The sequence below is a fragment of the Callospermophilus lateralis genome, chromosome 2, assembly GCF_048772815.1.
Source record: "Callospermophilus lateralis isolate mCalLat2 chromosome 2, mCalLat2.hap1, whole genome shotgun sequence".
Taxonomy (NCBI): domain Eukaryota; kingdom Metazoa; phylum Chordata; class Mammalia; order Rodentia; family Sciuridae; genus Callospermophilus; species Callospermophilus lateralis.
Window position 1 is genome coordinate 155,130,099 of NC_135306.1, and position 121,472 is coordinate 155,251,570.

General features: G+C 39.2%; 1 protein-coding gene and 1 pseudogene across 1 annotated transcript; both read left to right on the forward strand.

Moving 5' to 3' along the window:
- Positions 1 to 2,266: 2,266 nt before the first annotated feature.
- Dnhd1 (dynein heavy chain domain 1) lies at positions 2,267 to 98,526 on the forward strand. Its single transcript, XM_076842412.2, has 44 exons — positions 2,267 to 2,313; positions 5,094 to 5,221; positions 5,585 to 6,419; positions 13,567 to 13,740; positions 15,592 to 15,795; positions 15,875 to 15,985; positions 17,661 to 17,817; positions 24,114 to 24,362; positions 24,464 to 24,604; positions 24,735 to 24,786; positions 28,531 to 28,799; positions 28,886 to 29,129; positions 42,516 to 42,673; positions 43,167 to 43,292; positions 43,372 to 43,648; positions 50,043 to 50,170; positions 50,271 to 50,469; positions 50,892 to 50,983; positions 51,466 to 51,673; positions 52,194 to 52,319; positions 52,646 to 52,743; positions 52,851 to 55,737; positions 55,946 to 56,123; positions 56,276 to 56,468; positions 57,031 to 57,319; positions 81,402 to 83,001; positions 83,192 to 83,400; positions 83,782 to 83,986; positions 84,066 to 84,168; positions 88,542 to 88,691; positions 88,928 to 89,110; positions 89,231 to 89,662; positions 89,812 to 90,283; positions 92,583 to 92,891; positions 93,119 to 93,271; positions 93,457 to 93,635; positions 93,765 to 94,730; positions 94,928 to 95,114; positions 95,325 to 95,447; positions 95,532 to 95,733; positions 96,577 to 96,668; positions 96,825 to 96,974; positions 97,193 to 97,995; positions 98,176 to 98,526. The coding sequence occupies exons 1-44, from the start codon at positions 2,267 to 2,269 to the stop codon at positions 98,524 to 98,526; spliced, it is 14,439 nt and encodes a 4,812-aa protein (XP_076698527.2).
- A 14,796-nt stretch (positions 98,527 to 113,322) lies between these two features.
- LOC143389187 (Krueppel-like factor 9) lies at positions 113,323 to 116,185 on the forward strand (annotated as a pseudogene).
- Positions 116,186 to 121,472: the final 5,287 nt, after the last annotated feature.

The following is a 121,472-nucleotide window of genomic DNA, read 5'->3' on the forward strand; positions in this document are numbered from 1 at the left end:
TCCACACTTCCCTCAGACATTCCTGACCTCCTTAAACTGGTCTGTATTTTTTTTCTATTGCATTTATCACTTCTCACAGACTATATAGTTACTCATTTTGTTTGTTGTTTATTACCTGCCTTCCATACTAGAACATAAACTCTATAAGTCAGGAATATTTGTCATTATTATTTTTTACACTGATATCACCAAACACCTCATAGTGCCTGACCTAATTGATGCTTAGTAAATATATGTTGAGTGAATAGAGGCATAGGCATATAATTTGGTTTTACATAGAAGTACCTCTAGTTCGTGACAGGAAGGAGGAAGGAATAATTAAGAGCAAATTTAAGTCGTTTTTTGATTTGGTATTGAAAGATTGAGAGAGTTCCTTTTAAATAGCTTGTTTGATGGCTAGTTTTATGTGTAAACTTGGCTAGGCTATAGTTATTTTGGCATTAATCTAGGTGTTGCTTTGCAATTATTTATAGATGTGGCTAACATCTACAGTTTCTACAATTAGTTGATTTAAATAAAGATTACCCTTGATGTGGTTTGGCCTTATCCATTTCCATTGAGGCCTTAAGAGCAAAACTCAAGTTTTCTAGAAAAGAAGTTTTGCCTAAAAACTGCAGAATTATCTTCTGAGTATCCAGGATGCTGACCTTCCCAACCAAATTTGAGTTCACTAGCCCCCATAGTCATGTGAGCCAGTTCCTTAAATAAATCTCTCTATATATACAAATACCTTATTTCTCTGTAGAACCCTGACTGATACAGCATCATTTTTATTATAAGAGGTAAAGTTATCATCTGAGAATAAAGCAGAAGAAAATGGAAAATGAGAGAATGGAGATTTGAAATAGTCTGCACAGAATAGAAAAATGAATTGACAAAAGAAAAAAAGAAACAATTATAAATTTAGGTAGTCTTGAGTTCAGCAAAGGTTACCAAGAGTTCCCTTCTGTCCTTGTCTGTCTGGAAAGCATCTATTGTTTAAGGCCTTAAGTTTTATGGCTTATTGTGATTTGGTTTTTCCTTGCCCTTCCTAAGAAGGCTTATCTGTGCCCTCATTCATCCCCTAATTGAACCCTCCTATTTTGTCTTGTTTAGCATTTTGTCAAAATGAACAACAACCAAACATATCAGTAATATCAATGTCTATCAACCAAGGCCTATTCTAAGCATTTTATATACATTAAAACATATAATTCTTACAGTGAAACTTTAAGATAGACACTACTATTATCTTCATTTCCAAGACATAAAACTGCATGAGAATTTTTCAGTTTTCTATAATAATTTTTAAAAATCATTAGCACATATTAAATAATGTGTTTCCTTGTGACATTTCACACATACATTTGCTTTAATTATAACCATCCTCCCTACTACCATCCTTCTCCTCCTACTTTAGTCCTCTTTCCCTTCCCTAAAAATACCTCTTTTACTTTCATGTGTTTTTGTTTGTAAGAGTCCATGTATGAGAAAAACTGTGATACTTGTCTGAGATTGACTTATTTTGCTTAATATGATCATCTCTAGTTCTGTTATAGTTTAGATCTAGAAATGTCCCCTGAAAAGCTCATGTTTTGAAAGCATGATCCTTAATACAGGAATGTTCAGAGGTGAAATGATTATGAGAGCTCTAACCTCATCGGTGAATTAATCCATTAATAATCTTAATGAACTACTCGGTGATTACTGTAGGCAGGTATAGCATAACTAGAGGAAATAGGTCACTGGGGGTGTGTCCTGGGTTATATCTTGTCCTCTGGCTTCTCATTTGCTTTGCTTTCTGGCTGCCATGAGCTGAGAAACTTCTCCATCACACCTACTTTCATGCTGTTCTGCCTTATCTTGGGCCCAGAGCAATGGACTTGGCCAGCTGAATCTCTGAAACCATTAAGACCAAAATAAACTTTTCCTCCTCTAAGTTGTTTTTTTAAAGTAATTTTTTAGTTGTAGATGGACCCAATAGCATTATTTATTCTTATGTGGTGCTGAGGATCGAACCCAGTGCCTCACATGTGCTAGGGAAGTGCTCTACCACTGAGCTATAGCCCTAGCCCTCTATGTTGTTTTTGTCGGGTATTTTGGTCAATGTGATGAAAAGCTTACTAACACAAGTTCCATCTTTTTCCCTGCATATGACATGATTTTGTTCCTCTTTATGACTGAATAATTCCATTGTGTATATATACATTTTCATATCCATTTACCCACTGACAGTTATCTAGGCAGATTCTATAAGTTGGCTATTGTGAATAGTGCAGTGATAAACATGGGTGTACAGGCATCTCTTTTGTATGCTGAGTCCAATTCCTTCAGGTATATACCAACAAAGAGTATAGCTGGATTTATGGTAGCTCTATTTTTAGTCTTTTAGGAACCTTCATATGATTTTCCATTAGTAGATCTGCTAATTTACATTCTCATCAACAGAGTTGCTTTTCCTCCCACATTCCTGCCAGCATACATGTGTTTATGTATTTGTTTTTTGTTTCTTAATGATAGTTATTCTAACTGGGGTGAAATAGAACTGCAATGTAGTTTTGATTTGCATTTTTCCTGATGGCTAAAGATGTGGGATATTTTTTCATATATTTATTGGTTATCTGTATGAATTTAGGATTTTAATTCAGGCAATCTGACCCCATAGTCTATCTTAATCACTAATGAAGATTGTTATGCATTTATGCATTTTTCCATAGATATTTTTATTGCCTACTTATGGTGCCTAGCACTAGATATTGGGGAGAGAACAAGGAGAAATCAATCTCTGCCACTATAGAGCTTATGCTTCTAGTCAGAGCAAATAGACAGCAGGCAAATAAGTATTTATATGTGATGATAATAGGTGCTCTGGGGAAAAACAATTCAGGATAAGGAGATAAGGATATAGAGAAAAGTGTTTCCACTGGGTTGTAAGTGAAGAACTCATTAATATGGCAGTATTTAAGCAGAGACTTGAGGAAGTAAGCCCTGAGAACATGTAGAAGGAAGACTATTCATGCTTTTACTGTTCTACTAGTGGCATAAAAGCCAATGGTTATTTTCCAGTATCCACTTCCCCCTTCTTTCTTTACTAATAGAAGCACCAGATTTTACTTGGGCATATACCACTGAAAACAAAGATTAGATTTGGTAGCTTTACTTGCAGCTAAGTATGGCCATGTGACTGAGTGATGGGTGCAATTGCCTGGCTAAGCCCTTTTAGAAAAGAATATGCCTTTTTTCTCTTTCCCTTCATCTCACTGGTTGGGATGGGCCCCAGCAGACATAGTGGTATATTCTCTTGGACCTTGAAGACAAGGACTATTTTCTTGGAGAAGGCAGAACAAATAAAAGACTACCATGTTAGCCCTGGAGTACTTACCCTTGAACAGTTACATGATAGAAAAAAAGTAAGCATCATATTTAAGCTGATGTATTTTGGATCTTTTTATTATAGCATATGTATAGAATTTTAAGATGATCCCTCAAATTTCTTGCCTCCAGTGTACACACCCTGCATGTTCCCTGGAACTGTGAATATGACAGATTTTACTCCTGTGATAAGGTTACATTTTATGGTATAGTTGACTATAAGAAGGGAGATTTTCTGAGTGTGCTGACCTAAGCATACCAGCCCTTTAATAGCAGGTAGTGTTCCTTGACTGACTGTAGAAAAGGATATCAGAAAAATGTGAAACATCAAAAGGTTTTGAGGCTCCGTTGCTGTATTGAAGATGGAGGGACTGTGTAGTAAGGAAGGAAGGTGGCCTCTGAGACCTGAGAGCTTCCCCTGGCTAATAGCCAATAAAGACACAGGGACTTTAGTCTTAGAACTGTAAGAAAATGAGTCCAAATTAAGAAGAATGAGCTTGGAAGTGGATTCTTTCCTCAGATCATCCATGTGAAAACTCAGCCCAGTCAGTATCTTGATTTCAGATTTATGATAAATCAGAGAACCCAGTCAAGTCATGCTAGAGATCTGTGAGATACTACATGGGTCTTGTTTTTGTTTTTATTTTTTGTCTTGTTTGTGGTACTGGAGATTGAGCCTAGGAACATGGAGATTGAGCCTAGGAACACTCTACCACTGAGCTACATCCCTAGTCCTTCTTATTATTTTTAAAAACTTTGAGACAGGGTCTCCCTAAATTCCTGAGGCTGGCTTTGAATTTGAATTTTTGAGCCCAGGCTCTATAAATTGCTGAGATTACAGGCCTGCACCATCACACCCAGTGATATTTTATTAAGCTGCTTGTTTTGTGATAATTTGATACATAGCCACAGAAAACTTGTATATTGGTGAAGGTTCTCCAGAGAAAAAGAACCACAGGCTGAGAAGTCCTACAATGTATTGTCCACTAGCCAGAGAACCTTTATCATTCAGTTAATTTTTAAAATCAGCCACTGCTATATTCCCAGCCCCCAACTAAATTTGGAGGACTTTAAGATCAAAGGTTTTGCTTAGTAGTGTTTCTCTTTAGGAGGTGGGATGGAGCAGATGTTATGTAGTTGAGGGGATGAAGGGAGGAAGTCCCAAGGCATACCTTACTGGGACCTGACACTAATTTAAATATTCAATAAAACGGCCACATGGATTACACCTGCGCCCCACACACTCAGGAATTTTAGTCCCCCAATCAATCGAGTCATTCTATTTCAAAGCCAAGCAGGTCCTCAGGCAAGCAGCCACGGGCAGGTTTGGCCCAGGTGCGGCCCTGGTTCAGCCCCTGGGCTCAGTCCGCCTTCTCCCAGGTTCTTCCTTCTGGCTCTGGCCTCTCGTGGTTCTCTAACGGTTCTAACAGCTGCGAATGGAAGGAGTTGCGGGTGGGACCCTGCTGTGGGATCCGTTTATCTTGGTTCTCCAAGAACAGAGCAGTTGCCCCTGTACCCAGTAGGACCCTCTCCCACACATTCCCAGGAGTCCGACTTCCTCCGCCTTGGTCTTTTAGCCCACTTCTTGCTCCTTCTTCCTATGGGTTTCCCTACCGCATCCCGACGGAGCAGTTCACTGCTCCTTGGCTTTCCGTCCTCAGCATATTCTCAGCCTGTGGGCAAAGATATCTGGTGAATTAGGGCTTTGATGCCTCAAAGTGACGACTATTTCCTCCTTTCAGGAGATTACCAGCCTTCACTCTGCAAGAAGGCTCCTTGCTGCGATTGAAGTTCTCTGAAAGCTCTATCATCAGTTTGCCTCTTCAAGGAATCGCACGTGTGTGCGCCAATCTGTGTGGGAGTGGCTGTGGTTAGGATGATCCCATGCCAGGCACCCAAGTAAGATCATCCATTTCTGCAGCAGGTGCTCCCCAATGAAACCTCATCAGCAGATTTGGCACTCTTCCTTTCCTTCACCTCCTATACCAGGTGAGGGGGACAAGGCACTTGGAGGTGGGGAGAAACTTGTACAGGGAGGGCTCCCACCTCTGACCTGGGTTTGCTTCTTACCAGTCTTTGGGGAAGCTGTATGGAGGGACTGAGGCTTAGAAATGACCTTCTGCAGCTCCATCTTAGGGTCCTAGGTCCCTTCCTCCCTTTGCCCCCAGCTCCATTGATTCTGCCAAGAGCCTCAGGTCCCTTTTTCTGCCCCTCTCCTGGCTGGGCTATTCAGGTAAGGGTCAGCAGCAGAGAGCCTGGAACTGGCAGTTGCCACCTGAGCTGTGGGCACGATCACTTCGACAGCAGTTGAATGCACAACTCCTCTTGGTCCTGGAAGAGAAGAAGGTAGGTGTCTCTCCTAATGAGGTAATATCAGATGCCCAAGAGTCTTGGCACTCTGTATGTGGCCTTACCAGCAAAGGACAACACTGGGCTGGTCAGAAGAAACAGAGGCAATTCTCGAAGGCAGTGACGGATTCAGAGCAGCCTACAGTGCTGAAGCTTCTGCTAGCTGAGCTCCAAAGTCTCTTCTCAGCTGTGTTGCAGGACTGCAGCCCCGCAGCTTGGTGCTACCTGCATGGGGTACTGGAACTGCTACCTCCATATCGTGAGTTGCTAGTTGGTCACCTTGATTTGTTACCCTTCCTGGAGCAGCTCTACTGCTGGGCACCCTGGGTGAAAGCCCAACTCCACCTGGATCTGTTAGATGCCATAACAAAGGCTTTTCCCCCAGACAGTTCTCTGTTAGATAGTGCCTCCCATGTTGACTGCCATCCCCAGAAGAAGATCCATCAAAGGCTCCCATGCTCAGCCTGTCCTTTTGTGCTGGCCCAATGGGGTGGGCAGCAAGTAAAGGAGCAATTGGCCACATGGCTGCGACCAGTGACACTGCCTGAGTTACAGCGCTGTCTAGGTATTGTTGGTACTGAGGTGGCCCTAGAAGAGGCCAACTGGCTGGATGGTCTTAGTCTTCTGCCTTTGGCACTGGCAACAGACATTCCTGTACAGTATGAAACCTGTGATGCTGACATCTCAGAGGAAGAGCCTGATGGAAGAAGAGAGACTGAGTAAGTTAATCACCAAGCAGGGCTTTGGGCAGAGGAGGAAAAGAACTTAATTTATGGGTACCACTGTCCAGTCAATGTTATACTTTTTGTTTTCTTGGTAATAAGGATTGAAGATTGAACCCTGGGGGGGGGGGGCTTAACCACTGAGCCATATCCTCAGCACTTAAACATGTTTTTTTTTTAAATTTTTGAGACCAGGTCTCAGTAAGTTGCTCAGGGGCTTGCTAAATTGCTGAGGCTGGCCTTCAACTTGCAGTGCTCCCGCCTCAGCCTTTCATATCACTGGGATTACAGACATTTGCCACCGTACCCAGCTGGTCCACTTAATGTCTATAGTCAGCTTGTTATCAATTTTAGGGATTAGCCTGACCCCATGCGAGTGTGAGGGTTCTTCCTTTTTCCTTTTTGATAGCAAAATAAATTCACTGTCTCAATGTTAATCCTCACAGGGAAATGTAGAAATTAAAATCAGAAGTCTGCCATTTGGAAGCCAAAGGTTAAGAAAACAGTTTGACTTTCCAGTTTCTAGATTTATTTCTCAGATGGTGCCAGAAACAACCTTAGTTCTTGTTCTCATTCATTAATAATCACTGAGCCTTGCTTCTGGGCATACCTTATGTTGGATTCTAGACCATAGGTTTAGGGTCCTTAGGATACTCCTAGGGAGTGCTTGTGGGAGTGGCCTTCCCCACAGATCTGTGTGAGCTAAATGCACTACAAGGCAGAGGGTGGAAGGAGGCCACTGGAGGGGATTTCATGCCAAGTCTTCCAGAGTCTTCCTCCTGCCCTTCCAGTCTGGATTTTCTAGCCCCTAGAATGATTTTTCCCACCAAAATCTGACTATGAGAGCTCTCTTTAGGATTTCAGAATATCTACAAAGACCTCTTCTGAGAGTTATTTACCTTTAGTCTTGGAATTTCTCTCGGTCCTCTGGCTTAATTTTCTAGGTGTTTTGTAGCTTGTCTATGACACCTTCACTATCTAGGAAAAGGCTAGTTTTTACCTGTTTTTTTTTCTTCAAATGAGTTAATTTCTTTTTTAAAATAATTTATTTATTCTAATTAGGTATATATGACAGCAGGATGCATTTTGAATCATTGTACACAATTGCAGTACAACTTTTCATTTCTCTGGTTTCACACAATGTAGCATTGCATCATATGTGCAGTCACACATGTACCTAGGGAATGATGTCCATCTCATCTCACCATCTTTCCTGCTCCCATGCCTCTTCCCCCGCTTTGGCTTGTCAATTTTTCTCCATTCCCCCGACCCATTATGGATTAGCATCCACTTATCAGAGAGAACATTCAGCTTTTGGTTTGTTTGTTTTTAATTTTATTTATTTTAATTAGGTATATATGACAGAAGAATGCATTTTGATTCATTGTACATAATTGCAGCACAACTTTTCATTTCTCTGATTGCACATGATGTAGCATTGCACCACATGTGCAGTCATACATGTACCTAGGGTAATAATATCCATCACATTCCACCATCTTTCCTGCCACCATACCCCCTCCTTTCCCCTCCCTCCCCTTTGCCCAATCAAAGTTTCTCTATTTTTCCCATGCCTTCCCCCATTATGGATCAGCATCCACTTATCAGAACATTCAGCCTTTGTTTTTTTGGGATTGGCTTACTTTGCTTAGATGATATTCTCCAACTCCATCCATTTTCCTGCAAATGTCATAATTTTATTCTCTTTTAATGCTGAGCAATATTCCACTGTGTATATGTACCAAAGTTCATTATGTACCAAAGTTCATTGTTATGTTCATATGTGCCATTCATCTATTGAAGAACATCTAGGTTGGTTCCACAGTTTAGCTACTATGAATTGAGCTGCTATAGATATTGATGTGGCTGTGTTACTAAAATATGCTGTTTTAAGTCCTTTGGGAGGAATGGGACAGCTGAGTCAAATGGTGGTTACATTCCAAGTTTTCTAAGGAATCTCCATACAACTTTCCAGATTAGTTGCACCTATTTTCAGTTTTACCAGCAATGTATGAGTGTGCCTTTTCCTCTCACATCCTCACTAACACTTATTGTTGTCTGTATTCTTGATAACTGCCATTTTTGATAACTGGCATGAGATGAAACCTTAGAGTAGTTTTGATTTGCATTTCTCTAATTACTAGGAATGCTGAACATTTTTCATATATTTGTTGATTGATTGTATATCTTCTTCTGAGAAGTGTCTGTTCAGCTCCTTAACCCATTTATTGATTGGGATGTTTGCTTTTTGGTGTTAAGTTTTTTGAGTTCTTTATATATCATGGAGATTAGTGCTCTATCTGATGTGCATGTGGCAAAAATTTGCTCCCAAAATGCAGGGTCTTTCTTCACCTCATTGATTGTTTCTTTTGCTGAGAAGAAGCTTTTTAGTTTGAATCTATCCTATTTATTGATTATTGATTTTATTTCTTGAGCTTTAGGAGTCTTGTTAAGAAAGTTGGGGCCTAATCTGACATGAAGGAGATTTGGGCCTACTTTTTCCTCTATTAGGTGCAGGTCTCTGGTCTAATTCCTAGGTCCTTGATCCACTTTGAGTTGAGTTTTGTGCATGGTGAGAGATAGGGGCTTAGTATCATTTTGCTGCATATGGCTTTCCATATTTCCCAACAACATTTGTTGAAGAGGCTATCTTTTCTCCAATGTATGTTTTTGATGCCTTTGTCTAGTATGAGATAACTGTATTTATGTGGGTTTTTCTCTGTGTCTTCTAATCTGTACCATTGGTCTACGTGTCTCTTTTGGTGCCAATACTATGCCATTTTTGTTACTATAGCTTTGTAGTATAGTTTAAGGTCTGGTTTTGTAATACCTCCTGCTTCACTCTTCTTGTTAAGGATTGTTTTAGCTATTCTGGGTCTCTTATTTTTCCAAATGATTTTCATGATTGATTTTTCTATTTATATAAAGAATGACATTGGGATTTTAATTGGAATCACATTGAATCTGTATATTGCTTTGAGTAGTGTGGCCATTTTCAATATTAATTTTGCCTATCCAAGAGCTTGGGAGATCTCACCATCTTCTAAGATGTTCTCCAATTTCTTTCTTTAGTGTTCTGTAGTTTTCTTTATAGAGGTCTTTCACCTCTTTTGTTAAATTGATTCCCAAGTATTTTATTTATTTATTTATTTATTTATTTATTTGTGGCTAATGTCAATGAGGTAGTTTTCCTAGTTTCTCTTTCAGAGGATTCACCACCAATGTATAAAATGCATTTGATTTATCGGTATTGATTTTATATCCTGTTAATTTGCTGAATTCATTTATTAATTCTAGAAGTCTTCTGATGGAGTTTTTTGGATCCTCTAAGTACAGAATCATGTCATCAGCAAATAATGTTAGTTTGAGTTCTTCTTTCCCTATTTTTATCCCTTTTATTACTTTCATCTGTCTAATTACTCTGGCTGGAGTTTTAAGGACTATGTGAATAGAAGTGTTGAAAGAGGGCATCCCTGTCTTGTTCCAGTTTTTAGAGGGAATGCTTCCAGTTTTTCTCCATTTAGAATAATGTTTGCCTTGGATTTAACAAGATAGCTTTTAGAATGTTGAGGTATGTTCCTACTATACCTAGTTTTTCTAGTGTTTTGAACATGAAAGAGTGCTGTACTTTTGTCAAATGCTTTCTCTGCATCAATTGATATAATCATATGATTCTTACTTCTAAGTTTATTGATGTGATGAATTGCATTTATTGATTTTCATATGTTGAACCATTCTTACATCCCTGGAATGAACCCCACTCGATCATGGTGCACTGTTTTTTAAAATATGTTTTTGTCAGAAATAACATATGTATAAAAATTTTTTTTAAATATGTTTTTGCCAGAATTTTATTCAGAATTTTTGCATCTATATTCATCAGGGATATTAGTCTGAAATTTTCTTTCCTTGATGTGTCTCTGTCTGGTTTTAGTATTGGGATGATACTAGCTTTTTAGAATGAATTTGGAAGGGTTCTCTCCTTTTCTATTTCATAGAGTAATTTGAGAAGTATTGGTATTAATTCTTCTTTATAGGTCTTATAGAACTCATCTGTGAATTCGTCTGGTAAATGAGTTAATTTTAAGTGATACAGAATTTAGAGTAGAACAAAGACCAAAGAGCAGACTCTGGCAGAGTTCTAGGCTGGGTTTACTTTAAATTTAGAGTTGCTGAGGAATGGCTAAATGAAGACTGACTTTTGTTTTTTTACATAAGTTTATCTTAAAATTTAACAACAGATTCCCAGACAACACTCATCTAGCAATAAGTGACAGAGATGTTATGGCAAGGGAGTCATAGTCATTAGAAAGGAATGGAATTGAGTATCACCATCATCTCAGGCATAAGGAACAGCTTCCTTTTTGCCAGATTTCATAATTCAACCTATGGCTAGGGGACTCCTCCCTGCAGCCTTCAACTTTAGCTCCTCAAATTTCTTTTGCTTCTCATTTATGTTTCTGCTTGAAAGCTTTTTATATCCATCTCTTTGGCCTGCTTCTTGGCTGTTTCAGAGATATCCTTTTGCCACCTTCATGGCTAGACCTGGCACTTGTTGCCTTTTCCATATTCCCCTTCCCTAGTTTAATCTTTAATTAAGCTTGGATTCTTCAATTTTTGTCTTTTAAGTTTATGGCTAGGTCAAGTTTTTCCTGAAGTCTCAGAGCCCTAATGGTGGACAGACAGGCTGGCTCCTGGAACCCTGATGCAAGATAGCCAGTGACAATAATTTATGCCTTCAATAGCCCCAGTAGGCTCTTTTGCTTTTTCAAAGAGCTTTCCTGTGCCCTAAATATGAGTTTTCTTTCCTTGGGGACCTTAACTGAAATGGCAGTAGTCTAAGATGTTGAGACGTGATCAGGTTCTTCTCCCTGATCACGTCTAGACACAGGTAAACCTCTGTCTAGCTAATATAGCTTAATTTACATCAAGTTTTGCAGGGCTGGCTTCCCATTAATTCGTTCATTTTATAAGTATTATTGGACACACACACACACACACACACACACACACACACACACATATATATATGTCAGAAATTGCTAGGTTGCTGGGCACATAAGAAGTGAACAAGACTTTCCCTTGGAGTCTTACAGTTTATTTAAATTTTTATATTTGATACTGGGATTGAACCCAGGAGCTGGGTGCCACTGAGCTACATCCCCAGACCTTTTAATTTTAAGACAGGGTTTCACTAAGTTGCTGAGGGTTTCGCTATATTGCTGAGATTGGCGTCGAACTTTAGATCCTTCAGCTGTAGCCTCAAGTACCTGGGATTACAGCTGAGTGCCACTATGCCCAGTGTTATACATATAGACACTTTAATACAAATAAACTATAACTAAAAATTATAAATATAAAACAAAAACCCCACTACGTTCATGTGGCTTCTCTGGGATGTGTGTTTGTATACACAGTTTGAGGAAAGCACCTCAGAGGAATTTGGTTAATAAAATAGATTAGGTTAACAAAATATCTTGCAGGTTAGGAAGTGAAACAAAATTTCAAGGAGGCAGCAGTCAGTAGTAGTAAATGCTATGGAGGCAAGAGTAAGAATCTGAAAAAAATTGTGTTAATAGTAGGAATATGTTAGTGAGAAAAGTCTCAATGGAGTTTTGTGGAGAGGAAGGCAGATTGTAGTACATTTGGGAATGAATGAAAGATGAAGAAGTGGAAATCTTGATTTAGTATTTTTTCATGAAAAATTCTTGAAGAATGAGATAGTAGAACAGCAACTTGAAAGAATTTTGGTGTCTACATAGGATTCCTTTTGAAAAAGTAGAGTTTATAACCTTTAAGTGCTTCTTTAATAAGAAGAGGAACTTTAAAATATATCATAGAGGGGGTATAAGGGATCCAGAGCATTGATCAAGAAATTAACCTTATAGAGAAGAAAGAGAAACTTTTTTTATACTTGTAGATGGACAGAGTTGCCTTTATTTTATTTTTATGTGGTGCTAAGGATGGAACCCAGTGCCACACTCATGCTAAGCAAGCACTTTGCCACTGAGCTACAGCCCCAGCCTAGAAAGAGAAACTTTTGTAGAGAAGAAAGAGTAACTCTTTCTTTCAAACTGGGGGACAGATAAGTGTGTGGAAAGGCAACTGGAATTCAAGGTATTAGTTAATGGCTCAGAATCTGTTTCTTCAAACGGGGAAGGAAGTAAAGAATGGTGTGGGACTGGGGGTTGGCAGGGCTGGAAATGGGGTTAGGTGTAAGATTGAGCAACTCAAAAGAGGAGGTGGCTGCTTATGGCTTGTACTAAGACAGCAAAGTAGAATGAACCCACAGTCAAAACTGAATACTAGAGATTTATATAGGAGTCAATATTCATGGTTCTTTGATCCTATCAATCTACTATATCATGTAAGACTTCAGCTGCTGAGGAAATAAAACTTGTGGAAGAGAATGAAACTTTAGTAGCAGTTATTCCATTTAAAATGTCCTGTTCTAACACAAAAGTCATAAACCCTATTTATTAACATAAACTTTGGATAGAATTGTACTTTTAACCATGGGATGACTTATCTCAGCAATTTGTTGACCAGTATGGTAGGAGGGTAAGAAGATGAGAGTATTGGTGATGGCTTGAGGGGATTGAAGAATACACCATAGATATTGGCTGGAAAGGAAAAGGTCTGAAGCTAGGGTTTGAGTGATGATGGGAGGAACAAGAGTGAGCAAAAGTATGGAGACCAGGCAGGGTTGGAAAGCAGGTACAATGGGAGCAGAGGGAGGAGATAAGATCCAGAAGGTTAGCAAGGTTGACCGAAAGGAAGATATCCAGGACTGTAGGCTTATAGGGTGATGAGTTGGGAGAATAGTCTTCCCATTATTTGTACACAGTATTATGTAATACTGAGTTGACAGAAATCACACTTAAAGCAAAATAATTATTCATTTATCAGAAAGGAAGGGGTTGTCATGCACAAGTCTAGGTGAATATAGCTCCATGACTGAGGTATAGAACAAACTGTTTTTTCTCAGTATTTGACATCTGTATAGGTGATAGATAGGCTGTAACAGTGTCATATCGCGTCCCCTCTAGCTCCTCCTTTCACTGACCAAAGGTGGCAAGGCCCACCTCTAGGTATCTGACCTCTTTGCTCTGCATTTTCCCTCCTTATTTTTTTTTTAACTCAGGTCTCAACTTGACTATGAAGTTCCTGTGGAGAAGGCCTTACCAAAGAGAAGTACTGGCTTCTTACCTGAGACTTCCTTCTTGGGTAGCCAGGTGATGACCATTCTGAATTCAGAGAAATACTTGAAGAGCATCCACTTCTTCTATCTCAATGTGGCTCCCAGTCGGTACTTTATGTAAGAGCCTTTATCCAGACCTCTTCTGCATCCCCAACTCCCTGATTTTCTCCCATGCTATCTAGTCCCCCTTTTTTCTCCCCATGTACATTCCTCTCCCTGTTCTTTATCCACATACTCTTCCTCTGTCTCCCAGTTTCCCTCCTCCTTCTGTTCAGCCTTCTCCTCTCCATTCTCTACCTCCTTTCTGCCCTTTTTCTTTTTCTTTTTTTTTTTTTTTACTGTTATGTGCACTTTAATAAGTATTTCAAGAGACAAAACATGCGCAGATCTTTGCCCCCTTTTGCTCCTGTAGCATTTTTCTTACTTTTTTCCTCTTCTTTATTCTATTCTATACTGGAGAAACATTTGGTCATAGCCTCAGAAGCAAATTTAATGATGATCTCTTTCAACTCCAGTGCAAGAATCAGATGTTTAAATCTTAATAGTGTCTGGGAAACTGTGTTTTTTCTAGGGGCATCCTACTCCTTAGACTGAATAAAAATCTACTTTCTTAAAACTTTTATCTTTGGTCCTAGTTTTATCACTGGGACGAAACAACTCTCCCCTTCCACATGACTTGAGGCATTCATTCTTTCATTTTCTCTCATTAGATCTTAATCTTAGTTATTTAAAAATATTTTTAAAATTTTAAGTTTTTATCTTTTTATTTTGCAGTGCTAGAGAGCAAACCTAGACCTTTGCATATAGTAGGCAAGCACTCTACCATGGAGCTATATTCCCAACTGAATATTTTTTTTTATTTTTATTTTTAAAAAAATATTTATTTTTTAGTTTTAGGTGAACACAATGTCTTTATTTTTTATTTTTATGTGGTGTTGAGGATCGAACTCAGCGTCCCGCACATGTCAGACAAGTGTACTACTGCTTGAGCCACATCCCCAGTCCCAATATTTTTTATTTTTTATTGCAATATAATAACTAGCTATTTATGGGGTAGAATGTGGTATTTCAATTTATGTATACAATGTGTGTAATGATCAGAGTAATTGGCATTTTTATCATTTATCAAATAATATTATCATTTCTTTTCTTCTTTCTGTAACCCAGTGGTGTTCAACCACTGAGCCTTGCCCCCAGCCCATTTTTAATTTATTTTGAGACAGGGACTCAGTAAGTTGTTTAGGGCCTTGCTAAATTGCTGAGGCTAGCTCTGAACTTGTGATCCTCCTGCCTTAGCCTCCCTCACCACAAGCATGAGCTACCATGCCTGGCATCATTTATCATTTTTTTTTGTGTGTGTGTGTTGAGAACATTCAAAATCCTCTCTTCTAGCTGTTTAGAAATAGTAAATTAATAGTTGTCATCCATAGTTTTCCTACTGTTCTATAGAACATTAGAAGTTATTCCTCCTATCTAGATGTATCCCTGTACCCATTAATCATCCTCTCTCTATCCTTTCCTCCCCCACACCCTTCTCAGGCTCTGGTAACCACTGTTACGATGGACATTTTTTTCACATTTTAGCATCTCTGAAATTGAAGTGCATCTTACAAATTGATAGGGTATCACATTGGAAGCATTTATTTTATCTTAGTATCTCAAAATAATGCTACAGATTACAACTGGTGGTGTCTTAAATTAGATATAAGATATCTGAGTTGGGATATACAAATGTCTTGCAACAAGCTACATGGTATTTTTCTTCCTTTTCATCTATCTTTGGCTTCAATTCCTTGATAATATTGTTCCATCTTTTTAGTTTAAAAACAATGTAACTCTCTTTTCCCCTCTTCCTGTCTTCTGCCTTCCTTCCTGCCTCCTTTCCCATCTTCCCCATCCTTCTCTTGTCTCTTCTTAAAATCTACACAAGTCCCTTTGGTTCCCACTAATCAGAGCTATTTTTTAAAGGCCCTACAATCTGATAGTGGTGCCACCAAACAAAGTGAATCCTGAGCACTACATCTTTTCTCCCTTTGGGATTCTGCATGTACATCCTGTGGAGGGCAGTGAAACGATGACATTGGGTACCTGGCACCGCCACTCTGTTCTGTGGCAAAAACTTCAGTTCATTCCATTTTTTAAGAATTTCCTCTTGCGCAAAGCTTTAACCTGGTAGGTGGTGATGGGGCTGGGATTTGGAGGGGAAATGAATGAGAGCAATAGTAAATTATTACTGACCTGTAATTTGCAGTTGGAAGAAGAATGTGAAGTTGCAGGGACTGTGTCAGCTCCGGACTCTCCTGGGGAATCAATTGCTTTTGGCTGTACCCCACTTTGGAGCTGGGCTGCTCCACATTAACAGGTAAAGTCTTAAAAACCCAACTTTAATGGATTTTTTAAAATTATTATTATTTTTTGTGGTGCTGAGGATTGAACCCAGGATCTTACCCATGTGAGGCAAGCATTCTACCAAATGAGCTATATCCCCAGCCCCTTAAAAAATATTTTGGCAAAAAATAACAACACGTTCATTGTTGAAAAAATAAAAACAAAAAAGCATGAAGGAAAAAAATAAAGTTCTAATTCTACCACCCTTAAATAATCACTATGATGATTTTATTACATATCCTCCTAGTCTTTTTTCTATCACATATATAAAATGTGATCATATGTTACATAATGTATATGTAACATGATCTGAACATATCTCCATGTAATTACATGTTTTATATTATCTTGTCCCAGATATTACACAACTATTAAATATCAAGTCTAGTGGTCTAATTCAGATGTTTGAATCCAAATTTTTTGTTCTTTCAATGCTATTATTTCTATTCCTTTCATTTTGGGAAAATATTGGTTATCCTTATGCCTTCCCTTCATGACACTTCAGCTTTTCACAAGCATATTCTGTGATAGGAGTTGGAGAATCAAAAAAGCTATGGGGCCTAAGCAGGAGGTATTGAAGGAATGCCAAATGTAAAGAGGTTAGGTGAAGAAACTGGGAGTCTTGGGGGAACTGGAATCTGGAGATTGCATCTGAAGAGGACAATCACTACTCAGTTTCAACTAATTGTCATTTGGGAATATAGGTTCAGCATGATCAGCCACCTTATTTTTCAGGACTTCCTGAAGTCTACATTTTGTATTGAAATTTCTTAATTTTAGCTCTCTGGCTCAAATTTTAATTAAAACACCATACTGGAGCACATTGAAAAACTTTCAATATGAATCTGACCCATTGGTTATGAGTTTGCAATATCTGTTCTAGGCAGTTTCCATCCTCTAGTCTTACCCAGTCCTCCTGATGTAATTGAAAGCATAAGGACTTTGGAGGGTAGAATTTAGATCCTGAATACTAGCAAGGGACTTTACTCTTTACGCCTCAGTTTCCTGATCTGCAAACTGGGATAAAGATTTATGTTTGCACAGCTATTATGAAAATTAAATGAAATTGTGGTTATAAAGTACCAAGTTCCATGCCTCTTAGTAGGCATTGAATAAATGACACCTGTTATGATTATCCTGTCTACTTATTGAGGGCCTTTCATATTTTTCAAGGATGTTTAGAGATATGGAGTTCTCTGGGGAGAAGTGGGAAAAAGAAATGGGCTTCCTCAGGGGTAGTCAGCCTATAGAGGACTTGCAATATCATTACTTTTGATCCTAAAACTGATATGTTGATGTAGACTTTTGGAGCCTTCAGCTTCCCTATTCCAAGGAAGAAGCCCCTTTGTCTCTTTCTGAGTTAAACCTTAGAACTTATCTGACCCTCTCTCCTGCTAGAGATGTCACTAGGTATAAACATTTTTACATACCCTGAGCCTCTTCCAAGTAATTTCCTAGGCAGAAACTCTCTAGGCTTGAACTCTTCCAGAGAACTCTGAAGAGGAAGCTGTCTCTGTTGGTTATTGGAAATATTACAATCTTTGTAAACATTTGCTCAGTCTGGGGTGAGCTGGGCTGGGAAGAAATCAAAGGTGTGTAAAGAGAGAGAGCTGGGATTCTATCCTAATTAGCTTATTCCTTGATTCTAGGCTTCTGCAGGAGTTCCACTCTGTGTCCTGGCTACCCCAGGAGCCAGATCGATGTTATGAACTCCAAGATCTGCAGAAGGCTCTAGCCAAGGAGAACTACAAGGCTCTACGGTTACTCAATCAGTTTCTGAAGCTCTGTACATCTATTCTTAAACTGGTAAGGAGCCCTAGTTTATTATAAACCTTTTCTCCCAGCTGCTCTCTGCAGAGTTCCAGTCTTCTTTTACGGGATCCTCTGTGTGACACGACTCTGTAATTAGATCAGAGCCATTGTCCTGCCCAGCAATAGCAGTCTCTGCAAATAGATGGATCAATAATAGGTGAGCAGACACTGGGACTCAACTTTTCCTGAGGGTTGGTCCTAGCCTAGGATCATGTCTGTTTTTGTGCTGACAATAGGGAATTAGAGTACTGAGGAGTTTAAAAACTGGAATCCTGATCTCTCATGCTGCTGGGATTATCTCTGAACCTATCTTGAATCTTTGATAGTCCACTTCAGATGCATGCAAGGATGGAATCCTTCCTAGCTAAGAGTTTGTTTGGTGCTGCAGTCTGGCTGGGCACAAGATCACGAGCCACTCAAATAGGAACAAACTTTATTTTTGAAATAACCGCCAATACCACGAACGTGCCTGGGAAGATTCCCGATCCACCCACGTGGCGTTCCGCCAGTCTCCTCCCGGAACCCCAGCGCAAGGTCCTCCCCCGGAATTCCCTCCTACTGCACTTTCCCAACCAATGGGAACTCTCCAGGAGTCCCGCAGCTGGCCGAGGTAAACAGCAGGAGTCCGGTATCCATATGAATGTAATTTTTAACATAATCATATCATCTCAATGGCTAGCTGCCATCACCTTTCAATCAAAAATGCCATGCATCATATTAATTGGCTGTGGCTCTTAGCATCTCCCCCCTTCTGTTTAATTAAGCAACAAGTAATGTGGCTAGGGACCGTGCCTGTTAGGTTTGTCCAATTCAACATATGGTTCTTACCCGTCATCGGAAAACTGACCTTTAGGCGTCAGCCTCCTGTCTTAGGTTGATACCACTGCAATTGGATCATACCCGTCACTGACTACTGGTCCAGCATATAGCCATACTTGTGGATAGGCCTATGCACCAGTGGGGGGGTGAGGTTCTTTGCCTCACCTCTGTTGGCCCCCAAAATTAGACCATCACTAGTAGAAGGGAGGAGGATACAGAAATGCCACGACACCAAATTAATTGACGACTCCTAGGGAAAATTGCATCACTGGTGATACATCAGCAAAGATACATCAGCATTACCATAATTCGCTGCATCAACAGATAGATCACAGTGCATACAAGTGATACATATTCCAGGCAAGTTCTGTAAGCAGTTCAAAGTGGAGGAATCTATCAATATGTCCATTTCCTCCCAAGATAAATTGACTCATTGATTGAGCATTACTTGTTGAGTTATTATTCATTGATGTATCAGTTTATACAGTTTGTTGTGATAATTATCGAAGAAGTTGTAGTTTGGTTTCATCTTTATCTGCCGCAGTCCGGCTGCAGCAGAATAACCGGGGGGTGACGAATGACTTGTGTAGATTGATGCAGCAGGAGTGGAAGCCATTTATTGTAGGATCTGAGGGATATTTATACATTTTACACAGCCTATCTAATTAGCATAAAATAGATACAGCAGTCAACCAATAAGGAATCTCCACACTTAATGGCTCGCTTTTGTTACTTCACAAACCACTCCCTCTGGCATTTTGTCAGGCACCATGCAGACTTGTTTACAGACCTTAACAGTTTGGCTTTTCTGACTCAAGATAGGACTACTCTATAGTATGATGTGCATTTCAGGGTTGCTTCCTCCTTGCCCCTCCACGTCAGACCAAAAGTAACCTTTAGCTGAGATCTTGCCAAGCACTTTCCTCTTCTCTGTTCTGCTTCCCTTACTCCCTTAGGGTTTTTTTTTCCTCCTTCAATAAATCATATTTTCCAAAATCTCATACTCAGGGTCTACTTCTAGGAAAATCAACTTTAGAAAACATGTATTATTAGACCAAGCTCATTTATTACTTTATTCAAATATCCTTACAGGCACAATAATTTTTTGACCTATTTTATCTTTCAGCTTCTGAATAGTACATGTTAAATATCTCCCCTGTGACTATAGATTTGTTAATTTATTCCTTGCTGTTCTTTCAGTTTTTGTAACATGTATTTAAAAATCATGTTGTTATGTGCATAAAGATTCATAACATTATTTCTTGTTTGACTTATAAATAAAAAAGTCTTCTTTTTTCTTTCTTTTTCTTTTTTTCTTCCTTCCTTCCTCCCTCCCTCCCTCCCTCCCTCCCTCCCTTCCTTCCTTCCTTCCTTCCTTGTGTGTGTGGTCCCGGTTTAAACTCAGGGATGCTCTTCCACTGAGCTACATTCTCAACCATTTTTATTTTGACATGGAGTACTGGTAAGTTGCCCAGGTTGGCCTTAATCTTGCCATCTTCCTGCCTCAGTCTCCTGAGGGTATTTTATATTTGTTTTTATTTTTTCCATATTTTTATTGGCACATTATAGTTAGTACTTAATGGTGGGATTATTTGTTACACATTTGTACATGCACACAATTTAACAATACATTTAGCAATATCATTCCCCAGTTTTTTTTCTTTCCCTGTCCTCCTCCCTCTCCCTAGCTCCTTATATCCCTTTTATTTTGAAGCACACTTTATTACTTTACTTTTTGTGTGTATCTCATAAATAGATGGGAAACATTTAGTCTGAGAGTCTAAATCTTGTAACAGGTTTATCTCATTTACTATGATTACTGATAGATTTAGACTCCCTCTTGGTGTTTTCTGTTTCCTATTATTTCTAGTTGAGTCTTCCTATGTTTCTGTTTTTGGATTATTTACAGTTTTGTTGCTACCCACTGTCTTGCAGTGATTTGGATATTATATACTTTATTCTTGTGATTGCTCAGGCACTATTCAGTGTCTTCTCATCTTTCTTAGTTTTTGACTGGTGATTTTGTTTCTTTTCATAGACTCTGCTTGTTGAGGAATGGTGGATATGTGACTCAGTTACAGGCAATGAAATCTAAGTGAAAGTAACTGGAAAAATTTTTAGAGGTAGATCCACCTGAAATGTATTTTTGGACCTTTCCTATCTTATTAGCTAACCCTTGGATGAAATTTCTGGTGATGGAAAAGCCATATCACTGTAATTAGGGTGAAAGTCATACTAAGGATGGAGAAATGGAGAAAACAAAATGATTTGACTGATGTTGGGCCAAATCTATGATTTCTTTTATTTTCTTTGGGCCATTCTGGGGACCAAACCCTGGGCCTTTGCACATGCTAGGTAAATGCTCTACCACTGAGATATACTCTCATCTCTGGATTTCTTATTGCATTAAATAAATAAACTTTCTACTTGCTTAAGCCACATTTTTTTCTAGTTTTCTGTTTCCTGCACTTGAATGCATATGTATAGCTGTTCCACTCAAATTTTTATAACAATCTCTTTCAAGTATTTTTCTAATAGTACCTTCTCAGGGAGATCCTTTCTGATCACCCTATTTAAAATTAGCACCAGGACTCCCAACCCTTCTTTCCCTTCCTTTTTTTTGTGGCACTTACCACCTTTCCACATACAGTATAAACTATTCATTATGTTTTGGTCATTATTTATTATGCCCACAGAGGACAGGGATTTAATTCACTAAAATATCCCCAGTGCTTATTGCAGGATATGCCAAAGACAGGTGCTCAGTGAGTATTAGCTGAATGAATGACAAGTATGAATTTGTATTCAAAACTTTCCCCAAGCATAATAAAAACCTTAGTACTCTCCTAATTTTCTTTTTCTTCTCTCATTCTCTCCTCATTCTTCTTATTCCTCTTTTTGTCTGGCTTCCTATTATTCTTACATTGCCATCTAGAATTTCAGTTTTGTATTGTTAAGAAGAGTATTGTTTTGTAACATATTCATATAAAATTAACAGTGTGTTTCACCAATTTCTTTGCCCATTAAAGCTTCTTGAAGACAATGTTACTCCTTGGATTCATTTTCTTTTGTCTGAAGTATCTTATTCCTTTTTTCAAAAAAATTTTTTCCCTAGTTGTAGATGGACACAATACCTTTACCTTATTTATTTATATGTGGTGCTGAGGATTGAACCCAGGACCCCACACATGCTAGGCAAGTGCTCTACCACTGTGCCACAACTCCAGCCCAATTATTACTCATTTTTTTCAGGAAAAATCTTTGAATGGTAAATTTTCTGAGTCTTTGTATATCTAAGTATGTCTTTATTCATTCTTCAACTTCAATGATACTATGGCAAGGTATAGGATTTCAGGGTTAAAATTTTTTTCTCATAATTTAGAAGTTAGTATGCCTAGTGCTGGTGTCTATCAACTATGTTCCGTTATAGTAATAATTATTATTGTTGTTGTTTATGTGATTTTATCCTAATTGATGCTCAGTAGACCCTTTCCATGTGAGATGTTATATCCTTTATACAAAGATTTACGGTGGACCTATTTGATACCGGGCACCATATTAAGCAATTAAAAAGTGAAATGAGGCTTAATAGAGGGTCCTTCCTTAAGGAGCTCATAGTGTAGTGGATTAGCCATACAAGTTTCTAGATAACGATGGTGTTCTGGACTAGGGGCTATGTGGTGGGAGGGGCACACTTTACCAAGCCTGAGGACATGTTTGTGTATCATGTGCCTTACTTAGGACTTAACTACAGTTCTGAAGACTGAGACTTGAGCACATGAATAGTGTAAACACAATACACAGATTGAACCAATCAGTTCTAATCATGAGCTCTGTGCAGCATCGCAAGGAACAGGACAACATCAAGGGCAAAGGGTCTATCTGGACCAGTATAGCTTTATTATTTCTCCCTTATGTTCCTCAATAGAACTTGACAATCATCAATTCTCTGCATAGGCTGAGAATCCTCCTAGATCTGTGAAGAATTCCAAAGAGACTCCCAAGCTTTGTCCCACATTTCCCCTCCTTCAATAGAAAGTCTGTTAGTGTCCAGAAATAGCTTTTACTAGAACATAAAACAATATTATGCTACTTAGCAGACCACATTACCCAGACCTAATGGTTAAGTCCATGTTCTGGAATTATTGCTGAGCTTTACTCATCTATTTTTTTTTTTGTCTGTTCTATGTATTGTGAAGTTCTTGGTGTTTTTTGTTTGTTTGCTTCTTTTTTTAAAAAAATGATATAATTAGTTATACATACCAGTAGAAAGCATTTTGACACATCATATATAAATGGAGTATAATTTCTCATTCATCTGGTTGTACATGGTGCAGAGTTACACAGGCCATGTAATCATGTATGCACATAGGGTAATAATGTCTGATTCATTCTATTATCATTCCTACTCCCTTGCCCCCTCCCCTCTCTTCACTCTCCTCTATTCCAACATACCTGTATTCTACCTGCTCCCCTTATTATGAATTATCATACCCATATTGGAGAAAACATTTAGCCTTTGATTTTTTTTATTGGCTTGCTTTGCTTAGCATAATATTCTCCAGTTCCATCCATTTACTGGCAAATGCCATAATTTCATTCTTCTTTCAAGTTGAATAATACTCCATTGTGTGTATATACCACAGTTTCTTTATCCATTCACCAGTCGAAGGGCACCTAGGTTGGTTCCATAATTTAGCAATGTGAATTTAGCTGCAATAAATATTAATGTGGCTATGTCACTGTAGTATGCTAATTTTAAGTCCTTTAGTATAAACCTAGGAGTGAATGACTGGGTCAAATGGTGGTTCCATTCCAAGTTTTCTGAGGAATCTCCATACTACTTTGCAGAGTGGTTGCACCAATTTGCAGTCCCACCAACAATGTATGAGTATACCTTTTCCCCCACATCCTCACCAACATTTATTGGTGCTTGTATTCTTGATGATTAGTGAAGTTCTATAGACACAAATTTTCTAAAGTTCCATCCTGAGGGCTTTGAATATATTCAAAATATATGTGAATATATATGGCCTATTGCATTAGCACTTTAGGCCTCCTCTTAAAAGATGTCCTGCATTTTGTATCTTCTCAGGTCACATAAAAATTTCTGGGCTAGGGCTGGGGATATAGCTCAGTTGATAGAGTGTTTCCCTCGCATGCACAAGGCCCTGGATTTAATCCGTAACACCATAAAATAATAATAATAATTCTGGGGCTGGGACTCAAAATGTAGCTCAGTGGTACATTTGTTCTGATTTTCAAGGCCTTAAATTTAGTCCCCAGTACTGCCAAAACAAGCAAACAAGTCAAAACAAATAAATTCTGCAGCTAATCTCAACTTAAAAGGAGCACTCTGTGCGCATATCTAGGTTCTGGGTTCTAGACCTGATTGTTTGCAGAGACCAGTGGGTGGCTATTTTCTCTCCATACTTCTATCTCCAGTTAGTTTCCACTCTTTATGCTGACAGGTTCATGAGGACACATACTACATGCAACAGAAGCTGCAGGAGTATGTGCAAAACTGCAACAAGACAGGTCAAGGCTCCATATACACTCAGAGGGTACAGTGCCAGAAGCTAAAGCAGAAGCTGAAGCAAGCAGAGACATGGTTACTGCAACTAGGAAAGTTGGCCCGCCTGATCAACTACATGATATGTCAGAGCCTTGTTTCAATCTTAGAAGATGAAATAACCTCTTTTGTCGCCAACATCCTACAAGTGAGGTGATGGGTGGAGGTGGGAAGGCATTCAAGGGCCAGGTGGTAAGAGATATATAATGACATGTAGCAACACAATCTTTCTTGACTCTTCTTTTACAGGCTCCAAGGCAAAAACCCTTTCTCGTATCACAGTTGGTCTTCAGTGATGATTGTGGCCAGCTATCACAAGTGCCCTGTATTGAAAATATGATCCAGATTGTAACTGGTGGCCTACAGTCTATCAAGAACTCTGCTCTGCAGGTATCTGAATTGGGCAGGGGAATGGCTATAAAAATCCCTGGTTCCTACGTCTGTTATTAGAAGCTCTCAGACTGGTTTGAATCTGTTCTTTCCCCCAATTTCTTCCTCTTCTCCATATCCTAACATGAAGGTAATGCAGTCTGCAGACCTGAAGACCTCCAGGAATCTCCTGTATTCTGAAGGTATTCAAGGAGATTTAGGGAGTAGGAAGGCTGGGAAGAGGGGAAGGGAACATAAAGAGCATGAATGGTATGGGAAATGATCAGGAAGCCCAAGCTATAGAGGCAGGCCTTGGGTATGAATGGACCAGCTCTAACCTGGGAATTGCACATGTGTGTTGGGAGTTGGGAGAGTTGGGGGGTGTTCTTGCTTGCTAATTCATGTGCAGTGAGGGAGAATATAAAGAGTGTGAGTACACTGTCCTTCCCCTGGTTCATCTAAAACTCTTAAGTTATTTTTTCTAACATCAGAGTTATATTTTATATCCTGTTGAATTAGATTGCTAGGTTAATTTGGACTTGTTTGAAGAGTTCTACTCATTCACTATTTAATTTATACAGTTCTTTTCATTTCCTATGGAATAATTCATTAGTATTATTGAGATATTCTCAAATTTGTTAACCCTCAGGGAAGGAATACATCTTTACATTTCCTTTATTTAGAGTACTAATACTGTCACAAATAAAACCATGAAATGTATTCAAAATCATATCTGACATATAGATGCTTTTTAATTTTCCAATTTAACTGATAATGTCTTCATTACAATGATTTAAAGAGGAGGTTAATTTAAGGAAAAGATGACAATGAAAAAAAGTTCAATAAAAAGAGCCTTTTTTTTTCTTTTTACAAATCACAGTGGTTGGGGAACACTTTTTCCAAAATGAGTTTAGGTTAATTTATAGAGACTATTGATATTTGTTTTACATAGTGCATTGGAAAGGGGAAAGACTTTGGAATGAAACACATTAATTTACTGGTCTGCACAGTGGAAATAACAAAACTACCTAAGAAAAAGGATTGTTTTGAAGGTTAGAAGAGGTAATGTGTCTAGAATAGTGCTGAGTACTTAGTAATTCATGCTACAGATCTTCTACTATTATTAGTATTAAAGACTTAAATAAATCAGACTCTTCACTGTATTTTCTCATTATATGCTGCTTTAATTTCCTTGGAATTGTTTTTAAAAACTTAAATTTTTATTCTAAATTCTGAAATTTCAAATACCACCTTCAATGCCTAAGGTCATCCATTCCATTTTTTTAAAGAGCAGCGTAGACTAATGTATTTAGGAGTAAAATGTCATGATATTTGTATTTTACTTTCAAATAGTTTAGGGGAGACTAAAACATAGAAGGAAAATCAGAACAATGTGACAAATGTTATTAAATCTAAGTGGACGAATAAGAGAGTTCATAGTGTCATTCTTGAAACTTTTGTATAAAACTTTAGGGGAGAGCTGGGGTTGTGGCTCAGTGGTAGAGCCTAGCACGTGTGAATCCTGGGTTTAGTCCTCAGCACCACATACATACATACATACATACATACATACATACATAAAGATATTGTGTCCAATTACAACTAAAAAATATTCTTTAAAAATAAAATAAATAAAAAGTATTGTGTCCATCTACAACTAAAAATATACATATTAAAAAACTTCAGGGTAAAAAGATCTGCAAAATCAGATTAATATAATGGAGAAATAGAACCAAAGTTCTGATTTAAGATTGTCTCTAGATTCTTAAGAAAAATGGAGCAATTTTCAATAAAATAAATATGTAGCAGATAAAACATTACTAATAGTTTTTAAGAAACATACCTCCAACTGAGAAATCTATACTTAAATAAGACAAGATTTATATAGCACTGCAACCAAATTACAAAATACTCCAAAATTCCTACTTATGAAAATATGAAATGTAATCCCAGGCATGTTCTCTGCTACTTAGGAGGCCGAGACAGGTGAATCACAAGTATGAGGACAGCTTCTACAACCTAGCAAGGCCATGTCTCAAAATAAATTAAAAAGGGCTAAAATGAGCACTTGTGGTGACATATGCCTATGATTCCAATGACTTGGAAGGCTGAAGGAGGAGGACTGAAAGTTAGAGGCCAGCCTCCGCAATTTAGTGAGACCCTGTCTTCCAAAATTAAAAATAAAAAGAACTGAAAATGTAACTCAGTGGTAAAGTGCCCCTAAGTTCCAAGCCCAGTACCAAACAAAGACACCACCACAAATAAAAATCGTGGTGTGGTGGCACATAAAACTGTAATCCCAATGAATAGAAAGGCTGAAGCAGGAGGATTATAAATTGGCGGTCAGCCTGGGCAATTTAGTGAGACTATGTGCCCCCAAAAGGACTGGGGATGTAGCTCAGGGGTAAAGCACCCGTGGGTTCTATCCCCAGTACTGCAAAATATTTTGGGGTTTTTCCTGTTTTCTGGTTTGTCTGTTGTCTTGTTATTCCCCTCTATCTCTTTACTCACAAATCCTGATACCATGTGGGTCTTGAGGCTGTGAGTGGTCTGTCCCTACTCACTTACACTTTGGAATTTGTAAGGATCCCTTGTCCCCATTTGTTAAAAATGTTAACCACTTTTGGTTTTGCTATTTAATTGCTCTACTATATTAATGTGGGGATTTTGAAACTATGTTGTTACTGTTATCATCTCAGAATCCTTTCTGGTGTTATTATTCTTGTTTTTATGTGGAATAGAAACTGTAAGGTGTTAGAGACAAGGGCCAAACCAGGGTGAAAAGTTAGAAGGGTATTGCAATAATGCAGTGAGAGAAGTCGTGATTTGGACTTCCCTAATAGGGCAGATGATGGTAGATATGGTGGGAATTAGTTGGCTTTGGGTAGAAGAGTGAAAGATGACTAAAGATTTTGACTAGAGAATGTAGAAGAATGGAGTTCTCTTTACTGAAATTAGAAGACTATTGAAGAAAGAATTTTTTATGAAGTGGGGAAAAGAAATCAGACCCCATTTTTGTCCCTGTTAAGTTTGAATGTATGTTAGATTATCTATAGAGATGTAGAGTAGGCAGTCATTTAAGTGGGATTAGAATTCAGGGAGAGACCTGGACTAGGGATAAATCTGGATACAACTAGATGGTACTTAAAAGCTATGAGGCTGGGTGAGACCTAGGGAGTGTATAAGATGGAGAAGAAATCTGAGGTCTGAGCCTCAGAAGCACTATATAGTTTAGATATGGGTGCAACAGATCTAATTTCTGAACATTTTGATGCTTTTTTGCCTTTTTTTTGTTGTTTTGAAAAAAAAAAAGGTTTTTACAGGAATCCTGATCTTGGCAATTAACCAGTTCCTAAAGTGTTAAGGGGGAGGCTAGGGTCAAGGATATTTGTTAGGGCAGACACTTGAGAACTGGCATGCTCAACATTCTTTCCCACTCCCCACTCTTTCTGTGGAAGCTGGAATGCTATAAACTACACTTCCCAGACCCCTTTGCACCTAGGTGTTATATGTGATTTTGAATACATTAATTAGGTCTACATGAGACTTCAACCAGGAATTAATTTGAGGAGAAAGGCATATATGCCATCCACTCTGCAGATTGTACATAGCAGATACAGTGTTTTATAGCTGGTTGGTGTGGCATCAACATCCCAATTTGCACATAGCACTGAATGCTTAGCATCCCATTTAACTTGTTGGAATAATTCCCTTCCTGTGACACTAGTTAGAATAAATTCTACTCTCTGCACCGGAATTCTAACAAATTCCTTCCCGGAGTCTGATTTACTGTGTTTGTGATGTACATGTATTTATAAACTCATGGGCAGGGGATGGGGAATGTGGTGTGATCTAAGTGTACATTCTCAGGGTGGGAAGATATGTGTAGGGGCTCTGGAAGGCACTCCAGATGTACTTCACTAGATATGTGTGTGCTTTACTAGAAGATGATGAAGTCGAAGAGGAAGACTCAAACATAGAATTCCTGAAGCCCAAGTTCCTGGGTCAACCCAGCAATGCTGTTCGTATATTCTGTGGCCCTAGAACAGGATTGGTAAAGCCTTGGAAGTCTCAGCCAATTGCTGATCTCCTGGAGGTCCATGGGCACAGGCTACGGGGCCAGTACTTGCCCCCCAATTATAATCAGCTACAGGAAGACTTAGACAACAACCTTCGAATCCACCAGGCATTAAATATACAACATGCACTGATGGAGGTGAGAACAGGTTTAAGGAATGGAATACTGCCCACCAGTTTCCTAATAGCCACCCCTTCTGCCCTAATCACCTTATCTACACTTAGGACATGCAGTGGGAGGTGCAGGATTTCTGCAGGGAACATCACTGGATAACAGATATTTATAAATTCCTGAAATCCTGGGGGCCCCAGAAGCTGGAAGACATGAGAGGCTGTCCCATAAAGAACTACATACAGCTGGTGAGCTCCCTGAATGATTGGCAGACCCGTGTCTCCAATATGCCTATTGAGTTGCTGACAAGAGGAAAGTTGCTGCTGCTTAGCTGCCACAATATGAAGGCAGAGCTGGGTGAGTACTGCTTGTTTTCCCTCCTTTCCTCCTTATGTCTGTCCACATAGCTTGCTTTGTCCTTAGAATGTTCTCCAGGGACCTTTGGCACAGGCCCCTAATTGGACTTTTGAAGCCTCCCAGGGCTCCAGGACTTAGCCTGTTTCCTTTGGCATCAAATTTATGATCACTAGTGGCTCAGCTCATTCCCTATGCTCCCTAGGAATCACATTGCTGTTGCCCCACATTTTTTATTATTATGACATGTAAGTAATTTAACCCAAATGTGACTAATAGAAAGTTTAACTGCTCTTTGGGCTACTGAGTTCAGTTTCTTCACAGAGGTACTCAGGAATTTAGGGTACCCCTTCTCTGCATGTAACAGAGTTGGAATTTATGCCACAATATATATGTGTAAGCTGGGAGCAGTAGTGCATATCTGTAATCTAGTGGCCCGGGAGGCTGAGGCAGAAGGATGACAAGTTTAAGGCCAGCCTCAGCAATTTAGTGAGGCTCTATGCAAAATAGTGAGACCCTATCTCAAAAATTAAAAAAAAAAAATGGCTGGGGATGTGACTCAGTTAGCACCTCTGCGTTCTATCCCTGGTACCAAAAATTTTGTATGTGTAAACACGTACTTTCTTTAACTGATCTTATCTCACTCTTCAGTCCTAACTTCTGTGGGTAGTGATAAAAGATCATTACCTTCCCAATTAAAGAAAGTTTTTTTTCATTTAAAGCAGCCACTGATCTAATTCAGTCTGTTTTGGGTATTCGGTGAATTCAAAATTCATACCACAGTTCTGGGTCTGGTTTTTTTTTGTTGTTGTTGTTGTTGTTGTTGTTCTTAAGTGTCCTCTGTTCAATTTTCCTTCCCCAGATGCCATCTGGCACTGAGGAGGGCTGCTGGGCTGCATGCTCTTCTTTGTACAGTACAAATCCTGGGGGCCTCAGAAGCTGGAATGATCCCCCAAACCTGCTACATCCTTGCCTGGTCCTGACATTGATGTTTCTAGTGATGCTGTGTCCTGGTTGATGTAGCTGAGATGTGTCTTCTAGGCCTCATGGGGTCACAGAGTGATTACCCTTCCTATCTTGGCCCCTCCTTGGCTCCTTCTGGAATGGCAGATCTTTGGGGTTTTAGTAAATCCTTCATCCAGTCTCTGTCTTGAGCTAGCCACCCCCATAGTATTTACTTCAGGGCCTCTCAACTCTCCATGCAGAAACCTCGTCCAGGTCACTGGCTGTCACTTCTCTGCTACTTTCTGAATCTCCTGCCATTTAAGACTATCAGGGACTTATAAACTTTAGAGGTGGCTTCTTCTGCCACAGCATATCACATCATGGTTTCTACTCTGTGATGGCTATTTCATGTTAGCACGAGGGCAACCCGAAAGGTGGTGGTCTCATCCCAAACTTCTATATAGAAAGTGGGACTCAACACGGCTCTGCCCTCTGTTTCCTCCTCAGCTTGTCTCCGTTTCCCTCCTCTTGCTGCCTCTATCCCTATTAGGTCAAAGCCCACTTGTTGATATCCCTCAGTCTCTGAGAAATTTGGTTTACCACATGATATTTCCCGCTCTTTTTTCTTTTCTCCCATGGGAAGGATGTCTTATGCTATTGTGTACTAGATAAATACCTCAGCCTAGGAGTTGGTCTTGGAGAGGCTTATGATGTAAGCCAGCTATTTTTTTTTCCCTAGGAAATGGGGGAGGTTGTTCTGTTCCCTCACTTACCCTCCAAGGATAGTGAGTAATCAATAGTATCTACTTCCTACAGAGATTGGATACTACTGGACCCATGATCCCCCAAATCTGCTTTTTTATGAAGGTGAAGAGACCTTGGAATTAGGGCTGGGAAAGAGTGTGCCTGCCTAGCCCTCTGTGCCTGTGCTCCTTGCAAATTAATGCACAGGCCTCATTAGGTATCTTATGGGCCACTAAAACTTGTTGCTCTTGTGCAGGGGGTTCAAGTTGGCAAGGCAGGAAAAGGGAGGGCCTATAATTGGTCTGCTTTCTTTCTGGCCCTGTTTTAGGCGGGATTTGCTTCACCTTGATACAGAAGTCTATGCTTTCTTTCTAGTTTGTTAGCTTCTTTATCCTTAGTTCAGAATCAACTGGCCCTTTGAAAGGAGCAGGTGGGAGAGACAAGCACTGAATTTAGAATCCTGGCTCAGTTTTTCACTTGCTCTGTGACTTAAGATCCATGAGCTCCTGTTTCTTTGTTTGTAACCTGGGCATGCATTCAAGGTTACAGGAAGGAGATTTATTTGTAGTGCTTCTGGCATTCAATATGGCATGCAGTAGGAATTTAGTGCATTTTAAAATTCATCTTATTCTTTTCTGTCTCCTTTCATCCTTCTTGCTGATCATATTTTATCTTCTTACCCTCTAACTCTATTCTTCTTCTTGGACCTCCTTGCACAGTGAAGAACATACTTAAACTCTAGTGAATTGGTCTTGCAGGAAACTTAGGGTGATACTTTATTTCTCCCCTCCTTAAATCTACTACATCCAAGGCCTTACAAAGTCCTTTCCATTCTTCTGCCTCCCAAATATCTCTCAAATCTGTTTTCCTGTCCATCTCTAGCTACCAATGCCAAGAAAACCTATTTTATCAAACCATTGCTCTTTTATCCCATAAGGTGTCACTGTTGCACTCCTTATTTGGGTTGCACTCCTATTTGCCTTTACCTGCCTGATACTATTGGTCCAAAGTTAGAACCATTGTCATGGCCCGGCTGTCACAAACGAGGAGGGATACTTTGAAAAAGCATGAATGAGGTTAAATCCTGTGTTCTGTTAAATATAGAGTGTCCTTCAATAAGTTCCCTCTTGATAGATTTTGTCAGTCTCAGCTATTGGTTATCTGTCCTCTGAGCTACTACTTTCTCCAAGGCTCTGAAAGTGCCGTACCCATAATGTCTCAATTTCTGCTTTCTATATTCACTTTTACACTTTCTGGTTGCAGAGATGCTACTAAGAGATAGAATTTACTTTACATAAAATGTTTTAAATGTTTATGTGTGTGTGTTATATATGTACACACATATATAATATATATGTACATTATATTTAACTATTTATTTAATATATGTTTATAATTTGAGCGATAATAGAGTAAAGCCAGGATGCCTGAGTTTGAATTCTTGCTTTGAAACTGTATGTTTTTATATTTAAAATTTAATTAATCAATTAATTTATTTTGGGAGGTATTGGGGATTGAACTCAGGGGCACTGGACCAACTGAGCCACATCCCAGCCCTGTTTTGTATTTTATTTAGAGACAGGGTCTCACCGAGTTGCTTAGTGCCTCGCCATTGCTGAGGCTAGTTTTGAACTCATGATCCTCCTGCCTCAGCCTCCCAAGCAACTGGGATTACAGGTGTGCGCCACCACACCCAACTTTATTTTTTTATTAGAGCTTTATAGTTATAATATTAGTTGTGTTCATTCTGACAAACTCATCCATATATAATTTCAGTTCATAATTCCCCCTTTTCCCTCCCCGGTTCTCCTTCTTCTACTCTACCTATTTCCCTTTTGCTCATCTATTTATTTATATTGAATTGGTTCTTTTTATTTATACATAGAGGTAAAATTCCCTGTGGTATATTTATATATGCATATGACATTATTTTTTAAAGAAGTATTGCCTCCCCTTCCCATCCCGCCACTCTGCCTCTCAATCTTCTTTTTCTACACTACTTTTTCTACACTACTGATCATCCCTATATCTTCATCATATCCTATCCTTCCCTCCTGTACCAAACTGTAGGCCCACCAACAAAGTACAGATGCACCTTTTCCTGTACATACTCACCAGCATTATTGTTATTTGTATTCTTTTATTGTTTAAATTTTTATTTTTATATTTTTAATTTAAAAACAGTTTTAAAAAATCTGATCTAATTAGTTATACATGACAATAGAATGCATTTTGGCATATTGTACACAAATGGAGCACAACTTCTCATTCCTCTGGCTGTGCAGAGTCACTCCAGTAGTGTAATCATACATTTATTTAGGGTAATAATATCTGTCTCATTCTCCTATCCTTCCCATCCCCACAACCCCTCCCCTCCCCTTGCTCCCCTCTGCACAATCCAAAATTCCTTCATTCATTGCTACTCACCCCCCAAAATGGATCAGTATCTGCTTATCAGAGAAAACATTTGGCCTTTGATTTTAGGGGGATTGGCTTATTTCACTTAGCATAATATTCTCTAGGTCCATCCATTTACCAGCAAATGACATAATTTCATTTTTCTTTAAGGCTGAGTAATATTCCATTTCATATATATATATATATATATATATATATATATATATATACATTCCACATTTTTTATCCATTCATATCTTGAAAGGCATCAATAGTTTAGGTATTGTGAGTTGAACTCGTATCAACATTGATGTGGCTGCATCACTGAGTATGCTGATTTTAAGTCCTTTGTATATAAACCAAGGAGCAGGATAACTGGATCAAATGGCGGTACCATTCCAGGTTTTCTGAGGAATCTCCCATACTGCTTTCCAGAGTGGTTTCACCAAATTTCAGTCCCACCAGCAATGTATGAGTGTACCTATTCCCCCACATCCTTGCCAACACTTATTATTGCTTGTATTCTTGATAACTGCCATTCTGACTAGAGTGAGAGGAAATCTTAGAGTAATTTTGATTTGCATTTCTCTAATTGAGGGAGATGATGAACATGTTTTCACGTTTGCTGACCGATTGTATTTCTTCTTCTGAGAAGTGTCTGTTTAGTTCCTTAGCCCATTTATTGATGGCATTCTTTGCTTTTGGTATTCAGTGTTTTAAGTTCTTTATATATTATGAATATTAATCCCTTATCGAAGGAGTAGGTAGCTAATATTTTCTCCCAGTCTGTAGCCTCTATCCTCATGCTCTTAATCATTCTGTTGCTGTGCAGGAGCTTTTTAGTTTGATGGTATCCAACTTATTGATTCTTGGTTTTATTTCTTGCACTTGGGGGTCTTGTTAAGAAAGTTGGTGCCAGCACTTATATGATGGAGTGTTGACACTATGTTTTCTTCTAGCAGTTGCAAGGTTTCTGGTCTAATTCCTAAGTCTTTTATCAATATCTATTTGGATTTTCTGCAGGGTGAGAAATAGAGGTCTACTTTCATTTTTCTACTAATAGCTATCCAATATTCCCACGTCTTTTGTTTAAGAGATTGTCTTTTCTCCAAAAACATTTTTGGAAACTTTGTCAAGTATCAGATGGCTGTAGGTATGTGGATTTGTCTCTGTGTCTTCTATTCTGTTCCATTGGTCTTCACATCTATTTTGATGTCAAAATCATGCTGGTTTTGTTGCTATAGCTCTGTAGTATAATTTCAGATCAGATAATGTGATGCCTCCTGCTTTGCTATTCTTAGTATTGTTTTGGTTATTCTAGGTCTCTTATTCTTCCAAATGAATGTAAGAATTGTTTTTTTTCTTATTCTGTGAAGAATTCATTGGTATTTTGATGGGGATTGCACTGAATCTATATATTTCTTTGGATACTATGGCCATTTTGACAATATTAATTCTGCCTATCCAAGAATGTGGAAGATCTTTTACTCTTGTACAGTCTTCTTCAATTTCTTCCTTCAATGTACTACAATTATCACTGTAGAGTTCTTTACCTCCTTAGTTAGATTAATTCCCAAGTATTTCATTATTATGTTTTTTAGGTTACTGTGACTAGGATGGTTTTCCTGAGTTCTTCCTCAGCTGAATCAATGTTGGAATGTAGGAAAGCTATTGATTTTATGGGTGTTGATCTTGAATTTGGCTTGTATTTTGCTGAACTTCTAATCTCTAGAAGTCTACTGTTGGAGTTTTTTTGAATCTTCTAGATACAGGATCATGTCATTGGCAAAGAAAGATAGTTGGACTTCTTTTCCTATTTGTATCCCTTTGATTTTCTTTTCTTGCCTCCTGGTTTTGTCTTATGTTTTGAGGACTACATTGAATATAAGTGGTAAGAGTGGACATCCTTGTCTTGGTCCTCATTTAAAAGAAAAGGTTTGTAGTGTTTTTCTATTCAGTATGATAATGGCTTTGGGTTTTTCATAAATGACCTGTACAATGTTGAGGAAGGTTCCTTCTCCAGCATATGAATGGGTACTTTTTAATATGAGTGGGTACTGGATTTAATCAAAGGCCTTTCCCCCATCTATTGAGATGATCATGTGATTCTTTTTTTAAATTCTGTTTAAGTGGTGAATTACATTTATTGATTTGCATATATTGAACCAAACTTACATCTCTGGAATTAAACCTATTTGATTATGATGTGTTGTCTTCTGAATGTGTTTTTTAATCAGTTTGCTAATATCTTATTAAAGATATTTATATCTATGTTCATCAGGGATACTGGTCTGAAGTTTTCTTTCCTTGATGCACTTTTGTATGGTTTTGGTATCAGGGTTATACTGGTTTCATACAATGTATTTGGCCGTTCCCTTTCAATTTCATGCAATAATTTGAGAAAGACTGGTGTTAGTTCTTCTGTAAAGGTCTGGTAGTACTCAGTTGAGAATCCATCTGGTCCTGGGCTTTTCTTTTTTGGAAAGTTTTAAATTTCTGTTTCAATTTCATTACTTGATAATGGTCTGTTTAGGTTTTATTTTCCTGGTTCCATTTATACAGGTTATATGTGTCTATAAATTTGTCAATGTTGTCTAGATTTTCCAGTTCACTGGAGTATAAATTTTAAAATAGGTTCTAATTACCCTTGGAATTTCAGTAGAGTCTATGGTAATATCTCCTTTGTTATCTTTAATTTTATTGATTTGGGTCTTCTTTTGCCCTCTTTTGGGTTAGTTAGGCTAATGGTTTAACAATTTAATTTATCTTTTTGGAGCAACAACTCTTCATTGCATTGATCTGATGCATTGTTTTTTTCTTATTCTCAATTTTGTTAATTTCTGTTCTGATCATAATTATTTTCTTATTTTACTGGTTTTGTAAACAGTTTGTTCTTTTTCTAAGGCCTAGAGGTGAAGCATAAGCTTATGTATTTGGGATTTCTCTATTTTTTTTTGATGTAGGCTCTTGTTGTATAAATTTTCCTCTTAGAACTGCTTTCATATTGTCCCAGAGATTTTTTATATGTTGTTATCTCTGTTCATTTTCATTTCTAAGAATTTCTTGATTTCTATTCATTTCTTTTTTGATCCATTATTATTTAATTATTTTTCGGTATCCATGTGTTTATGTTGTTTCTATTATCTTTATTCCTGATGATTTCTAGCTTCATACCATTATGATCTGATAGGATGCATGGGATTATATTGATTTTTTTTTTTTTTGCTAAGATTTTTTTTTTATGGCCCAGAAATGGTCTATTTTGGAGAAAGTTCCATGAGCTGCTGAGAAGATGGTAAAAGTGAGATATTCTGTAGATGTCTGTTAGGTTCATTTGCTTATAGTATTATTTAGGTTGGAGATATCTTTATTGATGTTATATTTTGATAACCTATTAGTGATAATAATATAGTATTATTGTGTTGAGTTCTATGTTAGATTTAATGACATGGAGGGTTTCTTTTGGGGGGGGGATATTGGATGCAAGCTTGATATCTGCTTTATTAGATGAGAAAATAGCTCCCCCCTTATTATTCTGGGAATCTGTATGCACAGAATATTTTTTTCCCAACCTTTTACCTTCAGCCTGTGGTGTCTTTCCTTATGAGTCTTCTGTAAACAACTGTCATGTTCCTCATGACTAAAACATTCAGGGTCACTCCAGGTCAACTGGGCTGCACGAAATAACCACACAGAGACAGAGATACCTTTTTCTTTGGGGTCCTGTGAAGGCTCCTCTGACCTTAAGGGTCCCCAGATAGAGAGCAAGCGGGTGCTGAACTCTTTTATTGAGGAGAAGCCATTCAAATGAGGCAAGGGGTCAGGTTTCAGGGGGTTGAGTCTAGCTTCATGATGTCTGCTGTCAACAGGTTGACTGACATCTAGGAAAGCCACACCCAAAGGCAGAGCGAGAGAAGGGGACACCAAAGTGTTTCCATGGAACATTCTATCCCAAACAGGGCAAAGGGGTTAATATCACAAAGGAACAGGTGAGCATAGCTCAATCCTTGGGGTGACACGCCTACGTCTGAAGATGCATCTTCAAACTTCCAAGACCAGGGCAATGTCCAGTTCACTATGAGATGTAGTGACAGTCAAAGCCTCTCCTCTATGGGAAGGAGAATGCGAATCATTCAGACTGGCTCCCCACAAACAACATATAGTTTGATCCTGTTTTTTGATCCATTCTGCTAATTTATGTCTTTTAACTGGGGGGTTAAGACCCTTAACATTCAGTGTTAGTATGGATATGTGTTTGTGTTTTCCTGCCATTTTCTTTTTTTGCTGTATTTAATACTGTCCTAATTCTCCTTGAAAAGATTATTAATTTCATTCCTACATTTGGGATCTTTGGGATTTGTTTTTGAGTTCCTCTGTGTGCAGTTATCTCTGAGTATTCTTTGTAGTGTTAGCTTGGTGCTCATGAATACTTTGAGTCTTATCATGGAAAGTTTTTATTTCCCCCTCAAATTTGAAGCTGAGCTTAGCTGGTATACTAACCTTGGCTTGAAGTTGTTTCCTTTTATAACTTGGAATATCTCATTTCAGACCATCCTTGATTTTTAGGATCTGATTTGAGGTATTAGAAGTGAGCCATATTGGTTGTCTCTCAATATGACCTTTTCTTCTTGTGGTCTTTAATATTCTTATTTTCTATGTTAGGCATTTTGATTATAATATGTCTTCTAGAACTTCTTGTTTGAATAGGTTTATTTGGGGTCTTGCAAGCTTCCTGGATGTGTGTGTGTGTGTGTGCGCGCGCATGCCTCTCATTAATGATATGGGATAAATTTTCTGTAACTATCTCCTTGAAATTTTTCTTTATGCCTTTAGCTTATATCTCCATGTTGTATTCTATCCCAGTGATTCTCAGGTTTTGTGTCTTGATGTTGTCCCAGATTTCTTTTATCTTCTGATTATGTTCTATTATTTTTTTCCCTTTATTATTTTGTGTACTCAAATTCATGTGTCCTGTCTTTAGGGCCTGAAGTTCTGTCTCAAGGGCTGAAGTTCTATTTTCTACATGATCTAATTTGTTAGTGATGATTTTAAGTAAATTTTTAATTTGGTTTATTGTATCATTTTTATGAGTTCTGATTGTTTTCTTTTTACTATTTCTATTTCTTTATTGAAGTGGTCTTTCATCTCCTGTATTTTGCTCTCTTTTTTCTTTCCTTAGTTCTTCCTTTAGTTTATTGAAATTAAAAAAAAAATTTTTTGTAGTTGTAGATGTACATCGTTCCTTTATTTTATTTGTTTAGTTTGATGTGGTGCCTCACAGGTGCAAGGCAAGCGCTCTGCCACTGAGTTATAGCCCCATCCCTTATTGAACATTTTAATAATCAGTGTTTTAATAATCTTTCTCTGGGATTTTATCACATCACTATCAGTGGGATCCTTCATTGGGGAATTATGAATTTTGGGGGGAGATTTGTTTGCCATTTCCTTATGTTTTCAGAGTTCTTGGACTTGTGCATCAATTGAGATGGATTTCCTTTCCTCTTTTTTATATCTGTCTTTTTGTTTGTAATTATCTTTTTTTCTTGGAGGTCTTTGTTTTTGATATATGAGGAGATGTCAAGGGGTCAGACCTGAGTTTCCTAATTGTTCTTCCTTGGGTCCTTGTTTTGGTTTGAAGCTTTTGTCTCCTCCATTCTTTGAGTTGGAGAATGTCAAGGCTCTGGTCAGGTTAAATTGTGTGTAGGGTAAGATTCACTGTTGCTTATTTGAGATGTAGTTATTTCTCAGCTGCAAGATCTCTACTCTGTGATCTTGAAGTGTCACAATCTCTTTCCAGGCCCTTAGAGGGGGACTCAGGAGTGGTCTAATGTCAGCAACAGATGTTCACCTTTAAGATAAATATCTGGTGTCTACTTTGACATCTGTAACACTAATTGCTGCATGTATAGGAATAATAGTGGGGTCAGCATTTGACCACAGTACCAATAATTAAAAACCATGAATTACATTTGACAGTAGGTTGTCCAGTATATTAATAGTCACATCAACTTGAATGGGGTAGGAATTACATAGTCTAATCATTAGTTTGGGTTTTTTTGTTTTTTTGGGGGGGTGGGGTGGGGGTACCAGGGATTGAACTCCGGGGAACTCAACTACTGAGCCACATTCCCAGCCCTGTTTTGTGTTTTATTAGAGACAAGGTCTCACTGAGTTGTTTAACGCTTTGCTAAATTGCTGAAGTTGGCTTTGAATTCCTTATTCTTCTGCCTCCGCCTCCTGAGCTGCTGGGATTTCAGGCATGTAGTTTGGGTTTTTATCACTTCTATTCTTTGTGTTAAAATGTAGCTGGAGATTAATTTGTGCATGAAGCCAGGTGTGCTATCTTTTGGTTAATTTAGTTCAGCAATAGAGTTTCTATCCGTGAATCTGTAGTATCCCTATAGTTTCCTAGCACCTCACAGCGTAGGGCAAAACAAACAATATTAAAAACTAATACAAATAGTATACAGCATTAAAATAAATACCCTGTCTCTACTATGACATCTACAACATTAATTACCACAAAAACCAGGAATGGTGGGGTCAGTAATTGTCAACAATGAAAACAATAATCATGAACTAGATCTAGCATTAAAGCAAACAGCAGGTGTCAATTATGTCATCCATAGCAATAATGATTGCATCAGTGTTAATAATGGAAGCAGGAGTTATAGAAGCCAATTAGTTCAGAAAAATGGTAAAAATACAGTTAATTAGGGGAAAAGAAAAAGTGCTAGGAAGGTAGAAAAGAATGTACAATTTGAAAATGTGAATAGAGAGAATGCAGAAGAGTTGTAGCAGGTGATATTTATAAGGAAGGAGGGGAAAAATAGGAGAAGTATAGTAAAGGGAGAGTGGAAAAGAGAACAGTAGAATTTGGCTATTAGCAGAAGGATAAGAGAGAAAGCCGAGAGAAAGAAACAAATGAAAATCATATAAAACAAAGCAAAAATGTACAAACCAAAAACCCTAACCCTCAAAATACAAGGCAAGGAAAAATGACTACATTAAAAAATGCTAAAAATGAGGGAAAAAAGTATTTGTATATATGCCCCTAACCAAGATTTTTAATGAAAAATGAAGGAAATGTCTCCACTGAGATAGTCAAAATGTTTGAACATGGATGGTCACTGTACCCAGCTGTCTTTCTTTCCATTTCTTCTTGAGCTGTGTACTGAAAGAGAACAGGAGTAGGGGTTGTTAACCCCTTCCTGTTTTTGCTTTGTTCTCTGAGCTGCCAGTTGGAGTGACCTAAGACTGAAGCTGTTTGCTTCCCTTCTCACTGGTATGAGATGGGATGGATTAGGAAGTACTGTCAATGGAGTTTTGTCCATATAGACCAGGTCTGTGCACTCCCAGGCTTCTGCACAGTTCTGTGAGGGAAGTTCCATCTGGTGTGGCTTAGGTCTAAACAGGCCTCAGGGGCTTTGTTGGGTGGTTTCTGTTTCAACACACCCTGAGGGCTTGGCGGTGGCTGATCTCTGATGGCAGTCTGAATCTCCGAGCCTCTCAAGAATTCCATTCATGGGGCAGGGGAACTAATCCTCTACTCCCTGTGCTGCCCACAAACACAACCTTCCAGGACTTAATCCCTGAATATATTCACACTCACCTGTTTAGATTTTTGACTCACTTCAACTAGTCACATGAATTACCAGACTCAAAGGAGAAGTGAGTTGGGCTTCTCTTTGGTTTTCCAACTTGACTCCCCCTGGGTACAGTCATTTTTTGTGCCTATTTCATGTACATTTTGCTAGGCCACTACATGGCAGTAATTGCAGTGATTGTTCTAATCTCTCGGCTGGCTCCTGCAGCAGCAGCTACCAGCAAGGCTGCCTCAAGATGGCTCCTGCCTCAGCTCTCCGTGACCAGTTGAGAAACGGTGAAGCACTAGTACATGGTGTAACCTCTGGATCTGCTAAGTTCCAGCTGCTTTTTTTTTTTTGATCCCAGGTTTTTCCATAGCAAATCTGTTTCTCTGTGTTCTCCTTCCTTCCGTGATGAATTAGATAGAGCCTCTATTGCTGCTGCACTGTGCTGGTGCTACAGGAGGCTCAACTTTAATCCTTTCCTTTTTGTTTGTTGTACCCAAACTTCTGAGCCCCTAAGACACTTTGAATGTTCAATATTTAATTTTAGTGAAATCCCTCCTTCATCCACTTCTCTGAGAAGCAATACTCCTCTTGCTTGAATCCTGAGCCACAGAACTACTAGGAGTACAGCCTTCCTCTACTCCCTGTATAATGTTGATCAAATTTCTTAACCTCTCTGAGTCTCAATTTGCTTATTTGAAAAATAAGAACAATAACAGTATTTATCTCAAAGGGAATATGTGAGGATAAAATGGGTTAATGCAAGTAATATACTTGAAATGTTGTCTGATACATAATGAGTACCCTATACTGAATTTGGTGGTATACTGTGTTTCTATATTTTATTTTGCTGTTCTGTGCATATTTCAGCATCTCTAAACTTAAGTGTCTTATGATTGATGGCATGTCAGTTTAAATTGCATCTTTTTTCTTTTTTAGTTATATATAAAATAATGTGTTGGGTTTTTTTTGTGTTTTGTTTTGTTTTTTTGACAATTAGTGAGACCTTAGATTTTGATGAAGTATCATATGGAGTATTATTCCTGCCTTCTGAGACAGTGAAGTTGTTTGTATTACTAAGGGCAGCTTCCAAGATTATTTTCTGACCCCATGTCCTTTTTTCCTTTAACCCTTAAAGCAAAAGGCAGATTACACATTCTTTTTAATACTTCCTCTTCTAGAGCAGACAGACTCCAAAAGAGTACTGATAGGGCCCCTGCTATTCATGAACATGTCATCTCCATGACCTTGAAAATACTGTTTCATCTACTCAGAGCACAACACTACACAACACATCCATCTCCAATGTTCTCCTCTCTGAGGAGGTCTTACCAAGTTCGTTCAGGCCCCCTCTCTTTTACTATGCCAGGTTGACAGTTTCTGGGCTCTCACAGATGATTTATCTCCTTCTAAGTACCCACTTGTGATCATTCATTTATATATCTGTCTCTGCTATTATATTGTGAACAAACTTTCTGTCTTGCCCATTCACTTTCGTCTACCAATGTGGAACACTGCACTCCTTGCTCAGTGTCTAGCCAGTGAATAGCAGCTGGCTAGACACTGAGCAAGGAGTGCAGTAAGCATTCAGTGAGAGGAAATGAGTTCATGGTTTGGCCTCCCCTTCAGCCCACTCCCACTCGGGACCCATGACATTCCCAATATGTTTCTTTTCCATGCATCCCCTAACACTGGACTCTCCTGTCTCCAGAATCCAAGCTGGACAGCACGAGGAAGGATATTCTTGCACAGGTACAGAACGAAAGCTGGATCCGCAGTCAGAAACTAATGACAGAGCTCACAGATTTCGTGCGAGTGTTCCAAATCATCAACTCAGACATTCATGCCATTGCCCGGTGCTGCCAGAAGGTAGGTTCTTCCCATCTGTCTGTCCCAGCTTATCCAAGGCCCATCCTTCCCAGAAGCTCAGGAAACTCTTCAGGTCTCTGCTGAACTTCCTAAAGGGCTTGATGTTCTTATGTATTCACATAAATGATCTGTCTTTGCTAATTCTTGCCCTGTTCACATGGCATATAGTTTCCTGGTGTCGGGAGGAGATACTAGTGTAAGGAAAAAGATAGGATCTTGCTTTCAGAGATATTGTTCTGCTCTCTGTGACAGCTAGTCAGATAGGACAATGTTGCCCTGTCATTAGGGTTATGATCTGGTGGGTGAGAAACTGCCTCAGAGAGTCCTGGGTCAGAGGGGGATCTGATCCCCTATTGTCCCTGATTGCATTTGTTGAAAGGCAGCAGCTTGTCCTAAAGCCTCTACTCCAGAAGGCAGGAATGCTCCTTGAGGATGGGCCTAAAGAGTTTCACAGGGTTGTGGGGGTCCTGGTCTCATACTGTAATCCCTGCAGTTGAATGAAGCCAATGAACAGTACATCCAGCTGGAGGAGAGAATGGAATATATCCAGTCACTCCTGGAACTCATCCGCAACCATTTTAGCTTCTATAGTGCTGAGAATGAGAAATTGGACATCTCGGTAAGAGGGCATTTCAGGGAGTCAACCATCCCATCCTCCACAACCATGTCTATGCCACTTCCCTCTGCTTGTTCCACAGCTTCTGGATATGTGGGAGGCATTTCAGTTTGAGAGAAGCCAAGCCTCAGAGATCCTGCTCAGCAAGCAACATGCCATTGTGCCCAAGCTACAGCAGCTGATGGCAGCAGCATTGGCAGAGTTAGAAGGTCTGCTGCAGAAAGCCCTGTCTGGTCCCTTCATGGACCCTGAACAAGAGCTAAGGAGCATTGAGAACCAGCTTATTGCTTTGGAGCATCACTACCAGGACACAGTCAGCCGCCTCAATGAACTACACCACGCTTATGTGACCTTCACTGGTACTGAGGACCACCCCCCCCCCGCCCCATTGTCCCATGATCAGTCTCTAACTGAGATAAGTTGGGACTCAGTCATGTGTCCTGTGTGATTCTAAGCAAGTCTTAGGAATCTTTACCTTCATTGGCCTCTTTTATAAATGAATACTGCTGAACAAAACCTTCATATATTGGGTATTTTAGGTATTGTACTTAGGTGGGAATATAGAGGGCTCAGTCTGGCAGGGAAGGCAAACAGTTGAATGTTTCATTAGAATGTGATGGAGCTAAATACTATGTAGGAGAATTGTGTGCCATCACTGTAGAACTAAGCCTTTGTGTAGTTTTGTTCAATATAGTTCTATATGAAGGAGCAGCCCCCCAAAGGAATAATGTCTTTTTATATATTTTTTTTAGATATATATGACAGTAGAGTGTATTTTGACATATTATACATACATGGAGTACAACCCATTCCAATTAGAGTCCTACTTTTGTGGTACATGATGTGGAGTTACGCTTTGTGAATTCATAAACGAGCAAAGGAAAGTAAAGTCCAATTCATTCTACTATCTTTCGTATTCCCATACCTTTCCCTTCCCTTCATTCCCCTTTGTCTATTCCAGTGAACTTCTGTTCTTCCCTCCCTACCCTCCCTTTTTGTGGGTTAGCTTGCACATATCATAGAACATTTGGTCTTTGTTTTTTGGGGACTGGCTTGTTTCATTTAGCATGATATTCTCCAGTTCCCTTCATTTCCTGGCAAATGCCATAATTTCAGTCTTCTTTAAGGCTGAGTAATATTCCATTGTGTATATGTACCACATTTTCTTTATCAATTCATCTGCTGAAGGGCACCTAGGTTGGTTTCATAGGTTAGCTATTGTGAATTGAGCTGCTATCAACATTGATATGGCTGCATTACTACAGTATGCTGATTTTAGGTCCTTTGGGCATAGACCAAGGAGTGGGATAACCAGATCAAATGGTGATTCCATTCCAAGTTTTCTGAGGAATCTCCATGCTGCTTTTCAGAGTGGTTTCACCAATTTTCAGTCCCACCAGCAATGTATGAGTATATCTTTTCCTTCACATCCTTGCCAACATTTATTGTTGCGTGTATTCTTGACATTTGCCATTCTGACTAGAGTGAGATGGAATTTCAGTGCAGTTTTAATTTGCATTTCTCCAATTGCTACAGATATTAAGTATTTTTTCATATATTTGTTGACCAATCATATTTCTTCTTCTGTGAAGTGTCTGTTCCTTTGCCTATTTATTGATCAGGTTATTTGTTTTTTTGGTGTTAAGTTTTTTTGAGTTATTTATATATCCTGGAGATTAATGCTTTCTTTTAAGTTCAGGTGTTTAAGATTTTTCTCCAATTCTGTAGGATCTCTCTTCATATTCTTGATTATTTCCTGCCTCTTTCCTGGCGACCTAAACACTCAGAACTTTTAGCCCACCCAGGGACACCATTCCCTGGGTTTCTAAAACACTCAGGGGTCACTCCAGGTAAACTGAAATAACTGGGCCCGCAAAATAACCACACAAGAGACAGAAATACCTTTTTCTTGGGGATGTTGTGACAGCTCCTCTGACCTTAAGGGAGAGAGAGCCCACACATGCTGACGCTGACCCCTTTTATTCAGGAGAAGCTATTCAAATGAGGCAAGGAGTCAGGTTTCAGGGGGCTAAGTCTAGCTTCATGATGTCTGCTGTCAGCAGTTGACTGACATCTAGGAAGGCCACACCCAAGGACAGAGTAAGAGAAGGGAACACAGAAAGGGGGTTTCCATGGAACATTCTATCCCAAACAGGGCAAGGAGTAATATTATAAAGGAATAGGTGAGCATAGCTCCACCCATGGGGCTGTAGGAAGGCACGTCCATGCATGAGACACAGTCACTGGAACCCTAGAAGACCTGGGCTATCCAGCTGCCACACCTTTCAGCAGAGTCAGACCCAGTCACATGCTGGTTTGGCCTCCCACAGTTTCCTTTGCTGTGAAGAAGATCTTAGTTTGATACCATCTCACTTATTGATTCTTACTTTTTGTGCTTCTGGCATATTATTGAGGAAGTCGGTTCCTGAGCTGACGTGATAAACATTTGGGTCTACTTTTTCTTCTATTAGATGTAGGGTCTCTGGTTTAATTCCTAGGTCCTTGATTCACTTTGATTTGATTTTTGTGCACGGTAAGAGATAGGAGTTCAATTTCATTCTACTACATATGGATTTCAAGTTTTCACAGCAACATTTGTTGAAGAGGCTATCTTTTCTCCAATGTATGTTTTTGGTGCCTTTGTCTAGTATGCGATAACCACATTTATGTGGGAATGTCTCTGTGTCTTCTAAAGAACGACGTCTTGATGTTACAGTAGCCAATATGGTCTAGAGGGAAGGCTGCTGAGGGCCTCACCAGCCTACAAAACAGGACAGATGTGTTGATTTAGCCCTTCTATACAGTCGTGCAGGTAGGCTAGTTCCCATCTGTAAAACAAAACAAAACAAAAACAAAAACATTGTGGGCTGGAGTTTCTTTTCTCAGATTTATCTCTTGGAAAGACACATTATTTGTGAGTTGCTCCTTGGCCAACTACCAACTACTACCATATCTTCCTGTGAGCATCCCCAATCTCAGGGCTGTTTGGTCAGATAAGATAGAGGACACTCTAGAACCACTCTAAAGCTTCTTTAGCAGTGTAGTGAGAGGCCCTTAGCATATACTCTTACCTGATGTGGACCACAAACCTCGACCTTTTCTGTAAGGGGCTGGGATAATTTGTGAAAAATCACAGTAGAGAATTCAGGTCTTGTCGTTTTAGGCCCCCAAACCCAACAGCATTGCTTTTACTTCTTTCCTCCGTCCCTATCTCCTCACCAAACTCCCAGTTAAAATGACCCAGGATTTTAGATCCAGGTGGTTTAATAACTACCCACAAATTTTAAATCAAGGTTCTTCTGTTTTAGTCATTACTTTCATTACTTTTAGAATTTGCTTTATTTTATAACCATGTGAACAACTATTTTGACATATGAGGTTTACTGGTTTTGTTTACTTACTACCATTTATTTTAAATACCACATCTTTTAATTCCTTCCTCAGATGGCTTAGAGTATTTCTCTGAGTATTTTTTCAAAGAAGGGAGTTGTAGACATTAAAATCGTTGTGCTCCTTATATGCTGAGAATGACATTAAAATGTCACAACTTAGTTAAATATTGACTTTTGAAATCACAGATTTGTTTTCAAACTTTGATACTGAATCATTGACTTCCAACATTTAGCATTGGATCAGATATATCTGGTATCAGTCTGATTTTTCTTTTGTAAGAAATCAATTTATCAATTCTTTGATAATGACTTACATGTGCTATGGTCTCTTTATAGAATTTTTTACTGTATGTTGACTTTACTAGATCTGTATTTCATTTATTTTCTTCCTTCTCACACATTATTTTATTCCTTTCCTCTGAGTTCTAGATAAAAGTTCTGAGCTTGTATTATAAACTTCTATTTTCTATGTATCTAGTTTATCTTTTTCATTGTATTTTAAAGTACCCACTTATTCTATATGTATGCATGCTTATGTATACATGTTCATGCATGCAAGTGGGTGTTTATGTGTGTGTATACATGCTTATGTATCCTAGCTATATTTGCTGAAGATGACAAAAGCAAAGATACTCCACTAGCAAGAGCCACGTTGTGCTCAAATCTATTTCTAATACTGTTTCCCACTGAAAGGAACCAGGGCTACTCAGAGTAATGGATGATTCTGAGAACTGTGGTAGGGAAGGTACAAGATGAGTCTGGAGTATCTTTTATACCAGAAAGTAAGGAAGTGTTAGATTAACAAAGTGATGGTAGCTTGTCACAAGTATATGGGAGGGATATCAACAGGCCAAATCTGAGACAATTTGAGCAACTAAGTAATATAGTAACAAATTCTAAACTATCAAAAAAACTCCAGTAATTTATTATACATAGTAATATTAAATAAATAAATAAAGATAAATAAGTATAGATTCGTGCTTACAGTAGAATACCAAGAGCTAACTGGCAAATGTGGAGAGGGCTGGAGTGGTAACATTCTGTAACTGTTACTGGAGTAAAGATCTGGTTAATCAAAGCAAAAGACAAAGGGTTAGCTGGGTACATCAGTACTCACTTGTAATACTAGTGTCAGGAGGTTGAGGTAGGAGAATTTCAAGTTCAAAGCCAGCCTGGGAAACTTACAAGACCTTAATCTCAAAATTGAAAAAGAAGGAGGGTTGGGGATATAGGTCAGTGGTAGAGCACCGTGGGTTCAATTCTCAGTAATAGGGGAGAGGGGCTTAATTTGTTGAGGCAGGGAAAGTTACTATTAGAAAAGCCAGCTCAACAAGAAGAAAGAGGACTACTATTACAGAGTCATTCTTGCTAGGAGACTGACTGAGTGTGGCTTATATTGGTGGTTGGTGGGTGTGCCCAGACTGGTGAGCAGCTTCAAGAGGGCTGGATGATACATAACTTATCCTGATTACTTAGCCATGAGGTGTTTTCGGTTTCTATAAGTCTCAAAAACAAAGACCAGTATTTCTTTTGGCGGTTCCTGCGCTGATTAGCTACGTATTTATTATACAATGGACCAGAAAGAGATGGGGATAACTACCCCAAGGTCCTCTTGACTGTCAAACTCTTGGTAAGGAAAGAGAACATCCTTTCTTTATACACACTATAAACTCCTAGCAATTAAATTAAAACATCCTTCCTCAGCTATGTGAAACAAAGGCACAAAAACATCCCAACGCTTGATTTCATAGGCCATCATAATAAATATTGGATCAAGTAAGGATCATCAATGGATGACAAATCTGGGGCAAGTTTGATGAGGAGCAGAATTAAAACCATTTTAGAGTCAAACCTGAATGACTGAGGAAGCAAAAGAAACAGTAATTAGTGGAGAAATTCAGCAATTTAATCAGAATTAAGATCACCAGTGAAAAGCAGGCATGTGTCTCCTGATATCATACAGGAAGGAGGACACACATCACCTATGCTGTGGTCCAGCTGAGAATGGAATAATATCATGAAAAAAAAAATCATAAAAATTCAGTTTGAAGAACTTTCTAGTAACAAAAAAGGAAGAATGAGGACTATATGGTATTTCAAAAATGTTTGTTACAAAAGACAAAAACTATGGAAATGTTCCAGATTTTAAACTTAAAAGACATGACAAATAAGAGCAATATTTGACCCTAAATTATATATTATACCTGAGGGGAATCAGTGCTATACAGAATATTATTAATTGACAAAATTGGAATGAGGAATATAAAAATATTGTAGTTGTGATATATTAATTAATTAAAATTAATTTAACTCAATAACTTAGTAAGGCCCTAAGCAACTTAGTGAGACCCTGTTTCTAAAAAATAAATTAAATTTAAAAGGCTAGGGAGGTAGCCCAGTATTAGAGTGCCCTTGAGCTTAATCCCCAGTAAAAAAAAATTAATTTGATAATCATCTTATGATTATATAAGATAGTATTCTTATTCTTAGAAAGTACACACTTTGGGAATACATTTGGGGATAAAGGGATAACCAAGATTTATGTAACTTATCCTTAAATAGTTCAGAAAAAAAATTTGTATTTGTGTTCTCATGCCCATATACATAGAGAGCATGTGAACACAAATAATAATGGTTAAATTTTAATAAGTCTACCCAAAATTATTCACTGGAAATCCTTTCCAGATAAGACATTTTAAAATGCAATGGAAATTACTGAATAGATAATATGAAAATGTTCACAGAAAAAAGAGAGAGAGAAATGTGCTAATTCAGTAGCTTGTGAGATGAATGGAGGAAATAATTGCCAATGGCAAACACAATAAGGAGCTTCACTATTTATCCCTATGCAGGCCAGATTTTCTTTCATAGTTATCTCCCTGGACTTCTCTTAGGCTATTCATTCATTTATTCATTCACTCAGCAGATATTCATTATATGCCTGCTGTGTACAGGCTTGAAGTACATTAAGGAACAAATGACAAATCCCCATTTTAGTCAGAAGAAAAAGACAACAAATAATAAACATAAGATAAAACTAAATTATGTAGTGTATTAGAAAGTGATAAGTGATCCAGGGAAGAACAAAACTGTTGAGAATGCTAGGAAGGGAAGATAGCAGTTTTTATGGGACAGTTACATAGTCCTCATCATGAAGGTGCTATGTGAGCAAGGACTTGGAGCTGGCATGGGCATGAGCCATGTTATTCTCTGAGGGAATAGTGTTCCAGGACGAATGAACTGTAATCACTCACACACTCACACACACACACACACACACACCACTTTTTTTTCTGATATTATGGGCTCTTGACTGACCATTTCCCAACTAGCTCAGGTCTTAGCCAGCCCTATTCCACAGGAGATGACAGTCCAGTGCCTCTGCCAATCTGTGGGACTCATCCTATCGTACTGCAGCAACACATATGGCACCTGTACCGAGTGATCTCTGAAAACATCAGTGAATGGAAGTGCATGGCTTTTGCCAAGGTGCTAATACACCTCCTTAGAACTTTTGCCTGGGAATAAGGATTGCAAGGGTGGGGTTAGAGGAGGGTTTCAAGCTGAGAGTGAGCCCTTTTTCCTTTAGTTCAACCTGTCTATGGCCCAGGAAAAGACAAATAGCTGGCTGACAGAGGCAGCACGGATGAGTACCACCCTGGGACTGCACAGTCCAGTGCTGCAACGCTGCATGCGCATGCTGGAAGAGTTCCGTAGCTATCTGCCCTTGCTTACCAAACTGGGCAGCTTGCAGCTACAGAACCCTAACTACCAATCCCTCCTGAGAGGTATGTTTAGTTAGAGTCAGAGGGGAGAGGAAAGTGGGGATGCAGAGTATAGAGCAATGCAACAACTTAATTCTTTGTTGTTTTTGCTGAAAACATTTTTCCTCCCTAGATTGCTCCCCGCTTTCCCCCCAAATACCATAATATTCTTTCTCCAACAGATAAGAAAATTCTAATCTCCTTTCTGTAGACTACCCTTTGCTACTTGGAGGGGATGATAGTGGCTGGGCTTTGCTTGGGGTCTTGGTTTTGAGCTCTGTACTGTGCTTTGCACCTTGGGTTCTGAGCTTTTGTGCACTAAGATCCGCAGTCTGGGCTGGGCTCTGGGTCTTGCATCTGGACCAATGGTAGAATTGAACTCTAAAACATGGGTGGGATTCTGTCACATGCTGGGTGTTCTTCTGACTTGTCTCTTCTACCTCTAGCTTTAGGGCTGAACATTCACAATATGGAACTCCTAACACTGGGCCAGCTGCTCGCTTGTCCGCTGCTGGAGTTTGCAGATCGAATCAACCAGGTGGGAGTCCACAGGAGAGAGTTAAAAGAGGTGGTCCAAGCCCAGTACCTGTAATAGAGTCAATCAAGGGCTAGTAGTTCCTTGAGACACAGGGGCAGTAGATGTTGGCATGTAAGAACAAGTCCTTAAGTCTTCAGATGATCTGATGGGTGATTCTAGACACCATATGACTGAATGTTCTCCCTAGGAGAAGGAAATAGGTAGCAACCTCTAAGTGGTAGGCACACAGAACAGCAGATGTTTCCTAACATTTACCCTGTCCCAAAAGAGAACAAGCTGATCAAAGTATTATCTGCTCAGTGAGAGCCTTGCACAAAGGTAGGTTTTAACCTGCCTGGGCTATCTTTGGAGCCTGATGGTCTCACTTTACTTCCTGAACCCTGTCCCTTGAGTTTGTCTCAGACTCAGTCCCTAAGTCCTTGCTTTAAAGCTTTCTCCTCAGCCATCTGCCAGTCCTGGCATCTGAGACCCAGGTGTTCCAGGTCTGGCAGTGTGAGAATGAACGAATTCATGCACAAGAGAGCCTGAAACAGCTGCAGAAGTACTGGGAAACGTGCCATCTACGCCTGCTCAACTTTATCCTGCATGTACCCTATGAGCCCCCAGCCTCAGAGCACTCTAAGAGGCAGGCCCTCCGCAGCCCCCAGTGGGAAATAGTGGGCAAGGACAGTGGCACCTTCATTCTTTCAGGTGAGACTCAGCTCTTTTGACCTCATGAATGCCTTCTACCTGGGACCATTTTCATCTATTACATCTACCAAGCCCTGACATATCTAGTTTCTTTAGCTAGGGCCCAATCATTACTGGGTAGCCTGAGGGATCAGTCTGTTCTGACAATTTGTCTTCCATGTAGCTCTCATACTCTTAATCTCCATGGGATATCTGTCCCCTGTCTACGCACACACACACACACACACACACACACACACACACACATCTTTCCCCTAGCCAAGGCCTGGCTCCTTTAGAGATGGTACTTTCTTTTCTGGATGTAGTAAAAAATAACCATTCCTCATGATTATTTTGTCTTTCAATGCTTTGTCCTCTAGATTGCACCCTAATGATTCATCCTTATTCACCCATTCTTTCTTTCACTCATATCCTCATTAAATTTACCAGCCTCCTCTGTGCCAAACACAAGAGACTCTGAGGTTTACAGAGAGTAGCCCTGTCCCATGGAATAATGCCACCTCAGCTTTTTCCTCCACAGACTACAGTAACTTACAAGATTCTATACATGGAAGTCTTCAGACGTTGTTTAAGATACTGGCCATCCAAAAGTCAGGAGACTTACACAAAGTAGCTTTGGAGTGGGTGACCATCATGAATAGCCTGAGTGAGTGCAGGCCTTTTGCTGGGCTTATGGATGGAACCTGAGGTGGGATGGCCAAGAGGGATGGGGGTAAGAGGTGGAGGCTGAATGGAGAATATCTGAAGGACAGATTGAGAATCTCCTTCAGAGATATTTCTTCACATGGGGTGACCAGGTCTTTATTTACAATGAATGTTTTATTTCCCCTAACAAGGTCCCTGGGTCCTGATGAGCAGAGTATTTTAGTTGGGCTTATGGGGGTACCCATGAGGCCAGGAGCAGGCTGGACCTACTTGCAGAAGCTAGTACTCTGGTGTCTCTCTCCAGTGTCCCTCTGGCTGCTTCCATAGGTGCCCTGCTAGAGGTGTGGGTGATGTTCCAGCAGAAGTGGATTTTTATAAACAAAGTTCTACATGAGATGAAGATCCAATTTCCCTGTGCTGATCTGGTAGGGAGTGGAGTCGAGGCAGAGTGGGCAAAGGCTCCTGAATAGTGGTGGAATGGGGAGTTGCCATTTCACATTTACACTCATTTTTACCCTCTCCTTCACCACAGAATGCTCGTTTCAAGGTCATGGATGATCAGTATCGGACCCTGATGCGCATCTCTGTAGCTGACCCCATGGTTCTGTCACTTATAATGCCCAGTGCCAAAAGGAGCCCTTATTTCCAAGGCCAGCATCTACAACAAATGCTGCAAGCAGGATCAGTGGAGCTGGAGAGCATCATCATGGCTCTAGAGAGTGTGCTCTATGATGTATGTGCCCAATTCCCCCGCCTTTTCTTCCTTAGTGATAGTGAACTCGTGGCCTTGCTAGCTGCCCCTCTAGAGTCATGTGAAGCCCAGTTGTGGGTCAAACGCTGCTTTTCTCATGTGCGTGCTGTGAACTTCCAGTCCATCTCCCAAAATAATGAGAAAAACATGGATGACCAGGATTCAAGTCCAAACAGACAAACTCAGGTAGAGACACTGGCTGTGCTAGGGGAAGGTGGGGAGGAAGTGAAGCTGCAGCAGCCCCTTCTTCTGCATCCAGATCTCCCCAAGTGGCTGGCCTCTTTGGAGAACTGTCTGCGTTTGATACTAGTGCACAAACTGCAGGATTGTGTGGCTGCCCGCCTTACTCTTGTTAAAGGTGAGGCCTTTAACAAGCTGCCTCAGCAAAATCAGTTGGCCCCGCAACTAAATGTCCAACACTGGCTAGATTTAATCCAGGCCTTCCCATGGCAATGTATACTGATAGCAGAAGAAGTGGTGTGGCGAGCTGAGATGGAGGAGGCTCTGCTTGAGTGGGGAACCCTAGCCATGACTTCCAGGCATATAGGCAAGCTAGAGGTACTGGTGCAATTTATACGAGCCCAGAGGAGCTCCAAGGGTGGACAGCCTCTGCCCTCTGTCCGCCAAGCCAGCCTGTTTAGTGCTCTACTGGTTATGGCAGTAACTCACAGAGATATAGCACAACTGCTAGAGAAACATCACGTCAGTGATCTGACAGACTTTCACTGGGCCCGCCAAATCAAATATCACCTGGGTTCACCTCATTTGATCCCCAAAAGTCCCCTGCAGAGTCTTATGACTACTATATCTAAGGAATCCTCTCTGACACCAGCTGCATGCTGGATAGATGTGCTGGGCCGGTCCTTCCTATATAATTATGAGTACTTTGGGCCCAGACTGAGACCACTACCCAGCCTGCTGCCTGAGAGGCCAGTGCTGGTTCTATTATTGGCCCTGGAGGAGGTGGCTTGTGGGACTCTACTGGGCCCTGATGGTGTGGGTAAGACAGGGTTGGTGAAGAGCCTGGCACAGGCTCTTGGCCGCCAGCTGGTAATGATGCCCTGCTTGCCTCAGACAGAAGTCCGATGCCTGAGCAACTATTTGAATGGTGCCCTGCAGGGTGGTGCCTGGCTGCTATTGGAGGCAGTTCACCACTTGCCTCCTGGCTTGCTGTCTGCCCTGGGCCAGCGCCTGGCTGAACTGCAATACCTCTGTGCCCCACTGTACCAGGAGGCTTCCCAAAGCACCAGCACCATAGATCCCACTAAGCCTCAGCTTCTTGGCACTGGCTTCTTTGAGAAACATCATGTGTCTGTGTGCTTCGGCTACGGCTGTCTCCTGACACTGCGTGCCCTGAGCCCTGTTGTGCCTGCCAACCTGCACCTGCTACTGAGGCCTGTGGCACTAGCACTGCCTGACCTACAGCGAGTAGCAGAGCTTACCCTGCTGGGTGCAGGTGTGCGTAATGCCTCACTCATGGCTACTCGCCTATCCAAATTCTTCTCCTTAGAGCGTGAGCTGGTGTCTGGGCATCTGCCCTGCCGCTTGCCACTGCTCAAACAGATACTAGAAGATACAATTCAGACACTAAATGAGACCAATAAGGAGGAAGTCAACTTCCAGCATTCCAGCAGCCAAGCAGCCATGGAAGAAGCTGCCCTACTGCGTGCCCTGCTACACTCACCACTGTTCAGCATCCTTGATGGGCCCCACTTACACAACCTCCAAGAGCTGCTCAGTGGCATTTTCCCTAGTGCTAGCCAAGTGTTAGCAGAGCCTATGGTCCACAGGCTGATGAAGCCGTTGGTGGTGGAGGAATTGCGGCAGGTAGGACTGTATCCTGGCTCTGACATTTTGGGGTCTCTGGAGCAGCTGAGTCAGGCCCTGAGCCGGGCCTCAGGCATTCTCCTCCTGGGCCCTGCAGGCAGTGGAAAAACTGCTTGTTGGAATGGCTTATTTAAGATTCAGAATCGGCTGGCAGCTATGGAGAATACCTCAACTCAAGGCTGCCAACCTGTGGAAATTACTCACCTTTACCCCAGTGTTCTCAGTTCCCAGGAGTTTCTAGGAAACCTAGAGGGCCCCTGCTGGCACCATGGTGTCTTTCCCAGGCTGCTTCGTGCCCAACCTCGTTGTAATAGCATGGGCCCAAAGGAGCAGGGAGAAGAATTGATGGGGATGCAGCACTGGATAGTATGTGATGGGGCCTCTAGTGCTGCTTGGCTGGACTCCATTACTTGCCTCCTGAGTGACTCTTCCCAGCTTAGCCTCCCCAACGGTCAACAGATAGCACGACCCCCAGGTACGTTTCTCTTGATGGAGATAGCAGATGCAAAAGGCATGTCCCCAACAGTGGTGGGCCATTGTGCTCTAGTCTGGTGTGGTGGGGAGCAGACTTGGCAGTGTATGCTTAGCATCTTGATGACAGCCCTGCCCCATGAATATCGCTTGCAGTCCCAGACAATCACTGAGCTCAACCACCTGGCTGAAGTTCTAGTGCCTGCAACATTCAGATTTCTTACCCGCAAGCATGCCAGTTCTCTATTGCAGGTACATGGGCAGCAGGCTGTCTGCCCAGGTGTGGCAGAAGTCACCAGCCTGGCACGTATCTTGCGTGGTCTGCTTGACCCCCACCTGCGCCTAGATGAGGAAAAGAAGGCACATTCAGGTGGGAAGATGGAAGGCTGATGTGAGAGGGATGGGGTCTTTAGGATAGCTGGGATATAGCTGGAGCCAGAAATATGGGGTCTTGGTGGAGCTGGGCCAGGAGACTAACAGTGAGAAGTAATATGGGCAACTTCTACTGTCCACCCTCTTCCCTGACTCCTACGTTTTGCCTACTTGGACTCCTGTTTTGCCTGTGGTGACCATTGCAGAAGACCTCAGCTCTAGTGATCCTGTGGCCCAACACTTAAGGTCTTCAAAAAGTGGCTCTCTGAACCAGTCCCAGGCTGACAGTGATGATATGACAAATAAGCACCGGGAGCACTTGCTGGTTGTCAGCAGCTTCCTTTTTGCCCTGATTTGGGGCTTTGGAGCCCACCTCCATTCCAGGTACATATAGGGGTAGTGGATGGGGGATGAAGAAGGCTGAGATGGACTCACCCATGGCAGTTAAAACTCATATGACATCACTGTGGGTATATGGTATATTGTATGTGTCACAGATGGAACTGACACTTTTGCCTGTGTGTCCATCTGAGCAGACTTTGGCCCCTCTTTGATACCTTCATGAGGAGTTCTATTAGTTGCATCTCCAACTACCCTGAACCACCACAGTCAGCCTCAGTGTTTGATCTACATGTAAACACCGAAGATGGGACACTAGTCCCCTTCACTGGCCAGTACCTGAGCAGTCGTGTCAAGGGAACTCTGGGCACCTTCTACCCATCTACCCAGGTATAAAGCACAGTGGGTCAGCAGCTAGGGTTGGGACTTGTGGCTACATTAGGAGCAGTCCATGCTGAAGGCCCATCTGAGGCCTTCTTGCTTCTTTTCTTTCTTTTGGTTTTTCTTTCTCCTCTTCCTTCTCCCCCTCCCCTCCCCCTCCTCCCTCCTCCTCCCTCCTCCTCCCCCCTCCACATCCTCTCTCCTCCCTGCCCCCCCACCCCCCTGGGTTGAACTCAGGAGTACTAGGGAGTGCTTTATCAAGGATCTATATTCCCAGGCCTTTTTATTTTTATGTTTTTATTTTGAGATAAGATCTTGCTAAGTTTTCTGGTGATGTCACTAATTTGCTGAGGCAGAACTCAAACTTGCAATCCTCTTATCTTAGCCTCCCAAATTACTGAAGTACAGGCATGCACAGTTGTGCCCAGCTCCCATTCTTTGATTTTCAATTCATAAGAGAACACTTGTAATGTTCTCCAAGTACAGCTTTAAGATAAGCCCCCATAGAACTGTATTTTCAATGATAACTGCCCTATCCCTTGCCTCAGTAAGCCTTGTTTCTGTCCTGCAGACTGAACGGCTCTTATATGTGGTGGACCTGCTTTTGTCAAGGGGACAACCAGTGCTCCTTGCTGGAGAGGCAGCAACAGGGAAGTCAGCCTTTCTGGAGGCGCTTGTGGAGCCAAATCACTCTTACATATCTAGTAACATCCACCCTGCCTTCAGTTCTGCTCACCTTCGCCTCCTGCTGAGCAGAGGGATCCAGGGCCAAGCACAAGCTAGTCCATGGCCCGGGCGTCAATCTGATAATAAAAGCTCTCTCCTCTTCCTGCTGGAGGATCTGCACCTGGCCACTTCTGGTGAGCTGCTGGGAGGAGGGAAGGAACTACTGTCATCTCATGAGACTATAAAATTCTTAGCAATATTAATTGGCTCTCAAATATGTGTCTGAAGTTCAAACAGTGTTTCATCTTTTTTCTTTTTTTAATAGATAGATACAATACCTCTATTTATTTATTTATTTTTGTGTAGTGCTGAGGATCAAACCCAGCACCCTCACACAGGCTAGGCAAGTGCTCTACCGCTGAGCCACAACCTCAGCCCTCAGTGTTTCATTATTAATATCTTATCATTCTACATATGTTCCCTGAGCTTCATGAGAATGGAAATTTGTCTAATTCATTTTGATATATCTGACGTGAAGTAAATGCACAATAAGAGTTTATAGAAGAGATAAAGGAAAGGAGAGAAATTGTGATGTAAGTTTGGGATATTCAATTTTAAAAGTTCTAAAGTGTTATAGCTCCAGATGATGACATGTTCTAAATATGATCACAGGGATAAGTATAATAGGTTTTTGAAGTCAGGGAAGTCAATGGATCAAGGCATTGGATGGGTTTCCAGTCAAACACTGAAGTCCTTCATGGGATATATTAGTGCTTAAATAGTAGTAAAAGGTACAATTTACTATGTACTAAAACCTACAAGCTTTATATCTCATTTAGGGTTTGTAAAAACCTGGTGATATGGAATTTATTGATTACTTTCAAGATGAAGAATCTTATACCACATGAGCAGAATCCAAAGGAGATCTGCATCTGATGTCTGGGCATCTGCCTTGTCGCTTGCCACTGCTCAAACAGATATTAGAAATATCTAGTGTGGACCAGCAATTGCTGGGCTGTGCACTGATTTAAAATCTCCAGAGCAATTGTCATTCAGTGAAGAGATTGGAGCATACCTAAACCTAAACCCTGCCTCTAGGAGTTTGGTCTCCAGGGTTAACCCTGTAATCCTTGCAAACCACCCCCAAGGGTGGAGCAAGCATCATACTCCAGATAACCTTACCTAATCTCAGAGAAGGGAAGCTAGAATCTTTGAACTCCAACAGAAACAATTGTTCAAATTTTCATTGGGATCCTTTTTTCTTTTTCTTTTTTCTCTTATATTTCTACCTTTTTTAAAACCAATTTTTTTCATGCATCAATTTATTGAGAATTAGGATTAGTATATTTCAGTTTTGTATTCTTTTATTTTTACTTTTTTCTGTTTTTAATTTTTTAAAATATATACTATGTATATATTTTTCTCTCACTTATTCGTGCCCCTCAATTCTTTCTCTCTTTTCTTCTGCTAACAGTCAACCTCTACTATTCTCTCTTCACACTTCCTATAATTTTTTACTTCTATTTTCTCTCCTCCTCCTTCATAAACATCACATCCTACAACATTTCTGTTCTCTATATGACCAGCATTTGAGATTGTAAACCTTTTTGCAAACTTACTGTTTTTATTGTAGTCAATAATTGATCATATTATTTCTGTTTATTGCAACAAAATTGTAGATGTCTTAGGAGGAGCTACTTGGTTTAAGGCTGTATATTGTTTGCATTGGTTGCTGTTATTTTTTTTCTCTCCCTCTTAATTGCAAGGTACTAGAAACATTCAGGGACAATATAAGTCTACAGGGTAGAAACTGTACTGCCTCAGACCCATACTTATAGATAAGTAGCCACACAAACAATATGAAAAGGGAACAAATCCCCCCAAATGAAACCAAGATGCTGCAATAATAGAATGCATTCACACCTAAAAGTAGGAGAAATGTCAGAGAAGGAGTTTAGAATGTACATAGTTAAATTGATCTGTGAGGTTAAAGATAATGTAAGAAGTGGAATCAGAAAATTCAGGAGGTGAAAGATCACTTCAAGCACTAATCTGCAGCATAAATAAAGAACTCAAAAAACTAATTACCAAAAAACCAAATAACCCAATCAATAAATGGGCTTCTTCTTCATAGTAGAAATCACAGTTGATCAACATAAATGAAAAGAATGTTCATCATCTCTAGCAATTAGAGAAAAGCAAACAAAAATTAAGATTTCATCTCACTCCAGTAAGAATAGCAATTATCAAGAATACAAGCAACAATAAGTGTTGATGAGGATGTGGGGAAAGGGTATACTCATACATTGCTGTTGGTACTGCAAATTGGTGCAGTCACCCTGGAATGCAGTATGGAGATTCCTCAGAAAACTTGGAATGAAACCACCATTTGACCCAGCTATACTACTCCTTGGTATATAACCAAAGGTTTTCAAATCAGCATTCTACAGTGATGCAACCACATTTATGTTGATAGCAGCCAACTCACAATAGCTAAACTATGGAACCAACTTAGGTGTCCTTCAACAGATGAATTGATAAAGAAAATGTAGGGGGGGGGGGATCCAAGATGGTGAGCTAGAGTGAGGCTGCATCCCTTGTTGCTCCATGACATGGGATTCAAACAGTGGGAATATTGTTTCTCTGCAAGTTATTACAGGATCCCCAACAGTTGCTCATGCACAGGACCCCCGGCCATCGTTCCTTGTGGACCCCCATCTACCAGCATGGGGCTCCCCTGGTTGCATCCATCTTGGGATACTTCAACTACTGCCATAGTCGCCTGCAACTGGGGACACCGGACAGGGTATGGAGACAGCTGCCAGCCACAACCCTGCATGCCACTGAGCTGCATCTTTGAACATGCTGCCTAACGCCACTGCCTGGCCTGACCTGACACCCCATCTCCGAAAGTAGCCACCACCATTTTGGGACACCTTTGTCGCAGACTTTGATTATCCTTGCTACCACCAGCACTATCTTTACTTGGGGCAACCCCCAGCTTGGGACACAAGCTGGGGCCTAGAAACAATATCAAGATACCTATAGTCTCTCAACTCTCCCCTCTCCCCCACAGCCACTAACCTGGCACAGTGCTTGCAGCTACATGGCTGGTCCATATCTCGCAAAGACTGGTTCTGATCTGCCTGATACAAAACAGCTCTCTGTGACAAGTGCACAGGCCCCAGAGCACAGCCCAAAAAACATCCAAAGAGAAAGGCTCCTGATTGGGAAGTAGAAAGGGAATGGTGAGTGAGATACAATTTAGAGGCTAAAGTAGAGACCAGGAATTGTGAGGTCTACAGTCAATATAAGGAGATAAGACCAGGCACTCACATCATATGCGCGGACTCCAAAGGAGATTCTTGGGGTGCAATCTGTCAATAGGGACAGCAAGTGCTATATCCAATATCAAGGAATTCCGCCACCAAAACCAACTCTTCCACCATAAAAACCTTCACCACCCTGAGGGTGGAGATACCAGCAAATGACAGACAACTCCACCTATGGGATGAGAGCGGAAGCAGGAAAGATACTGAACTCCGACAGAAAAAAGCCTTTAATTTTTCTTCCGAGTTTCTTTTTCTTTTCTCTCTCTCTCTTCTCCTACCTTCATATACCCAACATTTGTGAAACCAAGTACTTTTCATGGATTAGGCTACTGGAATATCTGAATAGTATGTCATAGTTGCATTGTATATTCTTTTATTCCTATTTTTACTTTTTTTTCTTAATTTCTATATTTGTTTTTTGTGCTCTCTCTATTGTATTTTTACTTACTTCTCTCCCCAAATTCACTTTTTCTCATTTCTTTTGCTACTAGATAATTTCTTTTGATTCCTCTTTCATGCTACCTAAGATCTAATAACTCTATATCCTCACTTCCTACCTCCTTAACATTTGATCCTACACTCCACCCCAGGTTCTCTCTTTGTTCACCATCAGAAACTGTAGACCCTTTTGCAAAACTACTGTTTATATTATAGATAATAAGTGAACTCACCATTTCTGTATATTGTGACAAAATCATAAACGTCTTATTAGCAACTATTTGGTTTAAGGCTGTATATTGTTTGTATTGTGATCTGTTAATATTGACCTCCCCCTTAAAGGAGAGGCATTGGAACCCTGCAAGGACACTATAAATCTATAGGGTGAAAACTGTAACACCTCAGAACTGCAGAGCTAGAAGGGAAGACATACATAAACAACATGAAAAAAAACAAGGGAAGAAAGTGCCCCAAACAAACCAAGATACTACATTATTAGAATCCATGGCCAGCACAGGAGAACAAATGTCAGAGAAGGAGTTCAGGATGTACATGATTAAAATGTTCTGCAAATTAAAGGATGATATAAGAGGACAAATACAAGTAGCAAAAAATCATTTTGATAGAGAGCTACATAAGCAAATACAGGAAGCAAAGAAATTAAAGGGATATGGATAGGAAAAGAAGAACTCAAACTATTACTATTTGTCAACAACATAATTCTATACCTAGAGGATCCAAAAAAATCCCCCCCAAAACTTCTAGAACTAATGAATGAATTCAGCAAATTAGCAGGCTATAAAATCAATACCCATAAATCAAATGCATTTCCGTATATCAGTAAATAGTCCTCTGAAAGACAAACTAAGAAAACAATCCCATTTACAATGCAAATGAAAACTACTCATTTCACTACAGTCAGAATGGCAGTTATTAAGAATACAAGCAGCAGTAAGTGTTGGCAAGGATGTGAGGAAAAAGGCACATCATATTCTACATTGATGGTGGAACTGCAAATTAGTACAACCAATCTGGAGAGCAGTATGGAGATGCCCTAAAAAAACCCTGAAATGGAACAACCATTTAACCCAGTTATCCCACCCCTTGCTCTATACCCAAAGGGCTTAAAAACAACATACTAAAGTGATGCAGCCACATCAATGTTTAGCAGTACAATTCACAATACACAAACTATGGAAGCAACCTAGATGTCCCTCAGTAGATGAATTGATAAAGAAACTCTGGTATATATACACAATGGAATATTACTCAGCATTAAAAGAGAATAAAATCATGGCATTTGCAGGTAAATGGATGGAGTTGGAGAATATAATGCCAAGTGTGAAGTAAGCTAATCCCAGAAAACCAAAGGCTGAATGTTTTCTCTGATAAGTGGATGCTGATCCATAATGGGGGTGGGAGTGGGGAGCATGGGAGGAATGCAGGAACTTTGATAGGGCAAAGGGGAGGGTGGGGAAGGTTGAGGATATGGGGGTAAGAAAGATGGTAGAATGAGATGGACATCATTACCCTAAGTACATATATAAAGACACAAATGGTGTGACTCTACTTTGTGTACAAAGAAAGAAATGAAAAATAGTGCTCCATTTGTGTACTACGAACTGAAATGCATTCTGCTCTCATGTATAACAAATTAGAATAAATAAATAAATTTTAAAAAAAGAAATGTGGTATATATACACAATGGAATATTACTCAGCCTTAAAGAAGAATGAAATTATGGTATTTGCAGGTGAATGGATGGAGCTGGAGAATATCATTCTAAGTGAAATAAGCCAATCTCAAAAAACCAAAGGCTGAATGTTTTCTTTGATAAGCAGATGCTGATCCATAATGGGATGGGGGTAAGGAAGAATGAAGAAACTTTGTATTGTGCAGAGAGGAGTGAGGGGAAGGGAGGGGGAATGGGAAGGACAGTGGAATGAGACAGACATTATTACCCTATGTGTATAATTACACTACTGGCTTGACTCTATACCATAAACAGAGGAATGGGAAGTTGTGCTCCATTTGTGTAAAATATGTCAAAATGCATTCTACTGTCATGTATAACTAATTAGAACAATTTTTTTATAAAAGAAAAATCACTTTAATAAGGAGATTTAAGATTCTGAAAATAAATCAAGTAGAAATCCTTGAAATGAAAGAATCAATAAACCAAATTAAAAATTCAATAGAAAGCCCAAACAACAGACTAGACCACTTGGAAGACAGAGTTTCAGGCAATGAAGACAAAATATGTAATCTTGAAAATAATTTTGACCATGCAGAGAAGATGTTAAGAGACCATGAATACATCTTCCAAGAAATGTGGGATAATATGAAAAGACCAAAATTTAAGATTTATCAGGATACATGAAGGCATAGAGATACAAACCAAAGGAATACACAATCTTTTCAATAAAATATTATCAGACAATTTCCCAAACTTAAAGAATGAAATGTAAAATCAAATATGGGACACTTACAGGACCTCAAATATACAGTAATACCAATGCACATTATTATGAAAATGCCTAACAGAATAAAATAAGGAATGAATTTTAAATCCTACCATAAAAATATGTCTCATTACATTTAGAGGGGAAACAATTTGGATCTCAGCTGATTTTTTAACCCAGACCCTCAAAGCTAAAAGCTCTCAGAATAATATATACCAAGCTCTGGAGGAAAATATATGTCAACCAGGAAAACTATACCCAGCAAAATTAAGCTTCAGATTTGAAGATGAAATTAAAACCTTCCATGGTAAAAACAAAAGTTGAAAGAATTCACTACTAGAAAGCCTAAACTACAGAACATTCTCAGCAAAATTTTTTAAAAAGTGAAAACTAGCAAAGGAAGAAACTAAAGGAATAGTCAGTCAAAGGATAAACTAATTGAAATCAAAAGCCAGAGATGAACCAAAATGACTGGGAATACAAATCATATTGCAATAATATCTTTGAACATAAATGGAGTACAATCATCACAAAAGACAAAAACTGGCAGATTGGATTGAAAAACATATAAGGTAAAGTAGACTTTAAGCCCTGTTAATCAGAAGGGACAAAGGAGGGCATTTCATGCCACTTAAAGGAATTATATATCATCAAGACATAACAATTATAAATATGCCCCAAACAATGGAGCATCTATGTACATCAAACAAACACCTTCTCAATTTCAATACTCAAATAGAACCCAACATAATGATACTGAGTGACTTTAATACACCTCTCTCACCAATGGGTAGATCCTCCAAAAACTAAACAAAAACTGTAGAACTCTAATACAATTATTAATTTACACTTACCAGACATATATAGAATATTTCATACATCAGTGATACAACACACTTTCTTTTCAGCAGCACATGTATCCTTCTCTAAAATAGACCACATTTTGTGCTGGGGTTTTAGCTCAGTGGTGGAACACTTGCCTAGCATGTGTGAGGCACTGAGTTCCATCCACAGCACCACATAAAACTAGATAAACAAAATAAAATTATTATTATTATTATGTCCATCTATAACTAAAAATATTTTAAAATAGACCAAATTTTAAGTCTATTTTATTTTAAATAAACAAAGCAACTTTTAGCAAATAAAAAATAATAGAGATGATACCTTGCATTCTATTTGATCATAATGGAATGAAATTAGAAATCAACAATTAAAAATAGAAACTAAAAAATAGAAGCTAACACTGAATATATACTACTGAATGACAAATGGATGGAAGAAGAAATCAGGGATGAAATAAAAAAATACTTAGAATAAATGAGAATAGTGACACAGCATATCAAAATATCTGGGACACTATAAAGACAGCTTTAAGAGGAAAGTTCATTGCATTGAGCTCATTCATTAAAAGAATAGAAAATAGTCAACTAAATAACCTAACATTATGTCACATAGCACTAGAAAAAGAGGAACAAATCAAGACCAAAGCATACAAGACAAGAAATAATTAAAGCCAAAAATCAATGAAATTGAAACAAGAAAAATTATTCAAAAATTTATAAAAAAGTTTTAACTTTGAATAAATAAATAAAATTGATAAACCCTTAGCCACACTAATGAAGAGAAAGAGAAAGAAAACGCAAATTACTAAAATTCGTGATGATTATTGCCATTTGACTGAAATAAGATGAAATCTGAGTGTAGTTTTTTTTTTTTTAAACTGGGGATTGAAACCAGGGGTACCTAACACTGAGCCAAATCCCTTTTTATACTTTATTTATACACTGTCTCACTAAATTGCTAGGGACCTCACTAAGTTGCTGAGGATTGCTTTGAACTCAAGATCCTTCAGCATCAGCCTCCTGAGTCATTGGGATTACAAGCATGCACCACCATGCCAGCTCTTTGTATAGTCTTGATATGCACTGATTGCTAGAGATGTTGAGCATTATTTCTTTATTTGTTGGCCATTTTTTTTAGTTTCTTCTTTTGAGAAGTTTCTGTTGAATTCTTTTGTCCATTTATTGATTGGGTTATTTGCTTTTGGTATTCGGTTTTTTGAGTTCTTTATGTATTAAAAGAGTAGGTAGACGAAATTTCTCTAGTCTGTAGTCTCTCTTCTCATGCTCTTAATCACTTCCTTTGCTGTGCAGAAGCTTTTAATTTGATGGTATCCAACTTATTGAATCTTGGTTTTATTTATTGCACTTGGGGGTCTTATTAAGGAAGTCGGTGCCAGCACCTATATGATGGAATATGAACACTATGTTTTATTCTAGCAGTTGCAAGGTTTCTGGTCTAATTCCTAAGTCTTTTATCTGTATCAATTTGGATTTTCTGCAGGATGAGAAATAGGAGTCTCATTTTTTAAAATATATCTTTCCAGTATTCCCAGTACCTATTGTTTAAAAAGCTGTCTTTTCTCCAAAATACATTTTTGGAATCTTTGTCAAGCATCAGATGGCTGTAGGTAGGTGGATTTGTCTATGTGTCTTCTATTCTGTTCCATTGGTCTTCATGTCTATTTTGATGCCAATATCATGCTGGTTTTGTTGCTATAGCTCTGTAGTATAATTTCAGATCAGGTAATGTGATGCCTCCTGCTTTGCTATTCTTTCTCAGTATTGCTTTGGTTATTCTGGGTCTCTTATTCTTCCAAATGAATGTAAGAATTGCTTTTTCTCATTCTGTGAAGAATTCATTGGTATTTTGATAGGGATTGCACTGAATATATTTCTTTGGATACTATGGCCATTTTGACAATATTAATTCTGCCTATCCAAGAATGTGGAAGATCTTTCCATCTTGTACAGTCTTTTTCAATTTCTTTCCTCAACATACTACAATTATCACTGTAGAGTTCTTTTACCTCCTTAGTTAGATTAATTCCCAAGTATTTTATTATTATGTTTTTTAGGTTATTATGAATGGGATGGAGTTCTTCCTCAGCTGAATCAATGTTGGAGTTTAGGAAAGCTATTTATTTTATCTTATACCTTACTATTTTGCTGAACTTTTAACCTCTAGAAGTCTACTGGTGGAGTTTTTGGATCTTCTAGATACAGGATCATGTCATTGGCAAAGAAAGATAGTTGGACTTCTTTTCCTATTTGTATCCCTTTGATTTTTTTCTTGCCTCATGGTTTTGGCTTATGTTTTAAGGACTACATTGAATATAAGTGGTGAGAGTGGACATCCTTGACTTGTTCCTCATTTAAAAGAAAATGTTTTTAGTGTTTTTTCTATGCAATATGATGATGGCTTTGGGTTTTTCATAAATGGCCTGTACAATGTTGAGGTATGTTCCTTCCATCCTTAGCTTCTCCATCATATGAATGGGTACTTTTTAATGATTGGGTACTGGATTTAATCAAGGGCCTTTCCCCCATCTATTGAGATGCTCATGTGATTCTTGTCCTTAATTCTGTTTAAATCTAGGAGAGAAATGAATTACAGTAGATGGGATAGAGAGAAGATGGGAGGGGAGGGGAGGGGGGATAGTAGAGGATAGGAAAGGCAGCAGAATACAACAGTTACTAATATGGCATTATGTAAAAATGTGGATGTGTAACCAATGTGATTCTGCAATCTGTATTTGGGGTAAAAATGGGAGTTCATAACCCACTTGAATCTAATGTATGAAATATGATATGTCAAGAGCTTTGTAATGTTTTGAACAACCAATAAAAAAAGGAAAAAAAATAATTCTGTTTAAGTGATGAATTACATCTATTGATTTGCATATATTGAACCAAACTTACATCTCTGAAATTAAACCTATTTGATTATGATGTGTTGTCTTTTCTGTATGTGTTTTTTTAATCAGTTTGCTAGTATCTTATTAAAGATATTTATATCTATGTTCATCAAGGATACTGGTCTGTAGTTTTCTTTCCTTGATGCACTTTGTGTGGTTTTAGTATCAGGGTTATACTGGTTTCATACAATATGTTTGGCCGTTCCCTTTCAATTTCATGGAATAATTTGAGAAAGACTGGTGTAGTTCTTCTGTAAAGGTCTGGAAGAGCTCAGTTGAAAATCCATCTGGTCCTGGGCTTTTTTGGAAGGTGTTTAATTTCTGTTCCAATTTCATTACTTGATAGGGTCTGTTTAGGTTTTCTTTATCTTTCTTGTTCCATTTGGGCAGGTCATATGTGTCTATAAATTTGTCAATGTCGTCTAGATTTTCCAGTTCATTGAAGTATAAATTTTCAAATAGGTTCTAATTATCCTTGGAATTTCAATAGAGTCTGTAGTAATATCTCCTTTATCATCTTTAATTGTATTGATTTGGGTTTTCTCTTTCTTTTCACTAGTTTGGTTATCAATCTTTTTTAAAAATCACACAAAATTTTTAATTGACATATGAAAATAGAATATAATCAACGTGTACAATGTGATGATTTCATAATATATATTGTGTAATGACTGTCACAATCAAATTAATTAACCATCACTATTGATGCTGTATGGTAAAACTTCAGAATTTATTCATCTTATAACTGAAAATTTGTATCCTTTGACTAACATCTTTCCATTTCTCCCACACCTCAGTCCCTGAGAAATATAGTTTCTCTGCTTATATTATTCATCTTTTTTATGCTCTGTATGTAAGTGAGGCCTTGCATATAAGTCCTCAATAAAAGTTTATATGACTCAAGAGTGCATAAGTTGTCTTAATCAAAAGCAAACCCTGTCAACTACTTATTTTAGTGCTTCTCTCACAAGTGAAACTTAAAAACCAAGCATTCATGTGCCCATAATCAACACATAGCCACATCTCTCTTCCAAACTGCTCACCATCCCATTTTCTCTATTTGCATAATCTAGGGACATGCTTCTCCTTCCCAACACTTCTTAGAAAAAAAGGAGTGGTACAGTCAAGAGAAAATTATTTCCAAGAGAAAATAGTTCTAGTTCTAGTTTATGGTGACTGGAGTTTCATAATTTGCAATTCCGAAGATGTTTCTAAAAGGCTAATCTTATGGGGTTACTTATCTATTAAAACTATTATTTTATCTATTATCTTTGTTAATTCTCCAAAGATTTCAGGATAAACATCTTAGTCCCTGACTTTTAGTACCTCCAGAATCATTTCTTGGAACCTTCCCGTACATATGTTGAAACATTCACAGTTCCATACTCTCTCACCTTTGAGCATTTTTGAATATTTCTTTCTCTCAACTCTCCATTTAATCCCTATCCATTTTCTTTGTCTAGTTATTTTATGTTCTTCAGGACTTAGTGTAGAAGTCATCTGCAGAAGTCTTCCAGATGCTCCCAGGTCCAGATAAGTCTCTTTCATGGTATGGAATGCTTACCCAATTCAATACTAACCCTACTTATTATAGGATTACCTGTTTACTCTTTTCCTCCTGGGCTCTAATCTCCTTGGACTATAAGGCACCTGAAATATAGTAGTTGTCTTGTCCTGAAGGAAGGGTAGGATGAATCTTTTTTTGTTTTTAAAGTTGGTTCTTTTTGGTTATATATGACAGTAGAACCTATTATCCAAGCATGGAATATATCTTATTCTAATTCAGAACCCAGTACATCTCCTTCTCCCCTCTCTCCACCCTCTTCTCCCTTCCCTCTATTGATCTTTCTGCCATTTATCCATAGTTATTTTTTAAATTAATTTCTTATGGATGTATATGATGGTGAGGAAATTTATGTCAGATTCATTTTACTGTCTTTCCTTTTCCTATTTCCCCTCCCCTCCCTTCATTCCCCCTTGTCTCCTCTAGTGAACTTCTATTCTCTTGCCCCTCTCTTATTAGCTTCCTCATGTTAGAAAAACATTTTACCTTTGGCTTCTGGGGATTGGCTCATTTTACTTATCATGACAGTCTCCAGATCTATTTACTGGAAAATGTCATAAAGTCTTTCTTCTTAATGATTGGATAATACTCCATGTGTATTATATATGCCACATTTTTCTTGATCCCTTCATCTGTTGAAGGGCAGCTAGCTATTGTGAATTGTGAACATTGATATGACTGTGTCACTGTAGTATGCTGATTTTAAATTCTTTGAATATATATCAAGGAGTGGGATAACTGGGTATAATAGTGGTTCTATTCCTAGGGTTTTTTTTTTTTTTTTTTTTTTTTGAGGAAACTCCATACTGCTTTGCAGAGTGGTTGTACCAGTTTGCAGCCCCACCAATAATGTATGAGTGGAACCTTTTCCCGTATCTTCACCAACATTTATTGTTACTTGTATTCTTGATAATTGCCATTCTAACTGGAGTGAGATGACATCTCAGTGTGATTTTAATTTGAATTTACTAATTGTTAGAGATGTTTTTTTCATATATATGTTGACATTTCTTAGAAATAAAAGAAGAAATCTTTGAGAAGTGTCGTTTAGTTCCTTTGTCCACTTATTGATTGGTCTATTTGTTGTTGGTGTTTTTTTCTTTGTGTGTGTGTGTGTGTGTGTGTGTGTGTGTGTGTGTGTGTTTTGGTGTTAAGTTTTAAAATTTCTTTGTATATCCTGGATATTAATGCCCTATCTGAGGTGCAGGTGGCAAAGATTTTCTCCCATTTTGTAGGCTCTCTCTTCTCTTCATGTTCTCGATTGTTTACTTTGCTGTGGAAAATGTTTCAATTTGATGCCATACTATTTATTGATTTTTGATTACACTTTTTGTATATTGGGAGTCTTATTTGATTTATCAATTTTATGTTTTTGAAAACCATCTTTTCATTACATCTGTGCTGTGCATTTTTTATATTCTCAATTTTGATAATTTTGGTTCTGATCCTAGTCATTTTCTGTCTTCTAGTTTGGAAATTAGTTTTTTCTTCTTATTCTAAAACTTATTTATTTGGGATCTCTCTTTTTTTAAAATATAGACCCTCAATGGTATAAATTTTCCATCTTAGAAATGCTCTCATATTGTCCCAGAGATTTTCATATGTTGTATCTCTATTCTCATTAGTTTCTAAGAATTTCTTGATTTCTACTAATTTCTTTGGTCCATTCTTCATTTAAAAACCATATGTCTATGTTTTTTCTATTATTTTTCTTGATATTGATTTCTACCTTAATTCCACTATGATCTGATAGGATGCATGGGATTTTAACAATTTTTAAATATATGATAAGATTTGCTTTGTGACCTAACTTGGAAAAAGGTCCTTGTGCTGCTAATAAGAAGGGAGATTCAGCTGTTTTGAGTGGAGATATTCTGTAGATGTCTGCTAGGTCCACTTGATTTCCAGTATTATTAGGTTGGAGACATCTTTATTGATTTTATGTTTTGATGACCTGTCTATTGGTGATAAGAGTGTGTTGAAATCACTCTGTATTATTGTGTTGGGGTCTATCTTTAGATTTAATGTCATGGGTGTTTTGCCTATGAGTCTCCTTTTAAGAGAATATAGCTCAATATTGCTTTTTGATCCAATCTGCTAATTTATGTCTTTTAATTGGGAATTTGGGACCCTTAACATTTCATGTTAGTATGGATGTGGGATTGTGTTTTCCTTTTTTGCTGTTTTTAATACTGTCTTGATTCTCCTTCAGTAGATAGATTACTCTCCTATTGAATTTCCTCTGTTTGGGAGCTCTGGGATTTGTTTTTCAGTTCCTCTGTGTGCAGTTTATCTCTGAGTATCCTTTGTAGTGTTAGCCTGGTGCTCATAACTTCTTTTAGTATTATCATGGAAAGTTTTTATCTCCCCCTTGAATTTGAAGCTGAGCTTTGCTGAGTATACTAACCTTGGCTAGAAGTTGTTTTAAGTTCTTTTATAGTTTGGAACATCTCAATACAGGCCCTCCTTGATTTTAGGATCTGATTTGAGATGTCAGATGTGAGCCAAATCAGTTTGCCTCTAAGTATAACTTGACATTTCTCTCTTGCAGCTTTTAATACTCTTTCCTTATTTTCTATAATAGGCATTTTGATTATGGTATGCCTTGGAGAGTTTCTCATTTGAATAGGTCTATTTGGTATACTGTAAGCCTCCTATATGTGATATGTCTCTCTCATTTCTGATATGGGAGAATTTTTCTGTAACTATTTCCTTTAAAATGTTCTTTATGCCTTTAGCTTGTATCTCCATGTTCTATTCTATCCCAATGATTCTCAGGTATTGTGTCTTGATGTTGTTCCATATTTCTTATATCTTTTGATTATGTTCTATTATTTTTCCGTTTATTATTTTATGTATTCAACTTCATGTGTCCTGTCTGTAGGGCCTGAAGTTCTGTCTTCAAGGGCTAAAGTTCTATTTTCTATCTTTTAAAAAATTTAATTGATTTTATTTTTTAAAATACATGACTGCAGAATGTATTACAATTCTTATTACACAATTTTTCATATCTTTGTACATAAAGTATATCACCAATTCATGTCTTTATACATGCAGTTTGTTTTTTTGGCATTACAATTCTTATTACACATATATACCACAATTTTTCATATCTCTGTTTGTATATAAAGAATGTTGACACCCAATTCGTGTCTTCATACATGTACTTTGGATAATCATGTCCATCACATTTCGCCATGCTTGTTAATCCTCTGCCCCCTCCCTGTCCCTCCCACCCCTCTTCCCTATCTAGAATTCATCTATTCCTCCCATGCTCCCCTCCACCCCACTACGAGTCAGCCTCCTTATATCAGAGAAAACACTCAACATTTGTTTTCTTTTGGGGGGATTGGCTAACTTCACTTAGCATTATCTTCAACGCCATCCATTTTTATCTGCAAATGCCATGATTTTATTCTCATTTATTGCTGAGTAATATTCCATTGTGTATATATGCCTCATTTTTGTAATCCATTCATCCACTGAAGGGCATCTAGATTGGCTCCACAGTTTAGCTATTGTGAATTGTGCTGCTATAAACATTGATGTGGCTGTGTCCCTGTAGTATGCTGTTTTTAAGACCTTTGGGTATAGTCTAAGGAGAGGGATAGCTGGGTCAAATGGTGGTTCCATTCCCAGATTTCCAAGGAATCTCCATACTGCTTTCCATATTGGCTGCACCAATTTGCAGTCCCACCAGCAATGTATGAGTGTATCTTTTTCCCCAATTCCTTGCCAACACTTATTGTTGTTTGTCTTTCATAATAGCTGCCATTCTGACTGGAGTGAGATGGTATCTTAGAGTAGTTTTGATTTCCATTTCTCTACTTGCTAGAGATGGTGAACATTTTTTCATATATTTGTTGATTGATTGAATATCCTCTTCTGAGAAGTGTCTGTTAGTTTATTGGCCCATTTGTTGATTGGGTTATTTATGTTTTTGGTGTTTAGCTTTTTGAGTTCTTTATCTACCCCAGAGATTAGTGTTCTATCTGATGTGTGAGAGGTAAAAATTTGCTCCCAAGATGTAGGCTCTCTATTCACCTCACAGATTGTTTCTTTTGCTGAGAAGAAACTTTTTAGTACAATAAGTGTTGGTGAGGATATGGGGAAAAAGGCATACTCATACATTGCTGGCGAGACTACAAATTGGTGCAGCCACTATGGAAAGCAGTATAGAGATTCCTTGGAAATCTGGGAATGGAACCACCATTTGACCCAGCTATCCCTCTCCTCAAAGTATACCCAAAGGACTTAAAAACAGCATACTACAGGGACACAGCCACATCAATGTGTATAGCAGCACAATTCACAATAACTAAACTGTGGAACCAACCTAGATGCTCTTCAGTGGATGAATGGATTTAAAAAAAGTGTCATATATACACAATGGAATTTTACTCAGCAATAAAAGAGAATAAAATCATGGCATTTTCAGGTAAATGGATGGTGTTGGAGAAGATAATGCTAAGTGAAGTTAGCTAATCCCCAAAAAACAAATGCCAAATGTTTTCTCTGATACAAGGAGGCTGACTCATAGTGGGGTAGGGAGGGGGAGCTTGGGAGGAATAGATGAATTCTAGATAGGGCAGAGGGGTGGGAGGGAAAAGGAGGGGGCAGGGGATTAGCAAGGATGGTGGAATGTGATAGACATCATTATCCAAAGTACATGTATGAAGAAATGAATTGTTGTGAATATACTTTATATACAAAGAGAGGTATAAAAAATTGTTATATATGTGTAATAAGAATTGTGATGCATTCTGCTGTCATGTATTTAAAAAATAAAGCCAATAAAAAGTAAATAAAAAAATAAAGGTTCAGCAAATTTACCCACATTTGCATACACCTCATCAGTGCAATTTAAGCACAGTAAAAGAAAGTAGAAGCCGGGCTCAGTGGTGCATGCCTGTAATCCCAGCTGCTTGGGAGGCTGAGGCAGGAGGATCACAAGTTCAAAGGCAGCCTCAGCAATTTAGTGAGGCCCTAAATAACTCAGTAAGATGCTCTCTCTAAGTAAAATATTAAAAAAGGGCTGGGGATGTGGCTCAGTGGTTAAGTGCCCCTGGGTTCAATCCCCAATACCAAAAAAAAAAAAAAAAAAAAAAAAAGTAGGAACAACTAAGTATTATGAAAACTGTTTTCACCTAATAAGATCTCAGAAGTCTGCGGACCATATCTTGAGTACAGACATTTTAGATGAGCAGTTCAGAGAGAAGTTGGCCTAAATTTACGTGATTTTTGAAAGCAAATGACTTCTGCATTTACAAGTACAATCTTATAAAAATGTTAATACTTTTCTGATATAGGAAATATAAAGCAATACTATTAAGATGCAGGACAGTTGACATTAAATAGGAATTATTAGCCTGAGCAAATAAAAATAATTATTCTTCCTCGAAAGTAATCATTTTTTTCATGGTAATTTTAAAAGATGATTCTGTGATGTGTTTATGAAAGGTATGTGGCTTTAAATTATGAATTATATTGGTTGTAACTGTTCATATTTTCTTCCTTTTCTGTGGATTTAATTATCCCTATGGTATTTGTCTTCCAAATCATGTGTCTTTGAATCTCTTGATTTATAAATATATTATCTTAAATTTTCAAAATGAAGACATTTGACGCTGAGAGTCATCTCTTTTTTTACAATTTTCTTGACAAGACCCAGATCTTAGGCTCTTCTGTTTTCTTTGAGAATGGATCATGATATCTTAGAGTAGTTTTGATTTGCATTTCTCTGATTGCTAGAAATGATGAGCATTTTTTCATATATTTGTTGATTGATTGTATATCCTCTTCTGAGATGTGTCTGTTCAGGTCCTTGGCTCATTTGTTGATTGGATTATTTATTTTTTTGGTGCTTGGATTTTTGAATTCTTTATACACCCTAGAGATTAATGTTCTATCTTATGTGTGAGGAGTAAAAATTTGCTCCCAGGATGTAGGCTATCTGTTCACCTCACAGATTGTTTCTTTTGCTGAAAAGAAACTTTTTAGTTTGATTCCATCCCATTTATTGATTCTTGGTTTAAATTCTTGTGCTATAGGGGTCTCTGTGTGTGTGTGTGTGTGTGTGTGTGTGTGTGTGTGTGAGAGAGAGAGAGAGAGAGAGAGAGAGAGAGAGAAAGAGAGAGAAATTTTTTTAATATTTATTTTTTAGTTTTCAGTGGACACGTCTTTATTTTATTTTATTTATTTATTTTTTTTTTTGGTGGTGCTGAGGATCGAACCCAGCGCCTTGCACATACCAGGAGAGCACGCTACCGCTTGAGCCACATCCCTAGCCCAACTATAGGAGTCTTATTGAGGAAGTTGGGGCCTAATCCCACATGATGAATATTAGGGCCTACTTTTTCTTGTAATAGACACAGAGTCTCTGGTTTAATTCCAAGGTCCTTGATCCATTTTGAGTTAAGTTTTGTGCATGGTGAGAGATAGGTGTTTAATTTTATTTTGTTGCATATGGATTTCCAGTTTTCCAGCACCATTTGTTGAAGATGCTATCTTTTCTCTAGTGCATGTTTTTGGCACCTTTGTCTAATATAAGATAATTGTAATTTTGTGAGTTATTCTCTGTGTCCTCTATTCTGTACCATTGGTCTACCAGTCTGTTTTGGTGCCAATACCATGCTATTTTTGTTACTATTGTTCTGTAGTATAGTTTAAGGTCTGGTATAGCGATGCCACCTTCTTCACTCTTCCTACTAAGGATAGCTTTAGCTATTCTGAGTTTATTATTTTTCCACATGAATTTCATGATTGCTTTTTCTACTTCTATGAGGAATGCCATTGGGATTTTGATCAGAATTATATTAAATCTGTATAGTGCTTTTGGTATCATTTTGATAATATTAATTCTGCCTATCTAAGAGCAAGGTAGATCTTTCCATATTCTAAGGTCTTCTTTGGTTTCTCTCTTTAGGGTTCTGTAATTTTCATTGTATAGATCTTTCACCTCTTTCATTAAGTTTATTCCCAAGTATCTTTTTTTTTTTTAAGGTTATTGTGAATGGGGTAGTTTTCCTCTTTTCCTTCTCAGAGGATTTTGTCACTGATATACAGAAATGCCTTTGATTTATGGGGTTGATTTTATATCCTGCTACTTTGTTGAATTCATTTATTAGTTCTAAAAGTTTTCTGGTGTTGTTTTTTGGTTCTTCTAGGTATAGAATCAATCATCAGCAAATAGTGCTAATTTAAATTCTTCTTTCTGTATACATATCCCTTTAATTTCTTTCATTTGTCTAATTGCTCTGGCCAGTGTTTCAGGATTATGTTGAATAGAAGTGGTGAAAGAGGGCATCCCTGTCTTGTTCCAGTTTTTAGAGGGAATGCCTTCAATTTTTCTCCATTAGAATGATGTTGGCCTGAGGCTTAGCATAGATAGCCTTCAGGATGTTAAGTTATGTTCCTGTTATCCCTAGTTTTTCTAGTGTTTTGAACATAAAGGGTGCTGTATTTTATCAAATGCTTTTTCTGCATCTATTGAGATGATTATATGATTCTTACCTTTGAGTCTATTGATGTGATGAATTACATTTATTGATTTCTGTATGTTGAACCAAACTTGCATCCCTGGAATGAATCCCACCTAATCATGGTGCACAATCTTTTTGATATGTTTTACTATTCAATTTGCCAGAATTTTAGTTTATGTTAATTTTTGCATCTATGTTCATTAGAGTTATAGGCCTGAAGTTTTCTTTCTTTGATGTGTCTTTGCTTGGTTTTGCAATCAGGGTGATATTGGCCTCATAGAATGAGTTTGGAATTACTGCTTCTTTTTCTATTTCCTGAAATAAATTGAAGAGTATTGGTAATAGTTCTTCTTTAAAGTCTTGTAGAACTTGGCTGTGTATCCATCTGGTTCTGAGCTTTTCTTGATTGGTAATCTTCTGATGGCTTCTTCTATTTCCCCACTTAATATTGGTCTGTTTATTTCATCCATTGATATTGGTCTGTTCAAATTGTGTGTATCCTCCTGACTCAGTCTGGGCAAATCATATGACTTAAGAAAATTATCGATGTCTTCACTATCTTCTATTTTATTGGAATATAGGGTTTCAAAATAATTTCTAATTGTCTTCTGTATTTCTGTAGCATCTGTTGTGATATTGCCTTTTTCATCCCGTATGTTAGTAATTTGAGTTCTCTCTCTTCTTCTCTTCGTTAGCATGGCTAAGGGTCTGTCGATCTTATTTATTTTTTCGAAGAACCAACTTTTAGTTTTGTCAATTTTTTCAATAGTTTCTTTTGTTTCAATTTCATTGATTTCCACTCTGATTTTAATTATTTCTTGCCTTCTACTACATTTGCTGTTGTTTTGCTCTTCCTTTTCTAGGGCTTTGAGATGAAGTGTGAGCTCATTTATTTGTTGGTTTTTTTCTTTTTTTGAGGAATGACCTCCAGGTGATGAATTTCCCTCTTAAAACTGCTTTCATTGTGTCCCATAGATTCCGATATGTTGTGTCTGTATTTTCATTTATCTCTAAGTATTTTTTGGTTTCCTCCTTTATGCCTTCTGTAACCCATTGATCATTCAGTAACATATTGTTCATTTTCCATGTGGTCTGTTTAAATTGTGTATATCTTCCTGACTCAATCTGGGCAAATCATATGACTTAAGAAATGTGTTGATGTCTTCAATGTCTTCTATTTTATTGGAGTATAAGTTTTCAAAATAATTTCTAATTATCCTCTATATTTCTGAAGTGTCTGTTGTAATATTAACTTTTTCATCACGTATGCTGGTAATTTGAATTCTCTCTCTTCTTCTCTTCATTAGAGTGGCTAAGGGTCTGTTAATTTTATTTATTTTTTTAAAGAACCAACTTTTTGTTTGTCAATTTTTTCAATTGCTTCTTTTGTTTGATTTCATTTATTTCAGCTCTAATTTTAATTATTTCTTGCCTTCCACTGCTTTTGCTGCTGATTTCTTCTTCTTTTATCTAGGGTTGTGAGATATAGTGCAAGGTCATTTATTGTTGACTTTTTGTTCTTTTAAGGAATGAACTCCATGCAATGAATTTTCCTCTTAGTACTGCTTTCATAGTGTCTCAGAGATTTCAATATGTTGTGTCTATGTTCTCATTTATCTCTAAGAATTTTTTAATATCCTCCTCAATGTCTTCTGTAACCCATTGTTTATTCAGTAGCATATTGTTTAGTCTCCAGGTGATGAGAGAAATTTTTTATTTTTTATTTTGTTGTTGATTTCCAATTTCATTCCATTATGATCTGATAAAATGTGCTGCTGAGAAGAAAGTGTGTCTGCTTGATGCAGGTTGAAATATATATATATGTCAGTTATTGATTGTGTTATTGAGTTCTATAGTTTCTTTATTCAACTTTTGTTTGCAAGATCTATCCAGTAGTAAGAGAGGTGTGTTAAACCCAAGAATATTGTGTTGTGGTCAATTTGACTCTTGAAATTGAGAAGAGGTTTTTTTTTTTTTTTTTTTTTTTTTGATGAACATAGCTACACAATTGTTTGGGACATATATATTTATGATTGTTATGTCTTGTTGGTGTGTGGTTCCCTTGAGCAGTAAGTAATGTCCATCTTTATCCTTTTTGATTAACTTTGGCTTGAAGTCTACTCTATTTGATATGAGGATGGAAACTCCTGCTTGCTTCCACAGTCCATGTGAGTGGTATGATTTTTCCTAACCTTTCACCTTCACTCTGTGTATGTCTTTTACTATCAGATGAGTCTCCTGGAGGCAGTATATTGTTGGGTCTTTTTTTTAAAAAAATCCAATCTGCTAGCCTATGTCTTTTGATTGGCGAGTTTAAGCCTTTAACATTTAGGGTTATTATTGAGACAGGGTTTGTATTTCCAGCCATATTTGTTTATTTTTGTTATTTAACTTGAGTTGGTTCTCCTCTTTGATTAGTTTTTCATTTAGTGTACTACCTCCCTCTGCTGATTTTCATTGTTGTTTTTCATTTCCTCTTCCTGGAATAATTTGCCAAGGATGTTTTGTAGTACTAGTTTTCTATTTATAAATTCTTTTAACTTTTGTTTATCATGGAAGGTTCTTATTTCATCTTCAAGTCTACAGCTTAATTTTGCTGAATACAAGATTCTTGGTTGGCACCGTTATCTTGATTCTTTAAAGTACTAAAATTATAAAAAAAAAAAAGAAAGAAAGAAAAGAAAACTGATCAACAGAATTTTTTACCTAGCAAAGATACCCTTCAAAAATGAGGTGAGGTAAAATATTTTAGACACATAGGTTGAGAAAGTTCATGGCTGCTAAAACTTCATTATAATATTAAAAAGATGTTTCCCAGGCAAAAGGAAAATAACAGATATATAGAAAATAATGAAGAAGATCAAAAATTGTAAATATGTGGATACATATAAATGACTTTTTCTTCCTGTAGTTTCCTTAAAAAGATAGATGATCGCCTAAAATAAAAATAATAGCATCGTTAGATGGTTTGTTAATGTAGATAGAAGTAAAAGAAAGAATAAATACAACAGTAAAAGAATGGGGTAGGGAGAAACAAATTGAATTATACTGTTGTTAGTTTCATATTTGTGAAGTAGCATGTCATATGGTAAAATGTGAATTAGGAAGGGTGAAATCGGAAGTAGGAAAGGTCAGATATGAAGTGTGAAATGGTATAATATTAACTCTAACTTTGTTAAGTTAAAGGAGGCATATTGTTAGCCCTAGAAAAATTACTGAATAATAATAAAAATAAGGAGTATAGCTAAAGAGCCAATAAATATGAGATAATAAACACTTAAGTTATGCAAAAGAAAGCAAAAAGCTACAAAGGAATTTAAAATAGAACAAATAGAAAACAAATAATATGATGAACTTTAAACCAGACATATCAACAATTACATGAAATATAAGTGGACTAAATAAATATAAAAGGCCAGTGCTGTCAGACTAGATAACACAGGAAGACCTGATATGTGCTGTCTAAGAAATGCACATTAAAGATAAAAACACAGGGCTGGGGATATAGCTCAGAGGTAGAATGCTTGTCTAGCAGGTGTGCAGCCCTGGTTTGATTCCTAGCATAATAAACAGATTGAAAGTTAAAAAAAAAAAAGGCAGTGCTTAGAGATAAGGTTATGGCTTTAAATGCCTATTACAATACAAATAGAATGCATTATACAGAGTACATAATAACAAAGCATTTTAAGACAGAGTACTATTAGAGATATCAGGACATCTCATAGTTAAAAGACTTATCAGAAAGTCATAAAGGTTTATATATATATATATATATATATATATATATATATATATATATATATAGATAGATAGATAAATGAAGTGGGAAAGTTAATAATACTCCTCTCTAAATAGAACAATGCATTAAACCCATCAATTAAGAAATGCACTTTTTTCCAAGTACATAAGGAATATTCACAAAGATAGATCACATGCTGGGTTATAAAATGAATCTCAAAAAATTTCAAAGAACTAAAATTTTATGGAATATTTTCTCTGATCACAACAATAAAAATCAAGTAACAATGAGATACCTAGAAAATTCCCAAATTCTTTGAAATTAAACAGCAGACTTCTAAATGATTCATGCATCAAAAAAGAAATGATGAGAGAAATTAGAAAATATTTTGAATTCAATAGTAATTAAAATAATGCATATCAAAATGTATGGGATGCATCTAAAGCAGTGCATAGAGATAAGGTTATGGCTTTAAATTTCTATATAAGTGGGAAAGAAATTGGAATCAGTTATCTAAGTTTTCAACTCCAGAATCTGGAAAAAGAAAAAAAAAGTTAAACTCAAAACAATTAGGAGGAAGTAAATAACAAACATTAGAACAGAAAGCAATTAAATAGAAAAACAAACTAAATGGCATAAAACAAATTTTTATTTTTTATTATTTTTTTCTTCCATATTTTTGGTGTATTATAATTACACATGGTAGTGGGATCTATTGTTACATATTCATACAGGTATGATAAAACAATATAATCTGGTTAATATCATTCTCTAGTATTTCCCTTCCTCCTTCCCACTGTTCCATTTCCTCTACTTTACAGGTCTCCCTTCAGTTTTTATGAGATTCCCCTTCACACTTTTCCCTCCTTTTTCCCTCTCTTAGCTTCCACAAATGTTTATTCATTCATGCACTTATGGATACCTAGGCTAGTTCCACAATTTAGCTATTGTGAATGGCGCTACTATGACTATAGGTATGCATGTATTGCTATAGTACGCTGACTTTAATTCTTTAGGATCAATACTGAGGAGTAGTGTAGCTGGGTCATATGGTGGTTCTATTCCTAGTCTATGAGGAGTCTCCATACTGATTTCCATTTATAATCCTAACAACAGTGTAAAAGAAGTGTACATGTGATATAACTACACTCTGACTGAAATCATTGCACTTCCCCCCTAATTGTGATCTGATCCATTTCCCAACCATCTCGGCTTCCAAATCTTATTACAGTATTCATTTTCCTTCAGTTAATGAATAATTGGTCATAGAGATAGGATCTGGGGAAGAAAAGAGAGGAAATTGCTCAATTTTAGGAAATTGTGGGGCAGAGAGAAAATGACTTGCTGAAATGTTGCCACGGCCCAACACATCAGATACACAAAATTCCTTTAGAACTGGGTATCCTAGAAGCAAAGCCAGGAAGTAAGAATAAGAGGAACAGGAGGACATTTTCATGTGGACTTCCAGATGTGCTCACTGTTGTTCTTCATGTTCCACAGACCCAGAAAAGAGCTGCCAACCAGTACTGGAGACTCTGCGTCAGGCCATGGATGGCACTGTGTATGCCTACAGCACCTTGGAATTGCAGACACTGCAGCCTACAGTCAACTTCCTTGCCACTGCCACAGTGCCAGGATGCTGTGAGCGCCCACTCTGCCCACGCCTCTTTCGACTCTTCACAGTGCTGGCCCTAGAGAGCATGACCCAGGCTACCATGCTGAGCAGGCATGTGCCTAGCCTCCAAGCCTGGCTCGAGCGCTTCCCCTTTGTGGAGAGAGAGAGTGTTCTGGCAAGAGCCCTGGTCCGGGCCTCAGTAGAGGCCTGGGAGGCTATGTGTGACTCCTTCATGCCTTCACCCCTCCACCCACACTACCACTTCTCTCTGCACTCTGTGAGCCATCTTTTGGGAAGCCTGCAGCTATTGCCTACCAGAATAGGCTCACGGGGTTTCGTAGATTTTCCCAACCACCAGGAGCACTTGCGCCTTGTATCAGGCTTGCGTGGCACTCGCCTAACTACTATGATGGCTATGCGGAGCATGGTGCGTCTTTGGTTACATGAGGCACAGAGAACTTTTTGTGACCGGTTGAACAGCCCTAAGGAACGCTCTTTCTGTGCCAAGCTGCTCCTAGAAGTAGCTCAGAATGTTTTCTGTGGTGGGCCAGGGCCCCAGTACTTGGACAAGGACCATGAGGAGGAGGAGGAGGAGAGGGTACCTGAAGTGGAATCTGAAGGGGAGTTGGCCCAGTGGGAGGACTTAAGCAATAGTAATAGTGAAACAGATGAGGAAGAGGATCCCTATGGCCTTCAAGCCACAGCAGGCTTACATTCCAGGGAACCAAGTCTAGCACCATCCATAAGGCCAGTACAAAGGGAGATTATAGAAAGCACAAATCACAAGATACAGCAGGAGGAAAGCAAAAGGGCTTCTCACAATGAGTTCCAGTCAAAGAAATCCAAGAGTTTGTTGCAGAAATCATCCCAGATAGACCTGATTTCACCCCTGTTGTTACCGGTATTACTACTGTGTCCTCAGGAAAAGCCCTCAGATCTGGTCTTCAGTCAGGAGTTGATACTGGGATCCAACTCTGAGAGCCCCAACTTATATCTGGAACGGCAGTGGGAGAGCCTGGAAAAACAGTTGTCCACCTCAGCTGCTCAGCTGGGGCTGAGCCCCCACCTTGCCTGGTGCCACTCCATGGCCCAGCATGTGGCCCGCCTGGTCCGAGTTCTGGCCAAGCCCAGGCAGCATGGCCTATTGCTCTCAGGAACTCTGGGTACTGGGCGCTGTACTGCCATCACTCTGGCCTCTAGCATTTGTCAGGCCCGCCTCTTCCATCTGCCATCTAGTTCAGAGGAGGACATTCTCCAGTGTTTGAGAGATGCCAGCTGGCATGCTGGCATATTAAACCAGCCAGTGGTCTTACTGGTACCCAAGAGTGTGGATCTCGCTACCCTCCATCACCTAGTAGCCCTGGCAACCTCAGGCAGTTTCCCTGACCAGTACACAGAGGCAGATCTGGACAACATTGAAGAACATGTACCAATGGAGAACCTTGATATCAAAAACAACACTAAGAAGGAAGTGGCATTGCAGTGGTAAGTCCTAAAGCCCCATACCTGGGTCTTCTCTGCTCTTACTCTGTCCTGCCCAAAAGGCTATAAGGAAATCTATGTGCTATTGTGAAGGCTCTTAAGATGAGGGCTAAGTGGTCAGGATTGGAACTGGGACCCGGTAGGGCAAACGGGATAAGAAGAAGACAGCCGCTGACTGACTCCTGGCCCACAGGTTCTACCAGCAAGTGTGTAGCCACCTGCACATGTTTTTCCTGATGGGAGATTACCAGGCCCACAAGCAACTGCCCTCAACCCTTTACCTGAGGCTCGTTCAACTAGCCACTGCCAGCATTGACTATTATGAACCCTGGGACCAAGCTTCCTTAGTCAGGGTAGCCCAGCACTATCTGGAGGGTGCTCAGAGTCTACCCCTTGATGATGGTGAGCCTTTTTCTTGACCTTACCAGTCATTTCAACTAGGTTCTAATTAGGATTATTACCTAGGCCAGTGTCTGTCTATCTCTGTTTGTCTCTGATTCTCGTGTGTGTGTGTGTGTGTGTGTGTGTGTGTGTGTGTGTGTGTGTGTGTGTTTACTGAGCTCCCTTCACATTTTCTGACCTCCGGCCAGTGTCTGTCTATCTCTGTTTGTTTCTGATTCTCGTGTGTGTGTGTGTGTGTGTGTGTGTGTGTGTGTGTGTGTGTGTGTTTACTGAGCTCCCTTCACATTTTCTGACCTCCTTTCCGGAGCTAGAATAGAGACCCTTATCTTTCCCACTTTCCTATGGGCTTACAAGTCCAGGCTAAAGCCATACCCATTGCAGATTGCTTGAAGTACCCAGATCTCCAGGCCTCTATTTCCAGTGTGGCCAAAGCCATGGCCCTCATCCACCTTTCGGCTGCCTACTACCATGAGCACCTGTGTCCTGCATTGCCACTTGTCACCCCCAAGACTTTCCTAGACCTTCTGGACACCTTCATGCTGCTGCGGCAACAGATGACCCTTAAGTTAAAGAATAGGGCCCAGCGGTAAGTGGCCCCATTCCCTGAAGTTTACCTCCTTATGCTCCCTTAAGTCCACTCACTGTGTGGTGCATTGTACCTTCAGAATCTATAATGCCCTAGAGAATCTGAAAAAGCTGATTGAGCAGCACAGTACCCACAACAACCTGGTCTACATTTTGGAACAGCAGCTAAAAGGCTCTCAGCAGGTAAGAGGGAGAAGACTATCAGATTCATAAGGTTGTGTTAATGCAGGAGTACAAAAGAAAAATTAGAAGGAACCAATGAGAGTGAAGCTTGGTTCTGATTTCCCTAAAGTCCCTCTTAATTTCTCCAGGTGATCTCTCTAATCCTGACTATCTCCTCCTTAAGAACTCTGGCTCAAAAGTTTTATGACACAGTTGAGACTAGATTGATTCTTCATAACACATGAAACTCAAGTGTCTGCTTCTGGTACCTCCTCGTGTCTTGACTATGTGAAGTTCAGTGTGATCCCAAGATCTCCATATATACTCATGAGGGATTCAGCAGGGATAGCAATATCATGGCCACCTCCCACTCTTATCATTTTCCCTTGAATTCACTAGCATTGCTAGTCAGCTCATCTCTTGTAGCCATCTTTTTTTCCTTATACCACTTTGTCCTATACCTCTTTCTTCCAAAAAGCACCATAAGGTGGTTGTGTATAGTAAGGAGATGTGAATGAATGAGGGTAGTAGGGGAAAATTTACAGCATATCAAAGAAATAAGCATGTTTAAATATTATACTGTACATCAATATCCTAAATATCCTTACTCACCCTCTACTGGGCGTTTCTAGGTGACTGACCAACTTTTCTATATCACGCCCATCCCCCAACACCTGTACCACATGTTATTCAATTAATTTTTCTTTCAAAGTTCCCTGAATACATTTTTTCATGGAATAGAGTTTTTTTTCTAGTCCAAACCCCAAATCCTTTTATTTGTTATATAGAACAATCATCTTCTTCTAGCAAATCTGAATAAAACTGGTGGGGTGTGGGTCTCCATACCTTATATGGGCAAATATTCGCAGTTGTTTTCCCAAACAAAAGAAGTCTTGGTTTATTTTTAATAAGAGGTATTTTGAAATAACACTTTTCTTCCTACAGCATAAGACCTTGGAAAAGGTTCAGAGACCACTACAGAGAAGTGAAATAGTGCCCAACTCACAACTGGGTAATCTGATTGGCTTTTTAGTAGGCTTTCAGGCCTTAAAAATCCTAATGCATGGCTCCATATGGCTCTTCCATATGGGTGCCCTCCAAATATCACTTGGGGTTGCACAGCTCGAGAGGCCTGGCTTATGTTGTGTCTACCTACATAGTTTCCATAATGCTCTATGAAACTGTGCCACCTGGAATTCTCAAGGTACTGGAATCCTCTTACTATCCATTAGCTAGGATGCCTAGCATAGATTACACATAAAGATTCAGCCAAGTTGTAAAAGAAAGAAAAGAAAGGAAGGGACAAGAGACTACTTCCCCTTATTTCCCAAATTCCAGTTTCTTTCTTGTCCTGGGTCCTACTTTTTCCCAAGATTATTCATACTAGGAATTACTGTTTTGGTTTAAGAGTACTGGCATTCCTTGATCATCTACATCAGACCACAACACAAGAAGCCCCATATCTAGATAAAAGATATTCATAGTCTCAGGGATCATTCAGAATTAGATGCCTTGGTGTTTTAGTCAGGATTTTTTTTTTTTTTTTTTTTTTTTGGTTCTGTAACTAAAAGATCTGACTATAACAATTGTAGAGGAAGAAAAGTTTAAAATGGGGGCTCACGGTTTCAGAGGTCTTAGTCCACAGAAGATCAGCTCAATTCCTCAGGGCTCTAGGTGAGGCAGAACATCATGGTGGAAGAGTATGGCAGAGAGAAGCAGCTCACATATTGATCAGGAAGCAGAGAGAGAGGTCTCCGCTTGCTAGATACAAATATATACCCCAATGCCATGCCCCTACTTTTTCCAGCCACACCCCACCTGCTTCCAGTACCACTCATTTAATCCCATCAGGGATCAATTCACAAATCAGGTTAAGGCTCTCATAACACCATCATTTCTCTTCCAAACCTTGCATTGTTCCATACATGAGCCTTTTGGGGACACCTCACATCCACACCATAACACTTGGTGATTCACTCAACAGCCATAATAGTGTGTAATTTTTCTAATGTTCCACACCCTAGGAAATACCCCCACTAGGCACCTAATCATTTAAGCCAAATCCCAGGAGTCATTTTGTGATCTTCCATTTCTTTCTCATCTCATATTCAATTGGCTCATTTGTTCATTACTGTACTCAACAAAATTAATCAAAACCTATAATCATTTTGTCCGGGCACTTACTAATATTTACATATATTTATGTCTACATTTAGATTGATACACAGGTAGACAGACAGATGATAGTTTCCTTGCCATAAGGAATCCAAGATGGCTATCGTTTTTCCATTTTCTGATGAGAAAACGGAGATCCAAAGAGGCTAGAGAAGCTTCCTTAAACTTATAATATCATGATGAGGATTAAATGAGATTTCGCATGTAAAGGCTTTAGAAAGGCTGTCATATAGTCATGACTTAATATGTTTGTTATTATTAATATTAGGTCAGACTGCCTCCTAATAAGGGGAGATAAGACACTGCCCTTGACTTCATGGTGTCTACAATTTTCCAGAGATATAGATTCATCAAGGAAATATCCAAACAGTATGCTATGACAAAGTCCAGAGGGGGCTGATGTAGTAAGAATTCTAGAGAAAACAGTGTGGTGATATATACCTGTAATCCCAGCAACTCAAGAGACTGAGGCAGGAGAATCACAAGTTCAAGACTAGCCTCAGGAACTTAGCAAGGCCCTAAGCAACTTAGCAAGACCCTATTAAAAAAAAAAAAAAAAAAAAAAAAACTTTTAAAAAAGGGCTAGGGATGTGGCTTAGGTTCAATCTCTAGTACAAAAAAAAAAAAAAAAAAAAAGAAAGAAAGAAAGAAAGACAGTGCCCCCAGAATGGTACTGATGTTGAAGCTTAAAGGCTAGATAAGATTTGGCCAGATGTAGAGAGAGGTGGGAAGGAAAAATGTTCCAGGCTAAAGTAACAGCTTGTGTAAAAGCCTAGAGGCAAGAGAACACATGCCATTTTGGAGGACCTGAAAATTGGAGTGGCTGGAGAGTAGTATTTTGAGAGAGTTAAAAAGATGAGATTGGAAAAATGAGTAGGTCAAGGTGATCAAGGTGGCATTGTCAATCAAACAAAGGGAGAGGACACCCCTCATAGGAAGGGACATTTCAGAGGGAGGGGGACGTGTGTTAAAGAACATTATGATGATGAGATTCAGTTTTTAGAAAACCAGTCAGGCTGCAGTGTGGGGAATGAATTAGGGGAGAGAAATAAAAGACCATTCAGGAATCTTGTGCAGGTCAGGAGAGAGATCCTGAATGTGAGTGATGCATGTTTCGGATGGAAGTGGACATGAGAGAAATGTTGGAGGTGTAATTGTAAAAGACCTCAAAGAGCCTGGGTTTAGGGGAATAGAGGTAACAATCAGAATTCTTCCTTGAGAAATCTGAGCATATTTTGCCACAGTTCTCTGAGAACAAGAATGCAAGAATTACAGTAGATGGGGTAGAGAGAGAAGATGGGAGGAGAGGGGAGGGGAGGGGGGATAGTAGAGGATAGGAAGGGCAGAAGAATACAACAGACACTAGTATGGCAGTATGTAAAAAAGTGGATGTGTAACCGATGTGAATCTGCAATATGTATACGGGGTAAAAATGGGAGTTCATAATCTGCTTGAATCAAATGTATGAAATATGATATGTCAAGAGCTTTGTAATGTTTTGAACAACTAATAATAAAAAAATTAAAAAAAAAAGAATGCAAGGAGAGGTAAGATTGTAGAAGAGCTGAGGCATAACCAATACATTCATTTTGGGGGCATGAGGAATCTGAGGGGCCTGTAAAACATCCAAGGAGAGGTTTCCACTATGCAGATGGGTACACAGTGTAGGGCTTGGCAGTAATATAGCTAAAGAGGAATTTGACAGTATTTAGAATATAATAGAAGCCATGAAATTAGGGATGGTGTGTTGAAGTGTAGACTGGGAAGTGATTCCTGAAAAAATTTCTGAGGAGTAGTGAAGGGACAGCAGGGGAAGAGAGTAAGAAAAAGCAACTAGAGATATTGTAGAAAGCCCAAGGGGAACACAGTATCATGAAAGCCAAGGGAGAAGAATTTGTTTAAAAGAGAGATTTATCTTCTGTGACAACTGCTGCTAAGGGGTCAAATAAGATAAATAGCATAGCATAATAGTTACATGCTCAGACTTTACAATCAGATTTTCTTAGCCTGTATGGTAAACAAGTTGCAAGGAAAGCAACCACCTACAGGGGGCTGCATTACCAGATGCCAAGCAGTAAGTGACAGACCAAGAGCTCAGACTCATTCTGTGCCTACTCAGAGTTCAGTTTTGTTATCCTATCATGCCCATGGGGTCTCCCCCTGGCATGTTCCCACACAGCTCAGAATCTGGAGCTACAGGGCCTGATCTCTGTTCACAGAGCCTCATCAAATTTCGGCAGCAGCTAGAGCAAAGCAAGCTCCTGTACAAGCGGCAGATAGCAGAGTGTCGTCATCAGGAGCACCTAATTGAGAACCTAGCCAAGCAGCGAGACTCCCTGCAGTCTCAGTATCAGGCTTTCCTGGAAAAGGTATGTTTTTCCTGCCATGTGCCCTCTACTGGTCTTTGCTTGGGAGAGGATAGCCCCTAACAGGATGCTCAGTGGAAGGGTTGGGGAGACTCATGATGGAGTCTCCAGGGGGAGGGGGCAAAGGTTATCTTGGGGAGTGCCCTTCATGAGAACTCCTAGGAGAAAATTAAAAAACATCTTGAAAAGGAAGCTCATCTCTCAGAAGCTCGCTTCAGCAAGCACCTCTCCTCATGTAGATGGGCAAGGCATTTCTGGGTCCTCTGAGTCAGCTGCAGGTGACTGACTTTGAGGAGATAAGGAGCTATCGAGCACCACCAGAATCTGTAATCCGGGTGACTGATGCATTGTGTGAACTGTTCCACCATGAAACAGGCTGGACCAATGCCAAGCAACTTTTATGCACTGAAGATTTTTATCAGGTAGGGATAATGAAGGAGTAGATGGGAGGCACACAGGATAGACTTGGCAGGGATAGACTTTTGGGTCAAGGTCCAGAGCATCCATGTCGTCCCTTCTCCCCTGAACACACTTCCTCCCAGGAGTTGGTATTCTTCCCCAAGGAGAAGATGAAAGACTCAGAGCTGATAAAATTAGAACAAACTCTGAAGGATCCAGGCATGAGTGATGCAGCTCTGAGGGCAGTAAGCATACCCACAGCAAACCTGGCGATCTGGCTCCGGGCTGTTCTGCGTTATGGACTGGCACAGCGCCGGGGTGTGCCCACGGGCCTGCTGCTGAGGCAGGTGGAGGCAACACTGGCTCGGGAGCAGGCCCGCTTAGGTCAATTCCAGTTTCAAGCCCAGGACATGCTGGAGAATATTTTGGCCCTGACTAAGAAGCTAGAGGATGCCCAGATTTCCCACAGCCATGTGGTACAGACTCTCAATCAGGCACAATGTGGCCAGTATCACAAATGGCCCATAAAGTCTACACTGCTCACACCCATGAACAACTGGTGTGCACAGCTCCAGGTAACCAACCCTCTCCCATATGTCTTCTTCCTTGTTCATTTCACACCCTGCCACCCTATGCCCTAACTGCTTCCTGCCCCACCTTCCTTGCTTTCCTCCATACCTCTCCTCGCTGGACTAAACACCCTCTGGTCTTCCCTTCACACCAGAAGTTGAGGGGACACTGCAAGACTATGTTTGGAGATGCCCTCCTGTGTTCTGCTGCCATCACGTACTTGGGTCCCTTCCCACCTCTCCGTCGCCAAGAGCTACTAGACAAGTGGCTGGCTCTGTGTAGGGGCTATCAGGAGGCCCTGGGTCCAGATGATGTGGCACAGGCACTGAAGCAGAAGCAGAAATCTGTCATCATGCCTCAAAAAAACCCCCTGTTGCCCACATGCTCTCCCTTCAGTATTCTGTCACTGCTAAGCTGTGAATCTGAACAGTATCAGTGGGACCGGGACCTGAAGCCCCAGGCAAAGTCGGCCCGCTTGGCAGGCCTGCTTCTGGGGAGCTCCACTCACTACTATAGTTGCCGTTGGCCTCTGCTGCTTGACCCCAGCAATGAGGCACTCATCTGGTTGAACCCACTGCCTCTGGAAGATAAAAGATGCTTGGCACAAGCCCCCACTGAGCGCAGAGGTAAGGCAGAGACAATAATACATGCTTCTGGGATATCTGAACTGCCCAACCCTCTGAGCCTTATGTGATCTTCCCTGGCTAGAATATCCCAGATTTTATCAGCCTATGCTATATATTTTTTTTTGTTCATATTGCAATGAAAACCAATTCATGGTCTTCCACTTCTCAGGTTTATTTGGTATTATTAGAAACCTTGCCTTCACCCCAGAGTTTTAGTACTCAGATTTGTTCAAAAATTCTAGAAGAACATTTTTATTGATTCTGTTTAGATCAGGAATCCCATCTGGGTGGCATGTTGGAAGGAAAATTTGCTAGAAGGAAGAGGGGATGCTTTATCTCCCAGAAAATGGGGTTGGTGTGCTGCATTAGTGAGGAAAAAAATGTGAACTCTTGGAAAAAAGTTCTTTGAAGATGTCATGAGGGCTGGGGCTGTGGCTCAGTGGTGGAGCACTTGCCTAGCATGTGTGAGGCCCTGGGTTCGATCCTCAGCACCACATAAAAATAAATAAATACAATAAAGGTACTGTGTTCAACTACAACTAAAAAATAAAATGAAAAAAAAAGATGTCATCAACTTCTGAACATTGAAATAATATCACCCTAGATTTAGAGTGGGCTCTAAATCCCATGACAAGCATCTTATAAAATACAGAAGAAAAGACATACACAAAAGAGAAGTCCATGTGAAAAGGGAGACCAAGATTGGAGCTTTTTGGCCACTAGCTAAGGAAAGTGTGGAACCACCAGAGTATGGAAAGAGGCAAAGAAGGCTCTCTTTAGAACCTTGGCAGAAGTATATCCTGCTGAAACCTTGATTGCAGACTTCTGGTTTTCACAACTATGAGAAAACTAGTTTCTGTTGTTTAAGCTACCAAGTTTGTGGCAATTTGTTACCATAGTCCCGGAAACTAATACACAATATATCATGCAAGGTATCATCTGTCCTTCCAAGTATCATGTCAGAGTTGCTGCTGATTTTCAGAAATATGAAGAGCCAAATGTGATAGGCAGAATTTTGGCCTTTGTGACCTTTGCCTTTTGATGTTATTTCCAGGATTATGTTATGTTACATAAAAAAGAGTTTGAAGAGTTAATTAAAATTACTAATCATTTGGCATTAAGATAGAGATATTATCCCAGATTATCTAGATGAGCCCAGTATAATCAAATGAGGCCTTCAGAGCAGAAAGGAAGAAAGAAAACAGTCAGATTTGAAACACAAGGAGGATTCAATGAACTGTTGCTAGCTCAAAGATAGTGGGGGCTACAGGGCAAGTGTGAGAAATTAGAATAGTGTGTGAAAGAATAGGTAGGCATGGGGCATGTATCTGAAGTCCCAGCTACTTGAGAGATTGAGGCAGGAGGATCACTTGAACCTAAGAGTTCAAAACCATCCTGGGCAACACAGCAAGATCCCATCTCAAAACAAACAAATAAACAAACAAACAAAAAACCAGCCTAGAAAAGGACCTCAAGCCCCAGATGAGATGGGAAGCCCCATCTGACACTTTGATTTTAGCCCAGTGTAGCCCTGTGCAGAAAATCCAGCCATGCTGTGGATTAATGGGTTGAATAGGTGAGACTGCTAACCTACAGAAGGGTAGAGAATAAACTGGTGTTATTTCAAGCTGCTAATTTTGTGGTAATCTGTTAGCAATAAAAAAAAAATGAATGCACTGAACTATGGATCTGGCAAAGAGAACCAGTTTGGCCCAGGAATTATCTGGGCAGCATAGCAAGGGGTCAAGGGAGTTGGGAATGGTTGTTGATTAGCCAACTATCTGTGTTTACCACACCACCCATGATTTAGCTAATTCCACAGTTTACAGACTTTCACTTACAAGTTACTACTTCCAGGTACTGATTTCCAAATTAGTGAGGATTCTTTAAGTTGTTAGTACCAGAATTATCTCAAGTTAAAAAAAGTAGGGAGCAGGGGAGGCACTGACTCTTCTAACCAACCTATAGAAAGGGCAGAAATGGAGCCAATTTCAGAGATGACTAACTCCCTCCCTTAATTTTAAAGTAATAATAATAATAAGCAACATTTATCGAGCACTTACTAGGCACCGGCCTAGGTGTTTTCTTTGTGTCATTGTATTTAATCTTCACGGTAATCCTATGAGGTCATCACTAATATCAATTCCATTTTGTTGATGAGGAAACTGAGTCACAGAGCTTAAACAGCTTTCCTAAAGTGTCTTACTTCCCTCATGGAATGGAGTCCTTGGATGAATAGTGCTCCGCCAGAGTCCAAATCCTCCTCTCATAAATGTTTCTGTGCATCTTTCTGTCACAGGGAAGAGTCTAATGGCAAGTCAAGAGAGAGAGAATAAAAATGAGTATGTAGAAGAAGATGATGATTGTGACGAGAAAAATAAGGCTAAAGACCAAATAGAAGAGCAGAAGGCAGAAGAAAGTGAAAATGAGGAACAGGAGAAAGAGCAAGAGCAAGGGGAGAAAGAAGAAGAAGAGAAAAAGAACAAGGCAGAGAAACACAAGTCCAGCCTAGCCTCGGAAACTCAGTCTTCACCTTGTCTCTGCTTTAATGTGCTCTCAGGTGCTGACCCAGAGTTGGGTCCTCAGCTTTTGGAGGCAGCTGCCAGTGGTAAGAACTGATGCCCACCCACCATTACCCCCTCTTGTCCTCCCCTGATTCTGTGACCCCATATACCTCTCACATCTCAATCTGACTTCAGTTCCCATCCTTCATCCCATTATGTTGAAAAATCTCAAAGGAACCCTATTTGTTGGAGGATAGCTGCTCAGGGTCAGCTCTTGTGGGTACCATGGGTGCTGGCATTGTGGGTGGGTTGTCCTTGCTTCCCCTCACAGGCCTGCCTGTGCTTCTGACCAACATGGAGCTGGGCCTATGGTGCCAAGAACTACAATGCCTGCTTCAGCGGGAGAAGCTGAGTCTACCCAAGGTGCAGCCTGGCTTCTGTCTCTATCTGAGCACTACCCTCCCACTCTGTGCCTTGGAAAAAGGTGAGACCCAGAGGGCACATTGCTAGCACAGTTTTGTGGGCACACTAGGATCCCAGGACCAGTATTTAGAGGGCTTGACTCAACCTGAGCAGGCTCAGAATGTAGTAAGGAGCCATACCCCTTGTCTGCCCCCTCCTTGGCTCTGCCAAGGGTGAGGGTTTAAGCACATTCCATGTGACTCCAAGTGCTAGGTTATGAACTGCTAAAGGGGCTGAATGTCCTGGATTTGTCCCTGAACATGGAAATACTAGAAGAACAGATGCTGCATGAAATCTTGTGCAGGGAGCATCCTGAGCTTGAGGCCCGCTGGCAGGACATAAAAATCAGAGCCCTGGATGCCTGTGAAGATGTGGAGGCTGCTGAGGTGCCTGGGGGTCCAGTCTGTGGGATAGGATAAGCACTGGAAGGGCCTGGGTGCAGAGGTGGAGATGAATGTAGATATTTGGGGACTGTGGGAAAGGGCCAGATCCACCTAACAAATTACTATATACAGGAGCGGTTGCTGACGATGATGCTGATGCAGAAACAAACCCCTCAGAAACCAGCTAAGTTTCTGCGGGATATGGTGAGGTCCCAGGCAGAGATATGTCAACTGCGTGCTCATTGTGAGGAGCTAGAAGGTCAAAAACTGAAGGAGATGGAATTGTGGGTATCCTACCAGCATGTAGTTAGACATGGAATGGCCTTAGTGAATGCCCTAAGCCCACTGCAGAACTTGCTCCCATTTTTCCGGATGAAACCAAAGGACTGGCTGGTGGTCACAAAGAAAGCTCTAGACAGCATGAAGCCACATGATATAAAGCATGGGGAGGACCTGGCCAGCCATCTACTGCAGATAAAAATGCACCTGACCCACCAGCTTCTGGGCAGCACTGTGGCTTCACTAGGCCTGACCCAAGTACCCTTGGTGGGTACCTTGGGTGCTTTGGCTCTGCTGCATGTGACAAGGAAGGCATCAAAGCTAGAAAGCTTGGCACTCTGGCCTGGACTGGCAACCTCTGCCAGCACTGAATACAGTAAGCCAGACCCAGGTGTGGTTCGGCCAGCCTGGCTAGGGCCAAGAGCCTGGCAAGAATGTGGGATGTTGGAGCTGCTGCCTCCATTTGTTGGGCTGCGTGCATCCCTAGCGGGCCACTCCAATATTTGGCAGGAATACCTGTCGCTATCATCCACAGTGCTGGGTCCTGCACCTGGGCCAGGTCCTGAGCCACTCAGCCTCATTCAGAAGCTGATCCTGTGGCGTGTGCTGCGACCTGACTGCCTGGCAGGTGCTTTGGCAGACTTCACCACCAGCCTCCTGGGGAGGCCCCTGGATGAAAATCTGGCTGCTCACACCATGCCCCTTGAACAGAGTCAGGCTACTCAGCCCATACTGATCTTACTGCCTTCGACTGGCCACCCCACAGCCATCCTGCATCCTCTGACTGTCATCCAGAAATTGGCTGCTGAGCATGAACAGGTTTGGACCCAGTCTTTTGGTCACAGAGTGACTGGGCCTCTGGGGGCTGGGAGAAGGTGTGAATGCCCTCTCTCAGCATTCTCAAGGATCTTTCTATATTACTGAGGTACTTTTTGGATCATTGTGGTATTACTTTGAGTCTCTTGGGTTGCCTTGGGATTGCTTTGAGTCACTCTTCTGTCTCTATTTGTCTCCAGGGACAGAAACACCTGCAAGTGATAGCCCTGGGCTCTGAAGTTTGGAACCCAGTCTCAATTGTGGTCAACACTCTATGCCAAGCCATGTTGGAGGGGTACTGGCTGGTGCTGGATAACTGTCATCTGGTGCCCCACTGGCCAAGAGAGCTGATCCAACTCTTGCTGCAGCTGATAGGCAGAGCCAAAGGTGAGTTTGTTGCCTAGAAATGGCTTTCAGGACCACACCCGAACTTGGGCTATAACTTGAACTCTCAAGTTCACTGTCAAATTTCCTAGCTCCAGGCCTGTGCTCTTGGCCATGTGTCTGACTCCTGATTCCTCAGTCTCTAATCTGATCCCTGGACTTGTGTCTGATCCAATACCTAATGACTGATCTCAATCCCTTGTCTAACTCTAGTAGTTTCAGAGATGGAATTGGAACTGCTTTCAACCCAACCTGAAAGAAGGAATGTGGTTACTGTCCACAAAGATTTCCGTCTTTGGCTTATTGTTTCTGCAGAGGCTACTGCTTCCTTGCCAGGTAAGGAGTATCCCCCAACGGTCTCAAATCAGAAATGGGAGAGCAATTCTGCTGTGCTGACTCAGGACTCTTCTTCCTCTCCAGCTGTGCTGACTCAACACTGCATGCCTGTTTTCTGGGACCAGTCCCTGGAATTGGGCCGCATCTTGATTGACAGTATGGAGTTAGCACAGCAAGGACTCTACATGCAACCTTTTGATCAGGCACTATCTCTGCTCCTCCTACATGGCCTCCTGCTACACCGACAGCTCTATGGAATGAAGTTGCAGGCACACAGGGGGCTCTGGTGAGGGACTCACTTATGCTGTTGAGTCAGTCACTCAGAAAACACTGAGTATCTTCTACACACTAGGTTGAGTAAAACTAATTCATCTTCCAAAGAGTGAAGGAAAGAGGAATTCTAGGAAGGCTTCTCTGAGGACTTTTAGGATCTCACTTTAAATTGAATCTTAAAAGTTGAGGCAAATCAGAGCCTTTCTGAACAGAGGGAACTAAGTTCAACATAAGGGTGATTTCAGTATAGTTGAGGTGAACCTGCTGGGTATTGAGTAGGGAGAGGCCAGGCTTATCAAAAAGGACCTTTAAGACCATAGCAAAGGGATCTGATGTTATCCTAAGAATAGTGAGAAGCCACTGAAGGTATTAAAGTAGAAGAAAGAATGTGATCATGTTTGTCTGTTGGAAAGACCACTGGTTGCAGAGTGGAAAGTGAAACAGAGGAGGTGGTATTAGAAGCAAACAGAATAGTTTGGGGAGGTTCTAGTAGTCTCCAGGGAAAAAATCATAGTATGGTATGTAGGGAATAGGGTGGTAGTCACCGTAGAAATAGAGAATAAATTGGGGCTGAGGAAGGAGGAGTCAGGAATAAATTCCAGATTTCTGACTTAGACAGTTGGGCAGCTGTTGATACCTCACACTGGGATATATGATAGAACTGAGAAACACGTTTCATGAGGGAATATGATGACTTTGGTTGAAAGCAAGTTGTATTCAACGTGCCAAGTGATAATGACTAGTAAACCCTCATGAGCCTGGAGCTCAGAAGATAAGTTTGGGCAGGAAAAAAGATTTGAGGCTCTGCAGCATATTGGTGATATTTGAAATCTGACTTCCTGTTCCCCTCCTTCAGGAGTCAAGTGACTCTGATAAAGGCCCTTAAGACCCAACAGCAGTTGTGGGCCAGTCTCAGCAATCCCAGTACTGCCATGCAGGAGCTCACTGGTGAGACCCTTCCTGTCCTCCATGCAGCCATCTGCCACCAGGAGAGCCTGGAAAAGGGTGGGGGTGGGAGTTTGAGACTGGGACCTAATTTACAACTTTGGTTTGGGGAAGGGTTGTGGGAACTGGAAGGGCTGGAACTAAGGGTTCCATTTTCAGCTTCAGTTTTCTATGGGGGACCTGTGAGGGACACTAAGGACAGAGAGGTCTTAATTAGCCTCACAGAAGCCTGCCTGAGCTTCAGCAGCAAGAGTTGGGTCCAACCACACACACCTCAGTATCTGTTGGCCACTGTGATGCCCAGCTCAGGTAAGCTCCAGTCAATAAATATCTGTTTGGGGGCCAGAAATAGTGCAGGGAAATGCCATCCCCACAGGAATGTGGATGGTGGTGCCAGTAGATACACAAAGGGGCAAAATTCACATAGTTATAGGGATGATAGCATAAGGGATCAAAGGAAGGCCTACTCCCTTGGGAGTGGGGTGTGGAGTCCGTCTTATTCCTTACCCCTCACTTCTATCTCCAAGAACTAGAGAAGCTAGATGCCATTGCAGAGTGCAAGGCCCAGATGCACCTACTGCTCATACCATCGGACCCTCGGATCTGTGGACTAAGTGAGGGCCCCCAGGCTTGGTTGGTGCGCCGCAAGAGTCATGCTATCCTGAGGGCCCTGCAGCATAGTTTACCCTGGTGGGTTCCTAACACTCAAGGATGCCCTTGGCGTGCAGAAAGGCGGTTGCTTCAACGCCTAGTGCAAGCCAAACGCAGGCTGGAGTCATTGCAAGCCTTACTGACTGACCACACTGGTCTAGGGAAGTCTCCCCTAAGGGCAGTGCTGGGGCCAAAGGCTCGGCCTCCAGTGGAAGGCTTCCTAGAGAATGAAGTGATGGAACTGAGTCAACTGGTGGGCATTTTACAAAATGACCTTGACTGCCTACTGGAGCAGCTAAAGGGCAAACCCCCTTGCACCTCCTACCGCTGTGCTGCGGTGGCCCAAGCTCTCTGGACTGGCCGCCTACCCCAACCTTGGCGACCCCATGCACCCGCTGGTCAGCAGCCACCCTGGCAATGGCTGCGACAGCAGTCACGTCGTGGACAGCTATTAATTCACTACCTGGATGCAGGCAGAGATGCAGACACAGACACTAGAGTACCAGGGCGCATCTTTCATCTGTCAGCCTTTAGCCACCCACGCCGCCTGCTGCTGGCACTGCGTTGGGAGGCTGTCCTACAGCAGCAGGTGCCCAGCTCGAATCTTCCTGGCAGCCAAGGCCCCGGTCATCTGTCACGTAAACGTCAGAAGCTGAACAGCAACCCTCTGTGCCTCCGGGTACCTTAGCATCCCTTCAGTTCCCCATTCCGTCCCCTTAAAGTCCCTGATTATACCCTATCCTGTTAGTAATCTTGCCCCTCAGTAACCCTAATCATCTCTCCAATCTCACTTTGCTATGACACAGCCCCCCACCCTATCATCTTTCTAGTCTGCCTAACCAGCTCTTGGCACCCCCAGGTGGAGAATGGCCCAAATCCCAAGGTTCCACAGACAGGCCTACTACTGATTGGGCTACAGCTCCTACATGCCGAGTGGGACCCAATAGATGGGGCTCTGCAGGACAGTTCTTCCAGCCAGCCCAGCCTTCTGCCTCCTGTCAGCGTCACTGCACAGGCTGGGTACATCAATGACCTGCCAGTCCCAGCTGGCCTGGCTGTGTACTCCTGCCCTGTGTACATGGCCGGGCCCCTTGGTTCCACGAAGCTACACAGCAGGAACATCCTGATGCACCTGCCCTTACCCACGAAACTCAGCCTTGCTACCTGTATCCAACGGAGAGTTCATGTGTGCAGCCCACCCTTGACTTGAGCCCTCCACCAAAATAAAGCTACAGTGATTACATGAATGATTTCTAGGACTTGGAAAGATAGTGATGTATACACAGAAGGTAAAATGTTACACACTGAGAGAAAAATACAGTGTGTACAATTGAAGCTATGGAGAAGGCATTGTGTGGCAATACGGGAGAGGAGAGTGGTGGGCACACTCTGAAGAGAGGGGCCAGGTGATAGTCATGTATCTGAGGAGTTAGACAAATCTGGCAACAGCTAACACACAGAACCCTTGTCTGGGTAGCTCTCTGCTGTGGTCTCAGCTAAATTCCCAAGGGATATTTTTGAAGGGAGAATATTAAAACTCAAAATCCTTTTTAAAGGCATTTAGTGGTATTATTGGGAATGCCCCAGTCCTACCCTACCATCCACACCACATCACCCACAAAGGATTCTCTGAGTGAATCATACACATGAAAAACAAAAGCCAAATAAAATACAAGACCCTATGTTCATTTAACAATTATTTATTGAGCACTCTTTCATACCAAGTGTTGTTCTGGGTGCAGATGAGGTGGTTCTATTGTAGGGCAACAGGCAATAAAAGGTAGACATATAAACAAGAACAAAAAAAATGTTTTTGCAGTACTGGGGGTTGAACCCAGGAGCGCTCTACCACTGAGCTACATCCCCAGGCTTGTTTATTTTTATTTTTTTTGGTACTAGGAATTGAAACCTGGGGTACTTAACTGTGGAGCCATATCTCCAGCTCTTGCTGAGGCTAGCTTTGAACTTGTAATCCTCCTGCCTCAGCCTCCCAAACCACTGGGATTAATGGTGTGTGCCACCACACCTGGCTCCCAGCCTTTTTTATTTGGAGTCAAGGTTTCTCTAAATAGCCCCAGCTTGCCTTGAACTTGTTAGCCTCCTGAGTTACTAGAATTACAGTTATGTGTCCCCATGCCCAGCATATAAAGAAAACCAAATAGGTTGATGTGCTATAGAATGACTAGAAGGGAGTAGTTAATATAGTTTGAGTGGACAGAAAAGTTTCCTGAATATTTGAGCATGAGTTACTTGGAAGATTTAGAAGGAATATTCAGATAACACCCTCAATAGACGCAAAAGACTTGAGGTAGCAACAACTTTGGAGTGTCTAAGGAACTGAACATAAAGCTAGAGCATGGTGAGTAAGGAGTAAAGTGATCTAAAGTTATGAAAAGGCATAGAAAGGGGTAGATCACATGGTCATGGAAATGAGCTTGTATTTTTTCAAAAGCACAATGAAAATCTATTGGAAAGTAGTATGTAGGAGACGACACCTAATTTGCATTTTTTCAAATCAGTCTGGCTGTTCTACGGTGGATTGATGGTAGAAAAGCCAGAGTATCAAGAGGAAGATCTATTTGGGTCCAATTGAGATAATTCAGGGAAGGGATGATGAAGCATGGACTAGGATGAAGCGGAGATGGGAGAATTAACAGATTTAAAACATATTCTGGCCAGGTGTGGGTGGTGGCATATACTTGTAATTCTAGTGACTCTGGAGGCTGAGGTAGGATAATTCTAGTGACTCTGGAGGCTGAGGTAGGATAATTCTAGTGACTCTGGAGGCCGAGATAGGAGGATTGCAAGTTGGAGGCCAACCTCAGCAATTTACCAAGACCCTGTCTCAAAAAATAAGGGCTGGGGATGTAGGCCAGCAGTAAAGCATCCCTGGGTTCAATTTCCACTCCCAAAACCCAACAAAACTCTGAAGGAAATCTGTAGGACTGATGGATCAGATGCAGATAGTAAAGGGAGAGGAAGAATCTGGGATGACTCCCAGATTTGAGGTAAACAAGCAACTGGATTGATCATGGTATTATTAGCCAAGATAGAAAATTTGACTGAGCAAGAAGTTGGAGGTAAGGAATCAAGAGTTCAACATCTTTGATCAGTATTAGTTGTGTGATTGCATGCTATCCCAGGGCAAGCCTCTCTGGTAAGCCTTACGTTAGAGCATGGCAGAGCTAAAGGCTTACATGACTTTCTCTCCTTGAACCCAGACACCAAAATTTAATAGGTGCAACTTAGCTTCCTCAATTCATGGCTAGGTTTCAACTCCAGGGTGGGAGGAAATGCAAGCATAAGTACAAACAGAGTATCTCACAGTTGATTGAGGTGCAAGTAATGTCCTTTAATAAACCATGGGCAGAGAGGCAAATGCTCCCACTTTTTTTCAGAAACCCATTTCCTATAACCTGGTTAAGGAGGGTCATGGCCATTCCATTGAGAGAGCAGATTAGCAGAGTTCTAAAAAGACCCTTTGGATAAATGAGCACTCTGTTTACCATCACTACTATTTATCCTTCAGTAAAGGCAGGAGACAACAGTGAGACACCTGTAAAGCCATCTGAAATTGGTCAGTATAGAATGTTTTATACAAATACACAACATTCTCTAGATGGAAATTCCTTCTTGAATTATACCCAGCTAAGTCAATAAACTTTGCCAGTTAAAGATAAAATGAGTGCAGTATGGAAGTGTAGCCCAAATATAATGGGTGTCATGTAAAAATGTTCCAGATTTGACAATTTCACTATTAAATTTTGCTAGATAATTTAAAATCCTATTAGGAAGTTAAAGTCCCAAACAATGAAAGGAATAAGTAAGACACTTGACAAAAGGAAGAAAACGTGTCTCCTCTTATCCTGATGGACAGGGGCATATAGAGTGGAAACATGGATGAAGGAAAATGTCAAAATCAACCTGATCTGAGATTTCAAAGGGAAAGAAGCAGCAGATAAACTGAGTTAACAACTGATCAAAGGCTTTTGCATTTTCCCGACTGGGACTCTTGAAGAAAACTGTTCTGCAGCATGGGCCCACTATAGCCCCAAGAGCATTAAGAGGCAGAGTGGCAGGACCACTATATGGTAAGAATACTGAACAGAAAGCCTTTTGCCCTGTAGAAGTAGGAGGCATAGAATCATAGGGTCTATAGTACCAAAGAGAGTTAAGAGAAGTATATGATTTAGCTTCCAAGTATTTGGAGATTTTCTATAATTTGATTTCATTATAATCAGACAACACGCTCTATTTGATTTCAATTCTTTTAAAACCATTAAGATTGGTTTTGTGGGCCATGATATAATCTATCCCGGTAGATATTCCATAGTATTTGGAAAGAATGGTGTTGTGTTGCTTCGAGGTTTTTATAAATGATCTTGTGGGTTGGTGATGGTGTTTAGTTCTTCTATATACTTGCTGGTTTTCTAGTTGTTTTATCAATTGTTGAGAGAGGGGTGCTAAAGTCTTCAACTATAATTGTGGGTTTATATACTTTCTTTTTTTGTTTCACATTGTACACCCATCAGGTGATTAATTCGCTGATTGCATTAAGGCTCTTGTAACCCAATCATTTCTTCTCTGAACCTTCTTGCATTGTCTCACACATGAGTTTTTGGGGATACCTCACATTCAAACCATGACAATTGGTTTATTGTTTTTGGGGTGTTTCAAAGTTCTTTATATATCCTGGAGATTAATGCTCTGTGTGGGGTGCAGGTGGCAAAGATTTTCTCCAATCTGTATCAGCCTCTTATTTTAAATTTTTATTCAAAGTAAGTTTCTTGTAGATGTCATTGCCCATCAATGCTGTTGCTTAACTGATGTATTTAGATAATTAACATATAATGTAATTATTGAAAAGTCTTTCATTTTATTGTTTTCTGTTTATTCTCTCATTTTTTGTTTCCGTTTGCTTTTTTACTACCTTCCTGTGGATTAATTGAATACTTTTAGAATTCCACTCTGGGATATTCATAGGTTTTTAAATTTCTTTTTTAGTTATAAATGGACACAATACCTTTATTTATTTATTTTTATGTGGGGCTGAGGATCAAATCCAGTGCCTCACATACGCAAGGTAAGTGCTCTACCACTGAGCTACAACCCCAGCCCACTATAGATAGTGTTTTTAAGTTTATATCTTTGTATAGCTTTTTAGTGTTTACTCTAAATATTACATTATATACATACACTTTAACATGATCTACTGGTGTCATTATTTTACCAGTTCAAGTGATGTTTGAAACCTTACCTCCTTTCATTCTTCCCAGTTTAAAATGTAATTGTTTTTAAGTATTTCCTCTACATACACTTAGAACCACATCAGATAGTGTTACAATTTTTCTTCAACTATTATATACATAATTCAGAAAACTCAAGAGAAAAGGGAAAATCTTTCTGAGGGTCACATAATTGTGGGTGCCTAGGCTCCTGCTCCTGACTCATGATCAGAAACAAGTTGGTCAGGAAGCCTCTCTGCAGCCATGGATGACTTTTTTTTTCTTTTTTTTTTTTTTTAATTATTAGTAGTTCAAAACATTACAAAGCTCCTGACATATCATATTTCATACATTTGATTCAAGCAGATTATGAACTCCCATTTTTATCCCGTATACATATGCAGATTCACATCGGTTACACATCCACTTTTTTTACATACTGCCATACTAGTGTCTGTTGTATTCTGCTGCCCTTCCTATCCTCTACTATCCCCCCTCCCCTCCCATCTTCTCTCTCTACCCAATCTACTGTAATTCATTTCTCTCTCTTGTTTTTTTTCCCCTTTCCCCTCACTTTCTCTTATATGTAATTTTGTATAACAATGAGGGTCTCCTTCCTTTACCATGCAATTTCCCTTCTCTAGCAGATTATGCCATGGATGACTTTTAAAGATACTGTAAAGACACCCAGAGAATCAGAAGGTAGCAATACATCAAATTAAATTACCCTCACTAGCTACAACATAAAATCACTGGAGAAGGTGCATATTGACAATCCAAGGTACAAAGGGAAAGAACCTAAAAGTTTTGTTTTTTTTATTTTTTTGTGGGGCTAGGTATTGAATCCAGGGCTTTGTGCGTGTATGTGAGGCAAGCACTCTGCCAACTGAGCTATATCCCCAGCCCCCTGAAAGTTTTAAAGAAACATTTGCATGCCTAGCAAGACTCAGAAAACCACTACAAGAAACAAAACAAAACAAAAAAACTCCTCATGGTAACAGTTCTAAGACATGGGATTGTTTCCAGATGAGAACCCACAGGTGACTCACTCACTTGCTCAGTCCTTCTGAGACTAAGATTACTTTCATCAGCACTGAGCCAGGAGTGGAGACTGAAGTCACCACTGCAGATGCTGAGGTCAATTATTTTAACAAATGTATTATCAGTTATTTTTTTAAAAAATAGGAAAAGGAAAGCTAGTTATATTTATACATATTTTTGCTTACCACGCTTTCCCTTCCTTCCTGGCATTCTGAGTTGTCATTTCCTTTCTGTTGGAGAGTTTCTTTTAGCCATTCCTTTTTAGTTTAGGTCTTCTGGCAACAAATTTATCTAGTTTTTCTTCATCTGAGAATATTCACATTTCTTCTTCATTACTGAAGGACATTTTCATTTCACATAAAAGTCAGGGTTGGCAGTTCTTTTCTTTCAAACATAAAACTTGATGCCATTTTTCTACAGCCTTCATGGTTTCTGATAAGGAATGTTCTATCATTCAAATAGTTTTTCCCTTATAGGTAAGATGTCATTTTTAATTTAGCTACTTTCAGTATTCTTTGTACTTAGTTTTCAGAAGTTTAATGGTCACATATTTTGGTATGGTTTTCTAATGTTTTTACTGTTTGATGCTAACTCTGCTTTATGTATCTACAGTTTTTGTCTCAGCTAACTTGCGGCTTTTCAGTCATTTTTGGAGTATCTTCTTAACCTCACTCTCTTTCTCATCTCCCTCTGGGAGTTTGATAACATGTTAGAGCTTTTGTTACAGCCCTTATAGATTCCTAAGTTTCTGTGTATTTCTTTCAGTTTATTCTCTCTCTCTCTCTCTCTCTCTCTCTCTCTCTCTCTGTCGCTCAAATTGAGTAATTTGTATTGTTCTATCTTCTATTGATTCTTTCCTCTGTTCCCTCCATTCTGCTGTTCAGTTACCCACAGAGCTTTTAAATTTATTCATTATTTTTCAATTTTAAAATCTCTATTTAGTTTTTCTTCTATCATTTTTTGCTGAGGCTTTTCACCTTTTTACTTGTTGCAAATGCATTCAGAATAGCTTTGGGATGTTTTTCCATGGTTGTTTAAAATGCTTGCCTGACAATGCTAACATCTTATTGCCTTAGTTTGGCATCAATTGTCTTTTTTTCATTCAGTTTGAAATCTTCCTGGATTTTGGTATGACAAATGATTTTCAATTTAAACTTGACTTTCTTGTTTCTTTTTGAGACAGAGACTTGCTACTTTTGCCCAGGCTGACTTCAAACAGTACTAAGTTCAAGCAATTCTCTTGCCTAAGCCTCCTGAGCAGCTGGTATGCTTCCATACCCAACTCTGAATATTTTTGTGTTAAGCAACTATGGATTATATTTAAACCCATCTTAAAAGAGTTTCCTTGGATACTACTTAGCAGAAGAAAGGATTCTGTTTAGTTACTGCTAGGAGGAAGTAGATATTCAAGTTTCCAATTCAGCCTCTGTTGACACCTGTGGGAGATGACATTACTTCTGGGTGAAGATTGGAGTTCTAGCTTGGGTTCTTCACATGATCTCCACTGACACAGTGGCAGTGGTCTTGTTACTTCTATCTTCCTCTGACATCATCCCATTAGAGAAAGGAAGGGGCTCCTCTTTGCTGCTGGTTAAGGATAGAAGCTACCCTGTGATCTCTACTGATACCAGTGAAATGATAGAGGGCTCATTATTGGCCAGAAGATTTCAAGGTCCGGATCCCTACTTGACCTTCTCTGACCACTACTGCAATAGTGGATACTGAGGCACTTTACAGCCCCATATGGATGAAAGTCAAGTTTACCTTCCTCTGCTTTTCCTGGTGTAGAGAAAATGCAATCATAAATTCTTCTATGGATTGAGCTTAGCTTAAAGACATCTAGTGTCTCTGTGTGTGGTTTGTTTGATTTTGGTTTTGCTAGGCTGTCCTTTCCAGGTCTTTCTATAAAGAGTGCAGGCTTTGTTTGGGGTTTTTGCTTGGATTTACCTCTTGACATTTCTGCATTGCTGATTTCTTAGTTCCAAGCCTGATTTATATGAGGGGGAAAAAAGATAATCCAGAGAATATACCACAATGTCATTCTTTGTGTCCTGAGATTGCTAGGTGATCTGTCTCTCCACCTTTCAAAGGGTTTTTTGTTTATTTAAATTTTGTTTTGTTTTTGGTATTGGGGGTTGAACCCAGGACCTCACATGTGTTAGGCAAGTACTTTATCACTGAACTACAGCCCCAGCCTTTTTTTATTTTTTGAAATTGCTTGTCTTTTACTATTAAGTTGGCTGACTTAAAAGTAGAATAATATTCATGGTTCATTCTGATTAAAAAAAACAGAAACTTTATTTTTCTTAGGGTCATTATCACTGTCAAGAAGAAAATCAAGGTCATAACAGATTCTTTGTAGATTGTACTAAGAATTAATGTAGCTTAATCACACCCTTTTTACTTTCTAGGTTAATTAAGCAAAATGAAATGGTGATAAATTTTCTTTGAAACTTACAAACACGTGATTTTTAGAATAACTGAATACATTAACCTCAAGATAAAACCATATTCTAAAATCATTATTTTAAATTTAAAGAAATAGATCCTTACAAGATAAAAATAGCCCATAGGCTATACTGCTGTTTTTTCTTTCTTTCTTTCTTTCTTTCTTTTTTTCTTTTTTTTTTTTTTTTTGTTTAAACAAATATGCACCAGTGTTTCAACAATAAGGCAAATACCATGAATGTGAAAACTGATGTCTGCAATATACCACATTTAGAACTCAGGAGAGGTGAATTAGACAGGAGATAGTCATTCTAGTTAAACAATCAGATAACCTTATAACAAGTTGATTTGCTGCATCAAAACTGTCCGGTTTTTTTTTCTTGACAATTAGAGGTCCCGTGTTGTCTCCAGACTCTTGTTTTATGTTTTATGTGAGAAGCAACAGAGATTGGACCTCCAGCAATGACAGTACACAGCGTTATCTCCAAGCTCTTTCATGTCAAAAGCATGTACTATCTTGGGGTTGTCTTTCTGGCTGTGAAGGTTTGCCATTGCTTTATTGTGAAGATCTTTAGCATAGACTATTTTGTAAGCTAGGTAACCAATTACAGTGGTTCCAGCTACAGGGTAACTGCTGCAATCCATTCAACTCCTGCACTGAATGGGAAATCAGACCCTTGTTCCCAGGACATATGCATAGGACACCAATCAAAAATGCAACCCCCCCAGCCTTTTTTGTTGTATTTTGAGACAGGGTTTTGCTAAGTTGCCCAGGCTGCCTCCAAGCTTCCTATTCTCTTGCCTCAGCCTTCTAAGTAGCTTGAGTTACAGGCAAGCACCACCACAACCAGCTTTAGCAGTATTTTTAAATGCGTGTTTTATATAATATATAGTATCTTCAGATATACTTAACAGGAGGAATAGGGAAAAGTTCATCTAGTCCAGAAGTCATCTCTGTCTTTGTATCTGAAGTCTAAGTGTATAGTTGTACCTTGCTTTTTAAAATCAGTTTCATAATCACTGCCTTTAATTAGAATGTTTATTTACTTTAAATTGAATGTTTTGGTTGAATTTTAGGTCTGTCACTTTGCTATTTGCTTTCTATTTGACCCATTTATTTTTTTTTCTTGCTTGCTTTCCTATGTGCTTTTAATAAAAAAAAATCTAAATACTTTTGTTAAAGATGGTAAGGTAATCAGGCACAGTGGCATATCCATATAATCCCAGCTACTCAGGAGGCTGAAGAAGGATTGCAAGTTTGAAACCAGCCTTGGCCACTCAGCAAGACTCTGTCTCAAAATTTAAGAAAGGACTGGGAATGTAGTGGTGGAGTACTTGTCTAGAATGTGTAAGTTGCTGGGTTTGATCCCCAGTACTGGAGGAAAAATAAGTAGGACAGAAGTCTTTCAAAGGAGGCCATGGCAGGTGAACCAATGGTACAGAATAGAGGACACAGAAACCAATCCACAAAATTACAAATTTCTTATATTTGATAAAGGGGCTAAAAACATGCAATGGAGGAAGGATAGCATCTTCAACAAATGGTGCTGGGAAAATTGGAAATCCATATGCAAAAAAATGAAACTGAATCCCTTTCTCTCGCCATGCACAAAAGTTAACTCAAAATGGATCAAGGAGCTTGATATCAAAGCAGAGACCCTGCACTTGATAGAAGAAAAAGTTGGCTCCGATCTACATATTGTGGGGTCAGGCTCCAAATTCCTTAATAGGACGCCCATAGCCCAAGAGTTAATAACAAGAATAAACAAATGGGACTTACTTAAACTAAAAAGTTTTTTCTCAGCAAGAGAAACAATAAGAGAAGTAAATAGGGAGCCTGCATCCTGGGAACAAATCTTTACTCCTCACACTTCAGATAGAGCCCTAATTTCCAGAATATACAAAGAACTCAAAAAATTAAACAATAAGATAACAAATAACCCAATCAACAAATGGGCCAAGGACCTGAACAGACACTTCTCAGAAGAGGACATACAATCAATAAGTACATGAAAAAATGCTCACCATCTCTAGCAGTCAGAGAAATGCAAATCAAAACCACCCTAAGATACCATCTCACTCCAGTAAGATTGGCAGCCATTAGGAAGTCAACAAGTGCTGGCGAGGATGTGGGGAAAAGGGTACACTTGTACATTGCTGGTGGGACTGCAAATTGGTGCGGCCAATATGGAAAGCAGCATGGAGATTCCTGGGAAAGCTGGGAATGGAACCACCATTTGACCCAGCTATCGCCCTCCTCGGACTATTCCCTGAGGACCTTAAAAGAGCATACTATAGGGATACTGCCACATTAATGATCACAGCAGCACAATTCACAATAGCTAGACTGTGGAACCAACCTAGATGCCCTTCAATAGATGAATGGATAAAAAAAATGTGGCATCTATACACAATGGAGTATTATGCAGCACTAAAAAATGACAAAATCATGGAATTTGCAGGGAAATGGATGGCATTAGAGCAGATTATGCTAAGTGAAGCTAGCCAATTCTTAAAAAACAAATGCCAAATGTCTTCTTTGATTTAAGGAGAGCAACTAAGAACTGAACAGGGGGAAAGAGCATGAGGAAAAGATTAACATTAAACTGAGACGAGTGATGGGAGGGAAAGGGAGAGAGAAGGGAAATTGCATGGAAACGGAAGGAAACCCTCATCGTTATACGAAATCACATATATGAGGTTGTGAGGGGAAAGGGGGGGGGAAGGGAGAGAACGGAACAACAACAGATGAGGTAGAGAGGGAAGATGGGAGGGGAGGGGAGGGGGGATAGTAGGGGATAGGAAAGTCAGCAGAATACAACAGTCACTAATATGGCATTATGTAAACATTGTGAATGTGTAACTGATGTGATTCTGCAATTTGTATTTGGGGTAAAAATGGAAATGCATAACTCACTTGAATCAAATGTATGAAAGATGAAAAAAATAAAAATAAAAAAAAAAGGAGGCCATGGCAAAAGGTACATACAGTCTTTACTGCACTGGGGTCTTGCAGTGGGGGACAGAGATCAGATTCAACTTTGACTTCAACAAGAACACATGGGGATTTATAACCATGGAGGATGATAGGGGTCAGGGGGTGGAAAATTATTAAAAGGAAGCATCAAGGATAAGGGGTTTTTAGCTAAAATGACTTGGGTACGGTTCCTGTTTAAGGCAGAACACTGTGACAAAACAGCAGAAGGTAATCAGATAGCAAGGATGGGAGATTTTCCCTAAAACGACTTGGTATAACTTTTTCTCAAACTGAATTCCACTAAGACGGAGCAGAGGCCAAGGTTGTGGAACTTAACTCAGTAGAACTTGACTACCATTTAAGTCAAATGACAATATTTCTCAGTATTATTAAAATAGTTTTTAGTATTCATTTCAACTCATTTACTTCTTTTTTTAAATGTATGATCTGCTTGCATTATATTTTAGTGGTTATGTTAGGGATTACACTACAAATCTTTAATTAGTCCAGTTCAGTTAAGGGTCATAGTTTACTTCAGGTAAAATTGTAACAATTATGGCTCCACTAGTATCCCTACCCTACCCTTTGAGCTACTGCCATATGTAGCAATATATGTTATAAAACCAATACATGGTATGCATTTTTAAAGTCATATGTCTTTTAAATAATAATAAAATATACAGATGCTTGTGTATATATCCACATATTTAACATTTCTGGTGTTTGTCATTTTTTTTTTTTTTTTCTGTAGATCTGAGTTGCCATCTGGCATCATTTTTCCTTGGCCCAAAGAACTAAATTTTTATGTTGGTCTTTTAGTAATAAATTCTTCAATTTTTTTTTTACCCTCACCCTTACCACCTTGAATTGTTTTTATTTTCCTTTCATTTACAACCTGAGTCCAGGCTACTAAACTGCCTGAATATCAAATTCTTGTTTAACTTCTTTTTTAAAAAGCACGTTGACTATGTCATTCCAGTGTCATCTGTACTCCATTGCTTTTGATGAGATGTCTGTTTTTAATCATATCCTTGTCTCCTATGCTTTTCTCTGTTTTCTTTGGCTCTTAGCAATTTGATTATAATATTCCCAGGTGTGGTTTTTCTTTATATTTATTTGTTCAGGATTCACAGATTCTTGAATCTTTAAGTTCACGTTATTCAATAATGTTGAGATTTTAGTCACCACGTCTTCAAATATTTTCCTGCCCCTTTCTCTCCTAGTACTCCATACACATACATTGGATCAATTAATATTGTCCCAAGGAGGTGAATAGTAAAGAGATAAAGTCATTTGGGGTAAAAATGGGAGTTCATAACCCACTTGAATCTAATGTATGAAATATGATATGTCAAGAGCTTTGTAATGTTTTGAACAACCAATAAAAATAAAGAAAAAAGAGATAAAGTCAGAGAAGTAATTGGAATCTAAATAATGCAGGGCCTTGTAGGTCACAATAAGAACTTTGGTATTGAATGAGATGGGAAGTCACTAGAACATTTGGAGAAGGAAAAATAAACTATAGATTTCCACATACATGTAGCAACATGAATCAATCATAAAAGCACTGTGTTGAAAGGAGAATGCTTTATGATGAAATATTTACATGCACTCATAAGCTTATTTTAATATATAAAAAGGATCGACCAAACTGATATTATTCCAAGAATTTGAGGTTGATTTGATGTAAGAAAATTAATCTACTAATTGCTATATTAACTGATTAAAAAAATCATGTGATTATCTCAATTTAGAAGCATTTGACAAAATACAAAGTACAATTCATGAATTAAAAAAAAAAAACAAAACACTAGAACAGCAAGTCTTAATCTAAGAGTATTTCAAGAACCTTGTTGCAAAATTCATGCCTAGTAATGAAATGCTGAAAGCTTTCCTTCGATTTTCAGAATGAGACAAGGACTTCCACCAACACTTTTTTTTTTCAGTTTTTTTTCCCCCTCCCCTGTTACTGAGCTGAGAACTGAGCCCAGTGGCACTCTACATCCAACCTACACCACTAGTTTTTAATTTTATTTTGAGAAAGGGTCTCAATGAATTGCCCAGGCTTGCATCAGCCTCCTGAGTCACTGGAAAATCACAGGCTTACATCACCACGCTGGGCTCCAACACTTCTATTGAACATAGAAATTGACTTCTTGGCCAGTAGAGTAAAACAAAAATAAATAAATAAATGAGCCCACTATGGTGGCACACACTTGTAATTGCAACAGCTGGGGAAGCTGAGATAGGAGGATTGCAAGTTTGAAGCCAGCTTCAGCAACTTAGCAAGACCCTCTATCAAAATAAAAAAAATAAAAAGGCCTGGGGATGTAGCTCAATAGTAAAGCACTTCTGGGCTTAACGCCCACCCCACCCCCACCCCACCCCCCAAAAAGAAAAAAAAATCAGTGAAATCAAATGTGAAAGGAAAAAATGAAATAAAACGGACTATATAAAAATAATGTATGTAGGAAAACCTTAAAGCTACAGATAAATTATTAAGTTAGCAAGGGTACTGCTTCATGGTCACCACAAAAAAAAAAGTCTACTTCATTTCCATATATGAGTAAGCAGAAAATGAAAATTTGAAAGCTCTCACTTGCAATTCATTAAAATAAACAGTAAATGCCTAGAAACAAATCTAACAAAAGATGTGCAGGAAATTTATACATAAATGTAAAACATTACTGAGAGCAATTAAAGAAATGGACATATAGACTACAGAATTATAAGATATATTGATTTTCCTCAACCTGAGCCAGCTTTAGAATATTCTATCAGTGTTTAAGGAACCTGACTATTATGGAAATGCGAAAGATAACAAGAGTCCTTTTAGGAAAGAAAAATGTGGGGATTAATGTACTGTATATTAATATTTATTTGAAAGTTATTATAATTAACACAGCAATTCCAGACCTAAACTGTACCCCAGGGAGCTTCACTTACAGAAATTCATCTCATAGAACCCAATGGCAACTATACCCTGTAAGTGAAGCTGAACGCATCTTCCACAGCTCTCCACACCATCCAGATAAGGGGAGCTGAGTAATGGAAAGATGGTTTGGCACACATTCCTATCGACTATTTTGTTATTTTGTTTTTGAATGTATGCTGATGATAAATGATGGACATTTATACATTTGTACACATACATATTTGTTTCTGCTTTTTCATTTCTAGCATTTCTTGAAGGTAGTTATTGTTCCCTGCTGTTGAGGATTCGAGATTTTGATTAGTAAATTTTGAATTGATTTTCTGTTGTGTTACAAATCTGTTTCCCTTTGTTTCTATGTCTCCCTTTTTTCTTGCTAACAGCCGAACTCTAGTATTCTTTCACTCTTCCTTTAATTATTTTGTTTCTATGTTTTTCTTCTTCTCCTTCATATATATATCCTACCTTGCCTCTTTGTCCTTGAATCTACAAACTCTTTTCTACCCCCCCATCTCTCTTCTTTACTCTTAATGAACTCTCATCTTTAACTAGACACATATACATATCTGTTTCTTTTTTTCTCATTTCTAGCAATTTTTGAAGGCAGTTACTTTTCATGGACCAGTACTTTGAGGACTAAGATATTTGATTAGTACATTTAGGATTGGTTCTTGTATTCCTTTATCTTTATTTTTATTATTATTTTTTAATTTTATTTTACACATTTTTTTTTTCTCTCACTTATCTTTTTCCCTCAACTCTCTCTCTTTTCCTCTGCTAACAGCCAATCTCTACTTATTGCTCCTTCACTCAAAAGAGTGAAGTTTTTTGGTGGGTACCAGGGATTGAACTCAGAGGGACTCGACCACCGAGCCACATCCTCAACTAGATGTGTTAGAAACAGGGTCTCACTGAGTTCTTAGTTCTCGCCATTGCTGAGGTAAGCTTTGAACTCACGATCCTCCTGTCTCAGCCTCTGGAGCTGCTGGGATTACAGGTCTACACCACTGTACCCAGCTCCCCTTCATTCTTTCTTTAATTTTTTACTTCTGTTTTCTCTCCCCTCCCTCATAATCATCACATCTACATCACTACTGTTCTATCCCTGTTCACCACTTGAAATCATAAACTCTTTTATAAACTTACTGTTTTTACTGTGGGCAATAACTGATCATATCATTTCTGATTATTATGACAATTAACATTCTAGATGTAATCATAGGATCTATTTGGTTTAATGCTGTAAACTGATTGCTTTGGTTGTTGTTATTATCTGTCTCCCCCTAAACTGTGAGGCACTGGAAACCTTCAGAGACACTAAATGTCCACTGGGTAGAAACTCTGCTCCCTCAAAACCAACTGTTAGGTAGACACAAAAACAACATGAAAAAGCAAGGAAACAAATCACCCAAAGCAAACCAAAATATTTCAATAACAGAATCCATCAACACCACAGTGGAAGAATTGTCAGAGAATGAGTTTAGAATCTTCATAATTAAATTGATTGCAAGGTAAAGGATGATTTAAGGGAAAAAATAAAGGAAGTGAAAGAGCACTTTAATAAAGAGAGAGATTCTGGAAAAAAAAATACCCACCTCAGGCAGAAATCCTCAAAATGAAGAAATCAATAAAACAAACTAAACATTCAGTGGAGAGCTGGAGTTGTGGCTCAGTGGTAGAGTGCTTGCCTGGCATGCATGAGGCATTGGGTTCTCATATTTCTAGCAATTTTTGAAGGCAATTACTTTTCATGGACCAGTACTTTGAGGACTAAGATATTTGATTGGTTCATATAGGATTGGTTCTTGTATTCTTTTATCTTTATTTTTATTTTACCACATTCAAAAATACTAAAATAAAGGTATCCATCTACAACTAAAAAAAAAAAAAAGTTCTAAAAAAAAAATTCAATGAAAAGGATGAACAACAGATTAGACCACTTGGAAGACTGAGTTTCAGGCAATGATAAAAAATATATAATCTTGAAAATAAAGTTGATCATGGTAAAAAGAAGAGACCATTAACAGAACTTTCAAGAAATATGGGGTAACATGAAAAGAGCAAACTTAAGATTTATTGGGATAGATGAAGGTTCAGAAATAAAAACCAAAGGAATGCAAAATCTTTTCAATGAGATAATATGTGGGAATTTCCCAAACCTAATAAAAATTAAATGCAAAATCAAATATAGGAGGTTTACAGGACCTCAAATATACAAAATTGCAACAGACTCATACCAAGGCTCATTATTAAGAAAATATCTAGGGCTGGAATTGTGGCTCAGTGGTAGAGCGCTTGCCTAGCATGTTAGGCCCTGAGTTCTATCCTCAGCTGTGTCCACTTTCAACTAGAAGAAGAAGAGGAGGAGGAGGAGGAAGAGAAGGAGGAGGAGGAAGAAGAAGAAAATGCTTAGTGTACAAAATAAGAATACAATTTAAAGTCTGCCAGAGAAAAATGATAGGTCAATGAGAGGGAAAAGCAATCCAGGTATCAGTTGATTTTTCAACCTAGACCCCTAAAGCTAAGAGCACATGGAATAATATAAAGCAAGTTCTGAAAGAAAATCAGTGCCAACCAAGAATATGATAAGAATTGACAATAAAATAAAAATTAAGCTTCAGAATTGACAATAAAATAAAAACCTTCCATGATAAATGAAAGTCAAAAGAATTCACAACTATGGGGCTGGGGATGTGGCTCAAGCGGTAGCGCGCTCGCCTGGCATGCGTGCGGCCCGGGTTCGATCCTCAGCACCACATACAAACAAAGATGTTGTGTGCGCTGAGAACTAAAAAATAAATATTAAAAATTCTGTCTCTCACAATCTCTCTCTCTCTTTAAAAAAAAAAGAATTCACAACTAGAAAGCTTGCACTATAAAACATACTCAACAAAATATTTCATACAGAAGAAATGAAAAATAAAATTGAGAACTAGCAAAGGAAAGAATTACACTAGAAGGACAGTCAATCAAAGGAGAAACAATTCAAATTAAAATCCAGAAACAGGGAATAAAAATAATTTTTCAATAATTACATTGAATGTAAATGGCCTAAATTCATCAAGCAAAAGATAAAGACTGGTAGACAGGATTAAAAAACAAGAACCAAATTATGCTATCTCCAAGAAGCTTGCCTCATAAGCAAAGATATCCACAGAATAAAGGTGAAAGGATGGGAAAAAAGCATATCATTCACATGGATTTCATAAACAAGCAAGGGTTTCTATTCTCAGATAAAGTACACTTCAAGCCAAAGTTAATCAGAAGGGACAAAGAAGGATATTTCATATTGCTTAACGGAATTATACTTCAACAAGACATACATAAATATTTATGCCTCAAATAATGGAGCATCTACATACAAACAAATCCTTCTCAATTTCAAGAATCAAACAGACCACAACACAATAATACTGGGTGACTTTAACACACCTCTCTTACCAATGGATAGACCCTCCTAACAAAAACTAAATAAAGTAGCTACAGAACTAAAAAAGTACAAATAATTTAGACTTAACAGACATACAGAACATTACATCCATCAATGATTGAATACACTTTCTTCTCAGTAGCACATAGATCCTTCTCTAAAATAGACCATATTTAGGCCACAAAGTAACTCTTGGCAAATACAAAAAAAAAGAGGGACAGAGAGAAAATACCTTGCATTATATCAGATCATAAATAAATGAAATTAGAAATCAAGGATAAAATAATAGAAGCTACTCTAATACCTAGAGACTCAATAATAACACTATTGAATGACCAAAGAATAGCAGAAGAAATCAGGGATAAAATTTAAAAATATGGACCCATCCAGACCCCATCCGTGTACAAAGCGACAGTCTGGAGAGTCCTGACAAGGAAATGGGATCCAACAGTGAAGTGACCACTGAATCAGGGTAGAGTCATTTCCACAGGGTCCTAGCAGTGCCCCTAGCCAGTCTCCCTCCTCCTGCCTGAAATGGCCCTACACTGACTGTGAGAAAGTCTATGGAAAATGCTCTCATCTCAAAGCCCATTACAGAATGAACGGCCCTTTCCCCACACGTGACCAGACTGCCTTAAAGTTCTCCAGCTCATATGGAGCTGACTGGCCACTGCAGGACCCACACAGTTCCACTGTCCACTGTGTGAAAAGCACTTCATGAGGAGTGATCCCCTCACAATGCAAACCCTGCATCACACCGAGTTCCACCCCAGCATGATCAATCCATGGAAAAAGGTGCTGGCCAACCCCCTGTGAGGTGGTACACTGGCAACCAGGGAGGGATGGACCCCAGAGGACAAGATGACTCCCAGGGCACAGATGGACACATGAAAACCAAGCCCTGAAGAGGCTTGCTGACAGCAGGAGGTCACTGCTCTTTGGTCAATATTCTGATTTTTCCTTTCCTTATATTGTCTTAAAAAAACACATGGTAGCCTAAAATCATAATGAATACTTTTTCCTTTTTAGAGACAACTCTGGGAACTGTCTCTGGCTGCTGGAAGGAGGCAGATGCTTTTCTTTTTTCTGTTTTAGTTTTTTTTTTGGGGGGGGGGGAGGTGGGGGGGGCAAGGCCAAGACTGAGGTAGAATTTTAAAGATTCACACTGGTATACATATGTCTGACTGAGTGAGTTGACCTATGGCACCACAGTGTTTCTGGGCCCTTGATGCTGGCTGTCTCCTTAAATTGTTTTCTTACCTTTTAATGTAATGACAAGCGTGCTTCAGTTTGTTTAGCAAAACCTTTCTTGAATCACTTTTGAGCTCACAGGGAAAGCTTAAAAGAAAATTCAAAAAAAAAAAAAGAAAGAAAAAAAATACTTAGAGGTAAATGAGAATAGCAACACAAAATATCAAATGTCTGGGACAATATGAACACAGTTCTAAGAGGAAAGTTCATTGCATTGAGTTCATTTGTTAAAAGAATAGAAAGTCAACAAATAACATTACATCTCAAAGCCCTAGAAAAAGAATAAATCAACACCAAAAGCAGTAAAAGACAGGAAATAATTAAAAATTAGAGTTGAAATCAATGAAATTGAAACAAACAAAAAAGCTTCAAAAAAACTAAATGAAACAAGTTGGTTCTTTGAAAAAAATAAACAAAATTGATAAACCCTTAGTCAAACTAATAGAGAAAAAAACTCAAATTACTAAATATCCTCAAAAAAAAAAAAAATACTTGGGAATCAACCTAACAAAAGAAGTGAAAGATCTATACAATGAAAACTACAGAACCCTAAAGAGAGAAATAGAAGAAAACCTTAGAATATGAAAAAATATACCCTGTTCATGGATAGGAAGAACTAACATCATCAAAATGGCGATATTACCCAAAGTTCTCTATAGGTTTAATGCAATGCCAATCAAAATCCCAAGGGCATTTCTTGTAGAAATAGATAAAGCAATTATGAAATTCATATGGAAAAAGCAAAAGCAATTCTAAGCAGGAAGTGTGAGTCAGGCGGTATAGCGATACCAGATTTCAAACTATACTACAGAGCAATAGTAACAAAAACAGCATGGTACTGGTACCAAAACAGGCGGGTGGACCAATGGTACAGAATAGAGGACACAGAGACTAATCCTCAAAATTACAATTTTTTTATATTTGATAAAGGGGCTAAAAGCTTGCAATGGAGGAAGGATAGTATCTTCAACAAATGGTGCTGGGAAAACTGGAAATCCATATGCAACAAAATGAAACTGAATCCCTTTCTCTCGCCATGCACAAAAGTTAACTCAAAATGGATCAAAGAGCTTGATATCAAATCAGAGACTCTGCGCCTGATAGAAGAAAAAGTTGGCTCCGATCTACATATTGTGGGGTCGGGCTCCAAATTCCTTAATAGGATGCCCATAGCACAAGAGTTAAAAACAAGAATCAACAAATGGGACTTACTCAAACTAAGAAGTTTTTTCTCAGCAAGAGAAACAATAAGAGAGGTAAATAGGGAGCCTACATCATGGGAACAAATTTTTACTCCTCACACTTCAGATAGAGCCCTAATATCCAGAGTATACAAAGAACTCAAAAAAATAAACAATAAGAAAACAAATAACCCAACCAACAAATGGGCCAAAGACCTGAACAGACTTTGTCAGAGGAGGACATACAATCAATCAACAAGTACATGAAAAAATGCTCACATCTCTAGCAGTCAGAGAAATGCAAATCAAAACCACCCTAAGATACCATCTCACTCCAGTAAGATTGGCAGCCATTAGGAAGTCAAACAACAACAAGTGCTGGCGAGGATGTGGGGAAAAGGGTACTCTTATACATTGCTGGTGGGACTGCAAATTGGTGCGGCCAATTTGGAAAGCAGTATGGAGATTCCTGGGAAAGCTGGGAATGGAACCACCATTTGACCCAGCTATTGCCCTTCTTGGACTATTCCCTGAAGACCTTAAAAGAGCATACTACAGGGATACTGCCACATCGATGTTCATAGCAGCACAATTCACAATAGTTAGACTGTGGAACCAACCCAGATGCCCTTCAATAGATGAATGGATAAAAAAAAACAAAAAAAAAAAAACGTGGCATTTATACACAATGGAGTATTACGCAGCACTAAAACATGACAAAATCATGGAATTTGCAGGGAAATAGATGGCACTAGAGCAGATTATGCTAAGTGAAGCTAGCCAATCCTTAAAAAACAAATGCCAAATGTCTTCTTTGATATAATGAGAGCAACTAAGAACAGAGCAGGGAGGAAGAGCAGGAGGAAAAGATTAACATTAAACAGAGACATGAGGTGGGAGGGAAAGGGAGAGAAAAGGGAAATTGCATGGAAATGGAAGGAGACCCTCATTGTTATACAAATTACATATAAGAGGTTGTGAGGGGAATGGGAAAAAAACAAGGAGAGAAATGAATTACAGTAGATGGGGTAGAGAGAGAAGATGGGAGGGGAGGGGAGGGGGGATAGTAGAGGATAGGAAAGGTAGCAGAATACAACAGTCACTAATATGGCATCATGTAAAAATGTGGATGTGTAACCGATGTGATTCTGCAATCTATATTTGGGGTAAAAATGGGAGTTCAAAACCCACTTGAATCTAATGTATGAAATATGATGTCAAGAGCTTTGTAATGTTTTGAACAACCAATTTAAAAAAAGAAAAATAAAATAAAATTTGAATGAAAAAAGAAATATGATAGAAATTACTGAAATACAAAGAGTAATCAGAAACTACAATAAAATGGAAAAATCACAAAGATATGGACAAATTTCTAGAGAGAGATGAACTACCCAAATTGAATCAGGTGGATATAGAAAATTTAAACAGATCAATTTCAAGCAATGATATTGAAAGTGACATCAAAAGTCCACCAAAGAAGAAAAGCCCAGGACCAGACAGATTCTTTGCCAAGTTCTACCAGACTTTCAATACTCCTCAAATTATTCCATGAAATAGAAAAGGAGGGAACCTTTCCAAACTCATTCTATGAAGCTAGCATCACCTTTATACTGAAACCAGACAAAGATACATCAAGAAACAAAAACTTAAGATCAATGTTCGTGATGAACATAGATACAAAAATTCTTAATAAAATACTGGCATTGCTTATGAAAACTTATGAAAAGAAGATTCACATGATTATCTCAATAGGTACAGAAAAAAGGATTTGACAAATTTCACCATCCATTCATATTCAAAACACAAGAAAATCTAGAGATAGTAGGAACATACCTCCACATTGTAAAAGCTATCTATGCCAAACCCAAGGCCAACATCATTCTAATTGGAGAAAAATTGAAAGCATTCCCTCTAAAAACTGGAACAAGACAGGAAGGCCCTCTTTCACCACTTCTATTCAATACAGTCCCTGAAACCCTTGACAGAACAATTAGACAAAAGAAAGAAATTAAAGCAATATGAATAGGAAAAGAAGAGCTCAAGTTATCTCTATTTGCTGAAGACATGATTTTATATTTAGAAGACCCAAAAAAACTCCACCAGAAAGCTTCTAGAACTCATAAATGAATTCAGAAAGGTAGAACGACATAAAATTAACACCAATAAATTGAGTTCCTACACATCAATGATGAATCAGTTGAAAGAGAAATCAGGAAAACTATCCCACTCACAGTAGTATCAAAAAAAAAAAAAAAAAAAAAAAAAAAACCTTGGGAATCAATCTAACAAGAGGTAAAAGACCTCTACGATGAAAACTACAGAACATTAAAGAAAGAAATTGAAGAAGACCTTAGAAAATGAAAAGATCTCCCATGTCCTTGGATAGGCAGAATTAATATTGTCAAAATGGCCATACTACTGAAAGTGCTATACAGATTTAATGCAATTCCTATTAAAATTCCAATGATGTTGCTCATAGGTATAGAAAAAGCAATCATGAAATTCATTTGGAAAAATAAAGAGGCCCAGAATACCCAAAGCAATCCTTAGCGAGAAAAGTGAAGCAGGAAAATTGGTGCAGCCAATATGGAAAGCAGTATGGAGATTCCTTGAAATCTGGGAATAGAACCACCATTTGTCCCAGCTATCCCTCTCCTCCAACTATACCCAAAGGACTTAAAAACAGCATATTATAGGGACACAGCCACAACAATGTTTATAGCAGCACAATTCACAATAGCTAAACTGTGGAGCCAACCTAGATGCCCTTCAGTGGATGAATGGATAAAAAAAAATGTGGCATATATATACAAAGGAATTTTACTCAGCAATAAAAGAGAATAAAATCATGGCATCTGCAGGTAAATGGATGGCATTGGAGAAGATAATGCAAAGTGAAGTTAGCCAATCCAAAAAAACCAAATGCCGAATGTTTTCTCTGATATAAGGAGGCTGACTCATAGTGGGGTAGTAGAGGGAGATCATAGGAGTAATAGATGAATTCTAGATAGGGAAGAAGGGTGGGAGGGAAAGGGAGGGGGCAGGGGATTAGCAAGGATGGTGGAATGTGATAGACATCATTATCCAAAGTACATGTATGAAGACATGAATTGATGTGAACATACTTTATATATAAACAGAAGTATGAAAAATTTTTCTATATGTGTAATAAGAATTGTGATGCATTCCGCTGTCATGTATTTAAAAATAAAACAATAAAAAAATGAGAAAAAAAAAAAGTAAAGCAGGAGGCATCACTATACCAGAACTTAAATTATACTACAGAACTACAGTCAAAAACAGACATGAAGACCAGTGGAACAGAATAGAAGACAGAGACAAACTCACATAAATACAGGTATCTCATCCTAGACAAAGGCTCCATAAACATACACTAAAGATAGCTTCTTCAACAAATGGCGCTGGGGAAACTGGAAATCCATATGTAGTAAAATGAAATTGAACCCCTATGTCTCACCCTGCACAAAAATCAACTCAAAGTAGATCAAGGACCTAGGCATCAGACCACAGACCCTATGACTACTAGAAGAAAAAATAGGCCCAACTCTCTATCATGTCAGCTTAGGAGCTGACTTCCTCAACAGTACACTTAAGGCACAAAAAGTAAAATCAAGAATAAATAAATGGGATTTTATCAAACTAAAAAGCTT

Bases quoted from the DNA above. Each gene is read 5' to 3' on its own strand.
- Dnhd1 (XM_076842412.2), top strand. From the start codon at position 2,267: ATGGGTGTACAGGCATCTCTTTTGTATGCTGAGTCCAATTCCTTCAG. The intron at 5,222-5,584 runs GTTAGGATGATC...TGGGCTATTCAG, and splicing joins TCTGTGTGGGAGTGGCTGTG to GTAAGGGTCAGCAGCAGAGA. The intron at 52,744-52,850 runs GTAGGGAGTGGA...CCTTCACCACAG, and splicing joins AATTTCCCTGTGCTGATCTG to AATGCTCGTTTCAAGGTCAT.